Genomic DNA, 122,125 nt, shown 5'->3' with positions numbered 1-122,125 from the left:
ACTCACCTCACCTCGCCCAGGGGACAAGTTATTCTTGTACTTATCCGCTGCAGCTGAAGCTGTGAGTGCCGTACTGATAAGGGAGGGGGGTGTCCAAACGCCCGTTTATTATGTCAGCCGAGTCCTCCGAGGTCCTGAGACCAGGTACACTCAGGCGGAGAAACTTGTGCTGGCCTTAATTCACGCAGCTCGTAGGCTTAAGCCGTACTTCTTGGCTCATCACGTCTGTCTACGGACAGATCAACCACTTCGGCAGGTCCTGTCGCGACCGGAGGCCTCTGGACGCCTCACCAAGTGGGCCATCGAGCTGGGAGAGTACGACTTATCTTATGAGCCCCGCACAGCAATTAAAGCCCAGGTTCTCGCAGATTTTCTGGCCGAGCTTACCTTTGAGGAAGTGAGTGAGACCATCCCGGCTACCACCCAGACTGTCACCCCGTCCACCTCCGAGCCCCAGCGATGGACCTTGCATGTGGATGGCTCATCCAATAGCGAGGGTAGCGGAGCCGGTTTGCTCCTTGAAGATCCCCAAAGGGAAATTTGCTCGTACGCCTTGAGGTTCGATTTTGCCGCTTCCAACAACGAAACCGAATACGAAGCCGTCATTGCCGGTCTGCAAATAGCTCGTAAGCTCGGGGCCGCGCATATCATGGTCTATAGCGACTCCCAACTCGTCGTGTGCCAAATACTAGGCGAATACGAGGCCAGGGAAGAGGTGATGCAGCGTTACCTCTCCAAGGTACTCCAGCTGGCCACACATTTCGAGTCTTTTGAAATCCAAAGAATACCGCGGTCACAAAACCGAAGGGCTGACGCCCTCTCCCGGCTTGCTTCCACCTCTTTCTCCGATCTGAACAAGACGGTCCTCGTAGAAGTTCTAGCCGAGCCGGGATATTTAGCTGAGGTCGTGTACCCCGTTTACCCTGGGGACACATGGATGGGGCCCTTGACTCGATATCTCAGTCGGGGTGAGCTCCCCGAAAACCGAGCTGAATCGCGAAAGCTTCAGCGAAAAGCAGCTCGGTACACTCTCCGGCAGGGCCTCCTGTACAAGAGGTCCTACCTCGGCCCCTGGTTACGGTGTATCACCCCGGAAGAAGGCGAGAGGGTCCTTGAAGACATTCATGAGGGACTTTGTGGTGCCCACGTCGGCTTCAGGATGCTGGTGAAGAAAGCTTTGCTTCTTGGGTACTTTTGGCCCACCATGAAGGTGGACGCCCAGGTCATGGTGCTCTGTTGTCCTTCTTGTCAACACCATGCCCCTGAGCACCACCAACCGACTAATCTTATGATCCCCATCACCTCGCCATGGCCCTTCGAACAATGGGGGACCGACATAATCGGTCCATTCCCCAGGGTCCCAGGCAACTATGCCTACGTGGTGGTGGCGGTGGATTACTTCACTAAATGGGTCGAGGCTGAGCCCCTGAGAAGCATCACTGGATTGGCTGTCCAAAAATTTTTCTGGAAAAACGTGGTCTGCCGCTTCGGATTACCTCGAGTTGTGATCTCGGATAATGGAAAGCAGTTTGCTGATAACCCTTTCAAGGCATGGTGCGAGAACTTGGGGATCAAGCAACATTTCACCTCGGTAGGGCACCCTCAGGCGAATGGACAAGCCGAAAACTTCAACCGAACTCTCCTCCATGGCCTCAAGACCAGGCTCCACCGGGCTGGATCATCGTGGATGGAAGAGCTCCCCAGCGTACTGTGGTCCTACCGGACTACGCCGAGATCAGCGACCCAAGAAACGCCGTTTTCCCTAACTTATGGGTCCGAGGCCGTCGTTCCAGCTGAATTCATTACACCTAGCCCGCGAATGGCTGCGTATGCTGCCGAAGTCAATGAAGAGGAGCGGCGTGTTGACCTCGACCTCGCCGAAGGGAAGCGTGATATGGCCGCGGCCAAAGTTGCGACATACAAAAATATCCTAGCTGGCTATTACAATGCTCGGGTCAAACACTTAAGATTTAGTCCGGGAGATCTTGTGCTCCGGAAAAATTCTGTCAGCCGAGCTGAGCCCCAGGGAAAACTCAACCCCAAGTGGGAGGGACCCTACCGTGTTATTGAGTCCAGCCAAAATGGATATTGTAAACTAGCTTACCGAGATGGTTCGCGGGTGCCCCGAACCTGGCATGCTGAGAACCTTAAGTTGTATTACCCGTGAGGGGTACGTGTTTTTATATCTCACCTCTTTAAATTATTTCTCACTTATTCTCATTCTGTCTTAAGTGAAAAATAAGGGGACAAAGCAGTAGCCAAAGAAGAAGACAAAACTCAATCAAAAAGAAGACAAAATGCAAGTCAAAAAACCAGTTATATTGAGATACGAAAAGCAAAAAGCCGAGGCCACATGTGATCTCGGCTCAGAGTTACAAGCGAATGGCCAAGGTTATCTATGACCTCGGCTTACCTATTACAAAAATCAGCCTATTATCTACGCGCCCCCTGCTTCGGCTTCCTGGTTATCTCCGGTGGCCTCACCTCCGCCATCACCTCCGCCATCACTGCCGATGTCGTCACCTTGGAGTTCAGCCCCGTCCAGATCAAATTCAGATAGCCATTTGTTGAACTCCTCCTTTACCTCGGCCAGATCCCTTCCAGTCCGGATGCCTTCGGCCATACGATCGAATAGTTCCTTGGCATCCTCGTTGAAATGTTCCTTATCATGAAGGGACTCCAGCTGATCCGGAGTGAGGAAGGGAGCCGCATCGTGAACTGCCGAAGTGTATCCGAACATGAAGCTCGGCAAGGTGAGCTCGCCGAGATCCTTGAGGAAACCCTCTGATTTCCGGAAGGCTTCCAGCGCCGAGGTCCCCGCTTCTTCGATGGCCGCCTTGGTTGACTCTTCTTCCTGAGCCCTTCTATCTTTCTCTTCGGCAAGGGCAGTCATCAAAGAGTTCTTGGTAGCCTCGGCCTGTTCTCGCGCTGCTTCGGCCTTGTCGCGCTCCTGCTCGGTCGCCTTCAGTTTTTCTTCAAGCTCGGCAACCTTCTTCTCGAGCTCGGCAGAAGGTTGATAGTTTTCAACCAACCTTGTATAGCGTTGGGTCAGTTCGGCGAGGAAAGCAGTGGTGGATGCCCATGAGACGGAAGCACTCTGCATCAGTTCGCCTGGGGAAAGCTTCCTGGCGTAGGTATTATCTCGGGGCAGAACTGAGTGGACCAGAAGCTCCTGAGCGACCAAGGGGTCCTTGCAGCGGTCATTCACGTTGAGCTCCCACTCCGGACACCATTGCGCGCCGGAGTGCCTTTTATCCTCCCCGGCCTCTTGTGAGGGGACGTTGTGAAGATTAAAGAGAGAGGACCCCGTCACGGGGACTACGGGAAATGCCGTTGTTCCTCTGCCCCGAGGTGGAGTGGCAATTGTTATCCCCCTGATCGGCACCCCAACGGGTATAGCCGAAGTACGACCCACCCCGGCCGGAATCGATGAAGTGCGGGAGCCCTCCCCGGTGATTATCACGGGAGACCCCCGGCTTGCCGTCACCGTAGTGGTGTGTGCCGAGGTGGTCTTCTTCTTCGGCCGAGTGGATGGTTCGGCCTGGTCTTTACGCTTGGACGGCCTCTTGCTGACCCCGGAAGGCCCCGCGGTGATCAGATCGGAAACCTTCTTCACTGCGAAGCATAGAGGGAGAGTTAGTTAGAATCAAAGAAAAAAATAGACGAAGTAAGGAGTAAGGAAGTACAATGCTTTTCAAGCCTATTAGAATAGAATGGCGGACGATCCGGGCTGATAAGAGCTCGGCTGATGCCGCCGTCGACAAGAACTGACTCCGGAAAATCCCAACAATTGATCCAGAGGCCCGACCCCGTCAGCTTTCTGAAGTTATCCTCCTCCAGTTTACCCGGAGAGGTCTCTTTGACCGGAGTAGGCGGCCTCCACCAGAACCCCCTGGGGAAGTCACCAGCCGGGACAAAAATGAAGTTCCTCTTCCATTCTTTGATGGAGGAAGGTGCATCTACCACCAACTTCGGGACTTTGTTCCCGAAGTAGTACCACCCCTTCTCAGTCCCACTATTCTTGAGCGAGTAGCAGCGACGGAAGAGGTTGACTGTGGGAGTTATTTCTTGATGTCGGCACAACATCTGGAAGCCGACCAGGACCCGGATTGCGTTGGGGACGAGCTGAGTGATTCTCACCCCCCAATATCTCAGGCAGTCCCGGAGGAACCTTGTGGTTGGAATCCTTAGCCCTGCCTCCAACTGATCGATATATATGGCCACTCTACCTCGTGGAGGGAGCTCGGCTGACTGGTTCGTCTGAGGAGTATAAATAGTGTAGTCCCTCCTCCAGTGATACTGACGAACCACCTCGATGATCATTGCTTCAGTCATTACGCTGCCGAATTGAGGAACAATGCCGTAGTCAATTGCTTCCAGGTTCGGAGGAGTAGTAGGCTCTTGCACTCCCTCGTCCCTTGGAACTTCGTCGCCGAGGTCGTCGTTGTAGAGGACCTCCCCCTCGACCTCGGTTCCCTCGCTTTCTCCCTGGGGTGTCCCGGCCTGATGAGACGCTTCGGCCCCCCTTCCCCGGCCTCAGAAACCGTTCTCTCTTCGGAGGGTTCAGGCCTTTCTGCTTCGGCGAAGTCGGGCCTCACTGTCTCTCTATGAGTACGGGCAGTTCTAGCCATTGCTAGAGGGAGAAATGAAGAAGAAGAAGAAGTGAACTTACTCAGGATGTGGTTTGAAAGTGTGCCGAAGTGAAAAGACGAAGAAATAGAGCTCTGTGGTGATTCTTGATTTCTGGTGAAGAGTAAATTGGTAAAAAGGGACCCCTATTTATAGGCTAACAGGGAGGAGATGAAAGGGCAAAACCTTTGGGATCCGTAAGGACGCAACCTCTCTCCTCATTTAATGAGGACTGTTCATCTGACCGTTGATTTCACGTCCATCCACGGAGTCATCATTATAGCTGACAGCCGTCCTTTCACCCCTCATTCAGTCTCATCCGCACGGTAATGACGTGTCCCAACACTCCGTGTCTTACACCCTTATCAGCCCCGGGAAGTAGCCACTTCGGGGTACCGCGACCTCGCCCTTCCCGAGGCTTGGGGGGCTTAGTGAGGAGGGTATTTCCAGTTCGGCAGAGCTGGGGTCCCGCCCTATGTCTCTTAGGCTCCGACCACCTCGGCCGTTCGCCATCGCGTTAGGACTTCGGCTTAATTACAGCCTCGGCTAAGGTTTTCCTTTACTTAGCCGAAGTCAATTATGGTGACCAGACAACCGGAGTTGTGAAACATGACCTCTGACACCTCTGATACCTCTGACATTTCTGGCAAAGCTGCTCTGACACGCGCCGACTGACACAGCTGTCCCGGCGCACCTTTCTGCAGAGTCCATTGAGTCACTTTGATACGCTGACTCTGCCAGATCTCTAGGGACCTGTGCAAGCAGTCCCTCTCTCCTGTCCATCCTCTATAAATACTCAAGACTTCTACTGAGAGGGGGACGGCCAAATTTCGGGTAAAGGCATACTAGTCTTCTCTATACTCATTACTACTTCATTCCCGAACTGACTTAGGGTCCGTTTGGATTCTTGTTTTTGGGACTGTTTTTGAAAAACTGTTTTTCACATTCCAAATGCTACAGTAAATGTGTATTTCAAAAACAATTTCAAAAACACATATCCAAACAATATATCAAAAACAACTCCAAATACATATTTAATATGTTTATTTCAATTAAATATAGGATATATATATTATATTAATTTAAATATATTTATTCCAATTATGTATAATATTATATATTATATCAATTGAAATAAATATTATATTTTATATAAATACATTTATTTATATATATATAAATTTATAAATATATTTATGCAATTTTGTTTTATAATAGATATTAATATATATAATATGTATATTTCAATTATGTATATTATATATAAATTATATTAATATTAATTAATATTATATATATTATATATTTGTAATATTATATATTTATATATTTATTTATACATTTTATAAATATTTTATTTTATATAAAATATATTTGTATACATTTATAATATATTTATATAAATATTATATATTATATAAATTATATATAATATAAATATGTAACTATACATTTATATAAATATTGTATATTATATATTATATATTTAATATATACATAATATATATTTTATATATTATACATTTATACATAATATATATATGTATATTTATAAAATACATTATATTATGTATTATATATAATATAATACATTTATACATTTATAATAATATACATAATATTAATTATACATTTATACATAATATTAATACATTTATATTAATTATATTCATACATTTATACATAATATTAATAAATATTTATAATATATTAATTTATACATTTATATAATATTCATTTATAATTTATACACATTTATAATAATATACATTTATACATTTATTAATATATTTAAATTATCTATTATATATAATATAATACATTTATATATTTTTATATAAATATATAAATATATTCATTTATAAATATTTATAAATGTATTATAAATGTATAAATGTATAAAAATATAAAAATATATAAATTATAAGTTATAAATTATACATTTATATGATATTTATTATAATTTATAATTTATAATAATATACAGTTATACATTTATAAATATATTTATATTATGTATTATATATAATATAATACATTTATATATTTATTTAAATATATAAATATATTTATTTATAAATATATTATAAATGCATAAATGTATATAAATATAAATATATAAAAATTTTAAATTTTAAATTATAATAAACATTTATATAATATTCATTTATAATTTATACATTTATAAATATATTTATATTATGTATTATATATAATATAATGCATTTATATATTTTTATATAAATATATTTATTTATAAGTATTTATAAATGTATTATAAATGCATAAATGTATATAAATATAAAAATAAAAAATTATAAAAATACTCAAAAATATGTTTTAAAAATACCTCTAAAAATAATCCAAAAAAATCTACAGTAAAAGTTTTTCATATAGTTTTTGAAAAACAACCCCAAAAACAACTAATCCAAACGGACTTGTATTTGAAAAACGAAATGCTACAGTGCTGTTTTTGAAAAACAACCCCAAAAACAGCTAATCCAAACGGACCCTTAAGTTTCGGAGTTACACCGGGGACTATAGTCCCTCTTACAATTTGAGCAGGTGACCTCGTCTGAGTCAACCACCTAGGATCAGAGGTCTTCTCCAGCTCGGGTGATCCACTCCAGCAGGACAAAAATGACTTCTTCAGATAGCAAATTTACATATCCAGTTCACCTAATTCTCTCGCTCATTGATAGTTATTTCTATTTTGTATCTAAACATTTTCCTGAGTTCAACAATTCTTGAGACACTAGAAAAATCTTCCTCGAGTACTCTGAATATTCTCTGATGACTATCAAATGTAAAACTCGTTCCTGTCTCTGGGCTGCAATGACTTTGCTCCACGCTTAGACCCTCAGTTTCACAACTTGCCACGGACTGATAGCAGGATTCAACTGGTACAGCTCCAAGAACGTAGAGTAACTTGGATGCCAAGCGTTGATGATTGCCAAGAATTCTGGTATTTAGTTCCTTTAGAACTAGTGGTTTTCCGATTGATCATTCCCCAATGATGAGTGCTCACACATAGACACACGTAATAAAGCAAACATACTTGATGTGCATCAAGCCTGGAGGAATTAATTAATATATTTATCCTTATTTCTATCCAAAAAAAAAAAAAAAAATCAAGCCTAAAAGAACAAAAGAAAGGAGATATCATGTATTCTGTAGTTGGCTTCTTACATGTTCTTCGGCATTTTGGAACCAAGAAGTCTTCCCTGACAAGTTTAATGTACTCCATGTCCATGCCTGCAGTTTGGAGCTCAATTATTAGCTGTTCTGCTGCAAACAGACACCTTGGAGCATCTGAAAATTTTCTTTACGTTTGCATGATTGCTCCCGAAATTTCGGTTTAAAGGTCTAGAAGAATACCACATTAGTGCACATATATCTAGAAGAATACTGCACATACAAGTGCAACCCCGAATTCTCTTTCGTCCGCAACTACTCTAATGAGGGCTTACATGATTGCAGTTCCCAGCGGGAAGAGCAAATCTCCTAACGGATTGATTTTACTGATCTTAACCTCATTTCTTCTGGTTAGTACCACCCTTTTCTGTTTGTATGAGAACCCAGTAATAGTTGATCGTAGTTCACCGCCTGCAAGTGAAAATCTTGTTGGTAACTCAACAAGGTTAGTGCGGCAGTGCGATTTATTTAGTGGGAATTGGATTCCTGTCTCCAAAGGGCCTTACTACACAAATGCAACCAAATGCGTGATTGATGATCGACAAAATTGCATGAAGTTTGGACGACCAGATACAGAGTTCTTGAAATGGAGGTGGAAGCCTAATGAATGCGAGCTTCCCTCGTTTGATGCGACTCAATTCTTGGAGCTTGTAAGAGGAAAGTCCATGGCCTTTGTTGGTGATTCACTGGCAAGGAACCAAATGCAGTCACTTGTCTGCCTCTTAGCCAGTGTATGTATCTATCAACTGCTTAGTTTCTTTTCTTTTTTTCAAATCTGACGCTATTACATTCAGGTTTTACTGCTATTGTCTATTGTTCTTATCCTTTTACTAGGTAGCTGAACCTGTGGATGTATCATATGGAGAAGATACAAGATTCAGACGGTGGTTTTATGCAGAATACAATTTCACTGTGGCAGCTTTCTGGTCTACTTATCTGGTTAGATCAGAAGAAGCTGACCCCAAGGGTTACTCCTTGACTAGCCTTATGAAGCTCTACTTAGATGAGGTTGATGAATCTTGGGCAGCCCATATTCAGAATTTCAGGTACATAATCATATCAGCTGGACAGTGGTTCCTGCGGCCACTTCTGTATTACGAAAAGGGAAAGATTGTAGGGTGTTATTTCTGTAACAAAGAGAATGTCACAAGCCTTACTCGGTACTATGGGTACAAAATGGTCTTCAGAACATCCTTTAGGACCCTGCTGAATTTGGAAGGCTTCAAGGGGATAACCTTTTTAAGGACATTTTCCCCTCAGCATTATGAAAATGGAGAGTGGAATAAAGGCGGGAATTGTACGAGAACGAGGCCAATTGGCAAGCAAGAGATGAGGATGGAAGAGTACAGTCTGGAGTTTTATTGGACTCAATTAGCGGAGCTGACAGCAGCGAAAAGGGAAGGGAGGAATAGGGGCTTGAAGTTCAGGCTTCTGGACGCTACTCGACTCATGATGCTGAGGCCGGATGGTCACCCAAGCCACTACGGACATGGCCCCAGAGAAAACGTCACTATTGCTGATTGTGTCCATTGGTGCTTACCTGGGCCGATCGATACGTGGAATGAGGCCTTGCTTCAGATGTTGAAAACCCAAAAAGCCTAGTGCTCGGGGCCCATTTCTTCGTAAACGTTGACAATTTGTTGTTAATCTCCATCACAAAAAGCCACAAACTGTTGGCCAGATGCGAAAATTTGAAGATGCTAATCTGTTTCATCCCAGTATTTAATGACCAGAGTTCTCTTTGCCTGTTGATATTTGCATAAATAGCCACCCTCTTGGAGAGCTGTTGACTGTTTAATCATCAGATTCATGACGTTGATTTTATCCCAAAATGGCTGATTAAATAATTAGAGATTCTTGGAACACATCAATATAAATAAAACAAGAAGGAAGTCACCCAGAATGGGGGAAAAAAAATGCAGAACAAAAAGGCACAAATAGAAGTCTGTTGTACTTCTAAACAATAGACACAAACATGTAATCTCTAAAATCAATCAATGAGGTGTACCATCTTTTAGTTTATTTGTGTTCGCTTAAATCACCCACTATGGCTTAATATAGGATTTTTCTTGCAAGAAAACCTGATTCCTCCCCACTTGTTCTTAATTTTTTGCCCCCATAGTTTTGTTAACTTGGAGCAATAAATTTCATATTCTTTTGTCCTTTGCTTTTCTTTCACTTTTACAACAAATATTTATTTACTCCATGCTTCGACCCTCCCCTGGGTCGTGGGTTGCCACTGGCTGTTGAAGTGCAGCCAGTCGAAGAGTAAAGGGGAAGGCAGAGTTCTACCAAAAAAAAGAAAGAAAAGGAAGGCAGTGCAGCTGATGATATCTTTCCTCGTACTCCAATGTGCACTGTCAGTGTCAGCCTTCAGTTCAAAATTTAGAAATGATTACTTTTTCATTGAAACTGTTTTTCCATTGATCATTATCATATCATGGGATTTAGCTTAATTACAGAATTAATCCACTAGATACGGTTTTTTTTTTGGTGGCTTTCCATTCATAAATCAAAGATATTATTGTTTTGTGAAAATTGAACGTGTGTTTTGGAATTTAAACACGACAAAGGCTACTCATTAAACCCTATATCCTCCTCAAATTTATCAGAACCTGTCATAGTATTGAAACTGAATTTTTTTTTTCAATTTTCTGCCGTGATTCCACAAATCTTTTTCCTTTGAAACCGCCATATAAAATGATACGTTAGAAACAAAATGCAAAAAGAAAAGACGAAAGAGATCAAGCGTCTAATTATTGCATTAGCGGAGGATTGCGTAGCTGTGTAGTTGCGTTGTGTATATAAATAAAGCAATAAAACCCAAATGCTAATTCATCGCGGTTACATTACATTACATCAATGAAGGCCTGTATCATTACACTTCCCAGTGGGAAGCGTACATGTCCTGATGTCTCCTCGAAAAGGCTGTCTTTACTGATCTTATCATTTCTTCTCCTCAGCACCGCTTTTTTCTGTTTGTACAACTATTCTTTTTCTCCATGGAGGCTGGATATGGAGTTGGTTTACAGGAGGAGTTCATTGCCTTCGAGCAGGGCATTTGGGTTGGTGAACCGATGTGATATGTTTTCCGGAGATTGGGTTCCTCAAGTCGAGGGGCCTTACTACACGAATGAAACTAAATGTCAGATTGATGATCGACAAAACTGCATCAAGTTCGGACGACCAGACACCGAATTCATGAAATGGAGGTGGAAGCCAAGTCAATGCGAGGTACCCCCGTTTAATGCAACTCTCTTTTTGGAGCTTGTAAGAGGAAAGTCGCTGGCCTTTATCGGTGATTCACTCGCAAGAAATCAAATGCAGTCATTGGTTTGCCTCTTAGCAAGTGTACGTTGCAAATAATCAATACTAGTAGTATCTTTTTCCCTCCTCCTTTTTTTTTTTTTAATCTTTTGGTGGGGGTAGTTTACTCAAATGGTTAAAATCATATATATTGTAACTAAATGGTGTTTTTATCTGTTCTCTCAGGCAGCTGATCCTGTGGATAACTCATATACAGCAGACCCAAGATTTAGGCAGTGGTTTTATGCAGAATATAATTTCACGCTAGCCATTTTCTGGTCCGTTCACTTGGTGAAATCCGAAGATGCCGACACCAATATCTACCCCGTCACGAGTCAAACCCTCTACTTGGACGAGGTTGATGAGATCTGGGCCAATCACATTGAAAAGTTCAATTATGTGATCATATCAGCTGGACAGTGGTTCCTCCGGCCACTCGTGTACTACAGAAAGGGTAAGCTTATAGGTTGCTACGCCTGCAACAAAAGGAAAATCACCGGCCTTAGTATGTACTATGGGTACCAAATGGCCTTCAGGACATCGTTTACGACGCTGCTAAATTTGGAAAAGTTTAAGGGAACCACATTTCTGAGGACAATATCTCCGCAACACTATGAGAACGGAGGATGGAATACAGGTGGGACCTGCGTGAGAACAAGGCCGATTGCAAAGGACGAAATCAGGTTTGAGGAATACTTCTTGAAACTTTACTCGACTCAAGTTGCGGAGCTGATAGCCGCAGACGGGAAAGGGAAGAAGAGGGGCTTGAAGTTTCGGATCCTAGACCCAACTGATATGATGGCAGAGAGGGCAGATGGTCACCCAAACCACTATGGACATGGCCCTGGTGCCAACTTCACAAATGCTGATTGCGTCCATTGGTGCCTACCAGGGCCCATTGACACCTGGAATGAGATCTTGCTTCAAGTGTTGCAGTCGGAATATAATGCTACTAGCCTGATGGGTAAGAGCACACCAACAAATCAGACAAATTCTTGAATTTCCGCCCGGTCAACTGAGGTTCCCCTACCCCATGATTCTTCCTGTTTTCGCAAGCTTCAATGTGTCTCACTTTGTCATCATGGTATTGTTTATTGACATGCATGCAGAAATAGTTGCGAGACTCCGACTTGTCTGATTAGCAATTACAAATCAGGTCTATTACATTGTATAATTTGCCTCGAGTCACGAAAGTAAACTCGTGAAATTGTTGGATGCATCTTGCATGTTTTTTTTTCGGGATCTAAAGAGGTCCATGAGTAATCCAGAAGGGACAGAACCACAATCGAACCAGGTGCACTATACATCCGTATAGATTTTTTTGAAGTTGCCTACATATTGTGGCAATTGATGAAAGACAAGACTTGAATCCTTGACCTCCCACCACATCAAGCCTTAATGCTTTAATGGTGGTCACCAACCCAAAGTCCGGTGGTTGCATTTTGCACATGTTTTACTCCACAAGATTTTAGCTAAAGTACCGAGCCTTTAGAAACTACAGTAGGGCATAGCACACAATATATTAAGAACAGTACTAGCAGTATAGCAGGAGAAGAAAAAAAAAATCTATTTTAGCTTTTCTTTACTGCGTTTGTGGTTGAAGCTTTTCCTCGTGGGATCTCCTACCCTCCATCTTCAGCATGTGGAGCAAAAAATCACTCCAGGAATCAATAGGTCCAGGCAAGCACCAATGCACACAGTCGTTGTACAATGTCACATTTTCATGCGGCCAATGTCCATATCTGCTGGGATGGCCATCGGGTCTCAAAAGCATGGCTTGAGTTACATCCAGCAACCTATACCTCAACCCTTTTTTCTTCCCTTCCCATTCTGCAGCCCTAAATTCCTCCATTTGAGTCAAGTAAACCTCTAAATTGTTGGCCTCCAGGGCAGTCTCGTTGCTCCAAAACGGCCTCTTTCTCAGACAATTTCCACCCTTGTTCCATTCCCCGTTTTCAAAATGAGAAGGTGCGTAAGTCCTGAGAAATGTTATACCCCTGTAATTTTTTAAGCTATTGATTGCCCTGAATGCTGTCCTCAGCGCTCTTCTATACCCGTAAGTCATTGGGAGGTCTATGATGTTCCCTAGTTGACAAAAACGACACCCCACGAGGCGGCGTTTCTCATAGTACATGCTCGGACGGAAGTACCATTGCCCGGCGTTGAGGATGACGTAATCAAATCCTTCAATCTGGGTGCTCCATTTCTCGTCAGACTCATCAAGGTAAAGATCGAAGAGGTCAGCTGCGCCTGGTTTTTGAAATCTAACCAAGAAGGGTGACCAAAATGCTGCCAGGGTGAAGTTGTAACTTGGGTACTTCCACCTCCTGAAATAGTCATCATCCGTGGCCGAGTCGTCAATTGGAAATTCCACCTAAAATGAGAAATTATTTCAAATCTTTAGGATCAATTTGATGTTGTTGGCTTGCCGTTGTGCTTATGCTCTGTTTGATAACTCAATTTAATACTTAAATTTAATGAATTCAGATCTTAGTATGTTGAAACCCTAATGATAATAAAAGAAATATATAATATCTGAATTAATTAAGTAGCACTGAATTTTCTAAACAAATTTTGCTCTAAAAAATAATTAATAAATTATTCACTTATCACTTAAAATGACATACACTTAAATGTATTAAATTTTGTACTTAATAATTTAATAAATTAAATTTTTAATTTTTAATTTTTAATTTTCAGATTTCAATTTCATGAAAAGCACCCTTAATAACGTAAAGACGTCTTCCTACAATTAGAGCTGTAAACGAACCGAATCGAACCGAGTATCTCATGTTTGAGCTCTGTTCGTTAAGCAGTTCGAACAACGTTCGTGTTCGTTCGTTAATTTTCGAACTCCAAACCTGTGTTCGTGTTCGGTTCGTTAAGTAAAATTCGTGTTCGAGTTCGAGTTCGAGTTTGGCTCGTTTAACATAAACGAGCCGTTCGCGAACATGTTCGAAATGCTCGAATCCAAATTATTTTATGCCTTAAATATGCCATGCAAATTATTAATCATTCTAAAAAATAATTAAAGCACTAAGTGACTAAATTCTATTATTCATTAACTATATAACTAACATTAACATAAAAACAACAAATAAAACAAAGAAATTTGCCCTCCAAATATAAAAGTCCAGCTATAAATTAACCCTAAAATTTGTTAAATGATAATTATGTCTATGTTCGCGAACGTTCGTTAAAACTCGCGAACATGATTGTGTTCGCGAACGTTCGTTTAGCATGTTCGCGAACGTTCGTTAAAACTCGCGAACATGCTCGTGTTCGCTCGATTATTAATCGAACAAAAAAATTCGTTCGAACTCGGTTCGTTTAAAATTTCGAACGAGCCTTTCACGAACACGAACGAGCCGAAACGAACCGAGCTACCGAACAGCTCGGTTCGTTTAACAGCTCTACCTACAATATTTAGCAATGCTAGCACGTTAGACGGTCCTAGCAATTGTTCCTTGCACTGAATCTGGAACGCGAAACCATCCCAATAACCATGATGCACAGAGAATATCGATAACTTAATTATCGACTTATTCTGTCCGGATGCAGAAAAAGACCGAATTATGGCACAGCTAGTTAGGTAAAGTTGGGTTTTGACAAAAAAAAAAAAAAAGTTAGGTAAAGTTGGTCATTTGCCAGCAAATCTCTGACACGATGTTCTTGTTAATTGTTGGTTATGCTTTCTAGCTAGATGGGCCAAAATCAAAAACAGGTAGACATGTTATGTTGACTGGTTGACCGAAATATACAACAAAATTGCATGATCTCTAGGACTCCTCTAGCCCTAAGCCGAAATATTAAAGGGAAAGAAATTTAGGATTTGCTCCACGAAAAAAAAAGAAAAAATTTTGTACAGTTTTTTAGCTTGAGAAGTTTATGTGTTAAGGAAACTTAGGAATTTCATTTTTTTAAAAAAAAAAAAAAAGAAGAAAGAAAGAAGAGGGCATGCATACCCTGGACAAGAGGCATATCAAGGATTGCATGTGGTTTCTGCCAATGGAGTCTCCCACAAAGGCCATGGACTTGCCTCTGACGATGTCTAAGAACTGATACGGGTTGAAGATCGGTAAATCACACCCCTCTGGCTTCCACTTCCATTTCATAAACCCGTCATCGGGCCTTCCATATTTCATGCAGTTCTGATGCTCGTGGATCGCCCAGCACGTAGCGTTTGTGTAGTAGGGCGCATTGGGGTTTGGAATCCATTCCCCTGTAAAGATGTCACACTTTTCCTCATCTTCTACTGCCTTTATCAGTTTCTGGGCCGAATGGTATGGAGGGGAAGCGGCGATCTTCACTACTGCTTGAGACGGGTATCTTCTCAGAGGGTAGTAAATCGGGAGAATCGCGAGAATGACTAATGCTGTTACTGTTACTGCTATGGGAAGTATCATAGGGGCCCTTTGAACCGAGTTGCTTTTGACAAATGCAGCCTGATCCATTCCTTGGAGCTAATGCTTCAATTAGCGTTGTTGGTAAGTGGAGATCAGAATGGTGAATGAAATGGCTGATGAGTATACGTTAAATGAACACAGAATAGAGGCAGGATCTGAAATGAGAGTAGTTTAGTAGATATATTGCAGAGGTTGGGTGGCCGTACGTAGCACATATACATATACAACATTATGTGGTTTAGTTGGACGGTTTGATGGGGGACTACTTAAAAAAGAGCAAAAGCAAATTGAATGGTTTAGTTCGAAGGAGTTATAAATTAGTCTTAGCTTAACCAAAGAAAACAGTTTTGTTTTCTTGTGCAGTTGAATATTTAAGACTATAAGTAGCAAGCTAGTAGTTGCAACTTATACTCCCAATTATGCTAAGTAGTACATAATATTCCATTAAACCCATAATTCGGAACAAAAGAATAAAAATTTAATGCATGATCCAAGTGTTTCCCAAGCCTAGCAATGCACGTTAATTAAAAATGCGAAGTATCTGCAACAAGGAGGAGGAGGAGGACATGCAAGAATTGTTTCATATGCTTTCAACAATTAAATGCACTACCAGCGTGTGGCCGTAGTTATTAGGAGTGTGGTTAAGCAATTGTTTCGAATAAATACTTGCGCAGTCAACACTCAAATAATGGAGATTGGAGAACATTAACTAGGAGTTAGTTAGGACTTGCAAGGTTGAGATGGTGAAACTTAGGGAGAATATGATGATTTTATTTTTTAAGTTCGAGCTCGAGTTTGGGATTTTGAACTCGTCGAATTCGAATTTGAGTTTTGTAAAATTAAATTGAGTCTTGACTCGATTAAAACAAAATTCAAGTCGACTCGACTCGTTTGCACCCCTAGTTGAGATGGTGAAACTTATGGAGAACATGATGATTTCTAGGTCTAAGCTGCAGATCCAACCAATCTACTCATCTTCCATATACAGTTCGTACTATTATTCTACCAATTCCACCATCTTTGATTCCCTTAACTAAAAGTGTCTGCAGTGTCCCGAGTCACGATCGAATCCCACCATTTTCAAAACTATGTCAGCACAAGAGTCCAAATTCTTCACTTACCCATACATGTGCTGCCTAGTTTTCCTCAGGGATGTCCTAAATGTTTTATTCAGCATTCTTTCAACTATGTGAAAAAGAAAATCAGCTGCTGGTAGAGGTGAACAAATTCGATACATACCGAATTCATAACCGAATTCAAATTCAATTTGGAAATTTGAAATCGGGTATTTGGTAATTTAGTACAAATTCGGTAGGTATCAAATTCACCGAATTCTAATATGGTATGAAATAGGTAATGAGATTATGAATTTGGTAATAACCGATTTCGCATTCAAATTCGGTAAAATAAAATAGGGTACCGCATTACCGCATTCGAATACCAAATTATTTTATAAAATTATATAATTTATAGATAAATGCTATTTAGTATTAGTATATACTACTAATATATTATTATATTATATAGGTAAATGCTATTAATAATAGTTAGTACATGGTATTATTATGTACTTATAATAATAATAATATATACTAATGTACAATATATTTTAGTATTTGTTAATTGTTATATGACTATAATAATACAAATATATAGTAATACATAACAATATAACATAACTGTAATACTTATTATTTTATACATGAGTAACATGACTAGAATTAGATAATAATTAATACATTTATGTATAATACTAAATATTAAACAATAAACATAATTAGTAATTAGAATTTAGATATTGGTAATTTGATACATCATTCGTGTTTGAATTATTGAATATTTGAATGCGTAACCTGTAACTTGCAAGTATTAGTATGTTCTAAATTTACATTACATATTTAACATAAAAATTCATATTTTCTATTCACTAATCTTAAGGTTTTAAGTATAGATAAGACAACTAAGCAATGTAAGTGAATGCATATGAATTGCAAATCAATGTATTAGTGTATTGACTTTCACAATAACATATGTAAGCAAATAAGTTTTATTTTGATTTGAAATAAATTATAAGTTTGTAACTAATATAACTTATCACTAATCATTGTAATTTGTAAGTTTGTAACTAATATTACTTATTATTAATCATTGCAAATTATAAATTCATAAATTATCACTAATCATTGTACAGCCTAAGGTTTATTCTAGTTTAAATTAATCACTTTTTATGTGTTCCTTAAATCATAGACTAAGGATTCTAGGTATAAGTGATCAAATAAATGCCAATTAAACCACAAAATGATTAGAACATAAGTCAAAATAAATTCGGTTATAGCCAATTCGAAATTGAAAGCGGTTTAGATTTCTATAAGTCAAATAACCGAATTCAACTAACCGAATTACCGAATTTGCACCGTTTGCTCACCCCTAGCTGCTGGTCATGGAGCTCAAATATGAGAGATTACATGTGGTAGTGCTTAAAAATTTAACTGGTAAAAAACCTCATAATCGGAGCAGGTAGAGATTGGTTATGCTGACATTCTTGAGGTAATATTACATGCTCCGTATGATCTCACGAAGCCGATTTGTGAGCCAGAAATAATTATGCATAATCTTTTTTCTACTTTTAACAAAAAAAAAAAAAAAATTCCCATACAGTACAGGACCGTAACTTTTTGCATGTGATAGCGATCTGTAACAATTTTGTGAGGTCTCAATTTTCTCCTGATATCGATGTATAGTTCCGTAACAAAATTTCAAAATCCGGAACAAACATGGGGCTCCCATAAAACAAAACAAAAAAAAAAAAGAACAAAGAAAATTCAAGGGGAAAAAAATTAAAATCTGACAAAAAAATTGTACACATATTCGGTATATCTACATTATTCTTTTTCAAAAAAGAAAATGAAAAGAAAGTATCTACCTTATTCTTTTCTTTTCTAGGGTTAGGGTGAGCCGAGAGGTGGTTCTCCTATATGAACACTACGAAAAAGAAATCTCCGTTTCCTCCCTTTTCAACAGTTCTAACAAGAAATCATTCCAGGAGTCAATTGGTCCAGGCAAACACCAATGCACACAATCATTAGCCATTGCCACATCATGATTAGGCCAATGGCCATATTTACTGGGGTGACCATCTGGTCTCAGCAGCATGGATTGCGTCGCATCAAACAACCTGAACTTTAAACCTTTTCTTCTTCCTTCCTTCTGCGCAATTCTGAGTTCTTCAAGTTGAATCCTATACATTTCCAAATTGTAATCATCCAAAGCTCTCTCGCTCCTCTTGAAAGGCCTGGTCCTAACACAATCTCCACCTTTGTCCCATTGGCCACCTTCGAAATGTGACGGGGCAAAGGTCCTAAGAAACGTTACGCCCTTAAAATTGTCTAAGCTGTTAAGGGCTCTGAAAGCTGTCCTGAAAGCTCTTCGATAGCTAAAAGACGATTTTAAATGAGTGACGTTCTCTTGTGGACAGTAGAGGCAGCCGATTAGGCGGCGGTCTACATAGAAGAGTGTTGGCCTGAAGAACCAATGCCCGGCCGAGATGATAACATAGTCATACGTTTCGATGTTGCTTGTCCAGTCTTCATCAAACTCATCAAGATAGAGTCTGAAAGGCCGAGTTACATCATTTGGAACCGTCTTTTCTGATCTCACCAAATATGGAGCCCAGAACATGGAAATGTTGAAGTTGTAATCCTTGTATACCCAACGCTTGTTCTCGTCTGTTGTTATAGAAACATCCTCCGGATAAACAACCTGAATTCACACGCCAATGCAACACATTATGCGAAATCCTATCTAAAGAGAGAGAAAAAAAAAAGATGTTTAAGGTAAATTTATGCCAATGGCAGATACAATGGTAAGATTTTTTTGTCATTGGAATATCTCAAATTTCTCAACAAAAAGGATTTTGACTCAAGAGCCTTAGCATATATTATAGGTAGTGGACAAAACTGGTTCTTTTCTTAAAAGATGTTTATTAATTATGAATCCAGCATCAAGGAAGCTTTGCATTAATCTAATGAAGAAGTAGACTGGTAGTTTAACTGTTAGATTGATTTTCTTATTCCCTTATGTATTAACAATACTTGGTAATCTACTTGCTGAAGTTGAACTGATGATTCTAGTGGAGAAATAACTAGAAACAACACTAGCAACATAAATGTACCTTATGTTACATAAAAAAAAGCAAAAACCTTCATGACCAATTAAAAATCAAGATTGTGCGGCCAGCACCGTACGTCAAAATATTCGCCGTTGAAATTTCATGAATTCGAAAAAGAAGAGGCAAGTATTGAATAAATGCATTGAATTAGCAAATGAACACGTACTAATAACAAAGATGGTAATGGACCGGAATTGAGGCTTACCCTGGACAAGAGGCATATCAATGACTGCATGTGATTTCTCGCAACAGAGTCTCCCACAAATGCAATGGATTTCCCTCTCACAATTTCCAAAAACTGTTGGGGGTCGAAAATCGGCAGCTCACACCCATCAGGTTTCCACCTCCACTTCAAGAACCCTGTATCAGGCTTCCCGAATTTCATGCAATTCTGATGCTCTTGAATTGCCCAACAGGTCTCGTTCGTGTAATATGGCCCCTCAGGGTTGGGTACCCATTCCCCCGAGAACAAGTTACAGTACCCTTCACCTTTCTTCTCTATCAATTCCTGAGACTTATTCACCAGCCCACCATCTCCACCGCTAAGGCTTGGAATTCTCCTGGCAGGCATTTCTCGTTCTTTTGGGCTCCCCCCAAAATCATGTTGGCGACGTTTAGGCCGTTCTTTATTTCCTCCAGGCCTTGCTGGTTTTTTGCCATTGATCACCTGTTCCTGGCCTCGGCTCGTTTGATCAGCCCTTTTATCCAATGATTCTGCAATTGCCAGCCCACTTTCTGTAGAGCTAGGTAGGTCTATTTCTGGTGGTTTTGTTGTTGTTCTTGTCTCTGTATCTGCTGATTCGTCTTCTTGATCTTTCGAGCTTTCGGGGGGTCTCTCTGCAATATCATCATCCCCTTGTGTTTCTTTCGGGGCCGCCAATGTTCGGTCACCTTCTTCGACTAGATGATGGTCTTGGTCATTGTTTTGTTCTAAAGTGATTTCCGAATGAGGATGAAAAGAGGATGCTTGATTTATTTTCTTGGGATTACTGTTGTATCTTAATGAAGGATAATATAAAGGGATAATTGTGAAAAGAACAGTCAAGGCAATAAGTAACGGAGCTATCCTGGGTGCTTTTTTCCGTGCCTGTGGTTTCCCCAACGGAAGTTCAGAGGCTTGGTGCTTCATTGATGAGGTCTATAATCTGAGTGATGTGGTGGGGAAAAAATAGAGGAAGACAAGAGAGGAAAAAAAAAAAAGAGAAAGAAAGAGAAGGAGTGAGGAAAGTAGAAGAAAGAAAGACTTTCCATAGATACGCATGTTGCGGTAAGTTCATTAACAAAAGTGATGGTTGTCTTTGTCTATCGATTCATTTATAGTAAGGCCAATGGACCAGCAGAGGAAATTACGTCAAGATTAGATACAATAAGAAATTATTTATACCCATCCTTCCTTTTCAAGCAAATGGTGAATTCGTCTTCATGAGTACAAGACTCAATGTACTTGATTGCAGAGTCAAACCAAATCAGCCGTCTATATAATGTTGTGCCCGCAGCCGTCTATATAAACGTTGTATTTTGACACATCATAAGCCATCCATTCATGGTAATTTGCGAAAGTTTAGCTACTTTTATTTAGTTAGTTGTTAGTACATGCAATTGCATCTATGAAATTAATTTCCACAAACTTTCTTGGGCATCCAAATGTAAATTTTTTTTTTTTATTAAACTTAACTTAATTAGGAAATGCCCCTTGAAAGAATAACTAGAAATCAAAGGCCCATATATAAATTTTTTTTCATTCTTTTTTTTTTAACAGGGAAGGAGCAGGACTTAAAAAGCGGAGAGAGGACAAAGAAATTTGAACCCAAAACTCTAATTCATGGAGCCTCAAAAATGCCCATGTATCAATTGTATTTTTCTATTACTTTTTAAATGCTTTTATTTTGCTTGGTTTTGCATGTGTTCAACTGCAAATTTACCCTTTTAATATGTCCTGTTAAGCTCACATGCATGAATTGAATTAACATCCATATTCGATGACGCTATCTTCAAAAAGCATAATTGGTTTCTTCTTTTCTCATGAAATCTACCTACTTGTACTCAACTTATCACAGTTCAAACAATCCTCAAAGCAATGCAAAACCAGTTACGAAAATTGATGACTTGTTAACGCGACAAACAAAAAAAAAAAAGAGGAAGAAATTAATTAATCCTGTAAAGGCAAGAAATTGTCCCATAATATTGTACTATAAGAGAATGAGCAAGAAAAATCTACCATGAAGTTGTTCAAATAAAGATTAGTTGCAACCTCTGAGCTGCAAAATAATTCGGTTCGATTTGCTTTTGTTCTTTCCCCAGACGTTCTTTCTTTCTTATACTTTTCGCATCCAATCAAAGATGAGTTATGATTCGGGGTACCCGGAGAAAAGCCTAGAAAGGCAAAAATTTTCTTATGGACTTATTCCCTGTGGCCCAATAGGGATGTGGAGACCGAGAAATGAACGGGGCAAACTTCAAATTGTGTGTAAGATGACCGTGTTTATGTTGATTGGGTCAACTCCAAATCAATGGCCCATATGTTTCTTGTTTTGACATGAGGCAGACCGTTTTTCATTAGGATATGTCTTAACTCAATGGATGTTTCATGCTGATTTTTGTGTAGAAGTATTACAGTTAAGTTAAACTGCAAATATTTAGTGCTGCAAGAGTGTTTTGGAGTGAATTATTACTTCAGTGCCTAACCTATTTTTTTGTTATCTCATCAAACCATTTGCATCGATAACGTGATTAGTGCAATCCTTAGTTTTTTTTTTTGGGATACGATAAAATCTATTTTTACTCGATATTAGGGAGAGGGAAATCTAAAGAGGTCCAAGAAAAATTGAAGGAAACTAAACCAACACCAACCCAAACACTGACGAAACCTGCAAAAAAATCTGAATTTTTAGAATGCATGACCTACACCTAAGTAAACTCTACTTAGGGCCAACTACTTGGTTAATTAGCACAATCCTTAGTGCTTTTGATTATTTACTTTTTCTTTAATTTAAAGAAGGATCAATTGTTCGACTTTACTTGCCCTGTTAATGATTTGAACTTAAGACCTATTGATCACAGGATCAGAATGTCTCTTTTGGCAACGCCCAATCGAATTTAGGGGGCGTTTGGTAAGAGGGTATCGGAATGGGGTTATGGAATAAACCCCATAACTCATGTTTGGTTTACTGGTATTGGAATTGAAATATTGGAATGATATCTAAAAATATGTCATTTCTCCATTCCTGACTAAGTTCGTGGGTTTTGTCCAAAACCCAAATCTTATTCCCGGTCCCTCTTCTTCCTCTCTTTTTCATTATTTCCGTCGCCTTTCTCCCCCGAATTCTCTGCCCTAATTACCCCTTAAAAACACGACAAGCTGGAGCTTTTGCCGTGGGAAGAAGAAAAAAAACGAATGAAAACCACATCTGTGCTACTAGAGAGGTACGCAAGTTTTCTTCTGTTTGTTTTCTTGTTCCAAGTTCTCTATTCTCCAAGTCCATAAACAAGAATAATTTGTGCAATAGTGGATCTTCTTCTGCTGATTCTCAATCTTCCATTTCCCTTGTAGATTGCTCCTTAAAAGGTTTGTATCTCTAGTTTCTTTAGATTTTTTGCTCTTGGGAGCAGTACGTACTATGCTTTCTGTACGGTCCGGCAAATCTGCACACTTTTCTTATTTTGTTTTCTCTTCTGATATTAGCAGTTAGCAGATCTTCATGATTCTTGAGCTTTAGTGCTTCTTTTTTGTGGGTTCTGGCTCTTTTTTGTTTTGTCTTCCGCTATTGACTTTGTGGGGTCAAAATGAAAATCATAGTTTATTCCATCATCTTCTTGAATGCTGATCTCAAATGCAACCCAAAAAATGCAAAAGAATCCAAAACCAATAAGCATCAGATTTGTATCAATAGGATGAAGTACGGATCTGCATCATATCACCAAAGGTTCCCCACTCGCAAATCGAATTGGAATTTAGGCGTTACTCAAACCATTGATTTTGTGAGTTGAGTTATCACTTGAAACCCACCTACTTCATATTGGTGCAAGATTAGAAGTGCAGACCGTGGAATATTATAAATTTGTTAAATAGCCTGAAACCCGCTTGCGGGTTTCCCCCTTATGTAAAATGACTAAAAGCTGCGTTTCTGTTCTATTTATATCAAACACATACTCTCAAACCCTCACCTGAAGGGTGAGGATGAGAGGGGAGGTTTGCTGGGCATCCTAGGGCCCTCCGATGGGCATGTGCAACTCAACGCAGCTTGCATGTAAAATTTTTTTTTTTTTTTTAAGTAATTTGTTAAATAGCCTTCCTGAAACCCGCTTGCGGGTTTCCCCCTTATTTTCGTCTATTCACTCAGCTCCGTCTGTTTTGACGATTTTCGTCTACTTTTCAGGTTAATTCAAACCACGGGATATCGACTGGTATGATATGAAACCACAGGGGGTTTTTATGTATGATTGCTTAACCACAGGGGGATTTTTTGTTGTTTACCCTTAAAAATACAAAAACCTGCATAACTCTCCCCAACATATGACAAGATTATTAATAAGATTTATGTAATTTTTCTTTTGAAACTCTAAGACAAGGTTTATTGTCAATTTTACAGGTAAGGTTAAAATTGGAAATTTATTAGATTCCATTCCGAAAGAACCAACGAACCAAACATCAAGTATAGTAATGATACCCATTTCAGATACTTGAACCAAACAGATGTATTGGAATGAAAGGTCTCATTCCAAACCCAGGATATCCGATTCCAAATCCGAATCCGATTCCAAGCTGCGAACCAAACGCCCCCTTAGAGTTGGAGAGGTTACTGCATTTGGTTTCCCACTGAGGATTAGAGGACCGGCGACCAGTTAAAAAATCAGTAACTTGTCGATTGATTATGGCGGGCCATCAATCTATGATTCCTGCTAGGACTTCTCAGTTTGTGTGATCCATATTATTCTCGTATCTCAATCATTTTATCCCATCCTTAGGAGAAGTTAGGCGGCGGCAGCAGCTCCCGAGCTCCGTCCTCCACACTGGTGGAAGGAGGACAGCCATGCAACAAGGGCCGGGCCTGCACCCGCACCTGCAACAAGTAGCCCACATCAACCGTCCACCTGTATTTTTCTGCTAATCTCGAGCCAAACATTCCACATTTATTTTCTGGCCGTGCTTGATTATGCGAATCTATTATTCATCCCAAAAAAAAAACAAATAACAACAATGCTTAAAGCAATTGATTCATGCCGCTATAGCTTTTACTATTTCTTCGCGGACTAAAAATAAGCCTAAATTGTCAAATTAGCTAGTCCAAATCTAAGAAAATATTCAACAAGATGACAATAATTATGCGGGAATATTCAAGAACATACATATTATTATATTACTCCCTTTTCAAAGGCCGGAAGAATTCGTGGAGAAAATGATAGGGGTGGGCCAAATTATTCGCTAACCCGAAAATCCGTTATATCCGATCCTATTCGATTCTATCCGAAAATTAGAATATTTGATTTTTAGTATTTGATCGGGTCAAAAGAGGATCTGGTACCCGCTAAGATGGGGGGCAGATTAGGATCACATAATTAAAAATTTGCGGGTACCCGATCCGCCCCGTATATATATATTTTTTATTTTTATACACACACTATAAAATAATAAGTTAGAACTAAATAAGTAATTTTATTGAACAAATTGCATTACAAATATGAGAGACTATAGTTTATTTACAAGATTCATTTGTAGAGGTCATGATCTTATATTTTATAGAAAAAAGTTTAATTAATGTGGAACATATATATTAAAAATTGTGCTACTTATTTCAAACTTTTATTGATTTTGAATTCTTTTAATTTTTTTCCTTTATCTTATATTCTCTTCACATGCTTGTTTTTTGGTGGGAAACCTTTTTTTAGAAAAAAGATTTATTAAATCTTAAATGAATGTGTAAAATATAAAATTAAATTGATATAAATCATTTTTTAAAAAAAATTTAAATGATAAATTGGAGGGACGAGTACCCCGTTGACCCAACCCTATCTCAGCGAGTACCCTAATACGGGACGGGTAAGAGTCAGAAAATGACTGACCCGCAAGATACGAGTCGAGTAAGCCAAATGATGAATGGGACGAGTACCCGACCCGCGCCCACTCCTAGAAAATGATACTCCTACCAGTTAAAGTCTTTTTACTTACGCCGCATCACAAAATACAACGGCAAGAAAACAAGACAAGAATATATTATATTATATAGAAAAAAGAATCAGTCCGTTATAACAACACTACTCCTTTTCTACTCCGTTGTATCCTCCCTCACTCATGCTCCAATATACAAAGCCATTTCAATCTTTTTTTTTCTTTTTTAGATGAATCCTTGTTGAACTCAGAGGGTAATTTACAGCCAGAACTAATGAATCAACTGTTAATCTACAGTAATGTTTAATGTTACAGTAATTTGTTCGTTACGAGTCAGTCAGATCAGATGTAGGGTCGTACATTTCCCGGTCTCTCTCAAGGATTGCGTGATTAGCCTTCCTTCCAACTTTGTTGTTGTTGTTGTTCTTCTTCTTACTTAATGCACTCTGACGTCTAAGTCTAACGGCTGGTTATAAACTCATTCGTTTTAGCATCTTTGATCTTTCTCGCTTGCCTCTCTCTCTGCCTCTCTTTCTCACACACAAACACACACACACACACCTGGTGCAGGTAGTAGCTTCTCTTTTATGGTGCATGTAAAACTGACTGTTCATCATCTGCTGCCAGCTGATTAGTTACGTGCCCCTTCCTTCCTTCATAACATTTGATTCATTTTGCAGGGGGAACTCGACTCTTCTTTAATTAAGAGAAGAGCGTTGAAGGAATTAGCGAAGGCTGTTGTTGATGATGACGATGATGACGACGACGACGACTGGGGGCTTGGAGAAGTTGGTGGGGAATTTGAAGTCCAAACTCCTCAAGTCTCTGAGGATGAAGAAAGCGTACGACAAAATTGAGAAGAGTGAAAGCATGAGAGTGGAAATAAGGAGCAGGAAGGCTCGAAAGCTCATCGAACGAACTCTGAGAATCGCTGATTCTCCCAACACCCGAACCTATGCTTTCTGAATTCAGCTCTGAATCTGAAATATTATGCAGTGTATGTATGCTCTCTTTTTGGCAGACCGTCTGATTCCCAGTATGATTTATGAGTGAGAGCCTTTTACTGTCTTCTTCTTCCTCTTGTTTTCTTTTCGTTTTACTTACCATGTTCTACTAGTAGTATTGGTTGTTCCAATGATCACCATGGACCAAACAAAGAAGAAACCACTAGTCTCGGCTGGCTTTCAAAGGGTCTTATCCTCTCTGCAAACGAAAACATCCACAGATATCCAGTGAGTAGGTACGTAAATCCAGCGTTGAGAGGATGTTATTCCGTTGCATCTAGACTATTGTGTCCATTCCGTTGCATCTATTAATTGTTATTTACTCTTGTGGGCCTGGGCCTGGCCCTGGCTGTCTCCGAGACCCCGCAGCAGGAGGTGGGTTGGAGGCTTTCGCCTTTGGCGTGAGCTCATATTTATTTGGTGCCGTAGAATGTACATTATGTGCTTGTCCCCGCAAAGGTGACAAATTAAAAACACGTCGTCAAATGGGAGTATCAATTGGCCTTTTTGAATCGGGATTGAGCAAATTCAGACTTTGCTCGTAAATTGTCCTAGTTTTTGGGTTTTGAACTTTCGAGTTTCAAGTTCAAATCAAAAGACTTAAGTTTAGGCTACACACTGTACTATTATATATGAGTTTCAGATTTAAATTCAACTTCATCTAAACTCATAATTATATAATATATATATTTTTTATAATTGTGAATTACTATAAATTTATCTATAAATTATTAGAATTTTATGTCATAATATGTATAATTATAAATTATTGATATTATTATATATTTTTTATACATATATATATATAATTAGACTCATGTATAAGCCAAACATTGATCGGGTTTGAACTTGACAGGTCTAAACTTGACTCACACGTAGTTCAACCTAATAGTTAAGTCCAAAATTTTCCCGATCAGTTTAATGGGCTTTTTTCTGGGTTGAGCCAAGCCTAGCCTAATTGACGACCTTAACACCCAAATTTTACTACTAGCACAGTGGGGTGGGAACGGTTGGACATTTTTTTTTTTACTGTAATTTGTGACAGTATTTTTACAATAATAAAGCATAGGGTTAATCACATTTTATCCCCTTAAAGAATACCCAATTTCTCAGTTTATCCCCTGACCTTTAATTTTGCTCACTTAACCCCCTTTAGGACAAAATTGCCCTTGCATTATTTTGACTTTTCATTTACCTTGTTTTCCTTTCTTTTATTTCTTTTTCTCTTTCTTCTTTATTTAATTCTTCCTCTTTCCCACAAAAATCTTCACCTTAATGATTGAAATTAAAAAAGAGGAATTGCAGAGATCTATCTTCTCCTTAAATGATTAAAAAAATATTCAAATCACTTTCCTAAAATAAAATTTTTTTAGCCTTTCAATTCTTTTAATTTTGGATTTTCCTCTTTCCTTTCTAGTTTCTCATTTTATTCTCAAGAAAATATCATAAGATGAAATTGATTTCCTTTCTTTTATTTCTTTTTCTCTTTCTTCTCTCTTTCATCCTTCCCAATAGAAATTCCATTTCAACGAAAATTTTTGTTTTGAGTTTTTAATTGCATATTTCTGGGTGAAGGTTTAAAAGGTATCAAAAACTAATTTTGATTTTTTGTATGATGCCACGTGTCAAAAATTTCAATTGATGATTATTAATCAGGTCACAATTTCATTTTAAGATATTTTCTTGGGAATAAAATGAGAAACTAGAAAAGAAAGAGGAAAATCCAAAATTAAAAGAATTGAAAGGCTAAAAAAATTGTATTTTAGGAAAGTGATTTGAATATTTTTTTAATCATTTAAGGAGAAGATAGATCTTTGCAATTTCTCTTTTTTAATTTCAATCATTAAGGTGAAGATTTTTGTGGGAAAGAGGAAGAATTAAATAAAGAAGAAAGAGAAAAAGAAATAAAAGAAAGGAAAACAAGGTAAATGAAAAGTCAAAATAATGTAAGGGCAATTTTGTCCTAAAGGGGGTTAAGTGAGCAAAATTAAAGGTTAGGGGGTAAACTGAGAAATGGGGTATTCTTTAAGGGGATAAAATGTGATTAACCCTAAAGCATATGTAGAGATAGTTAACTTTAACTGGACATTAACTTTATATGTTTTCAAATTTATCCTTGTCCTTGTCTATATCATATATAAAGGGGTAGGGAGCTTTTTGGCGTAAAAAAAAGTTGTCGTCTTGTGATCTTCCTAAATTACCCTTCAAATATAATTACCCATTATCATGTTTGCTTTTGTCTCTCCTACCCACTATCATATCTACTTCTATCTCTTTTTCTAATAACTACGCACTACCAAATAATAGTTTATTTGTACATTTATTTATGTAAATGTCTGTATGTATTATAAAACCAAATCTCATAAAAAATAATTTTAACAAATATCTTTACAAAATTTTAAATATTTATTTATTATTGCACACACGTCAACTGTCCCTTCAGCACTAGTAACAATTATTCTTCTAAGTGGATCTGTCCATTCTCTGCTAACAACAATAAAACCAGAATATTTCCTTGTAACTAATAATCTGCTGTATCAAGACAGCGGGTTGAGGATTTGACAGGTGACCGGCGTCCAGAAAGAATAAAATAAAAAAAATGCACCAAAACAAAAATCACGAGCCAGAGTCGGTGAGTTACTAACAGACAGAGAGAGGCTAATAGGCTGTCCTTTTGTCATGACTGCCTGCACGCTTTACGCTACCATCGCACCATTCACTAAAGACAACTCATAGACGGAGTCGTTGAAGAATTGAGTAACACTTGCGTCATGCTTTGGGAAGCCATAAATTAAAATGCCATCCAAGTCAGGCCCTCTCTGGTAACCCCAACGATTTAAAATTAAAAATGCATAAGCACTTAAAAAATGGTATACATGGAGAAGTGTGCTACTGTATCAGAACAGCATTGTATTGCTGTTGTTTTCTTTTCTCTTTTTCCCCCTTTTCTGAACTTTTTAGAGCAAAGGATGATTTGAGAAAACCACAGGCCTAAGGCAGCCTGAAGGGACACACAAATCTAGAATCTGCACAACAATAAAAGCTCTCAATCACTAAGCCTAAATTTCGTAAATGCACCTCTATTGCTATGGGATAGGGTGAGAGAAGTGATTCTGGTACATGTACTTACAATCTACTGCAGCAAAACTACCAAATTCAGAGGCAATTGCATCAAATATGACGAACATTGCCCAAATTGAACTCCACCAAAGTTGGTTGGCCATCTATATTCTACAGTGAACGATTCAGCCACAACAAAAGGGAACAAAATTGAAATTGGCACACTAAGCATTGACCATGTTCCTGTATTTCCTTTGTTCACGGGCATGCTCGCTTTCATCCCTGCAACCGAAGGTCCAGAAGGCGAGGGAGGTACTAACTATGAGGATGAGAAGGATGGCCACGAATAGTGCCTTATCAGCCTGCCAGTCCATCTGGAATTTGGTTAGGTAACCTGCTTTGCATGAGTCACAATCGTAGCACCCTCCCCTGTTCCTGCTGTTTGCCCACATTTGGCATTCCTCGTTCTGGGAAGCAAACCCAGATTCTGGGATCTCCCAGAAGCTTTCATTTCTTTGCAGAAAACCACAACGTTTTGGTGGACTACAGCAGCCCAACTGCAGACAAGCAACACAGCATCAATCAAACATGCATCAAAACTTAAATTGCCCAATCGTGAATTTTGCTATGACCGCGCAGAAGAGGAAGAGAAAAGAGAAGAAGAGGGGGGGGGGGATGACTACAGGGAGACGGCGATCAAATAAAGAAAGATGTTAAATTGTTAATAACCTGAACGTAGTACAAGTAATCCCATGGCGAACTGGCAGAATGATTTCTGAACCCCTGACATAATCCCTTGTCGATCAAACACGTCTTGGCCCTATTCCATTCCTGATCATTCACTAAAATTAAGCGCAAGAGTGGGGAGAATCCGGCTAGCCAATTTCCGGTCTGCGTCTTCTGATATGTAGCATTTGCGGACTCATTGGGCAAAGTCAAAAACATGAAAATGCTGAAAGTGATGGCCACAATCGTAGTCATCGCCATCAGCCACGCATAAAAGATCTGCAGGGATCCGGACTTACAATATGAAGCCATCAACCCTATCAATGACATGATCAACAAGTAGGCTGACAACCAAAAAATCGTCGGGGCAGAGTTTTTGTAGCACTGTTTGTTGGGGGGATCATGATTGTATATCAACACACAAACGGTTTGGAAGATTGCGAATGCCAAAATTAGGACGTTTAAAAACCCAAGGAAGAGTTTCCTGAAACTTTTCATCGTTATCGGAACCAATTGTTGGAAGATCGACTGCTGGTCAATCCCAGCAGAGTTGATTTGATGAATCTGAAATTATCCAGGCACCTTGTTCTACTAGGAGGCTTTGAGAAGCCTCGAGACTCTATAACTTCGGTGTTTGTTGGAGAATGCCTATATGATTATTAGGCAGGGGTTAATGATGGTGAATATGAATTCTGAAGATGCAGCGAATTAAGAGTTTGAACTGTTGAATTCCTACCTAACCAGGCTCTGCTAATGACAACTCTCGTTAATTTCAGACATTATGGGTAAATACCCCTCCATTAAAGTGGAAAGAGGCAAATCCGAAGATCTCCAGATAATTGAGGGAATAATGGAGAAAGAAAGAAAATAAACCCCAAAGCGAGGAACAGAATGAATTACTATATTTCAAGAAAATCAAGCAGCAATAAGAACGGCCGAAACTTTTGTCAGTGCTTGAGTTTCAAGCATTTACTCATTTGTGGACATGTGACTTACACTTGGCTAAAGGACGGGTAAGACTACATTAAGCTTGTCAACCAACGATTCCGAAGAATCGTACCGTTCCTTATATTCTATAATTCTATATGCATTACACACAATACATGTCCAAACACACCAAGTTGACAGTCATGTCAGCCAGGAGAACCGCTTAAAGCAAACTGATCGCATTTACAACCTTCTCTAGAACAGTTATCGCATCCTGGCTACTCATATCGTTATTAGTCAGGGGGAATTCACTTGCGAATCAACTTTATAATGAAATCCAAAATATATTTGTACTGTATGAACAAAAGTGTCGTAACTAGAAAGCTAATATCCTTTCATCCTAATGCAATAATCGAGAGATATTAACAGATTAACGGCGGTAAAGGTACAGCCTCTGTAGATCCTTGCAATTAGCACAAATCCACGGAAAAGCTGGAGGATCCAGGCAGAAGATATGAATGCGTTGAATCTGGCAAACATCACATCTTTCTAGAAGATCCTCTGGTTCTCGACGAGAGCAGTGGCAACACACCGGTGCTCCTGATGACTGCATAATCCGAAAAACAAATCAGACGTGTATTAAGTACTATGGAAGTTCATTCTTACAGCTTGTTCAATTAAGTAAAAAACAAATAGCAAGCACCCCATCTCCCATTTTATGTCCAAAAAACATATATCCCTTGTCCGCTACCTATTTGCAATCAGTTGAACAACTTCTTTTTTGTTGAAAATCTTTTGAGCTGTCAGGCCCTTCTGCAACTACACGACACTCAATCATGGGTAAACAACTAGTAACCTATACCCATGTCACGTTCCTCTGTCTGTTGACAACAGAATTGGAGGCGCCATCTACAATGAGTAAAATGGCAACTTTCAATGGACTGTTTTCACAGCATGGAACTTTGTTTCACAAGTAAAAACGACTCATCCATGGTAACTCTTGCTTAGCGGTTTGCTGTGCCTAAGATCCAAATCAAAGATGTTAGGATGCCATTAAGTAGCACTGGAGAGAGGAAGAGAGCGCCGCCCCCGGCCCCGGGGGTGGAAGGAGCTCCAAAAGAAATGTCAATCTCAATTGTACCAAAATGCTATAATCGAATGACGATTTTAAAATCCACAAATCTATCTGCTGCTGAAAAAGGCTTCAAGTAGGAAGAGGGGTATTTTACAAGTTACAGATCGTTTTGTTAAATTGCAGAAGAAAGGCACCTGGGAGTACAAAGGAAGATTATTTCAAAGTAAACAGAAAACAGCAATACTTGTGACAACTTACACTAGAAGGAATACTCGGTGCTTCCCCACCATCAAGAATATATATGCCCATCCTTGGATCATCATGAGGAACAGTTTGTGAATATATTTTTTGATCTGAAGAGACAGCATTATCCACCTTTGTAATGATGACAAAACTAGCCTTGCACAGAGGACATGTTGAAGTCTTCCTGCTTGAAGTCTAAGATCAGAACAATGAACTATTATGAAACTTCATTAACTACAAGAAAACCATGTGTAATTTAAGCCAAAACCACATAGCTTAAATAAGATGGTCAGAATGGTAAAATGAATTGCTAAAATCTGAGAGCATACAGAAGAATAGCCCCTATCTTGAAATTTCATACTAATTTTTGCAAGCACGGAAGACACATAGCTCTTATCATGAGCATCAAACAACTGTCTCTTGTCTGAGGAACATCTGCGAAACTACTACGTCAAAACAGGTGCAAGTATTATAAAATCTACAATAATCATTTTCCCCAGAATAAAAGCAGATGTCTGACAGATAAATCATTACCCAATGGTTGGGTACTAGATTAGTGCAGTACTCAATACGAGCTGATAAGGAATTATTCTGGTAAATTGTGCATTAGATATGACGCAGAAAACACAAGAATAGAAGGCTATTTGTACTTTTAGAATGACAAGAACATTCCACACGTATCACAGCATATTGCCTTCCAAGTTTTTTTTCCCTGCATGAGAATGAGTACAATCTTTGTGCACTTAAAAACAAGATCCAAAGCATGTATTATGTGAAAAAAATTTACCGCATGATCTGCCCAGCTCTGGATGCAAGAGAAACAAAATCTGTGGCCACATGGCAGAACTCCTCTAGTTGCACTGAACTCTGTCCAACAAATGACACAAGACAATTCCGTTGATGCGGGCAATCTGGTAGATTGTTCAATGTCATTACCATTTGCATCAGCATCTCTAACATGATAAGATGAGGCACCATTTACATCTAAAATGTCATCATGAATATCAAGGACATCAATCACATTGTCAATGTCCTGCATATTAGTCAGAGCTTCAGATCTCTTTTGTCCAGATTGATAACCGGTAGAGTCACATGTGACCCTAGCACTCAATCTGCATTCTTCCCCCTGAACAGAACTATTAGAAACAGCTCCACTGCAGTACTGCTCATGAAAATCTTTTTGTCTTGAGATTTCTTCCTCAGAATCTGAAATTATGTCCAAAGTCTCTTTTCTCATATTTTTCTTCACTAGCCTGCGCTTATGACTTCTGCGAGATGTTTCAAGTGAAGCAGATTTTCCCTTCTTCTGACTCAAAAAGATTGGATGCTGAGGAGAATGTAATACCTCAATCTATTTCAAGTTTTCAACAGGTAGGAAAAAATAGAAATACAAAGCAATTAGTGATTCTCAAGCCATCGTCCTAACCAAGCATATGGAGTTTGAAAGCACAGACTGCTTTTGCCAAAAAAAAGGATTAGATGCAAGATGGAAGTAATTCATTACAAGCAGCAGATATTGAAAAAGTTAACCAAAATGTGCACAATGAAAGTGGAAAGTTAAAATGCAATTGCTGGATAAGCTTATACATGGACATTATAGGCACGAAAAAAGGCTGATATGTACTCCTAGTTTTTTGTTAAAAACTCAGAAAATATTCGTTATCCAAAGAGTTTTTTTGCTTACTGGAAAGCATGACAACCAATTCTTATAAGATGGCAATTCTTATAAGATGAGCCAAAGAATTTTCTACTTATGTAGTAATATTTTGTTATTTCCCTACAAACAAAGAATATGTAAGACAAACATGACTGATGATTAAGAAGCATAACAGTTCAGACAGATAATTAAGAAGAACATGAGAAGCCTAAACTGTCTCCCCATCAATTTTGAAAGAATAGACGTTGAGGTCAATCATGCAAACAAGGAGAGCAAATTAAAAGGAAAGAATTAGCATTAGAAAGATGAATGATAGAAGAATTTGTATTTACCTCTTCCCTTTGAATGCTGGGTGAATAAGGTTCAGTGCAACGGTATGTACTAGCAGAAGAGTTTTCCTGCTTTGGACTTCCTCTGCTAATTTTTCTCTTCAATCTATGCCTGCTTTGCTCCAGCTTAGGCAACAAATTCTGAAATCACAGTAAATTGCAGTGGAAAGTAAGGTTGATGTTACAGATCTCCTGTACTTGATGCAGGACTTCGATTTGAAAAAAAAATGTCAAAGAAAAAGCATCTTTCTCATTATGGAGATCCATTTTGCCAAAACGTGTTGTACAATGTGAACATCCTATAAAACAACAGAAAAGAAGAAATCTATCTGGAAATTTCAAGTTAAGTTCAGTTAAGCAAAAAGAACGGTACTTGAAATACTATCAACATGTATGAATTTTGTCTGAGGTACTTGTCCCGTGCCCCTATACCGACGATTTCCCTTAGCCTCTAGTGTCCAGGATGTCTTCTTCTCCATTAGAAACAGCATATAACAATTTGTGTTCTGAAGTCATCCCATCTAAGGGGCCAAAATGTTAACTTACAAATCTATAACAAGATAATACCAACTCAAAGATGTGAAAAGTGTAGAGCATGTCAGGTATGTATTGTCCATGATAAGGTGAGAATGGAAATTGCTCTGAACACGGTGTAAAGCCGCTGAGTTAAATCATGTACAGGACTCAAAGCAAGAGCTTCAGGAAAGATGAAGGGGGAATTTCCGTATGTGTAGTGTTGCCTAAGACAGCTTATGCTTGTTGAAATAAGAAAGGCTGATACACAAAACTATCAAGTCACCTGCAGTCATCCATACTTAAAAATACCAATCACTGGTAACACCTAACATTAAGACTATGAGAAGATGAATGCTACAACATCGATTTAAAATTGAATTAATGTATACAAACCTCGTTTCGGTCTTTCTGCAGACGGGGATGTCTCACCACATCAGAACTAAAAGGAATAGTTATTGATAATGGCCCCACTTGTTGCCCACTGCAAACAATGGATGGATTTACACAAGGTGAGTAACAATTGCATGTTAATTTTCTGTATCGTCCTACCCAAAAAATTCTAGCAACTCATACAGAAATGCAAAACTATGAAAACAATTACGATACAATACCGGGGAAAAGCAGTAATATTTTTATGACGTACCACTGCAGAGTATATGGATCCTCTGGAAGACGTCTTCCTTCCTTGATACAATCCTCAATCCACTGATGATTAACTACCAGAGTCTCAAACTGTCTAGCGAGCTTGTATTTTGTTCCATCATATTTCCAACAAACCTAATTTAAAAATATATATATCTCAAGCCAAAAGCATTTTCATACGAAGATTAGGTTGGAAAAGACAGTTCAGGATGCCGAAAACCTACGAGATGAGTGACTGATCTACTCATTCTACCGACATAATTACCGCCGGCCAAAGAAATCAGTTTGATGAGGTTGAATCGCTCCAAGCCGGTGTAGCCAGTTACCGTAGCTACAACGTTTTCCATGCCTTTGATTGGCAATTTCCTTGAAACTAAAGAAATCGAATTTATTGACTTTTCGAAATCGATTGCAGAAAATCTTCGCAAGTACTTGCGAGCAGGGGAAGCTTGATATGAAACCCCCAGTGCAATTAAAATTTTGATATATGGTATATCATTCTACAACAAGCTAAAATTAAATGCAAATGAGGAATTTATGCTGAGAGAGAGAGAGATGACCTTTGGAAGACCGTGCAGCAGGCGTCGAATCGTCTGCCATAGAATGGGAGAGCTGCGGATGCGAATGCCGGGAAAATGAATTTCAAATGTTTTTGTGAATAGATCACCAGAAGCCCATCTAAAAGATTTTTCAACGACATCGTTTAGTTTAATGCCTAGTTTGGGAGTTTAGGCCCTTCAGGGTAGAGAATTAAAGAAAATACACTAAAAGAAAATAAAGGTTAGGTTAGAAAAGAAAGAGTTAATTCCACTTTCGCTCGAAATCGTCTGTCTTATCTGCTCCGTCCCGCAGATTTCATATCTGTGATGTCTATCCCGTCCTGTTATCTTGTGTATTGATTAATAATTCTTAGAATTCTATTGTACATAGATCTAGAATCTATCCTGTCTATCTCGTCTCTAATTAAGAGTTATTTGTATTAATTAATAATTCTTAGAATTCTATTGTATATAAGTTTCGTAATTAATAAACTTATAGGATTCTATTGAAAAATAAGTCCAATAATACAACACACTTGGCAATTAGACAGAGGCAGAAACAAATTTCGAGACAAATGGTATGAAGTGTTCGGATTCAACAATTCAGAACTGGTTTGCCTCTCAAGTTAATGAATCAAACATCCAAGATCATAATGAAAATTGCGAATCAAGATCAAATTAGTCTATCAATGACTCAATAAAAGCAGGAATAGAGTTAAATACAATGACTTTCGTCCCTCATTGTCACCTTGGTTGTGTGACCATTTTTGGAATTTCACAGCAAATGCTCAAGTGACGGTGCGGCCCTGATAGGGCTGTCAACGGGCCGGGTCCGGGCCGGAATTCATTATTCCGGACCCGGACCCGAATTACTATACCGGATCCGATCCGGCCCGTTTACCCGGCAGGTCTTTTATTCTATGTTCCGGATCCGGGTCGGGTCTACCCGAACAAATTTAGCAAAGTTTATAATTTCTAATAAAAATGAGAAAAAAATATATTTGTAAACTAATTTCTAACTAATGCAAAGAAAAGAAATCAAATTGATTTTATTCAAATACATCACCCTAATCAAATTATATTGATCAATATATATTTTTTAAATTATTAATTCATTTATATCCGGATCCGGGTCTAATACGGGCCGGAATACTATATTCCGTATCCGACCCGTTTTTTTTGTTTGACAAAACGGATTCTGATCTGGAAAACGGAATTAAATCCCTACCGATACCCGTAATAATTTCACGGATCCGATCCGGATCCGGGTCTAGACCCGACCCATTGACAGGCCTAGGCCCTGATAGAGGATCAGTCGGTTGGGATTTGTTATTGTGATGTCATTTTACTATCCTGCCGCTTTACCTATTTTGCGCCTTTGATGAGGAATGCTAACACAGTACGAGTTATTGGCTTTTTTGTCATTTCAGATACAGGACCACTCGGCTGGGATTTGTTATCGTGTGACGTTTTACTTTCCTGCCCCTAAATGAGGTATGCAAACACAGTATGAGTTATTGGCTTTTTTGTCATTTCAGCCCATTAATTTCTCGCCAATTGGGATTCAAATACTAACGGTGCGGTGCAGCAGTGCTTTGTTGTCAGGTTCCTTCTGCTTGGTTTGATCATGGTTCAAATTCTTACACATCACCATTAATGCTAGCATAATATAATAGATTAGAAACACTGAGCTTGGCTTAGTGGCCATCAAGGAGGGTCTTAAATTCTTCCTTGGATTATAGGTGCGGGTTTAAATTTTACTTGTAGCAAAAGTAATTTAAAAATTGTGCCAAATCACTTTATTGGTTTAGTAAGATCTGTGTACCTGCTAGTTCCAAACACAACCTCTTTAGGCTTTCTCTCCCATGTAATCTATAATAGATAGGTTATACAATAGTTATAGTTTTTGAAAAAAAAAAAGATTAGATTATACAAATATCATAATTATATTAAAAAAACACCAATAATGCTGTATAAAAAAGAGCAGTGTTTGGCATTTGGTCATTGTCTTCAGCTGCGGAATTGTATCAAGGGGCTATGCACTGTTGTTGTAAATGCAATTGAATAAATTTATAAACATTCGATGACAAACCAAGGACCTGTTTGACACCCTAGTTTTTTAGTTACTAGTTTTTTAACAACTTTTGCTACAGGAACCCCAAAAAACTTTCCAAAGTTTTTTATCTACACACTTCAAAAATCTATACATAAAAAATTTTCCAAAAACTTTTCTTCCTTACCCACCCAACCCACCACACCAACCACCACCTCTCCCGGCGCCGGTCACCTATTCCGACGCCGGTAACCTAAAAAAAAATTTTTGAGTCCCTCACCCTCACCCCCTCTCCTCCCTTCCCCTCACCCTCACCCCCTCTCCTCCCTTCCCCTCTCCCTCCCCCCGCCACCCTCCCCCTCCTGCTAGGTGCGATCTGGTCGCGCGACCAGATCGCAAAGGGGGAGGGAGAGGGGGCTACGATCTGGTCACGGTCTGGTCCCAAATCATAGAGCAGAAAGGGGAAGGGTGGGTGGCGAAGGGGGAAGAGGGAGGGAGAGAAAAAGCAAAAAAAAAATAACGCACAGCTGCCGGCCTTCCTCAGGCATCGGAGTGCGAAGGAGAGGGAGAGGAAAGAGGGGAGGAAAGGGGGAGAGTGGGCAAAGGGGGTGGCAGGCCTAGGGGGTGGCGGGTAGAGGGGAGAGGAAAGGAATGGTGGAAAAGTTTGGGGGTGACGGGGGAGGGAGAGGGAGGGGGGGAGAGGAGAAAAGCAAAAAAAAAAGATCTGGTCACGGTCTGGTCCCAAATCATAGAGCAGAAAGGGGAAGGGTAGGTGGCGAAGGGGGAAGAGGGAGGGAGAGAAAAAGCAAAAAAAAAATAACGCACAGCTGCCGGCCTTCCTCAAGCATCGGAGTGCGAAGGAGAGGGAGAGGAAAGAGGGGAGGAAAGGGGGAGAGTGGGCAAAGGGGGTGGCAGGCCTAGGGGGTGGCGGGTAGAGGGGAGAGGAAAGGAATGGTGGAAAAGTTTGGGGGTGACGGGGGAGGGAGAGGGAGGGGGGGAGAGGAGAAAAGCAAAAAAAAAAAAAAAGAAGAACAGAGGTGGTGCTAGCAGAGGTGGGAGGCAGAGGAGAGGTAATGAGGAAAGGGGAGGGGGAAGGAAGAAGAAGAAGAAGAAGAAGAAGAAGAAGAGGAAATAAAAGAAAAAGGAAAGAAAGAAAAATAAAAAGAAAGAGAAAGAGAAAAAGAAAGAAAAAAAAGAAAATGAAAAAAAAAGTTTTTCACCTTACAAAAATTTTTATAATTTTTTTTCAAAAATTTCTACAGTGCACTACAGTAAAGTTTTAGATAAATTCTCAAAAAACTCAGGTTCTAAATAGGCCCCAAATTTCTGGACATTGCTAACAGTAGAGCGAAGAAATAACGTATGCTCGTTACCTTGCATCCGGGGGAACAACGATAAACCAGCTCACTATAGTAGGAAAAAAAAAGACCTTTCTATTAGTTTCATCTATTGTAGTAAATGATGTCTAAATCACAATTCACATCACTGGTTTGTTTTGGCATAATTATATGAACTAGACGTAGAACTGAATCATTTTAGTTTCGATTTTTCCCTTTTCGTCACCTATTATCTCTTACGTCCTCTTTAATTACTGTTAGAAATTCCCTCCAAACTCCCAGAATTCTGTCCAACAACTACTATACATATTGGATACAATAAAAGTACAACACACGGGCAGCCTCACGCGTGAGGCCCCATCAAGCAATAAATGAAAACGATTACAAGTCAGAATCTCATATTTTGCATATCTTAAAAAGTAGAGAATATAGTAGTATAAGGATCCACGCATGGAATATACTGAGTTGAAAAGATGATGCGGTTGAATGCAAGGGTATCTCTATTTATAGGTAGAAAAAGAGTAGTATTAAGAGCAACACCTGAGTAACACAGAAAAAATCAATGCGTAATATTTTTATTAACAAATTATATTTGGTGTTTTTTCATAGCGTAACAGCGCCAAATTAGAGTTTAACTTTCTTGATTTTCTGTATTTTTAAATTTAATTAAAAAACTTCAATTGACCCAACTCCCTAGGCCCTGGCCTGCAACATGCAAAACCGGACGCGCCCACTTCCCAAGGTACGTTAGGAGGAACTGAGTTTGTTTGGATAAGAGTTTATTTGGATGATTTATTTGAGATATTTACTGTAACACTTTTTGTGATGTGATGTATGTGAGATAAAAAGGTGATTGGGAAGATAAAAAGGTGATTGGGATTTGTGAAAACAAATTAAACAAACCAAATTTGGCTTGTCCAAACAAACTCACTGATACATATCACATGTTAAATTGGATTTTCCACACTCACCCACGGTTGGGAAAAATTATCTGGAGTACTTAATTTTGTACTACTACACGATAACTCCATTTGGGTCAAGGGTAAATCTGGAATTTTAATTCGGCAATACTCGTTCATTCTAGTTTGCCAAGAGCGACCTTGTATTGTAATTTTCTTTAACTTAGGACGCATCAACATTTTGGTCAGACTAATTCTTTAGACTATATATAATCTTATTTTAAGGTTACACGATGAGATAGTATACACGAATTGATTACAGGACATGCTGATAACTATCAGACACAAAATGAGTCGGACCACCTACGGGCTCGTATTGTAATTTAGGGGTGCGATTTCTTCTGTTGGAGTTATTACTACAATCTAGTATAACCATGCGAAAACTAATTTTCATTAAAGATATAAGTGGTGACGATAAAATTTATAGTATTAAGGCGTTGTTTGGACAGTAATTTTTTTTAAAAAATTGTTACGTTTTTTGTAAACATATTTTTTTAATCACATTTTTTACCTTACATATATTAAATTATTACAGTAATATTTTTTTTTAAAAAATTTTAAAAATGCAATCCAAACAAGGTATAAAGTAAGTAAGTCGACCAAATCTCCAGTCTGATTAATCCTCTGCACCAGAAGAAGTTACCACTTGCTATTAAGAAAAAAAACAGCGGGAAGCGAGGAAGAAAGACAGAAGAAGCGGAAGCAAGGAGTTAGTGGAGAGCAGCTGGCTGGCGTCCAGGGGGACGTGAGCATGGGCTGAGTCGGATTCCAGTAAGACATGACTGGGAAATGACTATGCAGTACCATCCTGATTTCGTCTTGACGTGACGTACCTCCTTTTGCCAGACCCTCCTCCCTCCCCCCCCAACCGTTAATTCGCCTTGGATGACTGTATCCAACGTATTCATTACCGCGAACTAAAATTCGGCGCGACTCACAAAATCATTTGACCATTAATTACGCCGATTCTGACCCACACAAGTACGGGGGGCCACGAAGGATCCTGTAATAAGTAACGTAATGGTTTTGTTGCTCCGCGTGTATCTATGTCTATATATGTACATGAGTAACACAACAACCACCCCATACGTGAAGAAAGACCGAAGGCTTGCCAACAACCGCAGTAACAGACCGCAATTACTTCGCCATCAGCCTTGGGCATGGCCACTCGTGGTGTCGCGTGCCCCAAGCTTCTCCAAAACCTCCCATATTTCCTCCTCCGGCGTTTTAGCTCTGCTCCATCCCCGATCGCTGCTGCCGTTTCTCCTTTAAATCTAGTGGAAAGAGCCGACAGTGAGGCCAACTTCTCCATCAATCCCACCGTCACCCCAACTCAATCTTCCAGAGACAGCATCGTTGATTTTCAAGACGTCAAGGGATTATTCTCAACGGTTTCCACCCCAAGGCTGTTGAAATCGTTGATCACCCTGGAAATGGCTGCAGTTGACCCCATGGTGGATATGGGCCTGTGGGTCATGAATTCCAGGCTTATGGAAACGCCTATCTTGAAGCAGGTTATATCGGAAGCTATAAAACATACTTTTTATGATCATTTCTGTGCCGGTAAAAATTTGGAGGAGGCAGGTAGGACCATCACCAGGCTATGGGATCCTGCTGGATTGCAAGGGATGTTGGATTACGGTCTGGAAAATGCTGCGGACTATGAATCCTGCGATCAGAATATGATGGAGTTTATCAGGACAGTTGAATACTCAAGCTCTCTGCCACCGTCCTCTGTAAGCTGCTTGCATCAATCTCCTTTTCTTTTACCTTTTCCCCCTCTTCTGGTCATTGGTTTCCATGCACGCCCCAAAACCTTCCCCCTCCACACCCCTACCCCCCCTCTCCTCTCAAAAAAAAAAAAAAAAAAAACAGTAACGCACTTTTCTTCTCTTGTGCTTGTAAACATTATGCATGTGCTATATCTGAAAAATTAGCAAAGTGCTTGAAAATGTTGGATTTTTTCTGGAACAGGTTAGCTTTGTTGTAGTGAAGATTAGTGCAATTTGTCCCCCTAGTTTGCTTAGAAGAGTAAGCGATTTGCTGAGATGGGAATACAGGGATAGTGCTTTCCATCTCCCCTGGAAGCTTAATTGTTTTCCAATTTTCTCAGATTCAAGCCCCTTTTATCATACCCCAAAAAAGCCAGAGCCTTTGTCCCCAGAGGAAGAGCGAAATCTCCTCTTGACTCATGAAAGATTATTCAAGATTTGTGAAAAGGGTATGGAAGCCAATGTTCCACTACTAATTGATGCAGAGGACACTGCCCTGCAACCAGCAATTGATTACTTGACGTACTCCTCGGCTGCCCTGTATCATAGAGATGATGAACCTCTACTTTTCGGAACAATTCAAGCTTACCTAAAAGATGCAAAAGATAGGTTGGTAAAGGCAAAGAAAGCAGCAGATAAAGCTGGAGTGCCGGTGGGGTTTAAGTTGGTGAGGGGTGCTTATATGTCGAGCGAACGAGGAATAGCAGCTTCTCTGGGAGCGGAGTCTCCTATTCAAAACAATATCCAAGAAACGCATGCAAGCTATAATAGCTGCGCAGAGTTTCTGCTTGAAGAGGTTGCTAGTGGATCCGGCGCCGTAGTTCTTGCAACACACAATGTTGAATCAGGTAGAGAATCTGAAATATGATAACGTTTGAGGAACTCAATCACAATACATTTCTACGAGTAAGTTGTGTGCTTTTGATGATGAACAGGGAAATTTGCAGCGGTTAAGGCAACAGAGTTGGGAATCGGAAAGGATAACCGGAAGCTCCAATTCGCTCAACTTTATGCAATGGCAGAGACGCTGTCTTTTGGATTGAAAAATGCAGGATTTCGAGTCAGCAAGTACTTGCCATTTGGACCTGTAGAGCAGATTATGCCCTACCTCCTTAGAAGAGCTGAAGAAAACAGAGGTCTCTTATCTACCTCGAATATGGACCGACTTTTGATGAGGTATAGATGCGTAAAATTGGCTTGAGTGGTTTTGTCCCTTGTAAATAGATGTTCCATTTGACATATTTTCCTTCAAGTCACAGGAAAGAGCTGAACCGGAGACTGAAGTCCTTCTTCACTGAGGAACAAGGTTACTAAATCACCAGGCTATGGAATCGAGTTGAAGACTGGTTTTGAAGGACCGAAGCAACAAGTCATGTATACGATCATTGAATAACAAGAAGAAAGAGCAACTTGCAGGCCGACATAATGAGTATATACCCAAAATGCAGAAAAATAAGGCTGCAAATCCAATGTTGAACGACTGTTGCAAATGTACATACAAAAGCAAAAAAATGAAGATTGATTAGCAACTAGTAGGTTCTTGGTCGTCATGTTGTTGTTGCTTTGTGCAATGTACATTAAGCTCACCTTTTGTTGTTGAAATAATAGAGTAGTATTTTGTAAAATATTTAGTGGCCTTTCTCAATTGGTATTCACTATTCAGCTTTGCTGATGTCCAAAAATAATGTGTAGGAGAGGCTATTATCCACACCTCTCGGTTCTATCTTCACAACCTGTGACGCATCGATAGCTCGTACCATTGAATCAATATTTGTATTAGGCGTGAATTTGGAACGAAGGAGCACAGTTGAGTCAGTGTTTGGACAGGAGATTATTTGAAATATTATTTGGAATAATTACTATAACACTTTTTGTGATGTGATGTATTGTACGTGAAATAAAAAGGTAATTGGAAAGATAAAAAAGTGTGTTGAAAATTGTATTTGTGATGTAAGCAAAAAATTTCTGGCCGTTATTTGGCTATCCAAACACACTAGGCGGGGATTGAGAATGAAGGGAGTGTGAATTAACTCATTCTCGAATGACTTTATTTAGTAGGGTGCTATTATTAGTAGCATAAATTTCCAATTGCAAGTTTGCGTGAAATGCATTTTGATCATGTCTTCCCTAGAATTCGCTGTGGAATTGTCTCAATTGTTGGTCAAGTAGTCATTGTTTCACGTGCATTGCTTGGTGATTATGGAAGAGTTGTTACAATTGTTGATCATGTGGCCGTGTGAATTGTCTTAGGGATTGTTGGTCATGTATTCATGTACATTATTTCGTGATTAGAGGAGGGTTTTTAGAGTCATTCTTGTCGTTGAAAAGGTCGTTGAAAAGGATGAGAGGAAGGATGAAAGCGTAAAAAAAAAAAAAAAACAAGTTGCACGCATCTAAAGAAGAGAAATTCCTTGACGATGAGTCTGAGTCCTCCTTCCGCGGTCCAAGACCAAGTTGGAGCATGCCGTGTTGCATGAAGAACTTTAAACCCGTAGATCACTACCATTTCCTTCTCTCATCTTTGAAGTGTTCAATGGCTGCTGGGCTCACAAGAAGTCGCCAAAAGGCACTTTGCTAGCGAGTTTACGTGATCCTGTATGTAGTTTCTCTTAGATCCATATAGATGACTAATGCATTCGTATGATTCAGTCGATTTTTCGTAATCCTGTTGAATTACCTTTTTAAAATAGGTTAAAATTAAAATAAGAATAAGTTAGATGATGACAATTGACGGGAAAAAAAACAAAAAAGGTGAGTTTCCGTACTTGGGGAGGCACGGCATCGAAGATCCTGCCGCGCTGCGTCCAGGATTCCAACGAACATGGGAAGAAAAGTGAAGCGACGGGGACCGGGCATCCGATTAGGTGGGCATTGATGTTGGCATTGTCACAAGACGCAAAAAGATCCATCCTGGAAATGTTTGGGAGGACAAGCGCACGTCGTTTTCAGGCGTGAAGAGGCCATGAGCTAATACATACAAATGGTTGGCCCAAAGCGGCAGCACTTTTGTCTACTCCTGGACCGTATCCTTCCAATTTCAGAGATTCACGGATTTTTTCCCTTTTATTAACAACAAATTCTTACCGTAAGAATCTGTGCGAATCGTCTGGAAGGCCCACTAAGGGAATCAGTTGCCAATGTTGACAACGACCATATTCTAGCGCCTGCCGTATGGTCGGAGGAATGGGAATACTCAATTAATGATAATAACTGCTAAAAGCGAAATATTATTATTTCCTCTATTTTTTATTATTTGTACTCCCAACATTTATTTTATGTTGAAAATGTGGTTAAAAACATGGGAGTGCAAATAATATTTTTTTTTATTAAAGCTTGATAATCTTTAATAAACTACTATTCTTTTGGAGAATTGATATTTGCACTCTTATTTTAACCACTCGCACTCCAATCTTCTCGCTAAATAATATCCTTTCAATAAGTGGTAGAAGCTAATTTGAAAGTGCAAATCTCACTTCACTTTTTTTTTTTTCATTCCAAAATATTGGAGTGGGTTTAGGTGTAATTTATCACTACGAACAAGACATGTTTTGGAATCAAAGGTGGCTTACAATCATACAATTAATCTATCACAATAGAAGATCTAAATTCATGAAATTGGTATTATTGGGTTAATCAGGGACTTTTGTTCCACCATCCCATTCAAATAGCAACGAATTATTTTTCCTATCTAAGGTTGTGTTTGGATTGCATTTTCCGTCATTTTTCATGGAAAAATTACTGTAGCGATTTGATATATGTGAGGAAAAAAGGTGATAGGGAAATGTGATAACGGAAAACGACAATATTTTCTGACGGAAACAATCAATTCAAACAAGACCTTTAGTATTCTCCCCACCTTTTTTCTCATCATGCTCTCTGGTTTTCTTACTCTCTCCCTGTCATTGCCCATCTTTCTCACTCCCCTCTTTTGCCTCTGCCATCGTAACACCTTCCTCCTCCACCCATTTTTTTTTTATAGTAACACCTTCCCTTGCCATAGAAATATATAATATTTTTATCAATAAATATTTTGGTATAAAGTATGTTAATTTTGAGTATTATATTTACATTATACCTTTCTTACTGGTTCAATTAATGATAAATAGTTGCAGATTATATCTTTCTTAACATTTCCTAGGCAGTATATATATATATATATATATATATATATATATATATATATATATATATATATATATATATATTGTTCAGGAGGACAAAGTAGAACTACCACTCTAATCCAGGAAGGCAAAGTGTTATTAACCCAAAAATTAAGGTTGTGTTTGAATTGCATTTTTCATGATTTTTCATGAAAAAATTACTGTAGCGATTTGATGTATGTAAGGGAAAAAAGATAATAGGGAAATGTGATTACGGAAAACGACGTAATTTTTCTACAAAAAACAGCAATCCAAACAAGGCGTAAAGCTGCCATAAAACGTAAATTTGCAGATACTAACCACGTTCCAATGTATTTATCATAGGAGAAATTAAGTGGGAGTAATATCACGTTTCTGGTTTACAGATCGGCACAAAAATTATAAACAAGAAGAACCCCATCTCGATGGAAGCAAAGATTATTGCAGCTACATCTACAGATATCAAAATTATACTTGTGAAGGTCAAATGACCGGATACAACAAACGGGAACGCGCTCATCAACTTAGAGTTTGATAGCCCAGAGGCCCACCCGTTCCTTCCTGTCTCGTATCATTCCTCCCCATTAGGGAAGGCATCCAAGGGAACAGTTTTCCTAGCTCCCTACCTATGGTACTAGAACTCGAATCCCTATCACTTATCCCGAACTTGGCTCTTTCTATCGCTTCCATTATATCCTCCCTGGAGACACGTTCTGCCCCTGTGGATCAGGAAAGCATATGACAAGCAGAATTGAAAATTCAGCTATAGATTTTGCAAGGTCAAATCAGAAGGCATTAAATGACCAACACCATTCTCGACATCTCACAAAAGGCTACTGGAAAATCCTTTAAGCAATTTCAGATATTCAAGAAATGGAAACCAGTAGCAAGAGATTTAGCAGCAAAGTTTATCAGTTGCTTCAAATCAGCTGATTATACCACTTTTGAATCTAAAAGCTTTTGAGCTATTTTTATTTTTGCGGTAGACCCTGCTTTAACTGCTTTTAAGGTATACAAAGCTGATTCTCAGAAGCAGCTCTTAAGATGCTTTGAAAACATCCTTTGGCCGATCAAAACTTCCCACACCATGCTTTCAGTTTACTAATCAGCTCCTGCAATAATACCCATAACCACCTCTAAAATGTCCAAGAAACAATCATGCATAAAGCAACAGTTCTCCAGCTTAAAAAAGGATGCTATGCCATTTATGTTCCTAGCTAGCTCAGGAGACATTTTCTACGCACATTAAGCTATCCTCCAAACTCTCTCAACCAGTGATAAGGTAGAGTTTCTTGGTAGCCGTAATAGCACCTGACTTCTAGGGAGGTGAGACTCAAAGAGCTTATGCCGCTAGAGTTGAAAGTACTCGCCCAAGAAGAGCCGAGCCATAGACTAAACCAGACCTACAAAGAGTCTAGGGAGGTGAAAATAATTGTTCTAGGATGCTCTCAATTTAAAAAAAAAAAGTACCATTCTTTTAATTAACCAGCGGAGAAGATTGCACCGATAGAGAACTGAAATTTAGTTTGTTAATGCAGCACATCTTAAACTAACCTCTGCGTGCAGCAAGCAGTGCAGCTTCATTGACTATGTTTGCAAGATCAGCACCAACAAAGCCTTGAGTGAGAGATGCAACTAGATTGCAGATAAGGTCCATATCTTCCTCTAAAGGCACCCCTCTAAAATGTATGGCCAAAATCTTTCTCCTCCCAGCTTCATCTGGTTCTCCCACATAAACTTTCCTGGAGAAGCGGCCAGGTCGACAAAGAGCTTGATCCAAAGCTTCAGGTCTATTAGTCGCAGCAATAACAACAACATTTGTTCCAGACTCAAAGCCATCCATTTCAGTCAGCAACTGCAAAGGCCAAGGAATTGTCAATGAAAATTGAAATTATACAAAATAAAAGCTCTTCAATCTTTTAAGATACTCAAAATTAAGAGTTACTGAAGATCATAATGAATATGGCAAGTACAACCACAAAAAAAGCTGGTGAAAACAAAATCTCAAATGGAAATAAACCTAGTAGTCTTGCTTTCAGAACCAGTATCCTCATTACTGGGACCACTTTAGACACATCAAGTGGAGAAGACCTAAATACAAAAATTTTGAACCATCTTTCAAACTCCTGAGAGACTGAACAATTGTTAGCTTCAGGATAAGGTCATTGGTTTGTGCTTCCAATATAATTGTGAATTGTCTTTTGCACTTTTTTTTGTTTTAATTTTATCAGGTTTATAATAGCCATGTACCATTGATTACTATCATTGTTCTGGATCGAGAATTTGAAGTTATGAGCTTTTCTTGCAAATATTTCTAGGTGATTCTAGCAACTAGTTTTTGTTATTCATTTATGATTGTTCAATTAACAGTTCATATGCATTACCATCTTCAGGTCCTTAGAAACATAAATCTGTTTCTAGCGCAACACATCAAAGAAGTTCTCATTAATTTGCTCATGCTACTAATGCAACACAATTCAACTCTTTATATATTGCGTGTTCATCTTTCTAAAATATTTATGTCCTGGTCCGTAGCTTCCAAGAAGGCACACCTAATGTCCCTTAAATTTTTCATATTATTATTGGATTGTTTAAGAGCTAAACACTTTCAAATATACAAAGGCAGAAATACCTGAGTCAGGGTGAAAGAATACCTGATTAAGTGTTTGATCCCTTTCATCATTGAAACTTCTCCCACGTTTTCCTCCAACAGCATCAAGTTCATCAATGAAAACTATTGAAGGTGCATTTTTCCTTGCAACACTGAATAGATCTCTAATACGTGCTGCTCCTCTTCCAACGAATAACTCAACAAATTCACTGGCAGAAACTGAAAAAAATGGTACTCCTGCTTCTCCAGCCACTGCACGGGCTAGTAATGTTTTCCCGGTTCCTGGAGGTCCCACAAGTAGCACTCCTTTGGGTAACTTTGCTCCTAGCTTACTGTAGTTTATTGCTCCTTGTAGGCACGATACTATCTGTAGATGAAGTGCGTGCATCAAAACCAATCCCAATGGCAACAAACAGTTGTAATTTTGTGTACAATTATGTGTATGTAGGCTCATGCAAGCGCTCTCTCACACAGACAGACACAAAAGTATACTTAGTGACCAGGGGTATGCAAAACCACACAGCAATAAAAGAAACTAACTCCGGTAGCATCTCATGCTGTATTGTTGAATCTTTAATCCAAAACACAGTAAATCAGTCTAGCATGAAAGACTTACTTGATAGCACACCACAGAGCTCAGAATATAAAACAGAATCTCAAAAGGCCGAAAGACACATTGTCCTTATTGATTTGGTGATATATTCAGTTAACATTTGCTACTTTAACTTTCCAATGTGCTCTTCAGAAACAAGATAAATATGGTTAATAATGTTCAAACAATAACACAACTGTACATTCTCATTCCAATTGTTTTCAGATTTCTACTTTTATGCACTGTATGCTAACTCAAAGGAAGTTTATCATTGTGTAGCCCTTGAAAAATATTCAAGTGACTCAAGTTTGGAATTTGTACTACCTCCCTCTTCTATTCAGTTTTGATAACTATGCATAGGCTTAACAAAATATAGGAAAATATAGCAATCTAGGTTAGACAGACAGTCAATGCCAAACGAAGAGAGAGAGAGAGAGAGAGAGGAAAAAGAAGAAAGAAGTGAGTCTAGCTACCTTCTATGACCGAATTGTGTTCATTTTAAGAAAAGTATGCATTATACTTTTGGACGCCGGAATATGCAAGTAGATCATCACACATATATGATCATTAACCTAGCCCAATCATGGTAAGTGTATCTCCAGGATTCTTGCTTCATAGTAACAAAGGTATGTCTCTTACTATTAGCAAGCAGTATTGAAAGTGAAAATCAAAGCAGAAATTCAATCACAACTATTGTTCATATAATGATGCTGAGAAATTTGACTTTCTCATTTCCAGACCAAAAATAGGTGAGAACTATTAGTGTCTATAATCATCCTGAGTATAAGATTTGGTAACTAAAGCAAGTACACCAAGTGGTTGGCATACCAATGTTCATCTAAGAAGCAAACCATGTTTAGTGATCTACATCTATGATGGAGTATGAAACCAATTCCATATATTGAACTATAAACTATTCAAGTTTACCAAGACAGTTTTAAACTGCAGTTGGACAACTAATGTTGTAGATCAATACTTGATTTAATGAGGAGTGACACTAAGTTTCAAAAAATGTTAAGGGTCAAGAGGTCCAGTAAATGGGTTACCTGGTTCCTTGTACTCATCCTTAGTAAAACCAGAAAAAGAGAAAGATATTTAGGAAAATAAAAGGGAAAAAAAACCATAATACTGCTTAGAACAGCATGTAATATATTTTCTCATAACAGTTATTTTGCTGAAACTTTTTTTCTTTGGGGATAAGATTATTGCCAAAACTTAAAGATTGCAGAACTTTCCTTATGAATGATATTCCTTTTTCTATATCCAAGTTTTGAACCAAACAATTGTTCAGCTTAAGAAAGGGACAAATAGCATTGCACACATCAAGCGCAAATGGTACCACAGAGCAGTCAAAAGGTTGAACTAACAATCTCTGCTCTATATTTAGCTGCATTTACACAGGCGGGCCCACATGAATCATGTCCTCAAAGAGAATTTCATGGCCATTTAAACTTCCTCTTAGTTACAATCTCTAGTTCTAATATGCATTCTCGGAAAAATCAACAATGAGAAGCGTGTCTGCAAATGAAATTTAATGAGCAAAATTTTGAGGATACCTCCATAAGCTCTACTTTTGCAGTATCCACACCATCCACATCATCAAAAGTAACCAACTGATTACTTGGCCTTCGTCTTCTAGCTGGACTATTGGCCGCAGAAAGTTGACGATAAAGAAGCCACATGATAGGAGTTAATGGGATCCATAATGACAGCATTGTTATCAATGAATTCCTGATTGACGCAAGTAGTGATTGAGGGGCTGAGCTGTATGAAGTTCCTTTTTCCCTCATTAGACTAAGAAGATATCCTTCATCGTGATCAATCTTCCTGGTAGAAAATTGCCATAAAGGAGTAGAAGCTCGGCTTTTCACCATTTTATTAAGCACATTGCTACCCATTTGACTCGTTTTTAGAACATCATTGCCGGCTTGACCATCATCTATACTATTTCCAGGAGCTAAAGCTTCACGTTCTGATATTTGAGCATCTTTCATCACCCACGATTCTGTGTTGTAGTATATCCGACGAGTACCCTCCTCGAAAAGAACCTTTGACACCATTCCATTTTGCAGGCTCATGATCAAGTCGGAGTAGGGAACAACTTTAGGAGGCGACGTTGCAGTCAGTTTCAGAAACAAAAAGCAGAGCCCCAAAACAACCGCAACAGAAGTCGAAAGGGTCACTCTTCTCACGTTTTTACGAATGAATGTTCCAAGACCATTTAAAATCGAGCTTATGGAAACCCTTTTCAATCTTCTCCAGTATAATCTTAACCTCGGTCGCAATCTTATTGAAAATTTCCTTCTCGTACCATAATTCACCTTTTTCCCCAAGCGGGTTTCTGCCTGTCTCGTCTCATTGCTGAGTGACTTAAACCTAGTACTATGCAAATATAATCTATGTTGGGATGTCCAATGACCATAATTCCATCCCAATAAAGGCAGAGAAACTAAACTATGATATGACTTAGAAAATGAACTAGCTACACTTCTATATGTTCCTAAAAATTTTGGTTCTCCGACATCAAGTTTGAATCTTTCTTGAGAAATTATTAAGCCATTATTGGGAATAATTGGAAAAGCTGACATCTTTATACTACACTGAAGTCAACAAAAAATCCATGAAACCCACAAAGAATTTCAACTCAATACAAGATTATTCTCGAGATTGCACTTGCAGAAGCAAAAATACCTGGTTCAATGAGCAGGTAAAAGAATTGGTATTCTCATTTGATGTTCTGAAATATTAACACCTGCTCTCTTTAGGCAAGCAGATCTTCCATTATCATTGACTGTTAGAAGAGAATTTTGTAAAAGAAAGCAAAGCCTGAGACGACTGAAGGGTGATTCAGGATAGGGTCGGCGTACCCAAGATTTTTGAGTTAATTTTTTGGGATGTCTATTGGACATCAGTCAGTCTATCCGACCACGGGTAGTGGTATCTTATCAGCCTAAATTCCAATGCGAGACCAATTTTAACCGCTGGGAAATGCACGCTCATGCCTGTGCAACTTCGAAGAAAAAATTTATAAAGAAAAATAATAAATAGTTATTAAAAGATTTAACTAAGTTGTATAATGTGATTTTAGCACTTATTGAAAGTTTCTACTATTTAGCTTTTTAGTGGGAAGCTAAACAAAATAAATAAATACAAAGTGACAAAAAAATTTACACCGTATCTTTTCCTCACCTTTTATATATTTTAACATATTAAGTCATAACATATGAATGACCATATTAAATAGCTAGGCTACACTTAAAAGATTTATGCAAACTTGTAAAGAAATTAAAATCACAAAAGTTGAACTAGATCTAGAGGTGCAAACGAATTGAGTCGAGTCGAGTTTTGGTCTTATCGAGCCGAGTCTCTTGTTAATTTTATGAAACTCGAACTCGAACTCGACAAGCTCAAAATGTCGAACTCAAGCTTAAAAAATAAAAAAAAAAGTTATTATTTTTATTTTTAAAAAATAAATAAAATAATAATTTTTTAACAAATATTAGGGATATATATGTAATTTTATTATTAAAATATATATATATATATATATATATATATATATATATATATAATCGAGCTCGCGAGCCAACAAACTTAATGTTTTTGAGCTTGAACTCTACTTGATTAACTCGAACTCGATTCGAGCTCGATATTGACCGAACTCGACTTGAGCTCGTACAATCGCGAGCGACTCGATTCGTGAACAGTCCTGACTAGATCTGACTAAAACATCCACCCTACTTTGTAGACAATTTTCTCAAAGTAGTAGAAACCACAATGCTATCGAGCTGTTGAGTGCAAAGTAAAGTCTCGAGTTTCCGTCACCTAACATATTGCAAGACTTTTGACTCAAGAGTCGGAAGTCTTATTTCAATGTTTATATACAAAAGAAAAATGCGTGCAGATTTTCTCTCAATTTAGGTGTTAGTTATAATTCTTTCGTAACCCTTTTTAATTGGCTGTAAGTGGGGTCAAAATCAATTAATTTTGCAGATTTATTAGGAGTTATTAACTGGGTAAAACCTCTTAGAAAATCATAACAAGTACCTAAATATCCCATCAATTTCTCCTATTTCTGCTTCAAAAAAAATAAAAAAATGATCTCATTCCATAAGTCTACGAATGAAAGAATTTAGGATAGAGGATTTTATATTTCATTGTGGGCCTTCGGACCATTGGTTATCATGGTTCATTCCAATAATCGTTGGATCAGCCCGCAGCCAGAGAGTGAAGGATTTATTTGGTTCTGTTTGGACTCCGGTGGCAAGACAGCGGAGTTTGGACTTTAGTCACTTCACTGAACTTGCAAAAATTACGAGGTATCTTTTTAAACCACTTATGGTCTAGTGATCAAGATTTCAAAATGCAATCGTGCGACAAAAAATTTTGAATAAATCATATATATCTTGTTGGTGTATATATTATTACGATTGGATATACGATACATATGCAAAATTTGAGTTTCAAATTCAAATTTAAATTATGTGTTATGCATCTAATGATGAAAATATATAGACTAAATAATAACAATTTTACAGAAAGAAATATATTTCCACTTCTTTTATCGCTTAATATTTTCTTTCATGGGTTCATGGATGATGTTATTATCACGTCAATAATTTTAATACCAGAGCAATATTTTACATGATGGCTTCCAATTGATGGTTGATGCGTCATTTTAATTTGAAGCTAAGACTGTAATGGTTTAACATTAATATTCTGGCGATGCTGCCTAAGCTCATTGTTGGTCCATACATAAGTTTTAGTGAATGAAATTGGTTAATTGAACCTTTGACACAAAAACAAAAAAGAAAGAAAAGAAAAGAAAATATTTAATTAAATGACAATTTGGTTGGACCCTTGACCTGCTTTTTTGTTACTATTTATTTACTACAAAAAACGTTCCTTGCTCTGTGGTAAACCAGTAAAATGTTACAATTTCAGTGCTTCCTTCTCAAAATTTCAACCAAACAAACCCCGAAGTTAGGATGCGGGTTAGTCTCTCTCTATGAGAGCGTTTTCTCTCGTTTCTAGAGAGAGAAAATTGCCTCTTGTGGGTGTTAGAAACTTCTGCAACAAACTTTCCCAAATTAAACTTTCCCAAAATAAGATCAAAATTCAACCGCCAAATTCAAAAACCTTCCACTGTAGGAAACTTTCCGAATTCATCTACTCGCTCTGGATATACGCTTGGATTTCTAGATAATGTAGCGTATTTTATCCTGATGTCCCAGTCCTTGGAGATCTAGGTGCGTCGATCCTTGCTGCCATCTTTCATTTTTTATTTTTCTTTTTTGATCATGTGTTCCAGTTTCGCTTCGTGTTTTGGATCTTCTAATTCTGTGTCTGTGTGTTAGTTCTCAGGTTTTGGTACTGGAGTTTGGTTGGTGGCGTTGAAACAACGCAGACTATTTCTGGATCGTGACTGGTTTGTACAGGTTTTGAGTAAGCAGTGGTTCCACTGTGGGAGGAGGATGGAGAACATTGAAGAAATCCTGCGAAGGTTTAATCTCTCTGAGAAGGAACGCGATGAAGTCAGTCTGGGGAAGGATGAGATACCAAAAGGTGTACTGGAATGTAAGATGAGTCTGATAGGGAGGGTTTGAGGGGATAGGCAGGCAAATATAGGTGGATTGAGGAGTTTTGCGCTTAGTATGTGGTCACAGGCAAAGAATGTTCGGGTGATGGAAATAGGACGCAACTTGTTCTAGTTCATCTTCGAAAAAGAAAATGATATGACTGCTGTGATGAATCGAAGTCCATGGATTTATGATGGGCAGCCACTTGTGCTTCTGAGGTGGAAAAAAGGATTGGAGGATGATGAAGAGGCCTTGCGAAATACACTAATCTGGGTCCAGATCTGGAATATTCCATTGCATTGGGTTATGAAAGAAGCTGGACGGAAAATAGGCAGTATTTTCCAAAAGGTGTGTGACGTGATAGTGCCACAAAGCGGGGGTAAGGAGGGCAAACATCTGAAACTCTTAGTAGAAATTGACCTATCTACTCCACTGCCTCGAGGAATCATGGTGAGTTGCAATGGTGAGAAAAGGTGGATTGCGTTTAGATATGAAAAATGCCCAGAATTCTGCTTTGGATGTGGCAAGATTGGGCATACTGAACGAATTTGCGGGCAGAAGGGGTTGAATCTAGGGGGCGCTCAATTTGGGAGCTGGATGAGAGCCAGTCTTCCTCGAAGTCCAAATAGGAGGAGCAGGAATAGTAATGTGAATGGGGGTGCTGAGGAGGTGAGAGGTCAGGCATGAGATAATACAGATAAAGCGAGGCCTGGGGATAAATTCCTGCTAACCTCTACGAAGGATTTCTATAAGGCAGCACATTCTAAGGACTGGTCTGAGGGGGAGTTGACCACGAATCAGGTCTCAAATGATGGAAAAGAGGAGGGTGTAGGTGAGGAGAGGGGTAGGGGAAAAGGGGAAGCTGCAAGGGAAGAGGTGCACAACAGGGTTACGATGGTTAGGAAAGATAGTGATGGGAGGGGTAAGGAAAATGGGAAAGATGGGAGGGATGAGGGGCTGAGGGATTTACAGGGTCTGGGAAGCATTGTGGAGGAGAGGGAAGGTTGGGATGATCTGATGTGGGTGGATGGGGGACAAGGGCATATTGAGGGGGACAAGATCAATGAGGGATTAAGGAGAGGGGGGATGATGAGTCACAGCCTGGGGATAGTAAAGGGAGGGGGAAGGGAGGTAGACAGAAAAGTAAGTCTACAGGAAGGCAAGGGGTGAGTAGGACATGGAAAAGAATAGTGCTGGAGGTGAGTAAGAGGAGGCCACTGGGAGAGGTGAATGTGGAGCTGCGTGGAGCTGGCGATGGGAAAAGGAAGCTGGAGGAAGAAGATGGGGAGGATTCTGAGGGGCGAGTAGGAAAAGAGAACTGGAAGAGGGTTAGGTTTGGCGCTGATTCTAATGAATGGATGGATCTATCTGAGGGTATGGAGTCCACCCTACAAGGGGCTCCGGGGTCTTCATGAAGGCTCTGGTGTGAAACTGTCGAGATGTGGAGAGCCCCTTGAAAGTTTCCCAATTGAGGGAGGTCGTGAGACTCCACTCTCCGGAATTAGTTTTCCTGTCAGAAACAAAGAAGAAGAAAAGCTACTTAAATAAGGTGAAACAGTGGATTAAATTTGATAATGTCTTTGTGATGGATCCAGTTGGTATTGCAGGGAGGCTGGCTGTATTGTGGAAAAAGGAGTTGGTGATAAAGAAAATCTTGTTTACTAGCTTCACTATTGAGGTGTTAATTGAGGACAACGAAGCAAAATGTGACTGGTGATGTATATGTGTCTATGCTAGTGCAGATGTAGGTATCCGGAAAGAGCAATAGAAAGTTCTCACTAGGAGAAATGTGTTGTGAGGTAAATACTGGGCTATTATGGGGGATTTGAATGATATTGTTTCCAATAGTGAAAAGTAGGAAGAGAACCAGATGTCAGAATGGAGGTTTCAAGATTTCAGATCCTTTATGAACGACAATGAACTGATAGATATTGTGTTTGAAGGCAAACCATGGATTTGGAGTAACAATTGGGGAAATGAGGGTGAGGTAAAGGAGAGATTATATTGGATTTTAGGCAACAAAGATTGGGTAGAGAGGATGGGAAGAGCTAAGTGTTTACATGTGGACACCGAGGCCTCAGATCATTGCATGTTGGTGCTGGATACTAGACCTGCTAACAGGAGAGGAAAGAAAAGGTTTATGTTTGATCAACGGTGGCTACAACAAGAGGATATTGAGGAGGTAATAAGGAAGGCATGGGGGGAGCAGCAGCAGGGATCTAGGCTATATAAAGTGCAGTGCAAAATTAGACAGGTTAGAATGGACCTATTGCGATGGAGCAAATGATGGGCAGGAAACTCAAGGACACAGATTGAAATGTTGAAAAAGGAGATTAATGAAATAAAAGAAAGGACTGATGAAGGCTCACGGGCACACCTAATAAACCTTAAGAAGAAGTTGGCTGAGGCTTACAATAAAGAGGAAATTTATTGGAGTCAAAAGGCCAGGGTGCAGTGGCTTAAGGAGGGGGATAAAAATACTAGCTATTTCCATGCTATGGCGACTGGTAGGAGGAAAAGAAATAGGATCAGTGTGTTGAAAAAGAGGAATGGGGAATGATGTGAGGGAAAGGAGGAGACCTGTAAGGAGATATTAGACTATTTCATACATATGTTTTCGTCAGACAACCCTGGTGAGTTTGATGAAGTTTTGCAAGGAATCCCACATACTGTAACCACTAAGATGAATAGGAATCTAATCAGGCCAGTTACTGATCAGGAAATAAGCCGAGCAATTTTTTCAATGCATCCAAACAAGTCTTCAGGACCTGATGGTATGTCTCCTGCCTTCTTTCAAAAATTTTGGCACATTGTCAAATTTGATGTTATTCGGGCTGTGCATAGTTTTTTCAATTTTGGTTTTCTGCTAAAGTCAATCAATGAAACTTTGATTAGCTTGATTCCTAAAACTGATGCCCTTTGTACTATGTCTGATTTTCGATCAATTAGCTTGTGTAATGTACTCTACAAAATCATTTCTAAGGTCCTAACCAACAGATTCAAAACTGTTCTTAGTAGATGTATAAGTGAGTCTCAATCTGCCTTTGTTCCGGGCAGACAGATTTTAGACAATATCTTTGTAGCCCATGAATGTGTTCACTTCCTAAAAAATAAAAGAACTGGGAAGGAGGGATATATGGCGCTTAAACTAGATATGACCAAGGCGTATGATAGGGTTGAGTGGGAGTTTCTGGCGAAGGTGATGTTTAAGATGGGGTTTTGTCCTTGATAGATTAACTGGATCATGAACTGTGTAACTAGTGTAACCTATGCAGTGAACTTTAACGGAGAAAAAATAGGTTTTATTAGACCATCTAGAGGGCTGAGACAAGGGACCCTCTATCCCCTTATTTGTTTCTGATCTGTGCTGAGGGGTTTTCTTCCCTATTAAAACAAGCAAATGAACAAGGACGGCTGACAGGTTTGAGGATTGCAAGAGGTACTCCCAGACTGTCTCATTTGTTTTTTACAGATGACTCTTTGATTTTTTGTAAGGCAAGTGGAGAGAAGGCTGGTCATCTGAGGAGAATCCTGGAGGTGTACAAACGAGCTTCTGGCTAGATGATTAATGTTGCGAAATCCTCAATCTTCTTCAGCAGAAATGTCAAGAAGGCACAAAAAGATGGGGTGATGGCTGAGCTGCGGGGAATGAGGCAGGTATCGCAGAGCAAATATTTGGGTTTGCCATTGGTCATTGGGAGGTCCAAAAGGCAGGTGTTTGATTTCATTAGGCAAAAAGCAACTGTAAGACTCACTGGATGGAAGGAGAAGCTTTTGACTCCAGCTGGAAAAGAGGTATTGTTGAAATCTATTGTAATGGTCCTACCTACCTATGTAATGTCTTGTTGTTTGTTGCCACTGACCTTATGTAAGGATATATGTTCGGAGATGGCGAGATTTTGGTGGGGTCAGAGAAAGGATGAGCATAGGATTCATTGGCTTAGGTGGGGGAAGTTGACTGAGGTAAAGGCAGATGGAGGATTGGGTTTTCGGGAGCTGCATGAGTTCAACTTAGCATTATGGTCTAAGCAGTTTTGAAGGCTTTTGACAAAGCCACACCTCTTGGTGAGTAAGGTAATGAAGGCTAGATACTTTAAAGGTCTGTCTATTTGGAATACAAGGGCATCTAATGGGGATTCATGGTGTTGGAAGAGTCTACTTAGTGCAAAAGGGTTATTGGAGGAAGGGACTAGGAAAAGAGTGGGGGATGGGAACTCTATATACATCTGGGAGGATCGTTGGCTTCCTAGTTCAGAGGATGGAAGGGTTAGGATGAGGAAAAGGGAATGGAAGAGGATCCAGAAAGTAAGTGAGCTTATTCGGGAAGGGAAGTGGGATAGGGAACTAATCAAACAAGTTTTTGAGGAGGAGTATGGAAAGAATATACTGAATCCCACTTGGAGTACAACCACGGAAGGATAGCTTATATTGGAACTTTTCTTCTACTGGCATGTATACAGTTAAGTCGGGTTATAGATTGGCAAAGAAAAGGCAAAAGAGGGGGCTACGGTGGGGGACAGAGACTGGGTCGAGTTGCACAAGAATAGGGAATAGCCAGAGCTGGAACTTTTTGTGGGGCTTGAATATGAAGCACAAGCTGAAACATTTCATTTGGAAATGTTTGCATGGGGTGTTTCCAGTTAATGCTGTGATTCGAGAGCGATGTTCCAAAGGCGATCCCATGTGTAAATGCTGTGGGGAGAGCACAGAGACTATAGAACACTGTTTGTTTCTATGTGACCACTCCAAGGTGATATGGAAGGCTGCTCCACTGAACTGGGATGGGCTGGAGTTGTTTTCAAACAGGTTCTGGCACTGGTGAGAGGAATTAAATGGGGCAGCAAAGGAGGAAAATGGGTGGGAGCGCATTACTCTGACCGTCAACTTGCTGTGGCAAATTTGGAAGTCCAGGAATGCAAGACAGTTTGAGGAAAGGAATGGAGACCCAAGGGTAGCAGTGGAGAAAGCATTGAGGGAGTGGAGGGAGTACCAGGAAGCTCAGGATTGGGAAAACGGAACAGAAGGAGATCATGCGAGGAAGGATAAAGGCTCGACAGGTTGGAGGAAACCAAGGGTTGGTTGGGTTAAGATGAATTCAGATGCTACGTTGCATCTTAAAGCTGATAGAGCTGGGTAGGGAATGGTGGCCAGGGGTTGGTTGGGAAGATTGCGAGGGGCCCGGGCTATTCCAAATTTTAGCTGTGCCAGTCCCAAGGTCGAAGAAGCAAAGGCTCTAAGAGAGGCCATGATAGTTGCACAACAGCAAGGTTGGCGAAGTGTGGAGTTTGAAGTGGACTGTAGTCAAGTAGTGAAAGCAGTGTGCAGTGAGGAGGAGGACGTAGTGATAGCAACAATTGTACATGACATCAGGATACTTAGGTTAAAATTTGATGAATGTTGTTTTACCTTTACAAATAGGGTGAACAACTTTGTTAGCCATAAACTAGCTAAAGTAGCTATTACTTTGGAACAAAATACTGAATGGAAGGAAAACTTCCTAGTTTGGCTGCTGGAACAAGTCCAGGCCGATTGTAAGAGCTATTGCCCACCTATACTGTAATTGGTTTACTATTAATACAATGTTGCCGTTCTGATAAAAAAGAAAAAACCCCGAAGTTGCATGATGCCTCGAGAAATTCGGATGTGCATAGAATCTTTTTTGCCATCCTCCTCTTTGAAGGGTTAAAAAAAAAAGAAGAAAGGATGAAAAGCCTTAAAAGCGCCTGTGTTTCAGCGATTTTAGGCTGAAGTCTAACCAGACCTGAGTCCCGATGACTAAGTTAAAGACGCAGATGAGCTGGAGTCCAATCGTATCATACATTAATTCTAATTCCAATTTACCGTAAAATTAAAGCTACTTAGGCCAAATCACGGAGGGGTAAGACCGTAATATCATACTTCATTCAACCACGTGGCACGGTCATCGACCACAAGCTGTCCGCTTTCTGCTTCTATATATAACGCATTGGGTGGCTCCTCAATTTAGTGAGAAAATCCATCTTCTTTCAACCACTTTTGTCTCTGCAGAAAAATTAAGACAGACTAACCCCGTCATTCAGAAGCACGAAATTGGAGTTTGTTCGATCTCTCTTGTCAAATTTCCTATTCTCTATCGTCAATTACGTAAATACAAGAGGTAAGACGTTAGTTTCTTGTTATTTGTTGGACTGCCCTTTATGTTTTGCATCTACTAGTGAATTTTTAGATATTTGTTTATTGGGATTTGGTTTCTTGGATTTTTAGGGCTTGTGCGGCTGCTTGAGGTTTCTGCTGCATTGTGTGTTTTCGAATCAAGGTAATTTTCTGTGAGCCTTCTTATTTATTTAATTATATAAATTTTTTTTGGCAATTGATAAGCTTTGGTGTTGCTATGAGCCAGAGTTTTGGGACCCTGTTTTATGTTATTGTTCCCAGTTATATTATTTTCTTCGCACGTGGTTTGGTTCTTTTTTTTTTCTTAAATATTTTCTGCATGTTGTATCTAGGTTATTTGCACTTCACATTGTTGTTATCATCCATAATAAGAAAATTATTATAATCACATACGTGGAAGTTGATCTTTTTAATTGTGAGTAATTATGCCAATATTAGTTGGAGTAACCATCTTATATTTGCCAATGATTTATTCTTGAATTATATGTTTTCTTTGTTCCTTTTTCTTTGGCTCCAGTTTTTATTTTTTATTTTGTATACCTTCGCCAAAGAAGATTTCTAATTCCTTTTTCTTTTTCCTTTTTTTTTTGGGGTGGGGGTGGGGGTGGGGGTGGGGGGGAGAGCTAAAAGGCTGTTATCTTTGCCACTGATCTTAATCTGTTGTGATTTTTTCAAAACCAATTGATTTTGCAGTTTGGCTCTTTTTTTTTGGTTGTTGTTTTTTTGTTGGGGGGGGGGGGGAGGGGGGGAGTTGCCAATGGCTGTATGCCCTGCTCAAGTTTTAAGTTTCGATTTTGATTTCTTTTTCCTCTGAGTACATTTGTTATTTTAACACTGCTACTTGTTCCATGGCATTCTTTGCCTTGGCTTTTCCTGCAATTTAAGTGCTTTCTTTTCGTCTTGCAAAGGTTTCTGTGTCGCCTTTTTGCCTTCCTGGATATCTTTACTTGATGTATAAACTTGATAAAACCTTTCCACTTTTTAAGCATAACATCTGGATTCATTGTTCTTGTTTCTTGTGCTGGATAACTTGTGGTTGTCACTATCAGGTTCATAAATTTTAATGCTGAATTGTTTGTTTTCCTCTGTTCATTCTGCCTCGAGTTTATCTGATCCTTTTTTTTACAGGTTTGACAGGAAGAAGACTGAATGATCTAATGGAGTGTAAAGGTGGGAAGAAGAAGTCTAGTGGTAGTAAATCATTATTATACGAAGCTCCCCTTGGATACAGCATTGAGGACGTAGGACCTGCTGGAGGAATCAAGAAATTCAGATCTGCTGCTTACTCCAACGTGAGTTTAGCTCCCTTGTAATGTAATTTATGTCATGTTTTTTTAATATCATAACTGTGTCATACGAACCTGTAGCTTGTTTATCTTGTATGTGCAGTGCGCTCGGAAGCCATCCTGAGATTTTCCTAGTTGTTTGATAATCACCAGAATTGTAGTAATTGAAACTTTTATATTTTGCTTGCTTTTTGGTTAGTCTCTTCATTCATCCTTCCGATCCTCTCTTTCAATCAGCACTTGTCTCTCTTAAGCTAAGATGGCCTTGCCAGTCTCTGCCATTGGATTTGAAGGTTTTGAAAAAAGGCTTGAAATATCATTTTTTGAACCTGGTATCTTTGCTGACCCTGGTGGTCGTGGGCTTCGAACTTTTTCAAATTACCAGTTGGATGAAATTCTAAAACCAGCTCATTGCACCATTGTGTCCTCATTATCGAATGGTGAAGTCGATTCCTATATACTCTCAGAATCTAGTCTTTTCATCTTCCCTTACAAAATCATACTCAAAACTTGTGGGACTACAAAGTTGCTTCTTTCAATTCCATTGATCCTGAAGTTTGCTGGTGACCTCAAACTCAGAGTGAAATCAGTGAGGTATTCCCGTGGGAGTTTTATATTTCCTGGTGCTCAGCCTTATCCACACTGCAATTTTTATGAGGAAGTAGCTGTCCTAAACAGCTATTTTGGCAAACTTGGAGCAGGCAGTAGAGCTTATCTGTTGGGTGGTGCTGAGAAGCAGCAGAAATGACATGTCTACTCTGCTTCAGCTGAACACATGGAAAATATGGATCCGGTTTATACCTTAGAAATGTGCATGACTGGGTTGGACAAGAATAGGGCTGCAGTGTTTCATAAAACGCAGTCAAGGTCTGGTGCTGTCATGACTGAAACCTCTGGCATAAGAAAGATTCTTCCCCAATCAGAGATCTGTGATTTTGACTTTGATCCCTGTGGGTATTCCATGAATTCAATCGAAGGAGATGCAATCTCGACTATTCATGTTACACCTGAGGATGGCTTCAGTTATGCTAGTTTTGAAGCCGTTGGATATGACTCGAAAGTTCTAGACTTAACCAAGCTTCTTGAAAGGGTGTTGGCCTGTTTCCAACCCACGGAGTTTTGTTTTGCTCTGCACAGTCGTAGTTCTGGAGAAGAGCTTGATTTTGATTTCAACTTGAACTTGAAAGGATACACGTGTGAGGAAAGGAGCTGTGAAATGCTCGGGAAGGGAGGATCAATTATCTACCAGAGTTTCACTGGCGCTGGTTGCTGTGGGTCTCCCAGGTCAATTCTGAAATGCTGCTGGAGCCAGAGTGAGGACGAGTACGTCGAGAAGGAAGAGTGACAATTGAGAGAGTCTTCCATCTTTAACTGTGTGTTGAAGTATTTTCATTTCAACGGGGTCCCTTTTGTGCTTGTAGTCGGGGGATTACAATAAGGTCTCTTCTTGTTGTTCTTGTAGTCAAGTCAAGGAATAAAGCTGTCTTTCGCTTTGGTATTTATTCTTGCGACTGCTTCAGTCGGGGTTGCAGGTTTTTTATGGGTTTTTAGTCCTCATGTTGCATGTTAGGGTCTGAATTGACTCTTATATCTAGTTCGTTGCGAATAAAAAAATTATTCTTTCGTGCAATTTGAATTTGTTCTTCTGGGATACGTAATATAATAATAAGAATCGTTTTATCTTGTGAGGATGTTCTGTCCATGTCAATTCCTACTGCTTCTGCTTCGGTGGTACAGGAGAGAAGAACCGGTCACACGAGAGCAAGTTACATGTGAATTTGCAGTATGGGAACAGCACCACGGCAGATTGTTGGCATGACGGCATGAGCTGCTAAAACCATATGTAACGCTACAAATCAACATGGTATCTTTTTGTTTTGAAATTGAAGACGGTTGAACTACTATATTCATATGTTTACTTAGTTCTGTGATGCGAAGAGCAGTGGAGATCACAGGAAAAATTTCTCAAACAGGAGTTGCAAATTGGAGAAGACAACTCGAGGAAGAGAGATAGTATTATTGCAGAGATGAGAATAGGGAATTGAAATGAATACAATTGAATTAGACTGATCAGACTACCCGTACCTCCCATCCCCCTAGCCTCTTTTATATAGTCACCTGCCACCGCCTTCTATTTTAGTACTAATTCTATTTCAGTAATCAGCTTCCTGCACAAGCTTTCTATTTTTGCACGAGCTTTCTCTTTCCAGCTACTTAACTAACTAATAGAATGGCTGATGTGGCGCAACTAACTCAACCAATCATCTGATGTAGCATAACAACTTCCTAGTAGTAATAAACTCCAGTTGACAACATCCGGCAGAATTATTCCAGAGATAACAATACTCCCCACGTCAAACAGTTCTTGTCCTCAAGAACTGAAGTGAGGATACTGCTGGTGGAGATCAAACCAGTACTCCCAAGTCGCATCTTCTGGGAAACTGTTGCTCCATTGGACCAACACCTGTGTAGCAGCAGTTCGTCCCCTGCGTACTAATCTCCTATCTAGAATAGCGACTGGTTCTATGAGCAAATGACCCTGATCAGTGATACGAATGGGGATGTGTTGCTGCACTGGATGATCCCCTACATGTTTCTTCAAAAGGGAAACATGGAAGGTGGGATGTATCTTGATCTCTAAGGGAAGGTGCAACTTATATGCAACAGAACCAATTTTTGCAATGATCTGAAAAGGTCCAAAGTATCGTGGTGATAGTTTTTGACAAGAATGAGTCCGGAGTGAGTGCTGTCTATACGGTTGGAGCTTAACATAAACCCAATCCCCTGGCTCAAAAGATCTTTCAGACCTGTGTTGGTCAGCCTGCTGCTTCATGCGATGCTGAGCCTTCTGCAAGTTATGCTTCAGCAGGTGTAGAGTGGTCTCTCGTGCAGCTAGACTCCTATCCACACTATCAACAGTAGAACTGCTCGGCATGTAAGGAATGTGCAAGGGAGGTGACTGGCCATAGACAATCTCGTAGGGGGTGCTCCTTATAGCTAAGTGAAAATTTGTATTGTACCAAAGTTCTGCCAGTGGCAACCAAAAACACCATTATTTGGGATGATCACTGCACATGCATCTCAGATAGTTCTCCAAGCATCTGTTAACAACCTCAGTCTGGCAATCTGACTGAGGATGATAAGCAGTAGATAAACACAACTGCACTTTCAACAAATGGAACAATTCCTTTCAAAAGTGACTAATGAAAGTTGCATCCCTATCACTGACTATCGTCTGAGGGAGGCCATTGAGCCTATAGATATTATCTAAAAATACCTGTGCAACTGAGAGAGCTGTGTAGGGGTGTTTGAGAGCAATGAAATGAGCATACTTACTGAGCCTATTCACCACCACAAGAACAGCATCCTTTCCATGAGATTGAGGCAATCCCTTCTCAAAATCCATGGATATGTCAGACCACACACGTTCTGGAATACTCAATGGTTGTAGCAGACCTGGATATGCCACATTCTCCCTCTTATGCCTTTGACAAACATCACACGAAGCCACATATTGTTCGACATCTCTCTGTATGTTTTTTCAATATACCAACTCCTTAAGTTTCTTATAGGTCACCTGCATACCTGAATGCCCCCCAATGGAGGTATCATGCCACAGTCTAATGAGCTTCAACCTCAAGTTTGGATCATTTCCTATTACCAACTTTCCTTTCCGCCTCAGTTGCTGATGCTGATAGGTGTAGTGCACATGCTGAGGGTCATTTGCAGGGGCCTGCAACTGCTGAATAATGCCTTGCAACAAGGGATCTTGAACGCAACTCTGTTGAATCTCAGCAAGCAGTGCAGATCGAATGACGGATATAGGAGCTAATATTGCTGTACTGACAGAAGGTTGTCTGGACAATGCATCAGCTATCACATTATCAACCCCTTTCCTATAGTGAAGTTCATAGTCATACCCCATAAGCTTAGCCACCCACTTCTGCTGCATAGGTGTGGATACTCTTTGCTCAATCAGATATTTAAGACTCTGGTGGTCAGTCTTAATGACAAAGTGTCTACCCAACAAGTACGGTCTCCATTTTTGAACTGCACTTACTATAGCTAGCATTTCCCTTTCATATACAGAAAGACCCTTATGCTTGGTGGCCAAAGCTTGGCTAAAGTAAGCCAAGGGTCTCCCCTTTTGACTCAGAACTGCCCCAATACCATGACCTGAGGCATCTGTCTCCACTTCAAATGTCTAAGAGAAATATGGTAGAGCCAGCACATGAGGTGAACTCATAGCCACTTTCAGTGCTAAAAATGCTGTTGTAACCTGTCCTGTCCACACAAAGCTGTTCTTTTTGAGCAAATCTGTCAAGGATCTGGCCAGCTTCCCAAAACCTTGTATGAACCTCCTATAGTACCCTGCTAATCCAAAAAACCCCCTTAACTCCTTCAGATTTGATGGTATAGGCCACTGTTGAATTGCTTGCACCTTATGAGGGTCTGCCTGCACTCCTTCTCCTGAGATTACATGCCCCAAATATGCCACTTGCGACTGAGCAAAAGAGCACTTGCTCTTTTTTACTTTCAAACTGTGCTGCCGCAGAGTTCCTAAGGTGATCTGCAAGTGTCTGATGTGGTCAGGCCAGTTTGGACTAAACACAAGAATATCATCAAAGAAAACCAGTATGAACTTCCTCAAATAAGGCCTGAATACGGTGTTCATCAAACTTTGGAATGTGGAAGGTGCGTTGATCAGCCCGAAGGGCATCACAACAAACTCATAATGCCCTTTGTGAATTCAGAAGGCAGTTTTAGCAATATCATCCGCACACATTCTTATCTGATGATAACCATATCTAAGATCCAGTTTAGTGAAGAAATGAGATCCAAATAACTCATCAATTAGTTTTTCTACCACTGGTATGGGGAACTTGTCCTTCACAGTAGCTGCATTTAGTTCCCTATAGTCAATGCACATCCTCCACGTTCCATCCTTCTTCTTGACCAATACAACTAGAGAAGAAAAGGGACTTGTACTGTGCCTGATGACTCCAGATTGTAGCATCTCCTGAATCAGCTTTTCAATCTCATTTTTCTGGAAGACAGGATATCTGTAAGGCTTTACATTCATAGGCACTGTTCCTTCCTTGAGTATAATTTGGTGATCGTAGCTTCTGTGAGGGGGGAGTTCAGAAGGTTCTTCGAAAATATCCTCAAATTGCATTAACAGTTCATTCAGCTCCCTTGCTTCAGAACCATGGCTAGGGTCTGCTACCTGTAATTCTTCCTCCAATTGGCAGAGACTGCCTGTCTGTTCCCTTGCTGGTACCTGCACAGGTACAATGAGGCACAGCTGTGCGAAAGCAATCTACTCAGGCTTCCGCAGGATCTTCTGCATGGTCCTCTTTTGCACCACTTGAATGGCCTGCGGACCCTTCCCTCTCAACACCACCTTCCTCTTTCCCTTCAGAAATTTCATTTTCAGTTCTTCAAAGTTCCACTTTATATCGCCCAATGTTGAGAGCCATTGTACCCCCAGTACTAACTCACAACCTCCCACAGATAACACCATAGCATCAGCCTTGAACGTCTGTTTGTGCATCTTTCACGTGAAATCAGGACACAATCTATTGGTGGTGATTTTGTTGCCATCTGCTACTTCCACCACAAGTGATGGTACTCCTTGCACCTTCAGACCCAGTTTGTTAACTAAATCTGGATGAACAAAATTGTGAGAGCTTCCATAGTCAATAAAAATATTTACTGAGGTCTTCCCTACATGTCCAGTCACTCGCATTGTTCTAAACTTAGGGACAGCAGTAAGAGTCATAGTGTTTAAGGAAATGTGAGCCAAATTACCCTGTGATGCTTCCCCCTCCTCCTCAGATTCTATCTCTAGCTCTTCACCATCCTCCTCTGCACACACCTCCAATCGAAACAGCTGCCTATTCTTGCACCTGTGGCCAACTCCAAACTTTTCATCACACCAGAAACAAAGACCTTTTGCTCTCTTTTCATCCATTTCACTATAGGTCAGTCTTTTGAATGGCCTCCTGGTGTATCTTTCTGGAACCTTCTCACTCCTCTCCTGGTTAGGGGTGGGCAGCAGTGCCTTATCATCCCTTCTCCAAGCGCGATCAATGTTACTCTCCTTCTTCCAAGATCTTTCAAAGTTCCTTTCTCTCCTCCACCTATCGTCCACATTAGAGTGAAAGCCAGTTTTAATCACTCCTCTCTTCTGTTGAGTCGAAATTTTTGCTTCCTCCAGTTTAGCTAGCGACTTGGCATGTTACAACGTTTTAGGCTTGAACATCCTCACAGCTAGTTGTATCTCTGTCTTCAATCCACTGATGAAGCAGCTTGTGGCATAATCTTCAGGAAGGTCTACCCTATTTAGCAGCTCTTCGAACTGCTCTTGGTATTCCAAGACTGATCCTTCTTGTTTCAAGGCCTTTAATTCCCCCATTGGATCATCATACAAACATCCTCCAAATCTTGACGCCATCTCCTTAATATATTCTTCCCAAGCAGGTAAATCTCTTGTGACTCGCGACCTTAAAAGGATTTGGTGCCACTGGAGAGCCTTTCCCTCCAAGTTCATCGCAATCAGTTTTACGCTCATATGAACTGGCGTCTCATCTACCTCAAAAAATTGTTCGATCTTAAACAACCACCCTTGGAAGCCTTCTCCATGGAATCTAGGAAATTCCAGATGAGAAAAATGCGTAGGGGCTTGGTAACTCCTCCCCTGAGATACCTCATTTTCAGAAGGTGAGTTCCTTGCAGATTGTCCTCTTTGAGAGTACAGCTCTCCAAGTTCCGGAGAGCTGCCATCTCCTGTTCAAACTGCTCTTTCTGTTCCTTCATCATAGCCTTCACGCTCTCTTCGAACCTTCGGTTATCCTGAGATCTAGTACCCTCCGCCATTGCTGTATGAGCTGGTCTGTCCCCCAGCTCTGATACCACTGATGCGAAGGGCAGTGGAGATCATAGGAAAATTCTCTCAAACAGGAGTTGCAAATTGGAGAAGACAACTCGAGGAAGAGAGATAGTATTATTGCAGAGATGAGAATAGGGAATTGAAATGAATACAATTGAATTAGACTGATCAGACTACCCGTACCTCTCATCCCCCTAGCCCCTTTTATATACTCACCTGCCACCACCTTCTATTTTAGTACTAATTCTATTTCAGTAATCAGCCTCCTGCACAAGCTTTCCATTTCTGCACGAGCTTTCCCTTTCCAGCTACTTAACTAACTAACAGGATGGCTAATGTGGCGCAACTAACTCAACCAACCATCTGATATAGCATAACAACTTCCTAGCAGTAATAAACTCCAGCTGACAACAACCGGCAGAATTATTCTAGACATAACATTCTGTTTTCTAGGCAAAGACAGCAAAGGAAGTCTCCGCGCCGCAGAGGTATTGTATATGATATTCATTCTCTAGAACAGTGAAAACAAATTATCAACTGGTACCATCAACCTCTTGTTTTGCTCTAATGGCAGTCAGGCGAACTGATGCATGTATTAATATTCTAGTCTTCTACTCTCTAAACTTGAAAAACTCTTCCTCCCATGAGTGGGAAGAGAAGGAAGGAAAAGAAACTACAGGCTGTTAATCTTTGTGTTATTCTATAACCATTTTGTCCGTCGACATGTTACATGCTGATACTCGTTAAAATTAAGCTTAGTAGACTCAAAGGAAAATACAATTTAGTGAAGTCAGTGTCATAGACTTACTCTAGGGGATAGTCTAACGGAATCCGAGAAATTTGATGGGATTGAATTACTACTAGATCAGATGATGCATTATATACTCCTATAAATTTAGAGCAAGTCCTGTATTGATAAAAGGTAAAGTTTTAACTTTTAATTGATAAAAGGTAAAGTTTTAATTTTTGGTCTCACATTCCATGTTAACATTTCACAATTAATGTGGTCGCTGCTAAAGGCCTAGTCAGAGTCAAGAGGGCACATATGTAGGATGACTGCGCACAAAATCTTTTCTTTTAATTTCACGTCGACTCCGAAATACTCCCTTCGTTCCACTTTGATAGTCCTGTATTCCTTTTTCATCTGTCCCAAATTGTAGTCCACTTTCCAATTGAAGAATGTAGTTGTATTTTAATTTTTCTAAAATACTATTATTCAATGTAAGTAGTTGTTACTATAAACTTACCCTATTTAATGAGAGTTGATTCTTTTTTTACCATCAATTCAAGTTCCCATAAAGTTGTACCATATTTAATGTGAGGGTATTTTAGAAAAATAACAATCTAAATTTACTTTTTCAACAAAGTTAACTACTTTTTCTTAAACTGTGTGAAAAAAGAAACAGGACTATCAAAATGGGACGAAGGGAGTAAAAGATGAATCCTATCTTTTCCATTTTCAGACTCTCAGCGAGATGAAAACAATTTATTTAGTGTGTCTTTCCCATTCTTTCCTTTTTCTGTATTTTCTCTTTTATTAGTGTCTCTCTCTCTCCTAAACTCGCAAACCAGGGAGAAAGATTACCGGACATACCGGTTAACATGTTGATCCCCAGTCGGTCACCGGCCATCTTCCTCATCAGCGATTCCGCCAAGTTCTTTCCTCAGTTGTCTGAAGTCGAAGGCCCTATATACCACCGAGGCTGAGGTTTAAGTTTTCGGGGCCCCGAAATTTTAGCCTGAACGCGGCATTGTATTAGGTTCTTCTTCTCTGGCCATAAAAATAACTTCTTTATTGTAGCTTCCGCGCTTCCTATTTGTCTCTGGCCCAGGTCTCCAACTGAGCTGCCACTTTTGCATGAAGTCGCACACCTTACGGGAAATTAAAGCCTAACGATGCCTAAGGTTGGGTTCTGATTTACTACTATGTTTCCCAATTTATAATTAGTAATAATTGATTAATTCTCATGGACCAGCATAACGAGTTGCTACTCTTGCCAAGTTTCTCAGAATCAAGAGCAGGCATCTTCTGGATTATTTATTTGGACTAGATTGTTGGTGTATTCGGCTTGATTTTTAATGGCTATCTCCGTTAGGGTAAGCAGTGAAAGTCTATTTGTCAAAACTGTGTGCGCCATTGTGGTGAAGGGTCACTGGGACGATATTTTGAAGCCCAAGATTGGTTCTTTTGTGTCTTCAAGTACGATCAATCAGGCACTTATTAGCCTTTCGTCATATGGGTTTTCTCTTTCTTGGTCATTTTATAAATGGGTTGAAACCATTCCCGATTACAACCATTCTTTACAGTCTTGTTGGACAATGATTTGTGTGTTAACTAAGCAAAAGCATTTCAAGTCTGCACATGCTATGCTTGAAAGGATTGCGCTTAAAGATTTTTTGTCATCGCCAACGGTGTTGAATGCTCTTGTGAGCGGTTGTGACAGTCCAGATGTGAATTCTCATGTTTTGAGTTGGTTGGTGATATTTTATGCTAATTCTAAAAAGACACAGGATGCCGTTCAAGTGTTTGAGCACATGAGGCTATGTGGGTTTAAACCTCATTTGCATGCTTGTACTGTCCTGTTGAACTCTTTGGTCAAGGATAGATTATGTGATACAGTGTGGAAATTATACAGGAAGATCATAAAAGCTGGGGTCGTTCCAAACCTGCATATATACAATGTGTTGATTCATGCTTGTTGCAAGTCCGGGGACGTGGAGAAAGCAGAAGAGTTATTGAGAGAAATGGAGTTTAAGGCTGTATTTCCTGATCTAATAACGTATAATACGTTAATCTCTTTGTACTGCAAAAAGGGCATGCATCATGAGGCTTTGTGCGTGCAGGATAGGATGAAATCTGGGGGTGTTTGTCCAGATATCTTTACCTATAATTCTCTCATTTACAGTTATTGCCGGGAAAGTAGAATGAGGGAGGCTCACAGGCTTTTTAAGGAAATTAAAGGGGTTACACCAAACCAGGTTACATACACTACCTTGATCAATGGATATTGCAGAGTGAATGATCTTGATCAAGCTTTACAATTGCGTGATACCATGGAGGCTAAGGGGTTGTATCCTGGTGTTGTGACTTATAATTCAATTCTTCGCAAACTGTGTGAAGACAGTCGGATAAAGGACGCAAATAGACTGTTGAATGAGATGAATGGGAAAAAGGTTGAACCTGATAACATCACATGTAATACTTTGATAAATGCCTATTGCAAAATTGGAGATATGAGGTCTGCTTTGATGGTTAGAAGTAAGATGTTAGGGGCTGGATTGAAACCTGACTCTTTTACTTTTAAGGCATTAATTCATGGGTATTGCAAAGTGAAGGATGTAAATGGCGCTAAAGATATATTATTCGAGATGCTTGCTGCAGGACTGTCTCCTAGTTATTGCATGTTCTCTTGGCTTGTAGATTTTTACTGCAACCAAGATGATGAAAAAGCAATAATAAAATTGCCAGATGAACTTTCAGGGAGAGGTCTTTGTATTGACATCTCTGTATACAGGGCACTTATACGACGCCTGTGTAAGCGGGAAAAGGTTGATTGCGCCGAGAAAGTTTTTATCACTATGAATGAGAAGGGAATATCAGGAGATAGTGTGGTATACACTAGTCTGGCTTATGCTTACTTTAAAGAGGGAAACATGGTCGCATTTTCAAGTTTGTCACATGAGATGTATAGGAGACGGTTGATGGTAACTCTCAAAATCTACAAAAGCTTTAGTGCTTCTTTTGCTAATGACGGAAGCTGCCTAAATACCTTTTGGGACAATTTGGTCCATAGAGGCTTAATTTCTAAAACTACTCAAATTCACATTCAAGAGTTGAAAATAAATGAGGGTTGACAAACTTCTAAATTTGTATTTTCAAGCTAGCCACACTACATGGGTAGTTCAGTGTGGTTCGCCTTCATATGCACCAGGACGTTGAACAAAGGATGTAAGTTGCTGAGCATCAACTTCTGTTGCTTTTAGAGACCATATATGTGGCAATTTAATCCCTTTGGCAGGTCCTGATGGTTATGGTACTGCTTAATTTCCCAAGAATAATCTTCATTGCAGGTTAGAAAGTTATTTCCACTCACACTATTATAGTAATGCTAGAAGGAAACGCTTTCCTTGGCATAGCATTTTTAATAGCTGAACACTTATTTTCTGTTTAAGATGCATATCTTGTTATTCTGATGATGCACTGTCACAGTTTATAGATTTTATCACCTCCAAAGTTCCACTTTGTCCTTCATTTTGATCAGGAAAGAGCAATTTGAAACTGTACTTATTTGCTTTATTCATGATATGCCTTAAGATTGCATTACAAAAATACGTCTGCTTTGTTTTTGGTTTGGCTTGGACTTTTGTGTGCTTCTTTCTTTGATATTTTTGCAAAATGGTGGCAGTTCTCTTTTAGTTGGCAATACATAGACAAACACAAATGGACTTATATGTACATGTATGTTTGTTTGTATATGTCTTCATGGGTATGTGTGTGCTTGTGTATATACATACATATTTTGTTAAGATGAACAATGTAAAAAGTAGACAGTTGAAATATTAGAATAATCTGTATGCGTGTCTATTATTCATATTCCTGCATTTCATGCGCTAAAAGGCACCTCCTTGGACTGTGGATATAGATTTTCAGGCACACTCAAAGAACTGGAATCTCAAGTTTCTTGATGCAAATTTGAAGAATGCCTGGTCTGGTTGATTAAGGAGCACTATCTTTAGAACAGAATAATCTCCTATCCAAACACCCTCAATGTTATCTAGTGAATTTGGTTACTGTATTTATCAGATGAAAGAATAAAAAGAGTATCAATTTTTTTTCTTTAAAACAATTTAACAACATCAAGTTGATCTTGCTATATTACCTGATTTTGAGGTTTATATTCTTATTTAATTGACTTTTTTCTGCTTCATATTTTTGGTTGCGACAGCTTAAATTCGAAGAATTTTGAAACAACAAAGTAAAACAATACAGAAAGAAAATTTAAATAATTTAATTTTTGACAATTGTGGGAAAATTGTTACAGATTGTCAAAGTTGGTATGAAAAGATTTCCTTGCTTATTGTGATATGTTGCTTTATCTAGTTTGCTAATATCAGGGTAAATATGTCTCAGGATTTAACAAGTGGGCTCTTTGTCTAAGCAACACGGCTTTTGTTCTGCATAAAGCTTATTTACGCTGGGTCTGAAATTATTTACAGGAAATTCAGATGGATCAGACCCTAAGGGGATAATCTTTTAGTCATTTTATGAATTTGACCATGGAGGAGCTTCATAAAAGCAGGTAACAAATTATGCATGCTTACGTTGTTGTCCAAACACTTGCACTGAATTGGATTCTTTAAGAAAGTGAGGCTGTGGTTGCCTCAGGATAAGTTGAAACTCCGAGTTTCCTGTCTAGCTTTTGCGGTGTGTGGCTTTCTGACATGTCGATGTGCATCTTAGCTGAATATATGTTATTACTAAAGGTATGTGCGCTAATCAAGAGTTGAAATTATCTGTCATTTGGAGTATATAGTCATTTGATAGGCCTTAAAGTGGAGTACTGCTAAATAATGTCCTCCTAAGGATCTGTCTCGTCTTTTGTGTAGATAGTGTTTTGTTTTGTTACATGGTAAGAACTGCCCCCTTCCTGTCCATGTCTTGTTGCTACTCGTGTTAGGGAGAGAAATTTTTCTAATATGGCATGTAGTTATCAAAATGGATGTTCTTTACTTGTCTCCTTTTAGCAATGAAACAACGGTTTTCAATAGCCACGTAGATGGTACATATGATCTTTTTCTTGCTTTGAGACTTGGAAGCTATGAATAACCAGGTATTGTGCATTTATTTTCCAGCAAACTAGCATATGCAATAGGCTGATCCAGGACGATCACAATGGCTGATCATGCTTTCTAAAATTTAATACATATGTATTGGCTTGATCTATGATTCCAAAAGAGAAACAGTTTACTTCATTGTTTGAGTATGGGTTGCTGGTATATTTCCTCTCTTAAACCAGCAAGAGTTGATTTATTTTGTGGGGAGGGGGGTGTTTTGTATGGATAGGAGGAAAATGCCTTTGAAAATTGGAAATTGCATCTTGGAAACAACTCAATAAAACTTTTTGGTTTAAATTTCTAGTAAGCACGACTAGCTTGGGAGTTCTTTTTTTTGGGTTGGGGGGGGGGGGGGGTGGGTTGGGTGGTTTGAGGGGAGGGAGTGTAAGTAAGAGGTCTCGGATTCGAGTCCTCCCACTTCAAAAAAAAAAAAAATAGCTTGGGAGTTTTAGAAGCAATAGTTTAATCATTGAATGCACAGAATTGTTCAAATTTTCTTTCGACATGCTTGTGTGATTGGCATTGGCGGGTCTGAAAGTGATCCATTGACTATGCGACTAGCAATCCAATTATTTGCAGCCTGAGAATAGTGTACTCCGTCCCAGCTGATTATTGCAGAAGGTTTTGCGCAAGAACCTGCATATACTTCACTACCATTTATAGTTGCTTTCTTACTGCACCAGACATCAAAATCGATTCCATGAAGTCCACAGCAGATTTTGAAAGGGTTCTCAAATCCTGTAAATGGAAAATTTAGTGGTGTAATTAGGACATTAAGTGGTTCTTGAATTAATGTGTAAATTTTAATTTCAAACTACTCTGAAAACTTTGGCATTTAAAAATGGCTTCCGAGGAGCAGTCAAATTATATTCTCTGGGAATAACACATTGTCTATTCAGTCACAGAGTGTGTCTATTAGCAATAAAGAACATAGTAAATACAGCACATGGTTTCTGTTGGAACTTTGATGCCTTATATTTTAAATTTAGCCAACTGTTTTCTTTTCTTAATTAATATTTACATGTTTAATCTGCTATCATAGGGAAAAAAAAAAAGAAAAAAAAATAAATACTGAAGCAATATTGTCTAGTTTGGTGATTTATTTATGATTCTGGAGTGACTGTTCATTGACACTGGTTTGATAATAAAGTACCTTCTTCTTTTGCATTCTATCATAGGGAAAAAAAAAGAAAAAAAATTAAATACTGAAGCAATATTGTCTAGTTTGGTGATTTATTTATGATTCTGAAGTGACTGTTCATTGACACTGGTTTGATAATAAAGTACCTTGTTCTTTTGCATTCCTGATTAAGTCGTACTTTGCCCTGTACATATCTACATAGGTTATTGTAGCTTCTGAAAGCTCTGCCCTGAGTTGGATAATTGAATGCTTGAGCTTTTTATTAAACTTCACAGCCATATGATTCTGACTCGTTTTACAGCCATGGTCATCAAGATATCCGGGCTCTGGATTTTGGACTTTGATAGTGGCCACTGAAAGCAACCAATGGGACCTGTATTGTGTATCCAGAATACTCTTGCTTCTTCTGAATACAAGTCCTGCCAGATATAGCTGTCATCAAGTATCTTGTAGCAGTGATGAATAGATCATTTGTTTGTTATGCAGTTGATTGTCACTTCTAATCATTGAATGATCTGTAGAACTCACTCAGATTTGTTTAGAAAACTGGCTGATTATATCAGGAATAGTGGCTCAAAGCTCTTCCATGCTCATTGTTTGGAAACCGGCAGCTGTATCAATTTGACCTATGTCAAATGTGTAAAGAGCCTTTGAGAAGTCTTGTGGTCTAGGGAGCCTGTTTACATCAGATGCTATCTTGGCGGCAAAATTTGAGAAGATTCATCTCAATCATCAAGCTTAGGATGCATATATAATATTACCAGCGTATATTGGTTTTGAGTTCGGGATTTCTTCTACCTTGATTGTAGAAGTAAGCTGTTCGTGCTTTGAACTGGGGGTAGTGTTCGACTTGAATATCCAGAGGAAACGGGCTTACACCTGTCTGAAACCATGATTCGTTCTGCCGCCGAATGGTGGCCCCTCCAGTTGCAAAGTTTGCTCCATGCCGGAAACTGGTTCCTACTGAATCCAGGTATGGACTTAGCAACGGTAATGCCAGGTGCTCAGCTGAGTTTAGAGGAGCAAACATTAGTTGAAGCATTCCTTATTACAACTAAAGGAGATAAAGGACCAAAGCCCCCATTAGCAAAACAAAGATAAGATGGGTAGTGATCAGGTTTGAGGTCTCAGAAATGTTACCAATGACGTCTATAATTAGGCGGCCATCAAAACCCCTACCAGCAAGTCTGTGGATGTACGTCTCACCACAAGGTGCTATCATTGGAAAAAATGCTGCTGCCATTCCTCCTGTATCTGAATTAGAATCACCGAAGTTGTAAAGTGCCGAGTAGTCACGGGACTGTAAATCCACCACCTTTTTTGTTGTTTCTGCTGTCAATCCACATGAGAAAACTATAACCACTAAGAACACAGCTCTTAGAGGCTCCATTTTTTTTCTTGCCTAATAGCTGAAATTATGTGCTGAATGCTCGGGTTTCACATTTGCAGAGCTTGGTTGTATATTTATGAATCATGATGCTTGTCGCATCTGTTGGTGTTAGTTTATTTGTAGTTTCTGAGAAGAGGACTAACAGACAATGAAGACTAAAGCAGTAATAACGTCCTAAACATCTTTTCTAACTGATGGAAAAGCATCTTGAGCATTTCACCGTATTTAGGATTCGGCAATTAGTTGATTGAATTGGGAGTATAACGTAGAGTATACAATTGATTTCGCAAAACATGGAGCTTATTTATATTCTTTTCATCTACTTAATTTCTCGCCAAACACGATGCCAAGTAGTTAATAAACTAGGGGTTAAGACATGATATGTTTGATCCTTATTCCGGACGCAAAAGTATGCACAGAGGATCCCAACCTCACTGTCAACATTCCCACAACGTTGTACTTGTAGTAAACATTCATCTGTCAAATCCGAACCTCATTGTACGATTATTTGTCATTCTTTTTGGAAAAAAAGAAAGGATAAAAAGAACTATTGCTACCATCAAGAATTTTATCAATGTTGTTTTGGATTTTTGCTCACCAAATGATGCTGGGAAAATACGAATACGATCTTGTGAAATCATTAGGGTACTAACTACTAATATAGTTGGAGCATGTGGTTTTGCTTTGTAAAATGCATCCTAATACCTCTATTTTTAAACTCGGACCGGACCGGGCGGTCCGACCAGTTGTTTCGCTATATTATTGTAAAAATAATATCAAATGGTCTAGGATTAGGCAGCTTTCATTAGTCTGTTTTTCTTATTTATTTGGGAAACGTTTCACCTACTCGAGCAAGTAAAAGTTGTAAGAAATTCTACCTAAAAATTGAAGCTGCTAAAATAATAAATGCACATAAATGTTACTGTCAAAGAAGAGGAAACCCATAAAAAAAAATGAAGTTTGCAGCATGTGAATGGATCAAGATAATTGGTAAAAAAAAGGCTGATTGGATTGTGTTTCATCACAAGGAAAATGAGCGATTTAAGTTTTAAATTTCTCTATGCAATTGCAAAAATTTAAAATTTTTTTTCCGCAACGAAAATAATTTATCCTACTTCTGTACTAATCTACGCTATGAAGAAGGGGAATGATGCGAGATTTGAACCCGGACTTGGTGAATGGGAGATGCTCCCTCCCTATGCGTGGAGATTGGATGCCAACATACCATAAAATGAGTGGATGGGGTAAATGTACAAAAGTAATTCTTCTGGAAGGGCTCCCGCAAATGCTGTCCACTTATCCTAAAATTTGAATGACTAGCAGTTATTCCCTAGTCTAAAGGCCGAAAGATGTGTTAGCCATGGCCATGCCAATAGTTGCCACGTTGCCTGCTCTTCTATTACGCGTGTCCACCCTATATCGGCTTGATCTCCTCTATAAATGGCTCATTATCTTACTTCTGTTAATCCCCATTATCAATTACTAATACGTGTTTGTATTAACCGCTGGTAGCAGTTCCCTAATTACCTCATCTTACATTATTAGCACAGTACTAAAAAAAACCATATTAATTGCTAGAGTATGGATAATTCACAAAACGCAAGTTACCAAGCCGGTCAGGCCAAGGGCCAAATGCAGGTGATTATCACTGCACCTGCTTAACTTTAATTATCTTACCAGTGATATAATTTGTGATTACTAGGAGTGGATCAATCACTCGTGTGTATCATGTTGATTTCAGGAAAAGGGAAGCCAAATGATGGATAAGGCAAGCAATGCGGCTCAATCAGCTAAGGAATCCATGCAAGAGGTTCTTCCTTACTTTTCTGATTATTATTTTTTACCAGACCTATTTACTACTCTCACAATACATACATGCAATATATTTCTTGTTGTATTTTTTCTAGGAAAAAAAAGAATAAAGAAAAAAAGGAAGTTTGTTACTTGGGGTTATGGTAAAATTATCTAGAGTGTGTTGTGTGTATGCAGGCAGGGCAGCAAGCGAAGGCCACGGCTCAAGGAGCAGTCGATACTGTTAAAAATGCGACGGGGATGAACAAATGAACAGGGTGCAGCAGTTTCAGCACATCTGCTTTCATGCACTATTAATCCCAGATTTCTCTTGGTTGGAGTTGGACCTCTCTTTCACATTTTTTGTCTTCGTCTGCTTTCTGCGCACTTTTTTGGCAATTCCCTTTTTCTTGTAGATGTTCATCCTTTTGTTAGTTTTCCATCTGTAAAAGAAAAGGGAAAAAAGGGAGGGTCTGTACCTGTAATCATGCATGGGCTTCACGACTTGATCTAATAAAATTCCAGTATTTCTTCTTGGTTCTACAACAAGATGTGATTTTGTCCAACTTTTTTTCAGTTTGACTCAACGCCGCCAAACAGCATAACCACTTTCTTTTCTTCTGGTAGTGAATAAAAGTACTCGAATCCTATTTTTATATCCATTGAAATTCTTCAGATTTTTGTGGGATTTTGAGGGAGGGCAGCCAAAAGCCTTTGGAAGAGGGGGGAAGGAGAAAAGTTGTTCGTCTCAAAGCAATCAAAGATAAAACTATAATGAATCTTTAGGCACGTCAATTTATGGAGCTTTGGCCTATACCAATTTGGTTTTTGCTATCCTTGCCTGCATAATGCATATATCATTCTTTTAACTAAACAAATCATCCATCGCAGATGCACAACTGAGCTAAGAAGTACCATGCATCCCAACCAAAAGAATTCGACGACTGTTAATTATATGAAAATTTAGGCTTAAATGCATATCACAATTTGGGAGGAATTAATTACCTCTGGGAACCAATTGCCAGCAATTTGGACTGGTGGTCACCACAAAAAACTTTAAGTCTTGATGGGTGATAGGTTAAGGTTTCAAACCTCATCTCTTATCATTTGTTATAATATGTGATTTTCTCAAATCCATACGCCCTTCTCCACGAGAACCAAACAGTAAGTACTTGAAGTAACTAAGTTAGGTGACACAAATTATTAAAGATAAAATGTGCTATTAAATGTTTCTTTTGAGCACTTCCGAATTTTGGAAAATTCTACTTCCAATCAGGTAAAGAAGGGAAAATTTTTGTAAAAATATTATTAGTATTTTTAGTAGTAATAGCACATGTGTTGAACAATTTCCGACTTCCGAGTTCCTAATCTAGATTGCAGTTTTACTTTTAAGCCTCATCCATCTCAAGTCTTAAATCGTTTTCATAATAGACTCTTTTTTTTCCTTGAAAGTTCCCCTAATATACCTCAAACAAGATTAGCAAATCCCAAACTCATCATTCGATTTCCAAATTAAAAAAAAAAACCTAATTACTCGATTTTTTGTTGCAGAAAATGCATCAACTTTTTATTTTTCGACACTTTACAATAGTAGTATTCTTAATATACTCATAATCCAATTACTAAATTGCATGATGCCTAATATAAACTACTTTGTCAACTAAATTGACCCTATTAATACTTATACGGAAGTTGTCCACAGAAAAATGAATAATCTCTTCCTTTCTTTTCCCGCTTAGAGATGGCGATGAGTAGAGTAAATCCAATATCTGCAAAAACTCAACTCAATGGTTAATTGAATTAGACAATCATTGGATAATTTGGTAGGGTCTGACATTGACGAGAGGTTATTGAAGAATAGAGTTCGGTAAAAAAACCATAAAAACCCGATACCCAACATATACACAAACATATGCCTTAGTTTTATATGTTAATAAAGTTAACTTTAACCCAACTCTTTACATAATCCTTCATTCCTCTTACGTAGGCTCTATAGCTTCATCAAAGTTTAAAAATTCAACGTAACGTGTTAATGTAACATGATGTATGTATTAATTTTAGTTTGATGATAGTTAGTTTTCTTTTTTCGAACTATGCAGATTAGCAAGTAACGAGTATCTAATGGAAAATCCAAATTTGAAAATGAGACGATTTGGTAACGAAAGTTAAAACCCTTAGGATTACGCAATGGGGAGGACCCAATAGGGTTTGGTATCAGATTAAAATATGCAAGTTAAAGTTTGCTATGAAAGATTTTTTAGAGTGACCTCTGCCATCCCTATCCCCACTTCTTAAATGTGTTCTCTCTAAAAAAATTCAAACACAGAAAAAGAATACTTACTTATAGGGGTGAGCGCGGGTCGGGTACTAGTCCCATTTATCATTTGGCTGACCCGACCCGCATTTTGCGGGTCAGTCATTTTCTGACCCTTACCCGCCCCGCATATCAGCGGGTATCCGATTATAGGGTACCCGCTGAGATAGGGTCGGGTTAGCGGGTACCCGCCCCGCCTCATTTATCATTTAATTTTTTTTAAAAAATAATTTATACCAATTTAATTTTATATTTTACACATTAATCTAAGATTTAATAATTTTTTTTTTCTAGAAAAAGGTTTCCCACCAAGAAACAAGCATGTGAAGAGAATATAAGATAAAGGAAAAACATTAAAAGAATTCAAAATCAATAAAAGTTTGAAATAAGGAGCACAATTTTTAATATATATGTTCCACATTAATTAAACTTTTTTCTATAAAATATAAGATCATGGCCTCTACAAATGAATCTTGTAAATAAACTGTAGTATCTCATATTTGTAATGCAATTTATTCAATAAAATTACTTATTTAGTTCTAACTTATTATTTTATAATGTGTGTATAAAAAAAAAAAATATATATATATATATATATGCGGGGCGGATTGGGTACCCGCAGGTTTTCAATTATGTGACCCTAACCCGCCCCGCATCTTAGCGGGTATCCGACTCTCTTTTGACCCGATCAAATAATAAAAATCGGATATCCTAATTTTCGAATCGGATCGGATCGGATGTGACGGATTTTCGGGTTAACGGATAATTTTGCTCACCCCTACTTACTTACTTTAGTTTTATTTTTCGATGGGCTTTTCTTTGTTCCAGAGGTAATTAATTAAGGTCAATCCGTGAATTTTCATTTCAAACTGCCGCGCTCTTGTTTCACTCTCCCAGCCAAAATAGGGCCGAAAGGGCCCAAACCCTAAAATCGAAATCAAAAACCCCTTCTAGCTTTCTACTCTTAGCCGGAAAACCTCGAAAACTGCTCGCTATCTCGGAACCCATCAATAGAACTCTTCAGATCAATGAGAAATCAATGGCGTTGGCTTCTTCTCCTCCGATGCCACTCTCGGTCTGGACTGCTCATTTCCACCCTACCTCACTCTCAGGTAAACTCTACCCGCTCTATCTCGTCATGTTCTCTGCTTTCCCCGCCTCATCCCCCGCGCGTTACTATCAATCAACTTCATAACCCCCCTATGTCTCTCCGTTTTTTCTCCTCTTCTGAGCTCGCCGTTGAACCCACCAAAGACCAACCTGATCAAAACCAAATTGCTGTGCTGACTGACATTTTCTCCCAGACCCAGCTGAGTAATGAGAAAATTAAGCTGGAATTAGAGTCCAATAACATTGTCATAACCCATGATTTGGTTTTGAATGCGTTGAAGAATCTCCAGGCTGCCCCTGATGTGGCGCGGAGGTTCTTCAAATGGGTTTCAAAGAGTGATAACGAGAAGAGATTGAGCTCGAAATCTTATAATTTGATGCTGGGTGTACTGCTTGGTAATGGGTTTGTGAAGGAATTTTGGGATATGGTTGGGACTATGAAAAAGAAAGGTTATGGAGTATCGAAGGGTACGTTTGTTAAAGCTTTGGAGAAATTTGAGAAGGATGGGATGAGTGATGATGTTAAGAAGTTAAAAGATTTGTACGCGTCCGGGTCGACTGATAATTCAGTTGAAAATCTTTGTTCTCGGGTTTGTAGAGCTATTAGATCAGAGCTTTGGGGTGATAATGTGGAAAAGCGGCTTCGGGGCTTGAATGTTGAGTTTTCTAGTGAGTTGGTGTCGATGGTTGTGGACAATCTTGGGATTGGTGCAAACAAGGGGTTGATTTTCTTCAGGTGGGCTGAGGAGAGCGGTCTCTGCAAACATGATGAACGTACGTATAATGCTATGGTGAGGGCATTAGCTGGTGAGGATGCGAGTAATAAATTCTGGAGGGTTGTTGATGAGATGAGGAATGCTGGGTTTGAAATGTACAGGGACACCTACGTTGATGTTTTGGGAAGGTTTGTTAAGAAGGGAATGATCAAGGATGCTGTGGATTTGTACGAGTTTGCAATGGGGGGCTTGAATAAGCCATCAGTGCATGATTGCACTTTTCTTTTGCGGAAAATTGTAGTTGGAAAGGAGCTGGATATGAACTTATTTTCTAGAGTTGTGAGGATCTTTAGGGAGGGTGGAAATGTGATTACAAATTCTGCTTTTGATGCAGTTCTCAAGTCTTTGACCAGCGTTGCAAGAGTTGGGGAGTGCAACAGCATTATAAAAGCCTTGGAAGAGGGTGGGTTTCAACTCAACGGTACTTTGCAAAGAAAGATTGCCTTTCAACTCAGCAGGGGTGGGAAACATGATGAAGCAGGTGAATTTATAGATAACATGGAGGCATCTGATTCTACTCCAGATCATAAAATCTGGGCATCCTTGGTTGAAGGATATTGTCTGGCTGGTGACCTGGAGAAAGCTTCAGATAGTTTCCGAAAGATGGTTGAGAAAGTCGAGGCTTCTAGTACCGGATATGCTCTAGAATTATTGGTTAGTACATATTGCCGTAAGAACAGAGCAGCAGATTCATACAAACTTGTTACTGAAATGATTGATGGAAAAGACTTGCAACCTTGGCATTCCACATACAAAATCTTGATAGGCATGTTGTTGGCACAAGGAGGATTTAAAGAAGCTTTGGATGTTCTTCCCCTGATGAAGAAACAAGGATATCCACCCTTTTTGGAGCCCTTCATTGAGTACCTTTCTAAGTGTGGAAGCCCTGATGATGCTGTTGCCTTTTCAAAAGCAATGACAGTGAAGAGATATCCATCCACATCTGTATTTCTGCAACTATTCGAAGCTTACTTCAAAGTGGGAAGGCATAATGAAGCACAAGACTTTCTTGCTAAGAGCCCGAGATACATAAGAAACCATGCTGATGTTCTTAATATGTTTTGTTCCGTGAAAGGTGGAGAGAAAGCTCCTGCCATTACCATGGCTGCTTAGGATTCAGTGAATGTATCAGTACTGTATTTTGTCACCTCAAAGAAGTAGCACATTCGTTGAAAATTTTGTTTTGCTTTTTTTTTTTTGCTTCATTTGTATCAATTTCTTCACTGCTGGAGCATAGCTGGAATTTTTTTTTTTTTTTGGCAATAATAAGGAAGTAAAAAGAACTCATCAGTGTCTGATATCCAAATTGTGTTTTATCAGACAGACGATTAGAGCAGGCATTTGGCACATTGTTTTTAAGCTCTTCCAAGTTTTTGTTGCAGTCCCAAGTTTTATCAGCCAACTAGCTAAAGTCTCCTCGTTTGTTGCCAACTTTCTTGAATAATCATCTGACCTAATCGAATCTCTACCGTAGACTACCGTAGAAACGTGTGTGGATAAGGGGGTCGAGTGTCTGCAGGTAAGGGGGAAGTCACAGAAATGCTAGTTGTACCGTGGGAGCGAGCTTTTGCCAGGATGTTGAGGTCAAGTTTTGATGTTTTAGATGACGGCTTATCCTTCTCTTTGAGTATCCTGCCAACAGTGGAGCTTCTACCGAAAGTGTCGCAAAATCATTCATCAGTTCTCGTAAGATTGGTCCTAACTTTCTTGTTCGGGCTTGAAGTCTCGAGTGTTTTACTATACAAATGATCTACCCTCCTCCTTTCAATAGATAATATGCTCTTGGGATAAATGTCATGGTTCCCAAGATTTAATCAGTTAAAACACACCTTATTCGCTGTATAATCCAGAAATTGGCAAGGAAAGAGCAGGGTTGGAATCAAGTGCAAGATACGTGGATCACAATGAGGAGTGACCCAAGTCTACGTCCATGGCTCATTATGATGCATCATTTGCACGCAATTATTGGTAGACAACTGTTGAGTACTAAGCAGGCAGTTAGAAGAATACATTTTGATTGTAGCTGATTGGTTAACCTTCATTGAGATTACCCTTAATTCCTCACTCTCCTGATCGCATGGGCCGAAACATCAAAATTTGCACCGATTAAGAATTTAATCTGAGTCTCTTTTTTTTTTTGTTTTTTTGAAAAAGAGTCTTCAAGGCGTTGAGAGTCAGTCACAGGCACATTAATGGGGTGTTAAACTTGCTGCTGCATATCGCTCCTCAACGTGGCATTTCACATTGGGAAACAAATTTGAAGGTCGTATCGTGCCATGCAGAGGGACCTCTTCCCGTAAATGCTGAGATTTTTGAGACCTGAGTTGAGAGCGACGCTTCAAGCCATCCAGGTCCATTGTCGGCATGGACCTCTTACCTCTCTGTCCCCGTTACTTACATAAAGTATTTCAGGCTTTCACTGAAATGGGCTTGAATTCATCAGCTTTAAGGAGGGCTGGATAGCAAGGCCTGTTGGCATTGTTTGGACTGAGTGAGACGTGTCAATGGGCAAAACGAGATGAATGTGACGAAACAGGAATTCAATGAACTTACGAAATATATATATTCTGTGACGTCCTCTGTGTTGGTCTATGTCTGCAGTTGATTCTGGTAAAACAATTGGTGTGCATGTGAATACCTTACTTGGAAGTTTCCATTTGGAAGCCTTCACCATCAGTTATAGCCCTTTTGTATTGTAGCCATCAGTTAGATGAGAGACTGACCTTCTTGCAGCCAATTTGTGATGATTAGTAGCCATTACCACCGGGGTTCTTTCAGTTATCTGAGAAACAGAAGCTGCGCATATAGCAGAGAGCAATTTTCAACGTGGTTCATAAATTAGAAAAAATAGAGAAAATGCTGTTGGATTTTGTTTTGAGAGGTCTTTAACACCCGCGAGGGCCCATCATTATTGAATAACTGTTTAGGGATTTGGATGAGATGATAACATTATTGTTACGCAAAAAGATGCAGGACGTAACAGGACAGATGACATGGAGTTGGAGGGGCTCTACGAGCAAAAGTTTCCTAGGTTGATCTGGGGAAAGTTACAACAGCCCATAATATGTTCAAGCCTGTGCTTAGATGCTCTCCGAGAATGATATGTCATATGTTACTGTGTTGTAGGACACGGCTGAACCGACACTCATCATGACAAGAATATGGATGCAATGGACACCCCTGTGTTGAAAAAAAAAAAAAAAAAGATTAACCAGAATAGTCAAACTATAGTAACGTATTTTATGATAATTATGCAGTCGAATGAATGAATGCTTATTCGCCTTTCTTTCTTCTCTAGTTCATTTCTTTCATTTCCCAAATGGAGCACAACCATTCAACATCTCATCTTTGCTACATACTCATCAAGTCTATGCTATTTGTGATCATTCGACTATTCCACCTCAGGCAGATGGGATTTACTAGCCAACAGCCCACCACCAAGACATTAAATGTCTTGGTCATTGTGATTGTCACTTAGTTGTGGGTTTCCCGGGCGGGAAAGTCCTGTCGACTTTCTTTCCTTCTAGACTATTCTAGAGTAAGTTATACAAATATTATCATTACGACAAAAAAAAGAAGAAGATAGGATTTAATATTTTCATTGCGTAAACACAGGAGTTGAAAATTGTTTACGGAGTGAAACAATAACATTTTTTTTCATACATCCCTTTGTTCAACTGATAATTCCATCCTCGAATTTCAAAAACAAAAATAACCGCTTTCAGAGTTTGTGGATTGAATTCGAACACAGACCCCTAGGTGGGAGAGACAACGTAGATTATTGAGTACATGTTGGTTCGAACAATTGATGACCAGCAAAGAAGGAATTTTTAATTTGGTTATAGCGTTGGTGGGTATCCTTTTTCTCCTTTCAGCTAAAGTAAAGACCACCACTTTTACTATTCCCAGAGCTATTTGCTTCTTTTTGAATTCTTCTTTTTTGATCTTTTGGGTGGGTTGCTAGTTCATTTCTTGGTGGTGGTCCATCCCACCAAGTACTGTTATGGGTGAATCTACGACTTTTCTTCTTAAGAACTCGCAGTTGATCTAGAAAAAGAAATTTCATGCAATTGCAGACGAAGCTTAAACCCCATCTGGGATTCACGAAATCTTGATTTTGAAAGATTGATGGACCCTAGAATGCACTACTTGGAAAAAAAAATGCCTTTGTTATTTCTGGGAGTGGAGATATGGAAAGAGACAACTTATCCCCAGCTGTGTCACTTGAATGATGAATCCATATCCATCCTCTTCTTCAATCACTGGACACTTTTGTCACTTATCACACTCCATTAAAGTTGCTGTTTTTATCTTGTGTTTGGTCAATTTCTTCCCTCCAATTCTTTTTCTTTCTTTTTTGGCGAGTCCCCACTCAGTTGCATTGGATTCAATTCAACTATCTTAGTCACTCATTCGGAAGAAGATATGATTAGGTTAGAATGCTGGTAAAGGCTGGCGCTACCGAAGATGAAGACGAAATTGTCGACCCAAAATTCCAATTGAACTAAAGAATACTAGTAGTAATTTTTAGGAGGAGTACAAAGTTACATGAATTCCAATTGATCAGTTTGATGCCAATTTCAAAGATATCGACCTCCTCTTCTTCTTCTTCCTATTTTCTTTTTTTTTTTTGCCCTTTTCCTCAAAAGCAACGGTTAAAAGTTTACATTTTGTAAATTGTGATTATTATTTTATTACAGTGTGTTACTCGTATTGCCATCTTGTCAGAATCTGTAATGCTGTTTTCTCCTATATTTTTTTTCAATTGTGTAAAAGAAAATTGCTACTGGCTTTTGTTTTTGACCGGTCCTGTCGGAGTTCATTCCTCACAACCAACAAGGGTACAACCGCTACCCGACAAATTCCAGACTAGGATATTAACCGTGCACAAACTACATGAATATGTAGTAATTCCTCCGTCCCACTTTGATAGTCCTGTTTTCCTTTTTCGTCTAATTGAAAAATATAGTTATATTTTAATTTTTCTAAAATACCCTTATTCAATGTACGTTGTTGTTACTATAAATTTACCCCATTTAGTGAGAATTGATTCTTTTTTGACCATCAATTCAAGTTCCCTTAAAGTTGTACTCTAATTAATGTGAGGGCATTTTAGAAAAATAACTATCTAAATTGATTGTTCCAACAAAGTTAACTACTTTTTCTTAAATTGTGTGAAAAAAGAATTAGGACTATCAAAGTGGGATGGAGGGAGTATTTTTTTGGATGTTAACTGATTAGGTATTTTTTTTTAAATTTATTTTAAACCTATGCCTTGTTTTTTCTTTTTCTTTTTTTTTTCTCCATCGTAAAAGTTTGGAAAGACTCATAACTCCACCCATAACTCCATATTGCAGAAATCAACGACCGCCTAATTTCTACTTTACCACGGCAGCGGAACAACACCAGCAAAACTAGTTTTCTATCATCTTAAAATCTCTTCTAGCATCGGAGCTTGCGTGGCTCCAGACCTTGAGCTCCCTGATAGTGGTGGAGTATAATTTTTCAATTCCATCTACACCTTCAATCCGCATCATAATGGAATGTTTCTGTATAAAGGATGAGTTTATCCATGACCCAGAAAGGAAAAAGTAGAATAGAGAGCTACCACCTTCTTTCTCTCTTTCTAGTTTCTACTTTTTCCTTTTAACAAATTGCTGGAGGAATAATCGTTCTACTAGGCAGGGAAAAAACGACAAAGCATCCTGTCGGCCCTTCTTTTATCGCGCCATCATTTTTTGAGCCCCAATCCAGCGAGCAGCGTTCTCTCTCTGTCTCTCTCATGGATCATGATCATATAGAAAAAAGAGAACGGAAATTATGGAATATTAATAGTTGTGAGCAATAGCAAAGCATCAGGAGAAAAAAAATAGCGATCATTTTCTTTTGGTTGTTTGATTGGGTTTGGTAATGACTGTCTTCGGAATAAAGGCTGAGCGACTGTGAGACTACACATTAGCTAAAAGTGGTTTTCTGGAATCAAGAAAGCACAAGCAAAGCAATCATTCCTATTCTTGTTGACTTGTTAAGGGTGGGAAAAAATGGATGCATAAAATAGATAAAATATGAACAGCGCCAACAAAGATCCCCCCCTCATCATGGCCAGGCTTTGATGCTCATTCAAGGTTGGATTCATCATGAGTGTCGTCGAGTCACTTCCCCTTGAGATTCTCACATTCCAATGTCCCTTTATTTACTATGCATTTTTTGGGGTTTTATTGAATGGCCAAACGCAGGGAATGTCGGATTCCCTTCCTCCTTCCCTCACTCATCCCCTGCTCCCCACAATTTCACCACAGTAGATTGTAAAAATTTGTATACCAACATATACTAAGTGCCAAAATTCAGGTTGGAGCGAGTTAAAATGTAGTGGTATATAGTTCAAAATTTAGATAATGACGAGATTATACTGCATTGAGTAAAGCAAAAGCTAATAAGATGACCAGTGACCGCCAAGCCCATTCGTTTTGGTATTATTATGTGTGGGCGCTGAACTTATGTTTGGCTTTATGTCCTAAATAACCGCTAGAATCTATTCTTTTTATAGTGTATTTGTCCTAAGTAGGAGTAGTTTTTACCTATGTTCAAAATAAATTTTTTTTTTTTTTTGTAATAATTGTCATCATCTAAACATGTTCGCCATAATATATTCTATTTTTCTTGCATGCTTTCCTGACCCAGTGACAGGCATGCCAGTGTCCACTTTCCTTTTTACAGCACAAAGTCACAAAGGGCTGAGAGCTTTGCTTTCCCTGTCTGCCTTGAAGGTTTTACTCTTTAGACTGTGCCAACATGTGTTCCTGGCCTAGAAAGCTAGAGTTCAGTCCTCATTTGGGGCGCACATCACATTAGCGGAGTAAAGCTCACATATTCGAGGGAATTCAGGGCTTGCTCCAAAAATTAAGCTTCGCCACAAAGAATAAGCAGGTTTTGCATCTCTGCCCAATATCTTGGTTGCTTTGTTACGATTTCATTGAAAATGAGAAGAGAATCAAAGGATGTCTCCCGGGTTCTCTTGCTTTTTTGCTGTTGGAGCTCTGCACTAGGCCTGCTCTCTCCCAAAGGTGTAAACTTTGAAGGTACAAGTAAATATGATTCCTCCCAGCTGAATTTTTTGGTTTCACCCTCGTTTGAAGGAGTAGAAGCCACAAATTTGTTCACTTTTTCATTTGGTTGCTTTGTTTATTCAGTGCAAGCTTTGATGGCAATAAAGGATGCATTAGAGGATCCTCATGGGGTTCTTGACAACTGGGATGGCGACTCGGTTGATCCGTGTAGCTGGACTATGATAACTTGTTCTGCGGAAAGTCTTGTTATTGGCCTGTAAGTCTAATTCCAAAGAGCCAAAAAAAAAAAAAAAAGAAGCAATCTTTCGTTTTGTGTCCGGAGATATTAATCTTGGATTTTATAGCTAAACAAAGAAATAAATCTTGAAACAGACCACACAAATTGTTAATGAGACTGTAGCAAGTTATTAATGCGGTTATAAATTTTCTGATGCAGGGGAACTCCTAGTCAGAATTTGTCAGGCACTCTTTCTCCAAGCATTGGAAATTTAACAAATCTTCAGATAATGTGAGTACTTGGAAAGATTGTGACTTGCTTGCACCTTAATACCGTACCCCCGTTAGTAGCACTAATGATTGAGGTCCTTGCAGACTTCTCCAGAACAACAATATTACGGGGTCAATCCCATCAGAAATAGGAAAGCTTCCAAATCTTCAAACTCTTGATCTTTCTGATAACCGCTTCACTGGACAAATTCCTCCTTCCCTAGGGCATCTGAAGAGTCTGCAATACATGTAAGCATTAGTCTTTCTAGATAGGGAGGTAAACATTCTTGAAATCAGGAATTGCTTTCGATGATTCTTCTTTTTCTTTTTTTTTTTGCACTGACTATATTGCTTTTTCTCAATTAGGAAGCTCAACAACAATACCCTGACGGGTGAAATTCCGAAGTCATTAGCCAACTTGACGCTACTTTCTCTTCTGTAAAGCTCTCTCACTTCTTGAACAAGCAATGACATTGTCTCCACTTTACTGTTTCGTGCTTATAACGAAGTTGTTATTTGAAATTTTTCCTGCGACAGGGACTTATCTTATAACAATTTGACTGGACCTGTACCAATATTCCCTTCGAAGACTCTCAAGTAAGATACCTCAAGAATGCATGAATCACTCGATTCTGCAAGCCGCAATATATGATTTTGAATGCTGAGTATATCTGTGTTATCATTTTTCTACCGTTATTCCAGTGTTGTGGGCAATCCTTCAATATGTACATCTGATTCGGAATGTGAAAGGACAATGCTGATACCAATGTCCATGGCATTAAACGCATCACGGGGTATGCACAAGATAATTCTCAAAACTTGCACTAACAAGTATATCGTTTACCGGCAGTCCTTATCATAAGTTTAAATGGTTTGAGAATTATCTTTCGTAATTGTGGAAAGTTGCCATGACTTCTTTTTGCTCATCTGAGTTTCATTCATCAATTAAGATTTCACGTTGTGTATTTCTGAAGATGGGGTGCCCGTGAGGATACAGAAGAGTCACAGATTTGCCCTTGCCTTGAGTTCAAGTTTGGGGTGTCTCTGCTTGCTTGTTGTTGGATTTGGGATGCTATTATGGTTGAGACAAAGGCAGAAACATCTCAGACAGCAGACGCTTTTTGATGGTAGTGGTTCGTATAGTTCATTGATTTTATTCACAATTATTTACAGAGCATCATCAGTATTTATTGCATTCCTCATGCTGATATATCTCTGAAATGTCAGATCGGACCAATGATGAAATTTCTCTTGGGAATTTGAGGAGATTTCAGTTCAAGGAACTTCAGATAGCAACCAACAACTTCAGCAGTAAAAACATTCTGGGCAAAGGTGGTTTTGGAAATGTTTACAAAGGAATCCTCCACGATGGAACTGCAGTAGCAGTCAAAAGGCTTAAAGATGGCAATGCTGTTGGAGGTGAGAGACAATTCCAAACAGAAGTTGAGATGATCAGCTTGGCAGTGCATCGTAACCTCCTAAGGTTGTATGGGTTTTGTATGACTTCCACAGAAAAACTTTTGGTGTACCCATATATGGCCAATGGAAGCGTTGCTTCTCGTCTCAAAGGTGTTACAACTATGCAGTGTAGTGTTGCCTTCCCTTCATTCAATTTTTTAAATTGTTAATTTCTTGAACCATCTAACCCCTTTTGTTTCAACAGCAAAACCAGTCTTGGACTGGGGAACAAGGAAGCGGATAGCCATAGGAGCAGCAAGGGGACTGCTATATCTACATGAGCAATGTGATCCAAAAATAATTCACAGGGATGTGAAGGCTGCAAATATTTTGCTGGATGATTATTGTGAGGCAGTTGTGGGAGATTTTGGGTTAGCAAAGCTTTTGGATCACCAGGATTCACATGTCACTACAGCTGTTCGAGGAACTGTGGGGCATATAGCCCCTGAGTATCTCTCAACAGGCCAGTCTTCTGAGAAGACAGATGTCTTTGGTTTTGGAATCCTTCTTCTTGAATTGATCACAGGGCAAAGAGCTCTAGAATTTAATAAAGCAGCGAACCAGAAAGGGGCAATGCTTGATTGGGTGAGCACCATTTTCCCCCCCTTCAAAACCAAACTTTGGTAAATTCTTGAGGTCGAGTATTATTTTGCTCCCACACATGATTAAAGTTCACAATATGTCTTCTTCCATTGGCATTGCATTGTTAGTATTATAGCTATAGATTCCTTTTCAACTCAAGTTATGTCAAACAATACGTAGGTGAAGAGAATTCATCAAGAGAAGAAGCTTGATATCCTTGTCGATAAAGATTTGAGAAACAACTATGATTGCATTGAAGTAGAGGAAATGGTTCAAGTGGCTCTCTTGTGTACGCAATATCTTCCAAGCCACAGGCCAAAAATGTCTGAAGTAATTCAGATGCTTGAAGGAGATGGACTTGCAGAGAGATGGGAAGTATCTCAGAGACTAGAATCAAGCAAGTACAGAACACAAGAACTATCCGCATCAGAACGATATTCGGATCTCACTGATGACTCTTCATTACTTGCTCAAGCTATGGAGCTGTCTGGTCCAAGGTGAATCGTGTAATATTCTTCTTAAATACAACACAGAAACCAAAAATTTGTAAAATGGAAGTTCACAGATACTCCAGTCTGCATGACCCCTACAAAGGCCAGTTGAATTTCACTGTTCTATACTAGTAAAACATCATAGTCCAAAGGGCTGCGATGCTGTTTGCTCGTTGTAGAGACCAGGAGGAATCCCACTATAAAGATAGGTAGTAGTGTTTCAAACAAACTGTATCTAATCTTAGTTGGAAATTCAGATTGCATACCTTTTCTCATTTTCTTTTTCAGGAACTGCTTAGCTTGTTGAAGTAAAAATGTAATGGCAGTAAAATAAAGTACAGAATCATCATTTGTTTGTTTGAGTTGAACCTCGGTAAAGTTTTAAAGGATTCTGCCAAAGTCTTAGCAGCTACAGTCGAGCATCTTCAGCTTGTGACGAACGAATATGGACATGAACATCTGACAAGTTACTTAAACAGGAAAATTACATTTGATCCAGAAAACGTTGTACTTGCAGCTTGACTTTGCCAATTACCCAAGGCAGAATGGTATGAATGCTTTAAAACATGGTTACATTAGATGATGGCATGATTCTTAGGCAAAATCCGAGCTAAAAAATTGATTTCGCAAACTGTAAATTCATTTAGGCACAGTAGGGAGGGGGGAGGGTAGCTTCACTGAGCTGGCAGCCCTATAGATCCTGAACTCTTACTAATGAAATTAGGAGTTGGCCAACCAGTCAACTCCACTTAGACCACTTCTTTTAATTTTAGTAAGCTGTACAAAAGTGAATGAATTTAAAAAAAGAAGAAAAAAGAAAACTCCACTTCTTTTTCAGTTGTAGAAGAATTTTAGTAAGGGATAATTTCACAAACCTCGCCTGAGGTTTCTAACACTTGCACTACCCGTTGAGGTTTTAAAAATTTCACTGACAAGAGAGTCAGATAATTTCACTGACCTTCCTGACAAAGATTTGGGGCCCTTTGCTTACATCATGATAGATGAAATTACCACTTTGTCCTATGAAATTGGGACTAATGACTAATGTAGATTTGGGGAACAAATGCATTTAAATTAGTTCATTACATTTAACTAGAATAATAGAAATCCAATGTCTAATTAAGCCGATTAAAAGGCCATTACAGAAAGGCACCAATTGAGGAAGATATTTGGCGTCATTTTTATGACTAGTATGATTTTGACAAGGATGATTGAACAAGTTTCTAATATTGTAGCCATATAACTAGAAGGGAAGAAATATAGAAAGAATAAACAAAGGAAAAAGAAGAAGAAAATGGAGACAAAGTGAAGATGTTATTCATGTGTTGGAAGTGAAGGTGATTAAAAGCAGAAATCAAGGTATGAATTTCCTTTTCATCTTAGCTAACTATAACAAAATGTTCTATTGAATCAATTTCAAGAAAACTAGTATGTTATCTAATAGATTTTTGTTTGATCAGTAGATTTTGAGTTGGTAGTAAAGTTGAATTCCTGTATTTCATGTACCCTGATGTTATGTGTAAATTTGTATGTGAGGAAGGTATAATAGAAAGGTATTAAAGGTTGAAATAAATGTTAGTGTGTTGTTATGAATTTTATGTTAAGTAAAAGTTGTATTTTGTTGTGGAGTTGGTAGCTATGATTTTCAATTTGTATTACAGTTTGTTGTGTTCGGTTTAAAAATTTAATGGATCAAACATGGACTTTTTTTTTTATCATCACTACCTATGTAAATCTTCTACTAATACAGGGACCAAGAGGGCATTCATGGAATAAAAATTCCATCTCGCTCATGAGAATAATATTTTAATCCTATATGGACTGAATTGTTACAAAATTCTCAAAGGCAAGGGTGGTCATTAAAAGTTTTAAAACCTTGAAGGGTGTTAGTGCAAGTGTCAGAAACCTCAGTGGAGGTTTGTGAAATTATCCTTTTTAGTAATGTATACTATAAGTGTCAAAAAAGTGCAAACTTTGTTCAATATGCATAAATAAGTCATTTGTACATCTGGACAAACATTTGATAACATCATTTGTCTGTTTTGCCAATGGTGATCACAAATCCAATGACTGAAGTGTGTTATTGGGCTCTGGCATTTGCAGAACGATTTTCTAGTTTGGAAATCAAATTAGTGAAAATTGAAAACTTAGCATTGCAGGGGCTCTAAGCACATGGTCCGTGAAATTAAAGGCCCAGAACGAAATTATGCCAAATAAAGGTCCTCAGGACAAGGAAATAGCAAGCATGAAGGGCCCAATTAGAGCAGGGAAAACCAACTGGAAATTTGAATTTGAAGAAGCCACTCATTAGTGGCAAATGATGGGAGACAATGGTCAATTTAACCTCTCACCTTACAAAGACACCTCATTAAGATCAAATGGGTGTACTTAGCAACAAATAAAGGGAGTCAAGGGTTAATTTGACCTCCCACGCTATAAAGACACTTTATTAAGATATGGGTGCACTAACAAATGTTGGGAGGCTAGGGTCAATTTAACCTCCCACATCACAAAGATACATTATTAAGACGAGATGGGTGCACTAACATTAGTGACAAATGATGAAAGGCAAGAGTCAATTTGATCTCCTACACTACAAAGACACTTTATCAAGACCAAATGAGTACATTATGCACTGATTATGGGTACACTAACATTAGTCGCAAATTATGAAAGGCAAGGGTCAATTTGACCTTCCACATTATCAAGATTCTTTATTAAAGACGAGATAGGTACACTTTATTAAGACGAGATAGGTACACTAACATTAGTAACAAAAATGATGGAAAGCATGATCGACTTGATCTCTCGTGTCACGAAGATAATTTACTGAGACCAAATAATTGCACTATGCACGTATTAGTGACAGGTGACAGGGGGTTAGGGTTAAACCTTTACTTTTCACATATTTGTATGGCCAACAGTCCAAAAGCCATTGGTTAGCATGTCTTTAGTAAAGTTCCGTTCCCCAAATAAAAGTTTCTCTTTTTTCGTTTTGTTGTGGAAATTTATTCGAGTACCCGGATTCCGGACCCGACTCCTGTTACTCAATCCAGTTCCTCTCCCTCCCTCCCACCCCGGTCTCCGTCGTGAGTGTGCAGAGAAACAATGGAGTGCGTGGTTCAGGGAATTATCGAGACCCAAGTAAGCTCTACTAGTTTCTTATCTCCCTTCTTATATTACGCCTAATACTATCTTAATTCAAATTAAACCTTCGACCTTTTTTTACCTGGGAGCTCATTTAGAGTTTTAGACTAATCAAGTAGTTGACTTTAATTGTGATTTTGGTCGGTTGCAGCGCAATCTATGTAGTAATTAAGTGGGGTTTAGGATGAATGACGAATTTTGATTTGGTTCACTGAAAATAATCAGACAAACGTACTTGTGGAATAATATGAGGATTTGAGGAAAGAGGGAAAGGATGGAGAATGCAATGCAATGCTTTTCCTCTTCAGTGTCTTTTAAGGGAAGGGGATCGCTATATCCAAAGCTTGTATCTTTGGGGGCCATTAATGGAAAGATTGACTTTAATTTACCAGAATAGTGTATTTTTCTTTGTTGGTAAGTCAAGGGTATAACTTTGGCAGCTGTGCTGCTCTTTTTTTAACGTGACTTTCAAATCACCCGAAGGGCTGAAAGATGGACTTCCAATTATCACTGCAAAAACGCAGCGCTAGTGATCTACGTATAAAACAGGCTGTTTTAACTAGCTTATGCAGCTTCTTCGATCGCAGCAATGTATTGTTCAATGACTCGAATTGTTCATTCTACGTATAAAACATATATATTTATGTGAAGATATTAAGATAAATTGTATACCTAGCTAATCTTCCCAATTTCTATTTATTTACACTACTATTTATGACTCAAAAATGCTTTAGATGTCATGTGCCTGCCATGTCAGGCTCAGGCGGGTGTCAATGGCTACTGGTAACCTCCTTCGCTTGTCATACCTTTGTGGAGATGAAAGTTCTCAACTTTGGGTGCATGTAACATGTTGCAGACAATCATTATCTTTTTTTTGGATTGCTATTTAGCTTTTTCCGATATTTTTGTAGAAAAATTACCTAATATACTGTTTGCTCACCCCTTACTGAAGTATGCACTTGCACTTTTTCCCGCCCAGCATGTTGAGGCCCTGGAGATTCTTCTTCAAGGACTTTGTGGTGTTCACAGGGAGCGCCTAAGGATCCACGAGTTGTGCCTAAAAAGTTGTCCAAATCTAGGTAAATGGATTTTCTTGTATGAGTTTCCTACGAAGATTAGTCAAGTGAAACTTACACATTGGCATCCTTGTTTGCGTATGCCTAGTTTCCTCACAGGAATCAATAACATTCTCAGTGCTGTTTCTTTTAACTGTCTGTCAATTGGCTATTTATATTATGGTCACAGACTCAATCGCATCGGGGATCACATTTTGCAAGGTGTTCTTTGTTTTGCAGCAGCTTTTGGATGGATGTACCTCATAGTTCCATATTTTGTTTAAATTTCTTTGTGCATGGTTATGCGTCTTCACTTCTGGAGGATCTTATGTTTTGATCAGTTTTCTGGTTGTCAAGGATTTGTAATGTCAGTTCTCTGAGAAAATTGGCATACTTCTGAAATGGCATGTCTTCCCTAAAAGCTAGTTTCGTCTTTTTTTCCCCTTCTTGCATGTAGATTTCTGCTTAATAAACAAGGTTTCATGCTTTTGCTTGCAGGTTTAGTTTCTTCAGAGGTTCGACTTTTGTGTGATCTGGAGCAGTCTGAACCAACTTGGTAAAAAGGATTTTGTTGAAAACAAGTTGTAATTCCTGAAATAGATTACCAATTTGTATTGAAAACTAAAATCTTAGGACGGTTCGGCAAGTTGGTGGTGCAATGAGAGGTGCTGGTGCTGAGCAAATTTCGGTGCTGGTCAGGAACACCGTAGAAAGCAAAATAAGCAAGGATGCACTACGCTTATTTTATGCACTTGGCTACAGGTTGGACCATGAACTGCTGAGAGTAGGATTTGCCTTCCATTTCCAGAGAGGAGCTCAGATAACTGTAACTGTGTCTTCAATCAATAAAATGCTGAAACTGCATTCAACTGATGAGGCTGTTCCTGTAACTCCAGGGATACAACTGGTTGAAGTGACAGCCCCTGCTTCATCTGAAAATTATTCTGAAGTTGTTGCTGCCGTATCATCTTTTTGCGAGTATCTTGCACCGTAAGTGCTTCTTCTTGCTCCCCCCCCCCCCCCCCCCAAAAAAAAAACCAACAAACACAAACAAAAAAGGATATATTGAAATTCGCACTTTTTACCCGGCTAGATTACGTAGACAATATCAGCCAGCAGCCCTATAAGGAGGTAAAAAGTTGAAAAGATATAGCAAAAAGTTCTTGTAGATACTAGCAAGTGGCTGCAATACTAGGTGAAAAGGATCGATGCAGATACAAAGATGATGCAGATACAAAGATGAATGCATGCAGATTAAGTCTTATAATTCTGCTCGCATGAAATAGGAGGCAGTTTCTTAATTTGTTTCTCTCGTCTCTCTACCATCTTTAAGTGGAGAAACCTTTCTCCATTCGTCATGTTTAGTAGCTTGAAAACAAAAGTGCTTGACAAGGACTTGGATACAACAGTTTCTTCTTGTAGGATCACTCTCTGTAGCGCAGTGTATCCTAGTTGTGGAACCAATCTAGTAATTTACCAAGAATTGTAGGACCGAATCGTTTGGTTGGATTTGTAAAGGAATCTTGGAATTGGGCTTATCTGAAAATATAGATACCACTAATTACCAACTTCTTATGCATTGCAATGGACTTTCTGCAACTTGATGATTTCCTTAGTTCTTGATGTGAGAAATTTGACTTTCCAGCTGATCCAAAATATCGTCTGAAATCTTGTGTGTTCTCAGGCTATTGCATTTGTCAAAACCGGGCATCTCGACTGGGGTTGTTCCAACTGCTGCTGCAGCTGCTGCATCGCTGATGTCAGATGGTGGTGGCGCAACATTGTAGCCCATGGGTGAGGGGTCCGTACGCTTGCACCCTGTGTTACTTGGACTCGAGTCGAGCCCCATGGATGGGGTACTCTAGTCCAAAACATATGGGTATGGAAGGGCAAACTGAAAAGTTCAAGTAACATTAAATGGACCAATCATTAATGCTGTAGACTGATTTTTGTTCGGATTCAGTGGTTTGGGATTGAACTTCGAATCTTGGTTCTAGCTAAAATTGGGATTCAAAAAAAAAAAAAAAAGGTAAAAAATGGGAATTTATGGATTTTTGGGCAGTATTAGAATGGGTATGACCCACTCGTATTGGTTCCACGATCAATTTGGGATTGCTTGGGCCTAGCCCCTGTGTTCCAGTCCCCCCTACTGGCCATTGCTAGGCTAGGATGAGCGGTGGAATTCTGTTCATCGAAGCCCATCTTCATGCTATGGCTGGACCAACATATTTTAAGGGTCAGATGGACGGAGCTTGGCGAGCCAGGTCCAGTAGATAGCCCTATTATTATGTTATATGGACCTGCGCTTGCGCTGTTCATAGCAAGTTACATAGTGTAGAAGAGTTGTGTGTCCAACTGAAGCCCATGCAGTGTAGTTAAATGTAGCCAACTTTTTCTGGATCACAAGGGAAAAGAATGAATCCTTTTTTTTTTTTTTTTTTCTGTGTGACAAGACTGAATCACGAATGCATATTGTCTTAACAATAGCTGCTTAAGGCAAATATTTGGATAGACCTGATCCACCAACAAGGTAGTGGACCATTTGGCCACAAACATCGCCACGTTGCTTCTTTGCTGAAGATTATAAAGCAAAAGTGTGGGCGACATGACTTACTTATGTCCACATGTGGATCTATTTCTAAGTGATGGATCAGGTCTATGCAAGTTTTTGCAAATGAATAATGGTTGATTTGTGTACAGTTATTATGTTTTATTATTATTGTTCCCAGGCGCTATGTGACTTGGAACGCGAGACACCAAAGGGGGTTAGAACTTAGAAATGCGGGGCATTTTGGAAGAATGAATGAATAATGGGGGGTTAGTGGTTGAAACTTGAGAATGTTGTGTAAGTGAAGTCTTGCTGATTGAAAATGTTTTGCTGCTATGGTGATCAATAGGCCTGCGGGTTCACGCCAAATTTTGTCAAATAGGATTCTTAAAATCCACCAAGTAGCAATCACGGCTGCCGGAATTTAAGATTTCGAAACCTTTTTTTTTTTTTTTTTTATGCAAACTGGATACAGATGTCCCAATTTTTGCTTTGGCCCATGAAAAAATCCAAGTTAAATGGCGCAACAAGAGACCTTTAAGGCCCATTTAAGTTCCTGGTAAATGGGAGTTTGCCTCCTATTCATTCATTAATTATTAATTAACTTGAGCAAACTAATGAAATTTGGAAGAGTATCTCTTTAAGTATCATTACTAAGGTCTCATTTGATAATTCAGTTCAGCACTTAAACTTAATGGATTTGAATCTTAACATATTCAGACCGTTTGATAATAAAAAATTGAACATCTGAATTAATTAAGTGGCAATGAATTTTCTAAGCAAAACTTGCCCCAAAAATTAAGTGATAAGCTATTCACTTATCACTGAACATGATATGCAATTAAATGTATTAGATTTAACACTTAATAATTTAACAATTTAATAGATTCAGATTTCAGATTTCACTTTTTATATTTCAATTTTATTAAACGCATCAACTCAACCATCGGAGTTTGCTCGGGGCACTTGTCTCATTTCAATCTACCTTTGGTTGAGCCCATTTTTTTACGGATAACAAATGCTGCTCCATAGGCCATACGGGTTTCCAAATCTTTAAGGCTTGAACTCCACCTATTCTTCAAAGGATAGCGTAAAAAAAAAAAATTTTTTTTTGGGGGATGAGGGGGGGGGGGGGGGCGTGGGGTTAACTAGTTTTTGGAGGCTTTAAGAGGGGATGCAGATCGGACAAAGGATGTTAGCAGAGCTTTCAACTAAACAAAGGCAGGGAGAATGAGAAGGAGCTTCTGTCATTTAATTTGCAGTCAGTGCGACTTTCACCCAGAACACAGTCACACAACACGTATATCATCACTATAGAAATGTGTAGTATTTTAGTTGTGATTTTGATGGTTACAAGGCTGATAGAGGCCCTTGTGAAAGGGTTTAAAACTGGCTTATGGTAAAAATAACAATAACAATAATAATACTGCTGCAGGCTGTTGTAGACCTGCAGCAGCAGGAGTCGTAAAGTAGAAGTACTTTTCATTGGACCCAAAAGTCATGTGAAGCGGATCAGTTAAAGAGTTCAAATTGGAAGGCCCTCCTCCTCCTTGGCCGCTAAACTCTGAAGTCCGGGGTGCTCGCGCTGTTGCTACTTGCTTGGCCAAAACTTGTGGTTGAGGGAGTCGCTGATCTGCCCTCGTCCAAGGTGGTGCTGTGCCATTGGCTCGGAGGTTATTTTGCCCTGTGGGCCTCGAAAGGGAGAGAAGAAGGTTTCGTCTTAGTCAGCTACAGTTAATTGGGTTGCATGACTCAACTGCTGCCACGACCACACTGACCATATCCCTCCAATCATTCATTTTATCCACTCCCGGATAGCCCAAGCAATTTTCAGACAGCCATGCTGACTCGGGAGTTCAAGTGTCATCTCATCTCCGATGATGCAGACATTGGGACCTTGTTTATACTATGTTGCGGTCGAAATGCATGGGCGAGAAGGGGTGGGGGGAGGATTGAGAAGTATTACTGTACTGTTACCAATCACTGACTACCAGTGAACCACCCCAGAGGGAGGGCCAAGGCAAAGTCAATAGCCTCTCACGAAATCCTGAAACTGCTACTGCTGTTAGGCCCCCACTGTAACGCTGAAAGGTACTGGTAAGTTATCTAATTATGAAGCCAGACAAACAATTCAGCACAACGACAGTACATACATACGTACACAATTTGATACACAATTCTGGCCACATGCTTTTCTTTTCTTTTCTTTATTTATTTTTTGGTGAAATAAAAAGAAAACACGAATGGAAAGCAAATGTACACTTCGTTTTACGTGAAAGTAGGGTAGTACTAGGTTTTTTTGGTAATCAGCACAGAAGACGGTGGATTGCATGGCAATTGCGGGCTGTATGGGGTGGAATGAAACAGCATCTCCCCCTTTGCACGTTGTAACTCGTACTTCTTCTGAGATTCACGCTGTCCATTTTTTTTTTTTTACATTTTTTACGCCTTCAGTTCTGGCACACGCTCTCCAGTCCTTGTTAGCCAGGTTCTTCGAATTGATGAAGGTGAAAAGAGGCTACAGCTCGTATGTATCACGCCAACGGAATTATTCTTCACCATTAATGTGGTCAAAAAAAATTTTTTTTTATCTATGAAAAAATTTTTAAATGCATTCGATTCTTAAACGAATTGAATCTCCCGCTCTCGTCTGCGCATGGGAAGCTATCTAGCTATAATTTATTCGAACGAAATGTTCATTTACCATCACGTTCTGTTCTGTTTTAATTCTTGAGGAAAATGAGCTGTTAGATGCTAGAATTATCGAGCTTAATTTTCCCAACAATGTCATCATAATTAGCTGATCAACGCTCGAGTTCATTTTCGCTCATTGATATACTGATTGATTTAACTTTTTCCCTCCCTCCCTCCCAAAAAAAAAAAGAGTAGTACTTCAGATAAACAGTATACATGTGAGTTAATGGAACTTTAGTAGTCACGTTACAGCATGATCAAATTCATGGAGGAGGAGTTAATGGAACATCTCTTTACTTGTAAATTCGATCGGCCTTTATAGCACTTGTAAAAAAAAAAAAAGAAGAAAGGCAGTAGTGTCGTAGATACCGGTCACGAGAACTTGGGGCAAATGTTAATTGAGGTGGCAAAGCCGCAATTGACCTCTGCATGTATGATGATATACAAAGGCAGCACTCACCGAGTTTCTTGCAGCACATCATTTTACCGCACATATATCAAATCGTTATAATAATTTTTCTATAAAAAATTCAGAAAAATGCAATCCAAACATAACCTAAATACTACAGTCGCAATAAGAATACAAAATAAAAAGAGAATGTACCATTATGTTAATTATTATTAAGTTACAATACATTATATTAGTAGGCAGAGCAGAGGGAGGAATGAATTGAGTGATACCGAAGGAGGGAGTATAATTGTAAAATATTGAGTTCGAAATCTTTCACTTGTTATACTGAATAAAAAAAGATTATAACGACAACAAGTGCTATAAAAAAATAAATTTAGAATGGCCAAAAAGGAACCCAAAAAAAAAAAACAAGTGAATTTATCCATATGATATAACTGCTGGCGTAGTGACTGAGTGAAAGTTGGGGAGCAAAGCGGTGTCGTGGACAATAAAATATGGAGCGCTAAGTGTCCGAAAGTCCACACCACCTGTGACTGTGAGTCAGATACAGATAGAGAGTCTTAGAGATGAGAAGAAGAAACACTTGGAACAGAACAGAAGAGGATAGTCCTTTGAACCCTTTCCTTCCAGGCGGTCCTCCCCACAATACTAATTGATTCCAAAAGCCAAAGGTCTGTAGACCCCACATGCCAAACCCCACCCCCCCCCACCCCACACAAAAAGCACCCAGGGGCCGCCAGAATCACAGCCAACCACAAGATAATAAAACAACTTTTCCAACCCACTAACTCCTCGCCACGTGTCGCACCCACGGATTCTCTCCCCCTCCTTGTCCTTTAGGGAGGACCTTTACTTGGTTGGCAGTTGCCTTTGCCCTCAACCTCAACTCCAACTGTGTTGTTGTTAAGTGTCTTCAAACACCTTTCCCTCTTTTCATCGAGCAGTGCTGCTACCCGCACCCGCACCCCCACCCCGCCAACCCCCATCCCCAGCGGAACCCAGTCCCCATTTCATCTCGATGCCACTCCTGAGCTCCTGCTAAACCACAACCATACCTTCCCCTCAGAGTCTCAGACACAAACCAGAACCATTCTTTCTTTCTCTTTACCATTTTTTTCACTCCAAACAGCATAAAAAGCAATGCTGAAACAGGAGGACACCAACGGAGGCGGCGCCAACACCTGGGCCCGGGTGTGCGACACCTGCCGCTCAGCGGCCTGCACCGTCTACTGCCGGGCTGACTCCGCGTACCTCTGCACCGGCTGCGACGCTCGCATACACGCAGCCAACAAGGTGGCTTCGCGCCACGAGCGCGTGTGGGTGTGCGAGGCCTGCGAGCGTGCTCCTGCAGCGTTTTTGTGTAAGGCTGATGCAGCATCCCTCTGTGCAGCCTGCGACTCAGACATCCACTCCGCCAACCCTTTGGCCCGCCGTCACCACAGGGTCCCCATTCTGCCGATTCCGGGAACCCTTTATGGACCCCCGGCTACTGATCCCAGGGGATCCATGATCGGGCAAGATACAGAAGATGCTGATGATGGTTTCTTGACTCAAGATGTTGATGAAACCATCGATGAAAATGATGAAGACGAAGCAGCTTCTTGGCTGTTACTTAATCCCGTTAAAAACAACAGCCACCACCACCACCACCACCAAAACAACAGTAATAATAATATGCTATTTGGTGGCGAGGTTGTTGATGAGTATCTGGACCTAGTTGAGTATAGTTCATGCCAAGAAAATCAATACACTAGCCATCATCAGTATAGCAATCAGCAGCAACACTATGCTGTGCCTCAGAAGAGTTACGGAGGAGACAGCGTGGTCCCGGTTCGTTCCGGAGGAGCAAAAGATCAGCTGCAGCTTCAGCATCAGCATCACCAGAGTTTTCAGCTGGGATTGGAGTATGAAGCATCAAATACTGGGTATGCCTATCCAGTATCTTCCATGAGTCACAGCGTAAGTTTTATTCTTATGCATTATTATGCTGTTGTTAACTTAACAAGAGTTTTGCTCAAAGTGATGCGGCTTTACTTTGGTTTTCTGCAATAACTAATAACCGTTTCCTCTTTTTGACTTTGCTCCTGAGCCAACACATACTCATTTGTTTACTCGAAGACTTCAGCTTTAACCTTAGGGACCGGCTAAATTTTATATTCTTGCAATTTAACTGCTGTATAATTAATTGGGCAATTTTGTTCCAACATTTTAAACCTTCAATTCATATGATGAATTCTTCTTCTTCTTCTTCTTCTTCTTTTTTGTTTGGGTGGGAGAGAAGGGGGGAGTCGTTGGGGAAGAAGGAGGGAGTACTTGAAATTACCACTTAGACCCATATTTAAGGCTTGGCTATAAGAAATATGTGAGCAATAGATGAAACTTGTATACATATACATCCATTGGTTGAAAAAAAAAAATTCTTTCTCTGTTGTTTGCTCCGCAGTAGTCAGCCCTACTCTTAGAGTCTGGTATTCAAAACCCAAGCCAAAAGGGGGTAATTCAATTCTACCGTCGGGTGTCTTTTTAAATAAAAGCATGATGGGTAGAAAGGCAATTCAATGAAGGGATAAAATTCTATGCACAGAAAGAAGTACTTTTAAGATAAAAAGTAAAACAAGGACTATACGGTATGATCCTAGCCTAGATTTTTTTGGACACAGTATGATAGGATTTTCTTGCAAAATAAGCGAGCACAAAAACATTTTCCAGTTCAAATCTCTTCTTGCAAGCACAGGCTTTGTTTGAGAAGCTTAAGCCAGTACTTCTCTAAACTAGTCAGTGCTCCAAGAAGCTTGAACAACTTGGGATTATGGTCCAAAGGAATGTTATTGCAAATTTTTGTTCCCGACCCCTTTTGCCAGGATTAAGGTACTAAATTGACTTCCTCAAAAGCAAGACTCCTTTTTAAAGGAACATTTTGCTTCAGCAATATTTACAATTGAAAGGGACCAATGCCGTGTTTCTGACTACTATCTCAGGTTTCAATCTCATCCATGGATTGTGGTGTAGTCCCAGAGTCTACCATGAGCGATGTCTCCATCTCCCATCATAGACCACCCAAAGGAACCATCGACCTTTTCGCAAGCCCACCAATTCAAATGCCACAGCAACTTACGCCAATGGACAGGGAGGCCAAAGTTCTGAGGTACAGAGAGAAGAAGAAGACCCGAAAATTTGAGAAGACGATCAGGTACGCTTCAAGGAAGGCGTATGCAGAAACCAGACCCAGGATTAAAGGTCGATTTGCAAAAAGAACGGATGTTGAAGTTGAAGTCGATCAGATGCTCTCGACCGCACTAATGGTGGAAAGTGGTTATGGCATCGTGCCATCATTCTGAATCCAGAACAAGAGAGAACCAGAACCACTTCAGAAAGAGAATTGTATTTAAGATGTCTAAAGCCAAGGTTAATAGGGTGTCTTTCTTGTTATAACTGATCATAGAAATGTGCTTTGTAATTTTGATATTGCCTTCCTCAGTGCCTACAGCTTTTGAGTAATCCAGGATACATGCTCTTATTATTAGCACTATTGCTTTTTTGGTGCAAACACATTTCCCATGAGGTACATTAGTTACACTTAATTCTGAAACAAAAAGCCATACATAAATAAGGAAAACTAGAGTCAGACTAGAATAAGTTTAAGTGTCCATAGTATAAAGGCTTCACAATAACGACGGGAGCAAGTCTAGCCACAGGAAACAGATGAAGAACCTTTACAGCTAAAAACCTTGGGCTCTCAGAAAGCTTAAAAACTTTTTAGTCTGCTGCAATGTTGTAATGAAAGCAAGCACAATCAGCTTCCTATAGACCTCATTCCTTCCAAAATAACACCTTTATCATCAATTCCTGCAAGTTGGTCCCAGATTCTATATTAGTACTCACTGGCCCAAGGCAAAAGATAAGCAGAATATTAGGTCCACGTCTTAAAAATGAAAGGGAAAAGTAGGTGGAGATATTTCCTGGCTTGAAAATTAGAACCCAAAACCCCTACTTGCATTCTATGCTTAATCAGGCAACAGTAATTGAACTCTTACTCATAATATGGGTGGAATTAACATCCAAACAAGCCCCCTTCTCCCCGCCCATTTTTTTGTTTCCTGGACACTAGCAGGGGAGGCATCCAAAGTTGATTACCCACTGCTTGCCATGTCCCAGTTCCCAGTATTGCAGCGGTTAAAAAAAATGCAAATATCATCTCAAAGTTTTGCACTACCTATGTCTCATTCATCAGAGAGCATGGATGCTTAATTGATTGCAATATAAATCACAGACATTGATATAGACAAATAGGCAACTAAGTCAGTAGCCTTGAAATTGAGGTTCACCTTAAAATGCCGATGATGCTTTTAAAAAGAATATTGCACTTTACACTTTTGTGGCATTTAATTGTAAAACAAAGCAAACAGGCACTTTCTACCTCACATTCTACCTCAATAAAGCTATCAGAGAGGTGTGGGCTTGTTTTGGTAGCAAAATTTATATCCTTGTTACTTTCCAAGATTGTCAGCTAGAAAATGGCTCAGCAATTTATCTTTAAGATCCTGCTTGATAACTGTACCTATTTAATCAGTAATCGTTCCTCACTACTCTACTTGAAGCTATGAATGGTTTGAAGTAACGTTAAAAATTAGATCCTATTACAACATTCACTGGATAAGAGAATTTTCAGCACCCAAAAAAAACTGATCAAAGAAATAAGATAATGTGGTAATCTAACAGTGAGGATCTAAGTTTTGAGTGACAAACCCATATATTGAAATATTTGGCTTGTCACTTATACTACACTTTATTTGTAGAAAGAAATCTTAATTAAATCCTATCATTTCTCGAAATTATGAACCATTTTTTGTTGCTCCACTAATGCGAAACAGCAAGCACCTCTCCACCTGGTGAAAACCACCAGTAACACTTCATTCATAAATGGTAAAGCAAGGGATACCAAACAACAACAGCAAGAAATTCATGATAATTGAAAAGCTTGGCAAAGAGTCTGGGAATTAGTGAAGTAGATCCAAATTCAACTTGTCTTCAACAGATGAGGAACATAAAAACTGAAACAAATAAATAGATCATCAGAGGACAATAGACTAGTCTAGGGTATTATCCACTGGTCAGGCAGAGTTAGTTTCCAAAAATCAAGATGTTGAATAACATGGGAACTTTATGCTTTTGTGATTGTTAAGATATAAAGAAAAGAAACAAAAGGAAGTTCTGGAAAAAGACAACTGAAGCAATTACGGTTGTAGAAAACTTTGTGATTCCAGACCTTGGTACCTGGCATGTACCACATATACCATCAGACATGCCTCTACCTTTTTGCTTTAAGACCATTGCAGATCCATCACAAATTATCTCTTTCTGCATTGCCATTCGCTGGACATCAATGCCTTTTTCTCTATCAGGTAAGCACATAAAGAACAGGTGAAGACACTCGAACACAAATTGTGAATTCAAATGCATACTTCAAATATGTTGGAATCTATAAAATTTTACACCTTCTACAATATGATGCTTATCCAACATGTCTACAAAGAGATATTTAGGTGTACAATCAGGCCTAGTAAGAACTATTGTATCTGATTGAATCATCTATTGAAGCCAAACCCCTAGTTCTGTCAACATTTTGAGTGCTTAGTGTTTCTATGATCATAAGCAGGTTTTTTTCATTTTCTATTGAATAGTTGTCCCCATGCTTCATTTGCAATTTCACCAAAGGGTCCGACAGATATTTCCAGAAATATTAGAGACGCTAAACTACTGAATTTGGGTGGTCATCACATTTGTATTGGCAGTAATTGTGCACATACTTTTTTAACTCTATCACGTACATTGTTGTAAATCACATGCATACTTACAACAGCGATAATTCCTTAATCCATAGATAAACCTAAAACAAAGTCAGAATTTATATACGAGCATTTAAAGAACTGCAAAAAGTTTAAGTTAAAAAATTATTAGAGCTGAAGTTAAAGGAAAAGGGAGATGACAAAAGGGTGTTAAGATGAAGCTAAAGCCAAAAAGGGTCAGACCAAAAAGCTTTAATGTGTAAGACAAGAAGTATAGACTCTAGTAAAGTATACCAGGACATAGAATCAAGTCCAGCCACAAAAATTGGAATTGCAAAAGACGCTTTAAACTGTAGGTGAATTAATGCTCTGCATGACTTCAGTTATAACAGTGTTCGAGTCCAGGCTCAACTTTATGCTTTCTTCAGTTTCTTTCCTGCCATGAAGCTTGATATAATTGAATGAAAAACTTATTCATTCATAGTTTGGTGGTCCCACTGCCTTCAATCAACAAGTAGTTGGCAATTATTCTCTTCCACTGCAGTAGTTGTCTGCACTTGTGTAGCAGACAAAGGACATCATATACAGAAGGAAAACAATTATCAATTCTCACATATATTACAATTAGGGATTAGGATTTGATTCCCAAAAACTAACACCGTGTTTTAGACAAAGTCATATTTGTAATTTCAACTGATTGAGAAGAGAAGGAGGCGAAAACTAAAAAAAAAAGTAATTGTAGGAGCACGAGCCGTACATCTTTAACTAGTGCATTGCAATTTCAATGATGTAATCATTGCTTAAACAAAAAATTTTAGCATATCTTGTTGAACCTTCAAGAAAGCTATTGAACTATTTCTTCAAATTTTCCAAATGCCACCAGAATTTATCATTTCATTCATATCATCAGCAGAAAAAACACTTTGACAATCAACACCTGCTGGACATTATCTGAAATATTCTCACTTACTACAGTCTCTATCCCTATCATTGAGGCTTAAGCAAACAAAGGAATAAAACATGTCCTAGAAAACTTTTTTACAAAAAAAAAAAAAAAAAAGTATCTTAAGGAAATGGATGTTTCCTATGTCTCATTCATCAATCTCATGCATTTGCTTCGAAGATGCAGTTCATTATTACCTTGACAGCAATGTGGACGTATCTAAATAAATATTAGCCTCACCCTTGGTCTGCCATTCATTGGATTTGATGATTACAGAAAGCATATTGCAACTTGATTCTTCTGGGCATAGACTCAAAGAAAAAGTGAAAAGGTGAGTCCTCCCCCAACAAAGAATATATATCTGTTACAGAGGTGAAGGAGACTTCGTCTCTCTAAGCTTAATAAACAGAATATGCCTTAATGTCGATTGCGAAAGATTTAGTCTTTTCGCTCTGAGTCATCCTGATTCTTGGAAATATTCACTCTAGTGGTCTTCCTGAACATAGGTACTTTTTTCTTTATGTAGCAACCACCAATGCAAAGTTTCTCAGTGCCATGTCATCAATCCTATCCTAACCAAGGGAAATTTCCAGAATCAGCAAAAAAAGATAGTTTGAGATATTTGCTACTCAAATAATAGATATGTCACTGAAATATATAAGAATTAACCAAACTTAAAAGATCCAGCTGATAATTATCAACCATCAAACAAGATAAAGGACTTTCAAGAATGGTCAACGTCAAAGGACTAGGAAGTATCATCTTAGACTACTTGATTTCCAAAAGAAACGCAAAGCTTCAATTCAGGACCATTTTGATTAAGCAAACTAAAGGCACATTACACTTTTCACTTTTTAGGTGCACCGTCAAAAAGAAAAGGTAAAAAGAGCAACTAATACCCCAGCAAGGAATAAATGGATGTCATGCAGCTAGAAGATAGGCTTTAAATCTGGACACCTTGTATGCACTGTAACTATCCTAAGAGAGGCTCAGCTTCTGGACTTGAGGTCTTTCCTGATACTTGTGCGCTTTATGTATCTATTTCTGTTCTACCATTTGCTGAACAATAGCATCCTTCTCCAACTTGTAAAGCAAACTCTGCGTTTAATGCAGTGTCAACACTGTGGAAAGGATTGATATATATCAATTAAAAGCCCCCCAAAAAAAGGGAAAAAAAAAACTAAAAAAGGATGTTCAGAAAACCAAATGGTAGGTAAGAAGTTGCAAAATTGGTTACCAGTGAATTAGGACTTAATATTCATATTTTAGGAGTATTATAAACTCTAAAACTTATTTCAACCATGTATCCAAAGGTTAAAGGCTCCATGGTCAAATATATTGGTTACTCGAGAGCAAGATTTAAATCAATCTCATCAGCGGCTAGATTTTTAGGAAGTAGGACCAAATCAATCTCCTCTTTCACAGAGAGAGAGAGAGAGAGAGAGAGAGAGCAAGAAGAAAAGTCAAGGTTGTGAGATAGATCTCCACTTAAATAAAGAACTATTCCATTTCCACATAATCCATTCTCTTTGCATTTCTCATTTTTTTCATTTTATTTTGGGGGACGGACATGGACAAGGAAAAACTTAGCTTCTCTACAAAAAGAAAGGAAGCGGTAAAGGATGAGTGGATGACAAAACCTTGTATGAACCAGTTCTTTACAAGAGTAAACATGACTTAAACATTAATACCAAGACAAGGCATCATGAAAACGATGATCTGGTGTATGAAAGTGCATCTTGCATTTAAAAATGATGTCAAGCATCTAAATCCTATCCTCCCACACCAGTATTTCCTTGTGGACGTCAATTCCTAAACAAAAAGCAATCAGGAGCAGGTCCAGCCAAAGAACAAATGGCACCACCAGCTGGACAACAACTCTGTGGCTCTCGAGCTTGATACCTATTATGTGCTGCATATGACATACCAAATTGGCTTGGCACTTCCACTAGTGCTCTTCTATATCCAGAGAGGCTTTAAGGATCACAATCCATTCTCCCATTCGCTGAAGCATGCTTCCTTTACATATCATATGCACTAAAAAAAAGATTCTTGAAAGTGCAGGAAGTCCTATTCCAGTGCCAGAAAGACCAATAAGTAATAAAGAGCATACTCCTTTAAATATCCTTTATCTAGATATGGGGCAGAGTTGTAGAATAAGCAAGAAGCTTTAGAAATTCACCATATTTAACTCCTGATATTCGTAGTCAGCAATCAGACACCAACAAAGCATGCAACTCTAGCATTGCTTTCAGGTGCAAATCACGCATCTTCAGTTCTTATATAGAGTTAAGCATCATACTTGACTCCCATCACCCAAGTGCTTAGAATTGGAAGCTTTAGTTTATTCATTCCAGATCCAGAATCACTTATTGGGTAAAGAAAAGCTAGAATTGCTGATGGACATAAGTACAAAAGTGTTATCTTGGGGCATCAAAGCCACACCTTTTTAATCAGGGAATAATTGAGGAGAAAAAGAAATAGAAGACAGTGACATATTTATGGAAGAGAAATAGAGAAAGGAGATTCGGATTGTGCAGATGTAAAGATTCTACTGCATGATTGTAAGTTCATAACTGCAAGTACAATAACCAATTCTAGATGAATTGAAGTTTTCACTTTGACACGAAATTGGTAATCCAAGCCTTAGTGTGCAGTTTCGACAACCACTTTTTACCAGCCAGATTTCCATAGTGATTACTATTGTATTCCTGAATTACTACCAAATTGAACTAATGATACCAGGTATTTTGAGCTAAACAGCTGCAATACAGAAATCAGGATCAACCACACAAATTATGATTGCATTTGAGTATACATGAGCAAAACACTGAATCTGAAGTTTTAGATACTCCCTGTGTGCCAATCCTTTCCTTCCCCAGGTGTCAAATTCATGAACCCCAGTTGTTGGCAAAACCTATCCACAAAGAAGCCAAACTTACAAGGCCTCTGCAAACCAGGTGGTTCAACCAGCCAGGAAGTCAGGTTTAGCGATGGACTAACATGATTATCTGTTAGCAATAACATCTGGTTTTGAGAGGAACGTGGGAAGAGGACCCTACCAATCATATTTAGGCCCTCCTTTTTTAGAACAATCTGTCTTTTCTACGTGTTTAATAGACTAGCCAATCTACTTGTAGGTTTTCATTTCAATAATTTACCACCAACAAAAGACCCAAGTAAAGAAACAACAGCGCTAAATTAATTTTTGGACTAAAATCTTGAGATCCCTTGACAGCTAGCATTCATAATTGGCAATTTCATGTGCATTCAGATCTAATCATAGATAATGCCATGCAACACATAACTACTAACTACTAATAATATAATAACATAAAAATTATATTCATCACTTGGTTCCAGAATTTGCATATAAATATAAATGGGCCTGAAATGAATGTCCAGAAACATGCATCCATCAGATTGCAGAAGCCCCCATGAACACTCCCATTTTCATTTCCAATCTTGTACATGTGATATAAGTAAAATACCCGAAAATCCTTTCTTTTTTGTTTTTGACAAGAACTTGTATTTTTCTGCACCTCATCTAGTCCTAGTCCTCCTCCTAGTCCTAACCTATTATTTACAGCAGAGTTCCGTCCACTTTATCCCAATTAAAAAAAATCGTCAAGTTCATTTGCAATTTACAACACTATTGGGAAATAAAAACAAAATTAGGACTTGAGGCTGCAATCAGAATTTAGTGAGGTGCATGTGAATTTGTGGTTATGCTGGACAAGAAGACTGACCAGCTGAGAAGTTAGTAAAGTTTAGCAGAGATGCTACCACTCACCGGCGGAAAGACGGCGGGAAATTTTTCCCGTTATCCGGGAAATTGCGTGACCAGCCAGCGCCGGTTGTCAACATTAATATGTTGTATTGGATAATCAGCGCGCAATATACGGAGATATGCTTCTCAGCCCAGCTAGCTGTAGAATTTTTGGTGGATTTAGCTTGGGTTTGGTCTTTAATGGGCCGAGAAACTCAAAACAAGAAGTGTTGAATAGCCTAGCAGGCAAGCTGAGTACCAATTTCATGAAAAGCCCAGCACAAAAGTGCCATCTCACAAAAAAAAAAAAAAAAAACCTTGGAAATAAAACAACATTGGACCCAAAAGCTCAAAATGAAAAGTGATAGAAAGCCTTGCACATATGATACATCTCTAATAAAATTCAATTCGGCAGTTTCTGTCTGTCATGAATACCGGGTCTTCTTAAAAATGGCAAAAGCTTAAGTAGATCCGATTTTGTAGAACTAGTGATTCAAATTTTGCCACATCTTCAATACTTGAATTGGTGTGACGGTCTGATAGAATTTGGGTGACGAATCTACCCAAGCGTTTACCATTGAAAATTGGTATGTAAATTGTAAAATGTAGGACTGTTTTTATCCACAAAAAAAAAACAAATGGTGGCTTGCTAAAACCGTTCCTGGGGGACATTAACAACATTTTCTCAGCATCCCTCAGTTGATGAGAATCAAATGTAATTCTTTGGCAGATTCGATTCAATTCAACTAGCAGCATGCTTTCCCTATAAATTCCGTTGTGCCTGTCTCGTTCCACACAGTCTGAAGAAACCTTCCTTCTCCAGAGTCTAAAGTCTCAGTCTTCCAAGTTCCACCACCGGAATTTTTAATTCCATGCAAAAGACCCACCACACCAATTCGCTTTAACATTCATCATTTCCATCCTTTTAATTTTCGGTTTTGGTTCTCTTGTACCACCAATTACCAAAGCCAACGTTGTTTACATGGTTTTCCAGTGCTTATTGTGAATCTGTGATACCCGACTTTTAGGATAATGTTTTTGTTTAGTCTCAAAGAGAATATTACAGTTTCTTTATTTTATTTTTGTTTTAAAACATTGTTTTATTTTAAAGACTAGAAACCCTACTTGTACTTTAAAACCCTAGTTTACTTGTGACTAACAGGTTGTGTTTAAATCCCTCATATTTGACTCAAAACCCTAATTTTATTCTATGGAATTGTAAAATTCATCACATTTTTCTTAAAATTCCCTTTTATTTGAAATACATTACCTTATTATAGCTATACTACTTATTTACATCCTCAAGGGTTAGAATAAAGAATAGAATTAAGAGTTTTACCCTTAGTTATATAGTTCGGGTAAATTAGAGTTTTCACGTATTTTGGTAATGTGATTAAGTGTGGAGATTTGTGTACTAAATTTAGTAATTAAGAGTGAGTTTTAGATGAGAAATAATATGAGATTAGAAGTGAGAATAATAAGTTAGTGAATTATAAGTAAAAATCATAGTACGTGCGAGTTAAGGAAAAATGGGTAGAACCGACGTGCACCGTTTGTTACCGAGTGAGTGCACCAGGTGAACACCACTTTATTACCTTAATACCCTTGCTATTAATTGAGTCAAATCAGCCCCAAAATATCTGATAAAGCAGCCGAAAAGTTGGACAAAAAACAAGAGAGAGAAAAGAAAATTTTGACCACCAATCAAATTGTGACATGTGTTAAACTTAGACCAAGCCTTTTTCTTGCTTTCTTATCTTTCCTTGGACTGCATTTCTTCTTCATTTCTGCACATTTGGCCGTGAGAGTGAGGAGAGAAAAGGAGAGAAAGAAACACTTCATTCCATCTTGATTTCTTACTCAATCTTGCAAACTAACCGATAGATTCACCAAATAATCCATGGAAGTTGCTTAGGAAGGTGGATTGCCATCTTGGAGTGGAGAGTTCTGGTGGTTCAAGTTTCCTAAAGGCTGTTGTGCTTCTCCAATCCTAGGTAAGGAAGGTATTAGTTCATGGTTGTACTACTTAATGGTTTACAAGTGAAAGTTATGGTTTGTTGGGTAGATCTCATGATTTAGTAGTAGATTTGGTCAATTCCAGCTTTGTAGTGTAAAATTTCAACTTTGGGTTTGAATGATTTTCTTCTTATACTTGCTGTATGGATGGTATATGATGTATATAAGCTTGTATATGAGGTTGTAGTGCTGGTTTTAAGTTTAAAATGAGAGTTATACCTTGAATGGAGCAAATTTCCAGAATATCGGTTTCTTATGGTTCAATTCTGCCCGTTTCTGTTTGAGTATGTTAGAGACCGAACCAACTTTAGCCCAAAACATGAAAGTTGTAGAGAATGATATTTTATGATTTTCTACAAAATTTCAGCCCAATCCGACCTCCGTATCCTATGAAAAGACCGAAATACCCCTGCTGCCCTGTTTCTGTCCAAAACTGATAATCAGCTTCTGTAATTGGTTAGTTTGACTGGGAATACTACTGATTTGGTTGTCAATGTCTTCTTAATAATTATATCCTTGTATCTTAGCTTTCAAATGGCTTTGGAATTACCTGAATCGGAGTTGTGTGTGCTGAGATATGATTGAATGAATCAGGACTGCTAGTTGAATTTCACAGTGAGTTTCGAACTGGAAAATCTGGGGTTGTTTTGATAACTTTGACCTAGTTAGGATGAGAACTGGACTAAGTAATCTTCATCAAAGTTATAGCCCTCTGTCTTAGCTTCGAAACGGTATAAATTTCACCCCAATCTGATAAGCGTAGCTCTGGTTGTGTCCGTTACGCAAAACAACGTCAAATCTGCCTTTTATTTCCTAACTTAAACTTCATTTCCGCACATGTTCTTAGCTTGATTTTGTACTTGTATGACCTTGAGCCTATTGGACGGCTAATGAAATGAAATTATGTTTTGTGTAACTTTGGGTTTGATTGAAGAAAAGAATGAAGCCATAAATGGCTGGAAAATAGGTAAATACAAAGGGCGTGCTGCCCAAATTTACGCTCGAGAACTAGGTAGATATGCTTGCAACTTGAGTAAGGTTTGAGAGTGAATACCACTTGAACCATCTTGGATATTTGCACATTCTTTTATCGAGGTATATAAGTTAGAACTTGGCCGACCTTGTACCCTTGAAAAAATGAAATTTATGACTAATAGATATACTTTTCTCCATTTCGTCGACCCAAATGGTATTTCAAAGTATAATTGTTTTCAAGTTTCAAAATCTTAAGAGCGAGCATGAATTTCTTAGAATTTGATAAGTATCTTGAATACTACTCAAACGAGTTGCATTTACTTGATTTTCTTGAAGCGAAACTCCTATGTTTCGAAATCTAGAAAATTTTACATTCGTAAATGATATTTTATCCCAGATTTGGACTCCAACCAAGGAGTTGGACCTGAACGTGTTTTTGAGAGGCACTAGACTTTTGGTGAGTGCTTCCAAATATCTGTTTGAACTTGACACTTGTTTTAATACTTGATCCATGAAAATACATGATACGAAATTTATTGATCGGGTAAGGGTGTACTTTATCGCACTTGCCCTAATATGATATCTACTTGTTTATTGTTGCAATTAACTTGATATACTTGTACTTGATTTGTAAGTGTGGAGCGGCAGCATGTATCACACTCTATCCGAGTGGGAGGTGCCTCTCATTCTCGTCTCCATACTTTTATTTTAATTCAGTCGATTGGAGTGTTACCTCGTCGATTTTTTTGGGACCCCAAACCCCATTGGCTAGTTAATCGAGTCGAATCGGCAAGGGCTTGGTCGATTGGGTAACGAACCATGGGTCTTTCATTTTTTCGAATGGAGTGATATCTTCTCGATTAATCGGTATACTCGAGTATTACCACCAATATTTATTGAGGATTTTGGACCCAATAGGGGGTGTGAATGGTGGACGGAGAGTAGTATAAGTGGTGCTCTACTGGATTGGTTACTTACTTGAAGGTTGACGGAGTGTCAACTAATATTTGATCAAGCTCTGGTGATGCAATAGGAATTTGGCTCCTGAGAGCCATCCGTATCCTTATATTTTGGAGCGATTATTGTTTATTGGATTATTGTTTCTTTTGAAAAACTTTTACACTCGCTCACTTTGAGATTTGCTACTTGAAGTATTATTACTCACTTTTATGAACTATTCATACTCATTACTTTACTACGTGATACTTGCACTTTTAAATAAGGGTTAACTTGCTATTTGGAACCTTATTGGGCTTTTAGCTCATTCCACGCCATTTATTTTCCTTACAGGGGTACGAGCGAGGCGTGAGACGTGTACAGACTAGCGTAGTCTAGTTGTTTTGAATTTTGTAATTGTACTTGCACTAGCCACTCGATTAGGGTTGAATGTACGGAGAACTTAACTTTTTTGATGTATTTGGGACTGTATGGATGATTGGGATAGAAATGAATGTATTTGTATGTTCCAAACTTGGGAACCGTTATTTCGTTTATTATTGAGGTTGCACCTTATTTTAATTGATGCGAGTGAGTGAGTCCTGGCGAGAGTTGGGCAGGCGGTCCGCCGAACGTTTTTGTTCGCTTTAGGGTGAGGTGGGGCTGTCACACTTATTATCCAAGAACATGAATTGATAATATGAACTCGAAGGCGACTATACGAAATAGTTGTGTGTGTGTGTATGGGGTGGAAGAGGAGGAGGAGGAGGGGATTCATGAGTGTATCTACATTCGCATCTCGGTGAGTCAGTTTCATTAAAAAGTATAACAAGACCAACCTGTTAATAAATGTTAAAATCGTAAAAAGTGAATAAAGAAATTGGATCTGTTTTAATTGGTTTCATCCTAATCCACGAATCCCTTCTCTGCTTCTCTTTCCTTGTATTCCTCAACAAAGGTAACAAAAGTAAAGCAATTTATGTCTAAGAATGGTAGAAAGTTAGTACCCTCGAAAATCTCTCTTACCAAATTTTAACCTGTATATCCGAGTCTTTTACTAAATTTTTTATGGTAATCCTGCAGATTTTAACTTCCATCATGAATCCTTCTCGATATTAGGTTCATATTATTCATTGGATACACTCAAACTAAAATTAATACATTAAAAAGATAAAAATTGTAAGTTTGAGGATTTGAGGGATGATAAAAAAGAGAATTTGAGGGTCAATTAATAATTATTATTGGACTATAAAATTAAGGCACAACATATGTCATGCCTGTGCGCCTTAATAATTATGCCTGTGTGCCTTAATTTTATGTTATGTTTGTATGTCGGGTATCGAGTTTTGAGTTTGTAGCATTTTTTATCAAATATTATCAGATTATCCATTGGTTACCTCTCCTCAATATCAAACTCTAACCAATTACCCATCCAGCTGTCATCTAATTGGACAACCAACATATCAAGTACCAATGGTATCGGATTTAACCCTACCCATTGTTAGTCCTAATTATTTCCAATTTTTCTTCTTCTCCTAGCTTATAATCTATATCTATATAAATTTGAGAAGGAATTTTTAACAACAAGCCTCCACGCATCTTCCCACTACCAATTCCATTTTTCTAGCATTTCACATTTAATTTAATTTATAAAATATATTCCTCTTAACTTCCATATCTACTCTTCACATTTGAAATTGTTGGTTACCTTTTAAAATCATTTCATTTCAAATTGTTGGTTAATATGCATGCTATCCTATTTGAATTTCAACCCATCACGTTTCCGATTGTCTTGCGGTATTTATGATTCTACAACAATTAAAACTTCTATAAGACCATAAGAAAATATAACAAATATAACATCTTTTCATGCTTTCTTATTAATTTAAATAAGTAAGATTATTTACACTTCATTTTTGTTATTCACACTTCAATAATCGTTTTGGTTATATAATTTTCATTAATTATACTATATGATAAAACAAATAGTGAAATTGCAAATAATAAAAAATGGAGTGCAAATAATATTTTCTTAAGTAAGAAGTGGCTTCCATGCCTTTCTAATTTAAAAAAGTAGTGACTCCACTTATATAGGAATTTGGTTTGAAGTTTATTAGTGGGAGGGCAAATAAAAAGAAAGCATTGCCAAACTTAGTAAAAGTAAAAAAGTAAATGACAATATTTTATCTTTTAACTTAGTAATCCTAAGTAAAAGTAAAATTAAATAAAAAATATTCATGACATAATGTCGTGGATTTAAAAAATCAAGAATGGTACCATTCATGAAATCCAAATTATAAAATCACTAAATAAAAAACAAAGTACTACTAGCCTTTTAACGTGGAAATTTTTTTTTTTGAAATATTCATTTTTGATAAAAAAAAAATAATGATAATAACAACACCAATTCTACCAAAAATTTTTAAAAAAGTAACATTATACTTTAAGAGAAAGATATAGAACATTCAACCCTAAAATACTACTTAATTTGTATATATCTGGCCTAAATTTGACATTAGATTTGAATAAGAGTGCAAAACCCAAACACTAAGGATAACTTTTGATATCATTAATTATTTATGTATTCTTATTGCTGTCTTCATATGTAAATATGTATTTGCTATGTTAAATATATATATATATATTGATTGTAGTACTTGAGGATATTATAGATATTATCAGTTTTTCATTCCCATTATTAGATACTAATAATTGCAACCATTGTAATCAATTTTCAAATTTATATTTTCATTATGATAGGTAAAGTTAAATATATTGGGTTGCAGGGATATGAATTTAGAGGTTAGGTATAGGGGGGGAGGGAGGGAAGAAAATGGTGAGAAATTGAAAAGTGGCAGGAAAGGTTGAAAAAGAAATATGGGTTACAAGAATGGGCAGAGAAGGGAGAGAAGAAGAAAGGGGATTGCAGGAATATGACCGAGATGATAAAAAAATAATAATAGAGAGAGTGGTACCATGATAGAAGATATGAAAGTCGTATGAGGCATCTAATAACTAGGTATCGGATAAGGGAAGAGAGAAATGGTTGTGATTTTTAATAATTTTAAGAATTCTAAAAACACATATTACGGAGATCTTTTTTTAAAATATCCGTTAAAGTTTATGAAAAATGCTAATCTAAATGCATTCAACAATTATAGGGGCACAAGATAGGAAAAAGATTTTTTTTCTAAAAATGGAAGAAAATAAATTGGTTATAATTTATTTTTTTGTATTATAAGTATTGATATATGAGTATAACATAATATGTTTTGTCAGATATTGATAAATTGACTTTTTTTAAGAAAACTCTTGTCACCTTACTACCCAACCTAACCCTCTCCTTAAATGCATTAATAATTCTTTTATCATATAAATCATTATAGATTTTTTTTTTTCAAAATATTAAGCATCACTTCTTTAAAATTTTTAGTATATATATATTTATTATTCTGTACCATAATATATAAATATATACAATATTATTTTGATTTGAAATATC

At 38.7% G+C, this 122,125-nt stretch overlaps 17 protein-coding genes, 3 long non-coding RNA genes and 1 pseudogene across 46 annotated transcripts; 14 read left to right on the top strand and 7 right to left on the bottom strand.

Annotated features, from left to right (window-relative positions):
- Positions 1-8,081: 8,081 nt before the first annotated feature.
- LOC113701644 (protein trichome birefringence-like 19) lies at positions 8,082-9,550 on the top strand. Its single transcript, XM_027222398.2, has 2 exons — positions 8,082-8,555; positions 8,659-9,550. The coding sequence occupies exons 1-2, from the start codon at positions 8,088-8,090 to the stop codon at positions 9,424-9,426; spliced, it is 1,236 nt and encodes a 411-aa protein (XP_027078199.1). The 5' UTR covers positions 8,082-8,087; the 3' UTR covers positions 9,427-9,550.
- Positions 9,551-10,672: 1,122 nt separating this feature from the next.
- LOC113700385 (protein trichome birefringence-like 19) lies at positions 10,673-12,345 on the top strand. The gene is made up of 2 exons (XM_027220821.2): positions 10,673-11,175; positions 11,317-12,345. Exons 1-2 carry the CDS (start codon positions 10,687-10,689, stop codon positions 12,127-12,129), a joined length of 1,302 nt encoding a protein of 433 aa, XP_027076622.1. The 5' UTR covers positions 10,673-10,686; the 3' UTR covers positions 12,130-12,345.
- Positions 12,346-12,406: 61 nt separating this feature from the next.
- LOC113701575 (protein trichome birefringence-like 19) lies at positions 12,407-15,726 on the bottom strand. Its single transcript, XM_027222298.2, has 2 exons — positions 15,096-15,726; positions 12,407-13,504 (listed from the first exon to the last, which is right to left on the bottom strand). The coding sequence occupies exons 1-2, from the start codon at positions 15,582-15,584 to the stop codon at positions 12,713-12,715; spliced, it is 1,281 nt and encodes a 426-aa protein (XP_027078099.1). The 5' UTR covers positions 15,585-15,726; the 3' UTR covers positions 12,407-12,712.
- Positions 15,727-18,518: 2,792 nt separating this feature from the next.
- LOC113701935 (protein trichome birefringence-like 19) lies at positions 18,519-20,833 on the bottom strand. Its single transcript, XM_027222847.1, has 2 exons — positions 19,910-20,833; positions 18,519-19,295 (listed from the first exon to the last, which is right to left on the bottom strand). The coding sequence occupies exons 1-2, from the start codon at positions 20,831-20,833 to the stop codon at positions 18,519-18,521; spliced, it is 1,701 nt and encodes a 566-aa protein (XP_027078648.1).
- A 5,247-nt stretch (positions 20,834-26,080) lies between these two features.
- LOC113701605 (uncharacterized) lies at positions 26,081-26,880 on the top strand. Its single transcript, XR_003450942.2, has 2 exons — positions 26,081-26,380; positions 26,491-26,880. It is a non-coding gene; the product is annotated as an uncharacterized lncRNA (long non-coding RNA).
- Positions 26,881-29,632: 2,752 nt separating this feature from the next.
- On the bottom strand, positions 29,633-36,835 carry LOC113701310 (uncharacterized). Its single transcript, XM_027221897.2, has 9 exons — positions 36,550-36,835; positions 36,214-36,362; positions 35,991-36,124; positions 35,741-35,828; positions 34,835-34,972; positions 33,633-34,196; positions 32,861-33,040; positions 30,604-32,134; positions 29,633-30,431 (listed from the first exon to the last, which is right to left on the bottom strand). Exons 1-8 carry the CDS (start codon positions 36,587-36,589, stop codon positions 31,958-31,960), a joined length of 1,470 nt encoding a protein of 489 aa, XP_027077698.1. The 5' UTR covers positions 36,590-36,835; the 3' UTR covers positions 29,633-30,431; positions 30,604-31,957.
- Positions 30,099-30,861, bottom strand: LOC113701311 (protein TORNADO 2). The gene is made up of 2 exons (XM_027221898.2): positions 30,604-30,861; positions 30,099-30,431 (listed from the first exon to the last, which is right to left on the bottom strand). The coding sequence occupies exons 1-2, from the start codon at positions 30,859-30,861 to the stop codon at positions 30,099-30,101; spliced, it is 591 nt and encodes a 196-aa protein (XP_027077699.2).
- Positions 36,836-41,950: 5,115 nt separating the features above from the next.
- Positions 41,951-44,274, top strand: LOC113701246 (proline dehydrogenase 2, mitochondrial-like). 2 transcript variants are annotated; one of them, XM_027221799.2, is made up of 4 exons: positions 41,951-42,613; positions 42,852-43,497; positions 43,585-43,825; positions 43,909-44,274. In XM_027221799.2, the coding sequence occupies exons 1-4, from the start codon at positions 42,038-42,040 to the stop codon at positions 43,961-43,963; spliced, it is 1,518 nt and encodes a 505-aa protein (XP_027077600.1). In that variant the 5' UTR covers positions 41,951-42,037; the 3' UTR covers positions 43,964-44,274. The 2 variants fall into 2 exon arrangements, with proteins under 2 accessions (XP_027077600.1, XP_027077599.1); XM_027221798.2 differs by having other exon boundaries at positions 43,903-44,092.
- A 2,820-nt stretch (positions 44,275-47,094) lies between these two features.
- LOC113702269 (probable inactive ATP-dependent zinc metalloprotease FTSHI 3, chloroplastic) lies at positions 47,095-52,839 on the bottom strand. The gene is made up of 4 exons (XM_027223388.1): positions 51,548-52,839; positions 49,443-49,766; positions 48,343-48,643; positions 47,095-47,507 (listed from the first exon to the last, which is right to left on the bottom strand). Exons 1-4 carry the CDS (start codon positions 52,577-52,579, stop codon positions 47,308-47,310), a joined length of 1,857 nt encoding a protein of 618 aa, XP_027079189.1. The 5' UTR covers positions 52,580-52,839; the 3' UTR covers positions 47,095-47,307.
- Positions 52,840-57,440: 4,601 nt separating this feature from the next.
- Positions 57,441-59,131, top strand: LOC140011082 (uncharacterized). Its single transcript, XM_072059213.1, has 4 exons — positions 57,441-57,824; positions 57,900-58,077; positions 58,195-58,344; positions 59,043-59,131. The coding sequence occupies exons 1-4, from the start codon at positions 57,441-57,443 to the stop codon at positions 59,129-59,131; spliced, it is 801 nt and encodes a 266-aa protein (XP_071915314.1).
- A 516-nt stretch (positions 59,132-59,647) lies between these two features.
- On the top strand, positions 59,648-60,707 carry LOC140011081 (uncharacterized). Its single transcript, XM_072059208.1, has 3 exons — positions 59,648-59,972; positions 60,211-60,388; positions 60,482-60,707. The coding sequence occupies exons 1-3, from the start codon at positions 59,648-59,650 to the stop codon at positions 60,705-60,707; spliced, it is 729 nt and encodes a 242-aa protein (XP_071915309.1).
- A 2,004-nt stretch (positions 60,708-62,711) lies between these two features.
- On the top strand, positions 62,712-64,509 carry LOC113701933 (S-adenosylmethionine decarboxylase proenzyme-like; annotated as a pseudogene).
- Positions 64,510-71,429: 6,920 nt separating this feature from the next.
- Positions 71,430-78,365, top strand: LOC113702410 (uncharacterized). Of its 11 annotated transcripts, XM_027223607.2 has the most exons (4): positions 71,430-73,972; positions 75,033-75,201; positions 75,288-75,385; positions 77,179-78,365. In XM_027223607.2, exon 1 carries the CDS (start codon positions 71,981-71,983, stop codon positions 73,754-73,756), a length of 1,776 nt encoding a protein of 591 aa, XP_027079408.1. In that variant the 5' UTR covers positions 71,430-71,980; the 3' UTR covers positions 73,757-73,972; positions 75,033-75,201; positions 75,288-75,385; positions 77,179-78,365. The 11 variants fall into 11 exon arrangements, with proteins under 11 accessions (XP_027079408.1, XP_027079413.1, XP_071915439.1 ...); XM_027223612.2 differs by lacking the exon at positions 75,288-75,385 and having other exon boundaries at positions 75,119-75,201; XM_072059338.1 differs by lacking the exon at positions 75,288-75,385.
- On the bottom strand, positions 76,224-78,267 carry LOC113701931 (GDSL esterase/lipase At5g14450-like). The gene is made up of 5 exons (XM_072059207.1): positions 78,018-78,267; positions 77,639-77,921; positions 77,001-77,250; positions 76,890-76,905; positions 76,224-76,474 (listed from the first exon to the last, which is right to left on the bottom strand). The coding sequence occupies exons 1-5, from the start codon at positions 78,265-78,267 to the stop codon at positions 76,224-76,226; spliced, it is 1,050 nt and encodes a 349-aa protein (XP_071915308.1).
- Positions 78,366-79,752: 1,387 nt separating the features above from the next.
- Positions 79,753-80,607, top strand: LOC113701324 (uncharacterized). Its single transcript, XM_027221911.2, has 3 exons — positions 79,753-79,905; positions 80,009-80,077; positions 80,257-80,607. Exons 1-3 carry the CDS (start codon positions 79,849-79,851, stop codon positions 80,329-80,331), a joined length of 201 nt encoding a protein of 66 aa, XP_027077712.1. The 5' UTR covers positions 79,753-79,848; the 3' UTR covers positions 80,332-80,607.
- A 2,622-nt stretch (positions 80,608-83,229) lies between these two features.
- Positions 83,230-85,434, top strand: LOC113702486 (pentatricopeptide repeat-containing protein At3g02490, mitochondrial-like). The gene has a single exon (XM_027223714.2). The coding sequence runs from the start codon at positions 83,401-83,403 to the stop codon at positions 85,369-85,371; it is 1,971 nt and encodes a 656-aa protein (XP_027079515.1). The 5' UTR covers positions 83,230-83,400; the 3' UTR covers positions 85,372-85,434.
- Positions 85,435-90,921: 5,487 nt separating this feature from the next.
- On the top strand, positions 90,922-94,617 carry LOC113702058 (protein NSP-INTERACTING KINASE 1). 3 transcript variants are annotated; one of them, XM_027223012.2, is made up of 11 exons: positions 90,922-91,337; positions 91,449-91,581; positions 91,762-91,833; positions 91,917-92,060; positions 92,178-92,249; positions 92,349-92,408; positions 92,514-92,605; positions 92,762-92,944; positions 93,039-93,380; positions 93,475-93,854; positions 94,032-94,617. In XM_027223012.2, the coding sequence occupies exons 1-11, from the start codon at positions 91,238-91,240 to the stop codon at positions 94,350-94,352; spliced, it is 1,899 nt and encodes a 632-aa protein (XP_027078813.1). In that variant the 5' UTR covers positions 90,922-91,237; the 3' UTR covers positions 94,353-94,617. The 3 variants fall into 3 exon arrangements, with proteins under 3 accessions (XP_027078813.1, XP_027078814.1, XP_027078817.1); XM_027223013.2 differs by having other exon boundaries at positions 90,924-91,337; positions 92,762-92,938; XM_027223016.2 differs by having other exon boundaries at positions 90,925-91,337; positions 92,786-92,944.
- A 2,697-nt stretch (positions 94,618-97,314) lies between these two features.
- On the top strand, positions 97,315-100,608 carry LOC113700949 (mediator of RNA polymerase II transcription subunit 18). Its single transcript, XM_027221377.2, has 5 exons — positions 97,315-97,486; positions 98,469-98,568; positions 99,043-99,100; positions 99,178-99,534; positions 100,229-100,608. The coding sequence occupies exons 1-5, from the start codon at positions 97,451-97,453 to the stop codon at positions 100,329-100,331; spliced, it is 654 nt and encodes a 217-aa protein (XP_027077178.1). The 5' UTR covers positions 97,315-97,450; the 3' UTR covers positions 100,332-100,608.
- A 4,537-nt stretch (positions 100,609-105,145) lies between these two features.
- On the top strand, positions 105,146-107,696 carry LOC113700414 (zinc finger protein CONSTANS-LIKE 2). Its single transcript, XM_027220852.2, has 2 exons — positions 105,146-106,157; positions 107,177-107,696. Exons 1-2 carry the CDS (start codon positions 105,339-105,341, stop codon positions 107,534-107,536), a joined length of 1,179 nt encoding a protein of 392 aa, XP_027076653.1. The 5' UTR covers positions 105,146-105,338; the 3' UTR covers positions 107,537-107,696.
- LOC113700415 (uncharacterized) lies at positions 106,869-114,869 on the bottom strand. 14 transcript variants are annotated; one of them, XR_003450669.2, is made up of 6 exons: positions 114,721-114,859; positions 111,827-112,048; positions 110,279-111,499; positions 109,465-109,593; positions 107,910-108,044; positions 106,869-107,532 (listed from the first exon to the last, which is right to left on the bottom strand). It is a non-coding gene; the product is annotated as an uncharacterized lncRNA (long non-coding RNA). The 14 variants fall into 14 exon arrangements; XR_011818232.1 differs by having other exon boundaries at positions 107,926-108,044; XR_011818226.1 differs by having other exon boundaries at positions 107,910-109,593.
- A 1,631-nt stretch (positions 114,870-116,500) lies between these two features.
- On the top strand, positions 116,501-119,181 carry LOC140010945 (uncharacterized). Its single transcript, XR_011818147.1, has 2 exons — positions 116,501-116,690; positions 118,978-119,181. It is a non-coding gene; the product is annotated as an uncharacterized lncRNA (long non-coding RNA).
- Positions 119,182-122,125: the final 2,944 nt, after the last annotated feature.

The sequence above is a fragment of the Coffea arabica genome, chromosome 7e (genome assembly GCF_036785885.1).
Source record: "Coffea arabica cultivar ET-39 chromosome 7e, Coffea Arabica ET-39 HiFi, whole genome shotgun sequence".
Taxonomy (NCBI): Eukaryota; Viridiplantae; Streptophyta; class Magnoliopsida; order Gentianales; family Rubiaceae; genus Coffea; species Coffea arabica.
The sequence above is the reverse complement of the archived record's forward strand: the minus strand, read 5'-3'. Positions and strand labels throughout refer to the sequence as shown.

Excerpts from the sequence above, each read along its gene's own strand:
- LOC113701644 (XM_027222398.2), top strand. The coding sequence starts at position 8,088 with ATGAGGGCTTACATGATTGCAGTTCCCAGCGGGAAGAGCAAATCTCCT. Across the intron at positions 8,556-8,658 it reads TTGTCTGCCTCTTAGCCAGT|GTAGCTGAACCTGTGGATGT; the intron begins GTATGTATCTAT and ends TCCTTTTACTAG.
- LOC113700385 (XM_027220821.2), top strand. The coding sequence starts at position 10,687 with ATGAAGGCCTGTATCATTACACTTCCCAGTGGGAAGCGTACATGTCCT. Across the intron at positions 11,176-11,316 it reads TGGTTTGCCTCTTAGCAAGT|GCAGCTGATCCTGTGGATAA; the intron begins GTACGTTGCAAA and ends CTGTTCTCTCAG.
- LOC113701575 (XM_027222298.2), bottom strand. The coding sequence starts at position 15,584 with ATGGATCAGGCTGCATTTGTCAAAAGCAACTCGGTTCAAAGGGCCCCT. Across the intron at positions 13,505-15,095 it reads TGATATGCCTCTTGTCCAGG|GTGGAATTTCCAATTGACGA; the intron begins GTATGCATGCCC and ends TTCTCATTTTAG.
- LOC113701935 (XM_027222847.1), bottom strand. The coding sequence starts at position 20,833 with ATGAAGCACCAAGCCTCTGAACTTCCGTTGGGGAAACCACAGGCACGG. Across the intron at positions 19,296-19,909 it reads TGATATGCCTCTTGTCCAGG|GTTGTTTATCCGGAGGATGT; the intron begins GTAAGCCTCAAT and ends GTGTGAATTCAG.
- LOC113701311 (XM_027221898.2), bottom strand. The coding sequence starts at position 30,861 with ATGGCGATGACTACGATTGTGGCCATCACTTTCAGCATTTTCATGTTT. Across the intron at positions 30,432-30,603 it reads ATTACTTGTACTACGTTCAG|TTGGGCTGCTGTAGTCCACC; the intron begins GTTATTAACAAT and ends GCTTGTCTGCAG.
- LOC113701310 (XM_027221897.2), bottom strand. The coding sequence starts at position 36,589 with ATGGCAGACGATTCGACGCCTGCTGCACGGTCTTCCAAAG. Across the intron at positions 36,363-36,549 it reads TGCTGCACGGTCTTCCAAAG|TTTCAAGGAAATTGCCAATC; the intron begins GTCATCTCTCTC and ends CGATTTCTTTAG. Across the intron at positions 33,041-33,632 it reads AGAGCTGGGCAGATCATGCG|ACTTCAAGCAGGAAGACTTC; the intron begins GTAAATTTTTTT and ends TTCTGATCTTAG.
- LOC113701246 (XM_027221798.2), top strand. The coding sequence starts at position 42,038 with ATGGCCACTCGTGGTGTCGCGTGCCCCAAGCTTCTCCAAAACCTCCCA. Across the intron at positions 42,614-42,851 it reads GCTCTCTGCCACCGTCCTCT|GTTAGCTTTGTTGTAGTGAA; the intron begins GTAAGCTGCTTG and ends TTTCTGGAACAG. Across the intron at positions 43,826-43,902 it reads ATGGACCGACTTTTGATGAG|TCACAGGAAAGAGCTGAACC; the intron begins GTATAGATGCGT and ends TTTTCCTTCAAG.
- LOC113702269 (XM_027223388.1), bottom strand. The coding sequence starts at position 52,579 with ATGTCAGCTTTTCCAATTATTCCCAATAATGGCTTAATAATTTCTCAA. Across the intron at positions 49,767-51,547 it reads CAAAAGTAGAGCTTATGGAG|ATAGTATCGTGCCTACAAGG; the intron begins GTATCCTCAAAA and ends CTTCATCTACAG. Across the intron at positions 47,508-48,342 it reads ACTGCTTGCTGCACGCAGAG|GGGCAGAACGTGTCTCCAGG; the intron begins GTTAGTTTAAGA and ends CCTGATCCACAG.
- LOC140011082 (XM_072059213.1), top strand. The coding sequence starts at position 57,441 with ATGTCAGAATGGAGGTTTCAAGATTTCAGATCCTTTATGAACGACAAT. Across the intron at positions 57,825-57,899 it reads TGCAGTGCAAAATTAGACAG|GAGATTAATGAAATAAAAGA; the intron begins GTTAGAATGGAC and ends ATGTTGAAAAAG. Across the intron at positions 58,345-59,042 it reads CAAGTCTTCAGGACCTGATG|ATGACTCTTTGATTTTTTGT; the intron begins GTATGTCTCCTG and ends TGTTTTTTACAG.
- LOC140011081 (XM_072059208.1), top strand. The coding sequence starts at position 59,648 with ATGAAGGCTAGATACTTTAAAGGTCTGTCTATTTGGAATACAAGGGCA. Across the intron at positions 59,973-60,210 it reads TATACTGAATCCCACTTGGA|TTAATGCTGTGATTCGAGAG; the intron begins GTACAACCACGG and ends GGGTGTTTCCAG. Across the intron at positions 60,389-60,481 it reads TCAAACAGGTTCTGGCACTG|GAATGCAAGACAGTTTGAGG; the intron begins GTGAGAGGAATT and ends TTGGAAGTCCAG.
- LOC113702410 (XM_027223612.2), top strand. The coding sequence starts at position 71,981 with ATGGCTATCTCCGTTAGGGTAAGCAGTGAAAGTCTATTTGTCAAAACT.
- LOC113701931 (XM_072059207.1), bottom strand. The coding sequence starts at position 78,267 with ATGGAGCCTCTAAGAGCTGTGTTCTTAGTGGTTATAGTTTTCTCATGT. Across the intron at positions 77,922-78,017 it reads CCTAATTATAGACGTCATTG|GAATGCTTCAACTAATGTTT; the intron begins GTAACATTTCTG and ends AGTTGTAATAAG. Across the intron at positions 77,251-77,638 it reads CTCAAAACCAATATACGCTG|GTCCCATTGGTTGCTTTCAG; the intron begins GTAATATTATAT and ends TACACAATACAG.
- LOC113701324 (XM_027221911.2), top strand. The coding sequence starts at position 79,849 with ATGGATAATTCACAAAACGCAAGTTACCAAGCCGGTCAGGCCAAGGGC. Across the intron at positions 79,906-80,008 it reads AGGCCAAGGGCCAAATGCAG|GAAAAGGGAAGCCAAATGAT; the intron begins GTGATTATCACT and ends TGTTGATTTCAG. Across the intron at positions 80,078-80,256 it reads CTAAGGAATCCATGCAAGAG|GCAGGGCAGCAAGCGAAGGC; the intron begins GTTCTTCCTTAC and ends GTGTGTATGCAG.
- LOC113702486 (XM_027223714.2), top strand. The coding sequence starts at position 83,401 with ATGAGAAATCAATGGCGTTGGCTTCTTCTCCTCCGATGCCACTCTCGG.
- LOC113702058 (XM_027223012.2), top strand. The coding sequence starts at position 91,238 with ATGAGAAGAGAATCAAAGGATGTCTCCCGGGTTCTCTTGCTTTTTTGC. Across the intron at positions 91,834-91,916 it reads TTAACAAATCTTCAGATAAT|ACTTCTCCAGAACAACAATA; the intron begins GTGAGTACTTGG and ends AGGTCCTTGCAG. Across the intron at positions 92,061-92,177 it reads CTGAAGAGTCTGCAATACAT|GAAGCTCAACAACAATACCC; the intron begins GTAAGCATTAGT and ends TTTCTCAATTAG.
- LOC113700949 (XM_027221377.2), top strand. The coding sequence starts at position 97,451 with ATGGAGTGCGTGGTTCAGGGAATTATCGAGACCCAA. Across the intron at positions 97,487-98,468 it reads AGGGAATTATCGAGACCCAA|CATGTTGAGGCCCTGGAGAT; the intron begins GTAAGCTCTACT and ends TTTCCCGCCCAG. Across the intron at positions 98,569-99,042 it reads AAAAAGTTGTCCAAATCTAG|GTTTAGTTTCTTCAGAGGTT; the intron begins GTAAATGGATTT and ends TTTTGCTTGCAG.
- LOC113700414 (XM_027220852.2), top strand. The coding sequence starts at position 105,339 with ATGCTGAAACAGGAGGACACCAACGGAGGCGGCGCCAACACCTGGGCC. Across the intron at positions 106,158-107,176 it reads TATCTTCCATGAGTCACAGC|GTTTCAATCTCATCCATGGA; the intron begins GTAAGTTTTATT and ends CTACTATCTCAG.